Raw genomic sequence first — 103,537 nt, 5'->3', positions numbered from 1 at the left:
AGAGCTTATAACTATAATTATACAGTGATATAAGCAAATTATAACAATATAAGTATGTTTATATTATATTATAGACTCATAGAAAGTTCTTTTTCATCCTACACATGACTTATTTCTTGACACCTGAATTTCAGAACATTTCCTCTCAAACTTGAATGTGCGATCTAGCTGCTGCAGAGATTGTCGTATCGTGGTGGGATAAACCGCACAACTGACCATTTCTCAGGCCTTTGAAATGGTAACACGGTAATCCTCTGTTTGTAAGAACTTTAAACACAGAGATCGGCTGTCTTTCTGCGGTATAATTTTAACTTGTTTGTTTTGGGCCGTCTCCAACATGTGCAGCAGATGGACACTTTCTCACAGAGCTCCTGAGCCGGAGGCTTTTTCCGACTCGCTCAATCTCTCTTCTTTGGCCTTAGGGCTCGTCCGTGTGGCCTCAAAGGATCCACGGGCCGGTCAAAATGTTACGGTTACATTTCATCACCCGACCAGCACGAGACACCATGGCAAATGAGCATGTCAGAGGAGATCCATCGCTGGTTTTAAAGAGGACAATAGCATCACATGTCCCCGGGCTTTTGAGAGTCCATCCTGAGAAACAGATAGGACCCTGATGATTGGCTTTTTACAGACTAATAGACTCAGCCTGGAAAATGGTGGAACATAAATCTCAGACTGTGACACCAGATCATTTGGTGAGGGTCACGAGGAGGGAAGATGGTAACACAAGCTAGCTCTTGAGAGAAGTTATTGATTTTTCCCCCCTGTTACGGTAGAAGCTAAAAAGACTAGATGGAGAAACAGAGAAACACTGAAAGGATTGTAATAAGTTGATGAGGAGCAGCTGACACATAACACCCAAAGGCCCAACCCGTGGTCACAGACAAATGAAACCTAATAGTATGTACCACCGCTGCCCATCTGGATGGAGAACAGCTGCAGAGCACTTTGTTGTCCTGTTTGTGAGCACACCTTCTTTTCTCAAACCTAATCAGGATGTCTTTCTAAACCACACCCATGTTCCTCATGCAGATTTTCATTTGAAACCCTGCTGATCAGCGCAAAGAGGAGACAGATAAGCGATTACCCCGTGAAAGGGAAAGGATGAAGGTCCTTTTGTAGGCGCTTGAGAGGTCTTGTGCCCCCTCCCCCCTCCCCTCCTTTCAGAGGCCTCCTGGGCACCGTTAACACCATGAGCGAGGGCCACTGACTTCCAAGGTTTGCTAGAGCTGGAGAAAACAGCATGTCAACATCTGGGAGGCATTAAAAGGCCTGAGGGTGAAGCACAGGGAGACGATGACGGGGGAGTGAGTGTGTGTTTTCGACCAAGCTGTGTGTGTTTTCGCGAGAGTGACTTAATTGCATTGTTTTGTGAGAGTTAGAGTTTGGAAACCGTGACCTCTTGAGAAATACTTGGAGTTGAATGAGGGTTGCATCGGGAAGTCACAACAGAGATGAAGGGAGATAGTGAAATACAGCCTGCATGTGTATTGGAGGGGTGGTGTATGGGTGCCTGTGTGGCTCTTTGTTCATGCAACTTGTTTGAAGACTGGGTCTTTCACTTGGCGGCAGGATGTAGGGCTCTGGACCCTTGGCAACAGAGCGGCTCCATCTGAGCCCCGGCCTTAAAACAAGATGGCTTTGTATGTGCGATCGCCATCCTGCTCCTCCCTTCCTTCCCTTAAACCCCTCACCTATAGGGCCGCAGCCTCAGGCACCGCGCACCAGGTGCTCCCCCCAGTCAGCCTCGCAGCAGCTCAGGGAGCAAGAGTTACCTCATAGTAACCTGACCTTCACCGGGACCGAAGGCAGGCCGCTCTTTAATCAAGAGTGCTCTGACATCAGCCGAGAGCCAGCGAGAGGCAGGCCAGCTGACAGGGAGCAGCCGCAAGTCAGATGTTCCTTATCCCGTATTCTGCACGGTGTAACGCTCCGCCCCTTTTGTGCAATACTTTGTTGTGACAGTATGGCAGTTGTAAAAGCTCAATAGGCAATCATCTGGCTTATTGACGGCATCGTTTTGTTGGTCATAAACGAGGCCAGCCTCAGGGCGAAGCAGAGCATTCTGGCACATGGAGTCCAGGGGCCTCATGGCAGGAAAATATCCTTACTGCTGGTCCCAGCTTCAGTTTGAAAGATCTTCTTCTTCCTCTTTTCAGAAAATCTTATCTTCCTATTACAAAAGCAATTCCTGAACTCATGCCTGTGTCCTATCTTATCTTGAAAATTTTAGCTATAACTGTAAATTTGATTCTTCAGTCGGGCGCTTTGTCCCGCCCCTCCGCGTCTGATGGCGATGCATAAGGCCCCCTTCAGCGTCTGTGTGATGCTCAGAGAAAACGCTCCAGGAGTGTGATGACATAGTATAAGGGGTGGGAGGAAACACAGGACTTTCAACCAGGAGACTGGGCGTTTTGTGTCTCAAAGTGTCGTTTGACACGCGTCTCCATCTCTGATTCCTAAATGCAGCTCTGGTATGTTTCTGTGATACCAAAAGTCCTGAATGTTATCACAAACTGGGATAAGATATGATTTCAGACTGTACTGAGGCCCCCGACCCCTATCTGGCCCCACAGATTAATACATGAAGTCAGATTTCAGCTCTATGCATTGCCTCAACTTCCAACTGTGATTGATGAAAAACAGAGAGTTTTGCCAGACGGGAACATTCTTGGGCATTTTGTGAGATTTTCCTAGCTTTTCAACACCCCCACCCTCTTTGTCATTTTTCTTTATAAAAGAGAGAGTCCTCTCCTTAACATGAACACATGCTGTGCTCCGCCGAGCGCCCCGGGCTCACTAGAGACCTGCATGGACGGCCTTTCTCCGCCCCCTCCTCCTCCCACCCCCCCCCCCCCCCCCCCCCCCCACATCAACCTGTCATCTACCCCTCCATCCCCGCTACATGCCCCATTCCTCCCTTCGTACCCCCCTCCCCCTCCCTCTGCCTCTGCCGTCGGTCGGCTGTTACTGAGCAGGCATATCACAGACGCTCCCACCGAGACCAGTGACCTCATCAGCGAGCAGGAAGTCAGAGGGTTCAAGTTCCCTCCTGTGAGAGTAATCCCACACATCTCTGCGTTTTTCATTCAGTAGAGGGGAGAGCGTCGGGGGTGTGGAGTCCCCACTCTTGCCGGTTTCTCACTGTCAGACTGTGCCACATCATCATTGTGATCACATGACCATAGTCTTTGGCTTGAGCTGCTCTGGAAGCAGAACAATCTCAGTGGGAAACTATACAGCGGGGTCCAGGTGTCTGCAGCTGCAACGTGGCACTGGAACAATGTGGAGGAAGAGACCAGAAAAGAAAGGAGCGCAGAGGAAGAAGGAGCTTTTGTGTGTAAAAATGACCATTAATAGACAAAGACTGCTCTGTCTCCCCCCCCTCCCCCCATTACGTCAGGGAATAATCATTAATTTGAAACATCAGGGACACACAAACTGATTGGAGGCCGTTTCCCTGCAGTGGGTCAATGACCTTGACTGTCAGTCCCTTCGTGCCAGAGTGAGGTTGCCTCAACAAATGATGTCAGCGGGAAGTTAATCAACTCTGATTCAACTCCTGGCTGGACACACCCACCTGGTCTCATCCAGGCGATTTCCTTGTGGTTATGTTGAAAGATCTTTTACAACATTGTGACAAAGAGTGAAGGAGTAAAAACTCAAAGTTCTTGGTGTCTTTTTTTGTCAAACTGCTGGATGTTTTGTTCAGAGGGAATTTTTGCGTCACAGTATTGATCCGTGTCATCAATCAGCACTGTGGCGTGTGAGTACATGTTTCCAGGGGATCAATTCAGCCCCAATTATATGTATCCTGGAGCTATATCATGCAAACACACAAAGACATGCTCCCAAAAGCACGAGCAGATTATATGTATATGCACATTAGTCTGCATATTTGGTCATATGACCAAGCAGTAAAAGTTGTAAACACACTTCTTTCACATCCCAAACACGCCTCCCACTCCTACGCTCTACCAGGTAGCCAGAGGCGAGTGAGTTGCAACACGTTTGTTACCGGCAGGTCTCAGTTTGAGCTGACTCTGCAGATAAACACTTCAGTTCCAGAGGGTTGCGTTTGGGTTTGGCCGCTCCCAGCATGCAAAGCACAAAGACACCAGAAAGCTAATAGCAAACAGAGATACAGGGAACCCCAGAGGAGCACACAAGACCAGTCGGAACTCAAATGTAGGGTGTGTGAATGTGTGCGTGTGTGTGTGTGTGGGGGGTTAATGTAAAATGATCACTGATCTTCGTCAAAAGGGAACATTGACGGGCTTGTGCCCAGATGTGTGGGAGGGAGACAGAGCTGAACAGTCATATCCAGTGTTTGTGAGTTGGTTCAGACACGCTCCCTTCTCCTCAATAAATCTGCCGTACTTCCACCCACTTGGCTTCAGTGACTCCATCACAGACTCCAGCACGCACACATAATGAGCTTTTTCTGGCCTTGAAAACACGATTCGCGCGTGTCTACACACCAGGGTTGTATGGCAGAAAGGGAAAAGCAACAGAGGAAGCGTTAACATGTGTTTTTTTTATCTCAGACTTTTTGTTCAGGAAAAAGCAGAGTGATAAAGTGATGCAATTCAAACAGCACCACATGCCATGTGAGGCCCACTGTCACCAGGCCGTATCACAATCAGCCCTCTCTGCAGCAGACGTGCAGTCAATGTGGAGGCTCTATGTGGTTTAAGAGGCTTTTTTTCTCCCCTACGTTTGACTTTGAGCCAATATTCATACTTTAGTGAAGCAGAACATTCAGATAGAGAGACTGGGAGGACATTCACTGATAAACTCTGAACCCTCACAATGAGAACATTCAGACTTCGTATCCAGGGATGAGCTGCTCACCATGGTGCCTCCAGTCCTGAAGCACAGATTCGGCGAGCTTTTGTCATCCGCTGCAGATCTAATTATGCTGTAAGGAAAATGTAACTTACTGTCGTATGAAACTGGATCAAAACATGTGTTTAATCAGAGAGATATGGATTGGACTGGAAAAGGAAAGGTCGCCAGTAGGGCCAATCAGATGAATCGGTGCCATTTGCATGTTGTCACTTTTCAAATTTAAACTTTTTTTCAGCACTGTATTTAATAACACACACATTTAACTATTCAAAATATGTAATGCTCAATCTAAAAACATTTTTTAAAAGGATTCTAAATGGAAGATGGTTCATGTGAGTAACAGGACTGAAAGTAAAAGGACTGAGTTTTTAGCATAGCATTAGCAAATACATGAAATGTAGCCACATGACATCAATGCTAATAGCATGAGAACACTTAGCACTTTCAAGAGGTTGACCAAAACTATCTTCAAGGGCCAAGATACGGGATTGGGAACATTTTGATTGTCTCTAAACGACTCTCAACATGGCGACGCCTGAGCCAGTGGCTAGAAGCTAGCGGTGCTAACAGAGCTAACAGTGTTTACATGACGGGGGACAAGTGGCTGGACGCTACTCTTCAGCAACGACCCTGTCGGTCGGTACGGTGTTCTGAGCTGTAGCGGCCATGTGAGAGTAGTGCAGAGAGGCGGCTGTGAGCTAGCCGGTGGGGCACGCTCACGTGCACTAGCATGCATTGAAAGCATGCAAAGTGGCCCAGATACGTAAACAAAGCAAGACCAGGACTCTAAATATGTTTAGATGGAAATTCTCAGTCATACTTAAGATGTGATTAAAAATAACAGAAAATGGAGTAAGAGAACTTGCTTCAGCAGACTCAAATGATGCTATTTCCTGTTGATCCTTTGACTTTAATGCCCCAAATGTTTTAGGGTCAGATTGAAAACCCAGGGACACAACTAAAATGTGTATTTTACCTTGTGAATTTCTGATGAAAAAAATGTATTTGGATGTCTAATGGAGTCACACAATAATTCTGAAGGACTCCAATAGTTATATTTCATGAAAAAAGAGTAGTGTTATAGTGACAGGATAAAATCATATCTATTTTCAGTGAACTAAGTAGTTTTCGTGAAGGTTCTCCATGGTGTATCTTCAAATTACAATTAGGACAAATTACATTAGGACACTTTGCATGATAATAGAATGTATTATAGATACATGTAATGTCGTGGGGACGGACAAGGCACCGCTTTGGTGGAACGGCCCAGTATCGACATTATTCAATGGAAAGCTTTGTGTGTAAATGAGAGAGAGTGGGAGAGAGGAGGAGGGATAGAGAAATCATGTGAAAGTGAGAGAAAGTGTGGCCGTGCAGAGAAGTGCTGGTCACTGGAGTCTGGCTGCTCAGGGGTCAAGAAGGTCAGCGCTCATGTAACGTCATGAACCGTTGCTGTGTGGGAAAACTGGGGAATATTTTCAGGTCTGTTTGGAATAATTGAAGTGCGTCCTTCAGCTGGAGTGTGTGTCAGCGAAGCGTTGGTCGTACAGAGAGGAGGGGAGAAGAAGGGAAAGGGAAGGGGATTTGGTCCTTGAGCAGGTCTGGTTCCCATTAGACCAGAGGCCCGGGGCCGGTTTGTTTGTACAGGCAGAACGTCCCAAAGGAGAACAGCCTGATGTTGCTCCTCCCAACCGGACTGCCATAGAGGGAGTATCGGCTGCAGGGCTTCACTCTCTCGCCCCTCCTGTCCCCGTCCCCTTTCTGCGTCCCCTCCTACCCAGCCACCCTTCTGGAACAAAGTCCAAGCGGATCTTCTAAGCTGTTTACGGATGTTCGCTGTTTACGTGCTATTCATGAGAGCTGCAGTGAGAGTTCCTGTCAGATCCTGTCCCAGAAAGCGAGTCACGTGAAGCATATGTCATGCTGTACACATGAACCTAACCCTGTGTATTAATTAGCTCGCCTGCGTCTGATGGGCATGCAGAGACAGGTCCATCACCCACATGGGTTGGGCTGCAGCGTTGCAGTCACACGCTACTTTTAGGCATAGAAAGCACAGGGACAATCAATAAAACGCTTTTCCACTGCGAGTGTAAAACAATGCTTGTGCAACACACATTATTTTCCATTGGAGTGTGTGGTGTCATGGAACATTTTCCAAACACACATTTGCTGTCCTTGTCAGTTATTTGTGTGATTTCTGCTACACGAGCTTGCCTCCAGCAAACCCCCCTCCTGCTGGGACATTTTGTTGTGTGCTCGCTATAAAAACAGAGTTCAGAGATAGAAGTCAGTCAGACTTGAGTGGCACCGTTGTGGATTGCGGGCAATAAAGAGCTTAACGACACCGTGACCACGTGCAGAAACACTAACGGGTAAATAAAGCAGGGAGACTGATTGAAGCAGCACGACTTTGACGCCACCGCGGTGTGACAGACGAGGTCGTAAAGATCTGAGCGCACAGTGAGTGACTCAAAAGTGAAACAGAGCCCTGTTGAGGTTGTGGTTAAATGGTGAGGAAGTTCTCATCTGTACTCTATGCAGCATTTACACAGTCAGAGGAGGTTTGGAGCTGAAGGGGGTCGGGGAAAGGGAAGGGGATGATGTTTCCCCCTCGGTGCTCTGCAGGGAGCGGCTGGGGAGTGGAGCTGTGATTTATAGAAGCCAGGACTTCGCTGCATCTTTTTTCCTGGAATTTGGGGCTGTTCTGAGGGGGGTCGGCTGAGGAAGGGGTTAGGGGGCAAGAGTGGTCCGAGGCCAGGATAAGAGCAATATTTCACTGAGGCCGTTAAATCAATTCACCTCCGAGAAGGAGCCGAGCCGGAGAGCCAATGAACATTTAGTCCTTTCCTTCTGGAGCTTTGACTTAAAGCCTGAGGTCCCGAGAGGTTAAAAAGCTGTTCCTCCATGTTTGGAGAGCTACAATTTAACCGTGTTATTGGAACTGGTTGAGGTCAACGGCGCAAATCATTAGGTGACTAGCGTTCAGCTCAAGTACAAAGAACCGAAGGCCGTTTTCAAAACAGTAATGAAAGTCCAACAGTTGGTGCTCTTTCCCACTGGGAGCAGTGTGAAGTTATTGGAGCAGAGTCGGTGAAAAATCACTATAAATGAAAACACATTATAGTAATTTAACAGGGTTATAAATAACTGAAAGCCTCGATTTACAAAATGGTTTGAATTAGTATTCCAAAAATATGACGGAGACTGATCCTTTGTGTGGCTGCAACATCAGAGATTGAACTTGGATCTGGATTAGTGACACCATTCAAATAGTAGTAAAACAATGCGGTACTGGTGCAGCGTTACCATGAGCAAGAATGTCTCATTCAATGTGTTTCAGGTTAGTGACATTACTGCCAGTTATTGTAGAATTCGTGTGAGCTGCTGATTAAAGCCACATTTCCTTTTTGTTATCCAGCAGAGATATTCCTCAGCTTTATGGAGCATTCTCTGCGGGCTGCAATGCTGCCAAATGTTGCATTTTAGGGTTGAACACTTGACACTGGGCCACGCACACATGTACATGCACACCTCTGACGTATTTCCCATCAACCACCCCCAACCTGCCTGAAGGAATGACTCTTTATGTGCTCTTCCCAGCGGTTGCCAGCCCTATCAAACCTGCACTCGGATGAGATAATGAGGCAGTATAGCCTCTCTGCTCAACCAGGCCAGACTTTGACTCTAATGGCATGACTCACAAATTGACAAGCTCAACCAGCCCAGCTGGCAAGCAGCAGCCTGAGCAAACAGTCATCGTCATGTCAAAACGCTGCACACACACACACACACACACACACACACGCGTGTGTATCCAGGGACGACGGATCCACTGACGTTAGGGCTCCTTGAAATCTATTCAGTGAGAAATCAAATGGAGGCCGGCGCGCTTTAGTCATCGTGGCTCATCGTGGACTCCGGCAGGGAAAAAGTGACGGCTGGGTGTCATTAGCGAGCGTGGTGATTATATAGTGATGGGGTATTGTATGTGGGATCAGTTGCCAGCTCTTGAGAAAGTCTTTGGAATCTGGAGCTACAGTTAATTATCTTCTGAAGTGTTGTTTATATTCTGCTGCCACGGCTTTTAATGTGCACGAAAGGATTAACTTGCAATTTGATTCCTTCTCCATTATGTCCGGTCACCATCCTTTTCGCGGTTGTAACAGATTTGGCTGTGGGTGATAAGTAATTCTGAACTTGATTGGATGTGGCCAGTGAGTTCATCATGCAATTAGAGTACAGCTGTATCAATATTACCAGTATGTCATTTTCCTTCTCCACCTTCTGGCCTGATCAGAAAGCATTGAGAGCGTAGAACGTTTTAAATCAACGTCTTGTCTTTTGTGACTTGAAAAGCACGGCAAGAAGCAATGTGACGTACAAACAGGGAAGTGACGCCAGCAAATGACATTAATTCCTTTGGATGGAATTGCATTTGTGATTTTAAATTTCTATTTAGAGCTTTTATAGCAGTGTTCAAACCTTGACTGTATGCAGCACTTTAAATTTGACAGTGCAGGTCTGTAACATAGGATTGCTAATAGTGAAAAGAGATGTGAGATGATTCAGATACAGTGACAGAAGTGCTTCTGTCAACAAACACATACCTGTTTATTTTTGTACTACTGTACTTCTGTTTGTGTGAAGATCCTGTAATACTGAACGGTTCAATGACCGTGTAAAGCTTGTTCTTTCTTTCAGTCATACGACACATAAATAACATTGTTTTTTTGCATGTTTAGAAATAAGTTCCTAAAACAGAGAAGTGGTTCACACTTGAACCTTATCACTGTCACACTGTCATCACACAGAGTGGCTGCAGCTTGGTAAAATGTCATTTAACATGCAATGTATTCGCAATGATCATTCAGCCAAAGAGACAAAGAATAACTCGGGGAACATCCGGACACATTTGATATGAAGCTGCACAGAAACGTATCTTCAGTTAGAGTCAAACAGAGATGGGCTGCTTCTGCTTTGTGTAGCGGGATTTTGTCAGCACGACCTCAGTAAAGTGAGGTCTGAGCGACTGGAGGTGTTCCAGCTGCAGCCAATAATAAACACCGGGGAGGGAAGTGAGATGATGATGATGGGAAGAATGTGTGCAGTGTGCTGATCAAAGCGAGTGTGGAGCTTGACCACATGGGAGCCAACAGTGTGCAGTCAATAAACCTAAGCAGGTTTGTCTCCAGTTTAAAGGTGACTGAGAGTGACACAATAACATATTATCTCATTTTGGGGGAAAAAGAAAAAGTTATTCCAGAGAGAAGCAGACAGGAGGGTCTATAATATGCGTTTGAAGGATATATCCAGGATGTCCAACTGATTCAGCAGCAGTTAAAAAGACAAAGATAGAAGCTAAAGCCTACGGATCGCAGCGTAAATGTGAACCAACACATCACCAATCGAGACAGAAGACAATTAAGGAATACCATCTGGGCTCTTTATTCACTGTTACAATCATTAAAAAACATTCAGTAAACCTTCAGTAGCTATAGCGAAGCATAGAAGTGCTAAATCGTTGCCTCTGCAGATGGCGTGCGAGCTACGAGCACACACAAAGGCGTTGATTTAATAATTCTGTGAAACACCAAACAAAACATACAAACAAAAACTAAGCTTCAAATCCACAAAAACCATCCTGAAAATGAAGAAAATCTGAAACTGAGTCAATGAAGCAGAGACGTATAGTCTGACTCTACGCTGTGATTGGCCAGTCTGCGTCTGAGGGCAGAACTTAGCGAAGAGTCAATCGTTTTTTGTCATTCTGGCGAACAAATAAAATGACTTACTTGCAAATTTCAATTGACATGGTAACTGAAGAAACTTTGGTCTCCCAGTCCATGTCCATGTGACTGTCTGGGCCTTATCCAGGCCGGGTCTGGGTCACGCACAGTGTGCGTGTGTGTGTGTGTGTGATCAGCTTCACCAGACTGAAGTGCTTCAGGCTGTATCAGGATAGTGTGAGGTTTAGTCCCCTGCTGCCCTCCTGCCATCTCTCCTCACACTCTTTGTCTTCTTATTTTTTACTATTCATTTTACCACTTTGACGACATAACTCGGTTCTGTGACCAGTCAACTTTAATTGAGGGCATGCAGAGGAGTGCGGGTCATGAGAGAGGCTGGATTAAAGTAATGGCCTAACCCTGATCCTTCTTATCTGATGACCCCCAGCTTTGACCCCCGGCAAACAAGTGCCAGCTTCCCTGTGGGAAACAGGAGATAAGTTCAGCTGCAGGAGAGAAATGTGCACCTTTTGACTCATGTGTTAGCACAAACACTCTTTTGTCGACACACTTTTACAAACAAATACTAGACGTTCTGCCTCAAGCAAAAACACACAAAGATTAACCTCCCCGTCTCAGCCGAACTAGCTTCTCCGGGCAAGATTCCAATAGGTGCATGCTTGACCTGGTTACTGAAAGCTTATTTTACCCTCTATTGACCAACTTCACTTCACTTCCTTCCCTCCTCTGCTTACACTCATCCATCCCTTTTCTATTTCCTTTTTTAACTCCTTCAGCACACAGCTCTGTCCACTCCTTCCTCTGTCAAATCTTCAGAAAGGTTCTGCCTGAGCGGATGGAGAGGGAAGTGGTTTTTCTGTTTTCTTTTGTGGTCAGTGATCGCTGTGCAACATCTGTGCACTAGTTCTCTCTCTCTCTTACCTCGACAGACACGTAGCACTCTCTGAAACTCAGCTGCACCGAGGTCGGAGAATGAGAGCAGATGTTATATAGCTATTACAGATGTGACAGAAGGGCAAACACGTCTCAAGACCATTTCTGCGTCAAAGTAAACTGAGTACTGTACTACCACTAACACACACAAACACACACACACACACACACAAACACACATGTGTCCACATTCAAACCTACGACTAACCTTTTGAACTTACTTTCTGGTCAATGAATTAGCAAGAGACGTCAGGTTTGGGTTTCTTTTGCCGATGCAAGAGGAGCCTCTGATGGCTGCCATATGGTTTCAAGTCTAAACAACAGATTTGTAGCTGTGCCCTCTGTGATGCCTCTGAAGATTAAATGACAGAGATCCTATCTGTGGCCCTGCCTCAGAAAAAGACACCTGTCTAACCACCAAATGACTGTTTGGCCACAGAGCTGCCAGGGGCTGCATGACTGAAACTGCTCCAACGTGAAAACACAGCTCACGAATGAAAAAAAAAGACTATAAAAAGATAATAATGGATGTGTGGATTTGAATGGGTTTTGCTAAGGATACTTCAGCAAGGCTCTATAAACACGGCACTAATCTGCAGGAAGCCACAAAAGTCATGACCATGTGGGCCCCTTCACTTTACTATCCACTCACACTCTTCTCCTCGGAGGAGGACAACGCAACAGACACCCAACACTAATACTCAAGCATGGTAACCAGTACACAGACCAGTGCAGAAGTGGACCATGGGAACAGTCTTTTCAGGGCCTGACTGTAAAAATAAGGTAACTCTATACTCCTGTGAGACGCCACACTAGAGGGGTGGAGCACCAGGGAGAAGTTCAAGAAAATTCTTACATTTGTTTGGTTTTGCAGACACCGAGGATGAAATGCAACAACACAAACAATTAAAGTTAAATCCCAAATATATGACGCTCACATGATGAGGCCTGCATTTCCTTTGTGTGTGAGTAGATGACCTGAATGTGGACAGGGATTCAGACTTTATCCCTGAACAGTGAGCAGATCAAATGTAAAAAGAAGATGAGGTCTTTTGTGTATGAAACAAAAAAAAAAAAAAGAAGCTGCTAGATGCTCTGGAGATAAGAGGTAAGATAACACTGCAGGTCTCGGGGGAGTGAATGCAGGCTGGACGGATTTCTTCTAAACCTGTGAACAGCAGAGACATGTGGCACAGCCAGCACTTAAGCCCACTGTTTGGAGTGCAGAGAGAGATAAGCCGCGCTGACTCCAGGCAGCACTTGTGCTGTTCGCTGTCGGGAGGAGAAACCAAACCTCTACTGCCACAAGCGCTGTCTGTGTCAATTAACTGTATGCACAGAGCCCTAGATTACACATTTAATGAGTCTAACAACACATAGCAGGACCTGTTTATGAACCGCTTTGGCTTACTGTTTGACACCTGCTAACATATATATTTGTTTTAATAAATTCTCATTACGCAGATGCATTTACTACATCCTTTACCTTTATTTTAGGCTACACATTATATGTGTTGTATTTATCCTTCTGCATGGTTTTATGTCTTATATTCAAATTTTGTACTTAATTGTTTTTGGCTGTATTTTTCGTGTCGCTCGGAATTAAAACTATGAAAAAGAAAGTTAGGATTAGGCAACAAAATCCCTTAGTTAGGTTTCGGAAAAACATCATGGTTGGGCTTAAAATAACTAATCTACAGCTAGGTTTGAGCAACAAAACGAACGATAGGTTTAGGCAACAAAACCGCAACCATTCAACCACAACACGGTGTTGAACACAAGTGTTAAATTCTAAAACTAGTCACGTCACATTTATTTTGTGCATCCAGGATCCTAAATTACTTTCCATTGGCATTATTTTCGTCCTTGTTATTTCGAGTGACATAAAAAAAGAAGAAAAAAAAAAGATGTTTTGTGTCCATGTACAAGTAACCAAAGGACTGCATTTCGTGACTATTTCACGACCTGCTATAATATCGGGCTGCTGAGGCAGAGGGCAGAGGGCAGAGGGGCGATGGTGGAAAACAGACTGGTGAGCAGCGTCTGCAGACTAACTGAGACAATCAATCCAGCCAGGACGGGGAGGAAAGCCAGAGCTGATACTATGTGGAGTTGATGAGTAGATTGCTGACAGGTGTGTGCAGAGCAGGGAGGTGACGAGCTGATTGATGGCAGGTGTGCAGGTAGACTGGGCCCAGGTTGACGGCAATACAGGAGACTCACACACACATACAGAGACAGAGACACAAGCCAGGGACGTGGAAGACAAGAGGAGTAGTGAACACAAGAGACACAGGAGAAAAATCTGCTTATGTGCTTATAATAATAACTTACATATTACTTTAAAGGAACAGTGTGTAGGATTTAGGGGGATCTGTTTGCATAACTATGTTTTCACTATAATCACCTGAAACTAAGAATCGCTGTGTTTTCATTATCTTAGAATGAGCCCTCACAGACTACACCATGTTGCACCGCCATGTTTCTGCAGTAGCCCAGAACGGACAAACCAAACTCTGGCTCGAGAGAAAATCTTTAGCATTTTTACGGTACCGTAAGGCAACCGTAGATCTCTCTACCGCGGTTTTGAAAAAGGAGAAGTAAGAAGAGGAACATTCAGTTGTTTGCACCGCTAGATATCACTAAATCCTACACACTGTCCCTTTAAAGTCCCAGTTAAACTGGAGGTCAGAGCGTCTTTATTTTCTGTCCTGTGACGTATTCCCCAAAGAAACAGAACATTTGAGTGGTTTACAGTTACAAGAGGGATTCAAATCAGATTCTAAACAATTGATTGGACATTTGGGGTGCTAAAAAGTGGACAGACTCAGCATGTAGTGCGATACGGAGCTCCAGAGAACCGTTGCTCCACACACATCTCTTCACTAAAAGTTATAGATTGATTGATGGATGGATGTCATGAGGTTGAAATCAGCTGATACTTCCTTAAGTAAGCACGTGTCATAGTTTAGTTTTACAGGAAGTAAAGATGATGATGAAAAAAATAGTAAGTCATGCATTTTTGGTACTTTTTTCATATATATTGTTCAAAAATTGCACAATACGACATGTGATCTAAAAGGGTTGAAAGGGAATTTTTAATTTCATCTAAACATACGACGATAAATGTAACCAGAAAAGCCGTCTGCACCTGGTGTAAAAATAACGTTTGGAGTGAGTCGGTTTCATCTAAGTGTGAAGAAGATCTGTCACCACAGCGCATCTGGTCACGTTGCACAGAATAGAAGTGACAACAGCTTCTCATATATGCAAACTGTGCACATTTCCTTCCCCTTTGACGTGAGAGAATCATGTCGTCCGGACCCACATCAGTCCTGACTGACTCTTTGATGCACATGACCTGCAGAACATTTGCAGCACTACAAATATACATCCAACTATAGTCAGAGCACGCTGTCCAGAAAAGAGGAAGGTTTCCAAGACTTGATGTCTGAGGCTTTTTTCATTTGGAAGAGGAAGCGACAGTTCCCATACTCACTTTCTATGTTTAATTTCTGTTTGAAATCAAAACAATTTGCTATCGTCAGACGTGTTTGTTGGATTGATATGTATTCTTAATAAATGACTCATTACATGGAAGAAAGGAGGGGCACACAGGGGAGTGTTAGGGCCCGTTGTGGCTGCCCTTATTTCCTACATTTCCTACATTGCATATTGACATCTTTGGCTCAGCTTTATGTGCTATAGTAATAGGATAAACAAGGGATGGAAAGTCCCCCATCACACACAACACAGAGCCTGAGAACAGTTTACTCCTAATGACATCCCCAGTGTAATCCTGCATCTAAAAGTAGGAGCGCAGAATATTTAGCCTTTCTCCAAAAGACAACGTGGCCTTTTTTGGGTCATGCGGAGATCTTTGAAAAAAGGTCTACAGAGATGAGTAATAAGCAATGCAGACTTGTCTCTTTGTTGTTCTGATCTGCTTTCTATTGCAGTTCTCGTCTCTGAAATAAAACCTGTCCTACTTCTGGTAAGTTCAACCCCGGGTTAGGGGACCGCAGCGCCTCTGAATGCTCCGTGTCAGAGAGGAAGGTTTACAGTCTGTCTATTGTAAGGTGATGATAACATCAAGGAAAAGTTAGAGTTGGATAAATGTAGCATCCGATTAACTTAGCTTAGCACAAAGCCTAACTCCGTCCAACCAGAACCTCTAAAACTTGCTGATTAACATATTATATATTGTTTAGGTTGCACTTTACATTACGGCTCAGTGATAACATGGTAATAGTGGGGTAATTGTTTGTTAATAAAGAGGTCACAATTCAGTAATACCATGTAACTATTAAAGTTATAACCAGGTAATAACTTGGTGCTAGCTCATTTTTGTGCAGAACAAACAAATGAGATATAATGTGTTTTAATAACGCTCTGTAAGAAAGCAAATTAGCATATTTCCCAAAATGATTGCTAACATTGCTACTTGTTATTGTAAAGACAAACTTCTAAAATGTAATTTAGTGACTGGCAGGGAGATACAAATACAAATAACTGTGTGATAAAGCCCAACCTTCTACCTGATGTGACAAACACAGCAGTGACTCATGAAACAATACTCTCCCAGAGTTTATTTTGAGGTGCATTTTGGGGAGCACATCCACCAGCACATGAAGTAATGTTCCTCAGGGGCTGTGAGGGGTGTGTGTCTGTGTGTGTGTGTGTGTGTGTGTGTGTGTGTGGTACAGGAGGTTGCTAATAACAGCTGCCAGATGTGCAGAGTCCCCCGAGCCCATGCACATTCTCACAGACAATGGAATGCTTGTGAGGAGCCCCAACAGGAAGTGAGGTCAGGGCTCTTGACCCCTCCCCTAAAAGCTTACTGAGAGACACAGCAGTGGGGCAGCTTTTAAAAGTGTCCCATCATAAACCCACCCACCGACAGTGAGAGTCCGCAAAGCCTTTCTACTACACACACTGCTCATTCAACCTGCCACTTCAGCTGAGAACACAGACGGCGAACAACAACCGCTAAACCATTAAAGTTGTCTCCATCTCCAACAGAATTATTGCAAAGTTCCTCTTCTTTCCTCTTTACAGTGAGTACTTTCCACATACCAGCTGCTGCGGGGGCGGCAGGGATGAGTGCGGTGAGAGAGGATTGCACAATCTTGATCCTTTCTCCCCCAGTAAACCATCAGCAGACACGACATGAGTCAAACTTGTTGAAACTGTTTGGTGTGGACCAGACCAAGACTCATTTGCTGTCGTTTTTTTTCATCGGGCATGTTGCTTTCACCCCCGTTGGTAGACTGCTTATGATGAGCCGTGAGGTGCTTCCCCTGATGTCATTCATCCAGGTAGGTAGGACTGCCATGCGTGAGTCTGAAGAAGTACCACCTGCTTCCTGGTCTTTGAAGTGCAGGAAACACATCTTACAGTTAAACTCTGAATCATCAGTGATTTGTCTCAACCAAAGTCTTTCATTTTCCATTTACATCTTTTCCTTTAAGCAGTGCATTTCTGAATAAACCCTCAGGCTGGGTTGCTCAAACAAGGATTATATTTATAAACCTTATTAAATCATGGTTTAACTTCAAAATCCAAATCATGTTGCACCAAACTTTGAAACCCCTTTAAATTTAAGAGAGATTAGATTTAAACCTCTCTAGAAGTTGAGTTTTTACTCTAAAACTTGATTAAATGTAATTTTGTGGCACCAAAACTGTATGAAAATGAAAGGTGCTTTGTGTGAGATTGGGTGCATTTCTATTGCCTCCAAACGGCTCTCAACATGGCGACGGCTAACAGTGCTAACAGTGTGTTTACCTGAGGGGGAACCGGACCCTGGGTGCTACGCTTCCGCTTTGTCGGCACCCTCACGTGCACAAACATGAACTAAAAGCACGCGTAGCCGGCCTAGCTTTGTCAACAAACAACAGAGAAGCTCGGATAACAACACACACAGAGGGAGAGAGACTTCTTTCTCTGCTCAGGTAGACATTACTCCACTGCCTCTTTATGTAGACAATATCAAATTCAGCAGCTCCAACTTCAAACTTACACCTGGGGAGGTTTAACTTTCAAAATGGACAATTTTTTTTAGATGGATTGAGTAAATTAATAAAGTTCCCTGAAGAAAGTCAAGGGACAGAATCACAGTGTTTTATGATGCTGCAGCTGAACTTCTCTCGAGGTACAGGTTCAGCCAGGAAACTGCTCTGCAGTAGAAAGATTGGACCAGCTGTTTTTTCCCTTCTGTGAAAAAAGTTATTTGGCCATATTTTACATTAATTCCAATTTTTTTCTCAAAGCAGGAGAAACTAGACATTTCATGCTGAGTCATCATGAACAAAGTTATACCAACAGAATTTTTTAAATCTTATACTTCGGTCTCAACAACACGCAAATGTATTTATTTTCATTTGGGTAAGCAGTTCCTCTCCATATTGACTAAATTATTTTGTTTAAACTTAATGAACAGAGATTCATTTTTAATCGTGCAATAAAATAAATATATTTAAAATCTGGATTTACTCCTTTAAAACTATATATAGTTATATATAGTTGAATAAAAACTATAGTTTTTATTGAATAAAAACTATAGTTTTTATTCAATAAAAACTATAGTTTTTATTCAACTCTGACTCAAATGAATCCGCGTTGGTGTAAACCAGCCTTAATGGTGCACCAACAAACCCTGAAGCAAATGTCTGGAACACAGAAGCTGGGAACTCCTAATAAATATGACAACATCACGCAGCTCCCTCTTCTCAGCACAGACACATGACATCATGGACGACTTTGTCTTTGAGCATAATGACTGTGAGACATTATTCCCTCCTCCTGGAGGCTCTTTCACTGGGACGTCTAGGCGCAACCCGGATGACTAACAAGCCCTGACTTACCTCCACCTCACCCTCAGCGTTACACCTAAAGTCAGACCTGAGGGGTGCATGTGAAAAGCGATGACTCATCACAAACAACTAACTAAATGGCGGCACAGGAGCAGGTCAAACGCTTATTTATTTATCATAACACAGGAGAATGTATTGTCATACTGCAGGGCTTTAGATATGCATGGCCACTGCTCTCAGGGGAAACTGGGCCAGGATGAGTTGTAAAGTGTGGGCTCTGGTTCACGCTGGGATCTGCTAGGAGAGCGGAAGTGAAGAGGTGGAACATCTGGACTTCATTTGTGTGCCGGAGAAAAGTTCCAGAAATAGGATTTTCTTGTTTTTTTGTAGTTTCCATATTAATTGCTGTCCACAACCCAGCTTCATCTGTATATTTATACTGAGACTCGCCACTCTTTATGGGCATATGACGTTTCCATACACTCTGTCTCTCGCGTGGGTGTGGGTGTGTGTGTGTTTGTGTGTGACCGCGTATTGTGCGCGCGCCTCCCTGACGCTCCACAGCCCCGTGGAGCTGTTGTTCCCAGAGAGCAGCCAGGAGGACAATCAGACGGACTGCTGGATTAGAGCGACAAAAGAGAAAGTGCTGTTTCCAAATAAAAAAAGTCTTCTTTGGCTCTCATCGCTCCTCGTTTTTTCCTTCTTTGTTTTTGAATCATCGCTCTTTCGGGAGATCCTTGAACGGTTTCCGCGGCGGCGCACAGACCGGTATGGATTTACCAGAGACTAGACGAGACACGCCGTCTAGTCCTCCACCAAAGTTTTGATTGTCACCGCTGCCTCTCGACCCCGGAGCAGAGGGAAGGCGCCCAAACTTTGACGCAGCATTTGTGGAAAGCGGAGACCACATGTGAGGACGTTTGGAGACAAATATTTAGTCGGAGCGTCTTTTCGCTGCTCTCTCCTACATCTCTCATGGGGTGAGTAAAACAAGAGTTGGTGTGACAGTCTGCATGTGCTGCAGCAGCCTAACAAAAGGATCTGATGTGTCTGAATGCGCTTTCACGGGAAATGAGTGGATTTCAGTCATTCTACGGCGCGGGGGTTTCTGCATGACGTCCCCGGTCACTCATGTGCGTTAATAACGAACTGAAAGTCTCCGGTGACGCTCAAAGTCTCGAAATGTGTCGCTGACTCACAAACGCCTCTGACAGCAGAATGGCCAATGTGAAGCAAGAAACAAAACACTGCTGCAGCCACAGCGTGTGTGTGTGTGTTTTAATGAATAACAATGTGTGGTGTTAAATATTAACATGCAGGTCTACATCTGTCGATCATACAAGGGGGGGTGCATCATATGTTGTTGGAGGTTGAGCTGTGCGTGCACCCCGGGCGCGTCCTCGCAGGGGCCTCCACACACACATTTCCTTGGAGCCGTTGTGCAGCCCGCTGTGTCTCTCTCTCCCCCCCCCCCTTTCTCTGACCCCTCCGATGTTGTTGGGGCTTGTTCATCCGTCACTCTAAAGAAGGCATTGTATTGAAAGGATGTATTAATAAGACAAAAGCCTCCATTATCCCCATGTACCGGAGTTAATCTCATGGGGCCGAAGAAGGCAGGCAGAACAAAACACTGCAACACGTTGTTGTCAGAGATTTAGAATGAGCAAATATTGGAAGAGCAATCCGAATACGCTGTCGTCACAATATTGTGTATTATAGACATGTTTATATTGGAACATTTCAGTCTTTTGTCAGCCCTGTGTTACATTCCCTTATCACCACTATAAGGCCCGGACTGACCAAACAGCAGGTTGTTTCTAGTGTCTGGAAGAGGAAACCCTGCAGAGAGGGATACATAGGTGTCAGCAGTCAAGCCACGAGGCATCCTGTTGTGGGAGAATCCTCAAATACAACGAGATAAGGTGATAAGGAGGAGGAACTAATGTTTATTGCCCAGATAAAAGCCGCCATCCATCATCCTCTGTCCCGTGGATGCTCTGGGTCAGTCTGCACGCTGCTGTTCTCATTAGCAGGCAGTCTGAAGCCCCGGCCAAGGTTACGGGGCGACAAACCAAAGTCTCAAAAGCACACGGACGCTGCAAAGCCTGTTGAGTTAAGACTAGCAAACAAATCTCACTGTGATAACATCAGGAGTAGGGGGTTGAAGAGGAAGCACGCTCTGCAGCATTAGGAGAGAACTGTCAAGTTGTTGAGGGCCCTGTCGGCAGCTTCATTGATGCTGGTGTGAGAGAGAAGCTTGCTTTGTTTTGGGGGGCTGCACGGCCACCTTTGGACTCAGATGCTTCTCCCAGCATGCATTGGAGAGCCTGAAGAATGGGCATGATGCAGCCGGCCGGCCAGCCGGCCCGTCTGCGTTTGGCCAATGTGACCCACATGGCTCATTGCACCAGAAGAAAAGCCGTCACCCCACCAGACCTGACCGCTGCCAGGCTTCCTCACACTCTTCACCACCCTTGGCCTGGGCAGGAGTAACCCCATGCAGGGTGCCACAGCTCCAGGCACACGCAGCCTTTCACAGACATGCTATTAGTCTTTAAAGAGAGACTTTAAAATCGTTAGCGCAGGCAGACTGGCTCAGTCCAGCCGCCCATGACATCATGAGTTGAGGGTGTGTGTGCTGCTGACCCAGCTCACTGAGCTCAGCGGCCCTGCTCCCCTCCACAAGACAGCCGAGGTAATCGGACCCCTCTCAGCAGGGGACTTCCAGGGACTGCATGAGAAATGAGGACAAATAGATGGGTTGAATAAATAAATAGAGGTAAAAGTGCACGAACGGATAAATAAATTAAGGGTAATTCAGCGGTGGGAACTGGATTTGCGGGACTTAAACGAAACGGGTCACCAGAGGGGGGGGGGGGGGTTGAAGGCGGGGACGGGTGGCAGGTGGGTGGTGTCGATCCCTCAAGGATGCTCGGGTTTCAGCTCAGGCCTGAGAGGGGTCGGCTCCTAGGAAGCAGCGAGAAGGGTTTTCCTTTGGGAGACCCGCTTCTCTTTTGTTGTCGACACTCAGCGCTTTATTCAGCCAGATAGGAGGGATGACAACACCGTGAGATCAGAGGAGTGGCCCGCCAGAGGCACCCTGGCTTTCACCTGGTTAAATGAAACCTGTCAGGGGTCAATACAGAACTTTTTAAAGAAGAATAGGAGCCTTGGCAGATCACAGGAGACGATGCATGTGTCCATACATTTGGGCTTTTCTCTAATAATAGTAATGGCGTTCTGCAGAGAGCCATCTGGGTTCTGCAGAGTTCTTGCTGGTACTCCCCCTTGAGCTGAAAAACACTTTCCTTGGGTGTGGCAGCAGGAGCAAAATAAACGCTTTCTGTTCACAAGCTACCGAAGCGCAAGTCACAACACACAGCTGACAGCATGTAGCAGCTTTCACGGCCAAGAGCTGGGAGTGTCTCCGATCAGAGGAGTAAATATGCCGTCCTCTGATTTTTACCCGTATGCGAATAGGTTGTGTCGCTAAAGGTCACTGAAGACAGTTTGCCCGGAGGTAGAGAAGTACACATGCACTATCTGTCTCTCCTTTTCGAAACAACTCCTCTCAGTTGCTGTCAGTGCTGCTTTGATTATCTTATAAACATTTACATAAGCTGATATTTGCTGGAGACTATTTTAGGAAGGCATTTTACCCAAATGACCGAATCCATCAGCTGTAAAGTCTCCTGTTGCATTCCTTTTCCACTTGAAGGACTTGGGCAAACTATGAGACCCCCCATGACCAGGCGCTGATGCGTGTAGCAGCATGCCAGGATCTCCTGATGCTTTCTGGGCTGTTCTTCTTCTGTCACATTTCAAGCTCGGACCGGCCCCTTGTTCCAATCTGCTGCCAGTTGGTAATGATGCTGCAAATGGTTTGTTTGTTTTTTTTGAGAGCTTTGACAGGCATTTTTTCTTTGGGCAACGTTAACGCTGCAGTCAGAAACATTATGCATCCCCCAGAGACAACGACAAGTAGATTTAAGACGAGGTTTCTGGTTTCTGGTTTCTGCTGCGGCTTTGGACGAGGTCGGCAGCACTTCGCAGCCTCTCCTTAGGTTGTGCAGTGTGATTTATGAACTGGACGGAAACAAGCCCGTGCTGTCTGTTCTATAGCGGCCGTCTTAATCAGTGTGGTCATGTTGTGGTTTCCTGATTTCTGGTCATTCTCAGAGCTCACTCTAGAGACATCCAGGAGCAGGTACACATGAAGATGCTGTGGTTTTCGGAGTCCTCCTCTTTCTTCTTCTTCTCTCTTGGAAAGCCGTTATCCAGTCAGCTTTGTTTGTGCAGCTGGAGAACTCAGCGGGATTACTTCAACACCCCACCTCCCCAGATCCAGGAGTAAGCTAGGGACAGATTTCTTAGATTTTGAATTGCCCCATGCAGCCAGTTCATTTAGTCTGGAACTGGAAGTTAACTTGATCGCCTCCTAATGAGCTCTGTCAGATCTCTCTAATCACTGGCAGACTTTAAAAATAAGGCGAAATAGCCAACTGTTTAGTTAGGAAGAGCTATTAAGATTGTTTATCCTGTGAAGGCCTCGGCTTCAGTCTTTCCAGGCTGAGAGACACGATGGAATTAAGCTTCAGCCAAACACAAGCCGGGTCACGACAAAGGTCAGACTGCTCCATTGCAACAGACAGATTGAGTGGAAGTGGCGTCTGTTTACTCAAAATCAATGTGACAACTGCTCAAACGTGTCCATTCAGATGAGTGTTGTCGATGTCAAAGTCAAGTAGCTGTTGTCTCGTACCTTCTGCAAAGCTTCGCCACAGAAACACTTTCTGACCCGTTTTTGTTAGTTTTGAAAAATGTCCCTCGGCACAAACCAAAGCTGCGTAAAAAGCCAAGTCATTTACAGTGGGGCCTTTTTCTTTTAGAAATGTTTTACTCGTGTACTGTTGCCAAGAAATAAAACAGACATAGTATCCCTCCAAAACTCGGGAAGGTTGAATACCCTCGGGTCTCTTTGCGTGCACATTCGCTATTCTTTAAAAGCAGGTTGTGTTGGCCCTGCAGAAATACCTTTGCAGTTTAAGATGCAAAGTCCTCATGCCAGAGATGCTGATTTATGTTGATTTTTCTAGAAATACATTTTTCTCTTCGAAGCAAGAAATTCTTAAATTGTATAAAATATAGAAGAACAGCTGTGCACTGTGGACACAACAATGTTCCCTCTCCAGGCAACCGTGTTTTTCTCCGACAACAGAGCTGTGTTTAATGGATGTGTGTTTGCCAGAGGAGTCTGGGGTTGTTTTCCTATGCTGGACCACGAGGAGAGATGGAGGGCCTCCATCAATTCATCATCTTATCGAGCAATCAGGGCGGCTTTGTGCCCCCGTGTGTCAGCCTGTGTAGATGCCATCATTTCCCATCGTGCAGTGCTTTGCTTTGCCGGCAGCACCTTCTTCCTCTCTCCTCCACTTATTTTTGACATTCTGCCCGATGACTGTCTGTGATGATGCTCGCTGCGCAACACACACACACAATTGCATGACTATACGTTTTCATTCCTGTTCACTGGCACGCAATGCAAGAAATGACCACGAGCTCTCTCACGGCAACCGCGCAGTTTCCCAACGAAGCAGCAGAACTTGAGAAGGGGTGGAGTTCAAGGTGTAGAATGGGAGCAGGGAGCCAGGACAAAAGGGACCCGAAGGAGGGTTCAAAGCCTTTTATTGAGGGAGAGCTCATTGTAAAGACAAGGACATGGGAAGGTGTGACAGAGGCAGAGCAGCTGAAACTTGAATCAAGCTTGCCTCAGTATGCAGACCTGAGGTTTCAGACTTATCTGACTTCTTGCTTCCTCATAACAGCCAGTGTCAGTATTAAGGACGCCATGTGGTCGACACTAACCTATATATGCACGAACAAACCCAACACCTTTTCGCAGCGTTTTCATGTGTGGTTTACTGCTATTCCATGCAAAGCTTGAATTCTGAGAACAGTCTATGACTTTTCAAGCTGAGCAAATCTCAGGACAGTTTGCACAAAAATGTACATTTGGTATCAAGGATTAGTGATAAGGATGCTGTTTTTTAAAGTAGTATTATCAGTAAAGCTACATGGAACATTAGACACATTTTTTTGCACTGACAAGAGGATTTAGGACACAGTTCTAAGAAGGATTTCCTGAATCGAGTGCTGATTGCACCGTTTGTGCTGTAATGAAGTCTTTAATAGGGGACTATAAGAACATGTCTGCCCCAGATGTGTGCTAAATAAATCCTCCTTCATGTGCATTTAATCACCTCTTTGTGGCCTTGTCTTTTGATGTCTGTGGTGAAGTTTAAAATATATACATACGAGCGGAGTGTCAGAGTGAGGACGATGCAGCGAGCAGCATGAAAGGGAGATATGCAAAATAGAGCGAGATATAAAAACGTGAATAATTTGTAAGACAGTGACTGAAGTTGACAGGAATGGTCCGAGGGTGAAGGTATTACAGTAATTGCCTCTCAGGCGCCACCCTTGGAGATCCCCAACCCCCCCAATGGAGCAGACTGAGGGGGTGGGGGGGGGGGGGGGGGGGGTCTGCCGGTCATGCGGGTTATGGCTCCTCGGGCTGTATGATGCCCCTCTTTTTTTTTTTAACGCAGCCCTTTGTCTCCGGTTCCTCTCTAAGAGCCACATGAGCAGCTGCCATAAATAGAGCGCTGCAAAGTTTCAAGAGATGAACTGACTGAGGAGAGGAACAGAAAACAAGACGAGTCACTTTGAAACGCGCAGGAAACAAAAACAACTGAGCCGGGTTGAGAGACTGGACCCCTCAGAAGAGGCTGTACCCAAACTGTCAAAGTGTTTGACGAGCGAAAGGGTAATCCCTAATTAAACGATCGTATTGAGGACACCCACTCCCTTAATATCTAGCAGCTTATACGCAGTTTTAATGAACCGTGTCAGCACAATAACGGACAAAGAGAGAGGAAGGTTCATATTAAACACAGAGTGAAAAAGAGGGAACCTTTTTCATGTCCCCAAAAGGTAACTGTTTTGTTATTTGCCTCATCCAATGCCATGATGCTGGTATCATCACTCTGATGCAAACTTGTAATACTTCTCTCTTTTTTTTTTTTCTATGTAAAATGTGTTGTTCCCCCAGTTGAGTTCCTCTCCCAGTTAAACTGTGAGATACTGCAGGCCCCGTCTCTATCTCTCCGTCTGTTCTTCCTCTCGTACAAGTTACAGCGCGACACTGAAACAGGCTCTCTTCTTTCTTGTTCGTACTTCCCCTTAAAACCTCTTTTGTCTGGTGATTTCACGAGCTGCTGTTGTTTCAAAAATCACAGATCCTGACGACTCAATTGCCCGTATTTCCCTCCTCCATCCTCGCCCTCAGTGTGTGAAGTCACTGACAGAATGTGTCAGACTCTCTGGATTTTACTACACTGCTATTCGACGTTTAGGAAATGACAGTAAACATCTGAAAATACCTAAACTGCATTTCCCTTCCTATTGTATTACAACAGTAATAGTTGAGGTAGCCGATGAGAGATTATGTTCTCTTAGTGCCAGCTGTGCATCTTCACTTGACTGTTTTGGGCATCGGTCGTTATCAGTGAGCTTGTCGGCAGCGCGGCGCGTAACAGGGATAACAGTGACTGCTCGAGATAAGATCCGGCCATCATAGATGTAAGAACTGTTCTGGGTTTATTTTGACCTCACAGAGGCGCCGCTGTGTGTGAGCTGTGACCGGTGTCATTTGAAGGACCAGTCATGTCGCAGCAGCTCCGTGAATCCTCTCCGTGCCAGATTACAGTCATACTGGAAACGTTAACGCTTCTTTTTTCCTGGAAATTGACTGTGAAAAAATCAATATGGGCTGAGTGTGAAAAGATTTCACACTCGGAGCCGCGGGGCTCAGCGACGGACAGAGCAGCAGAAAGAGACGCTGCAGCCACCTGCCAGCGGACACAGTCCTGCGTGGGCCGGCCGTGATGCTGCAAATGTAAGATTTAAATCGGTCTAATATTAAGATGTAACACACATTCACTGTAGGCTATTTAAAAGTGTTACTGGTGGTGTGAAGACACGTCATCACTGATAAAGTGTAATAAGTGGAAAAGTGTAGAGCGGACTGTGGGTGTGCATCTTTCAGTTTAGTCATTTCCTGAGAAGTGGTAGCAGTGGTGAAATTATGTGGCGGTTAATGGTGAGTTGTGTTTGGCATGTCAACACTTGACGGGGGAAACTCTCTGACTGCATTGCTGTGCTTTTGGCGCGTGGAACTTTCCTGCGTGGCGCCATAGCTCTCCTGCCGTACCCCCACTCTATACAATCACACTCACACCTTTCGGTTTCAGTCAAAATACTCAAAAGGTCACCTATATTTAGTTTGAGTTCAAAGACAACAACAACACAGGATTTTTGCTGTTGAGCTCACAACCTCCATCACTCTGACATATGTACATGTCAGACTCATATGCGTGCTGGTCGTCCTGCTGTCCTTTGGTCTGGAGGTCAGTTTGAACAGTGGTTCTCAACTTCTTCTAATCGCGAGCCCGCAGAATAATCAGATCGGTGTTCTCGACCTCCTAGTTGTGTTTTAGTTTGAACAGCCAGCACCAAGTCGTTGTCCAGTGGGCTCCAGGCTCTGCAGAGTTTTGATGCGTCCGGACTCCTTTTTCTCTCTCTTTCAAATCTATTCCGAGGCAGATGATATTACTGATACAGGCAAAGTCATTTAAAAAACCATCCCCCAGTCGAAAATATGTTATTTCATTTTATTCTCCAGAACCATCTGGCGCCCCCTGATATTATTTAGAAAATGCTGGACATAAGCAGCAGAGGGGAGAAAAAAAGTGTACAGTTATAAAGAAAAGGCCCATCCAGAGATAAATGATACACTGATACCTCCATTAACGGCGGTGAATTAAGTCTATTCCAGAAGAAAAGCCTGGCGTCTCCAAGAGGGCGCAGGAAGTCATTAAATCCCCTTAAAATGGGAACATTTACGTGATTAACTTTTTCATATTTTAGTCCAAACAAAGAAGATCTTTGTGTTATAGTCTCATTTTTTTAGAGCAGATTCTGTGCTGTGAGAAAAAAAAAAAAAAAAAACAAGCTGGATCGGTGCTCTGTTGCCACTACAGCGGCTTGTGAGCAGCGAGTGTGAAGGGCAGACGGAGGAAGATGAAGTTTACAGGATGTAACGGACCACAAACTGCTCGGGCGATTCTTGTCGGTAAACAATCATTAAACACATTTCACTAAACAAGATAAGCCACAAATGTTAACTGTCCAACACAAGGTTAGTTGTCCGCCCTTATCTCGACCAAAATGTGGGTGGGAGATTGTACGTGTGAGCTAAAGCACGTGTGTGTGTGTGTGTGTGTGTGTGTGTGTGTGGGCGTGTGTGTGTGTGTGTGTGTACACAGAAACGTGGACATGCATGCTGTGTCGACGGTTGGGAGCTCTGTTTGAAGTGCTTTCTTCCAGAGAAAGTAGAGCCCGAGTGTGACAGGTAGCAGGTGATGCAATGGGGCGGCCTTGCCTTGGTTTTTAGTGAGCAGACGTTGTGCTAATTGGGGCTTATCAGGTGTTTCTGGGGGGGGAAACCACCTGAGGCTTTTGTGCAGTCGTCAGGTCCCATGATGGAGAGGGGAACTCTGTCTCTTGTTAAGGATTAGGAGGAAACAAGAGTCGGCTTTCAGCAGCTCTATTTTGAATCACCTTGTGGACGATCTATGCAGCTGGTTGCAGGTGTCGGTTCCGTGGTCGATTTTAAAGCATGTTTGCAACTGTAGGTGGTTATGAAAAGTAAGCATAGCTGTGAAAAGCAGTTAATGTGAACATTCACCACACACGGGCATCACCGCATCATCTCTCTAGAAACTGGAACTGTGCAGCTTTGGTGATGATGGGGTTCACGAAGCGTTCCGATAGGATATCCTGTCTCAGGTGTCTGTCTCTTGCTTTACTTCCTTTGTCTCTGAGGCGCCTGTGTCCACCGTTGTCTCTGTTCATCACCTTGTCTGACATTTCTGAGCTTCACTGTGAAATCCAGACAGGATATTTGTTACTTGCTGCAGCCTCTCTGCACCTTCACATACATCACAGTAAGTTGTTCGTGAAACCACAATGTTCCATCACCTCTGTTCTCATGAAAAAAACAATTACAAAGTATTTGAGATGCACAACATCTACATACTTCAGCGTATTTACATAGTATTTAAGTCATAATGGATTAAGTTATTTTAAATTGGAACAATTCAAGTTGCAGTTAAGTACATGGATATGCTGTCCCACAGTATCACTTTTAAATACTATAGTAGTAGCAGTAATAGTAAAAGTAATAGTAAAAACCATGAATGCAACCTGAATATAGATCAATTATATTTAAGTTAAATATATCTTTAATGCATAAGTGTGTTCAGTTGAATTGGTTTGAAGTGCAGGCAGATAATACTACACAACATCTGATGCACAGTATTTAAACTTTAGAGCAGTGGTGACTCTTGCACTGACTCTGGCTGCAGAATTCAAATCTGAATATTTTTATATACTTTTGAAATTGTACGTAAATATGATTTAGCTCATAGAATATTTCACTGAATACCTAAACACTTTAATAGCAGTATTAATGTGACATTTTTTACTGTTTTTACTCTTCCGTTGACATACTGAAGTGTAGTTTTTTTGCAGCTGCAGCCATCACATTGTTGTTATACCACATGGTGTGACTACATGTTTTGACACTGTGTTGTGTCTACTGTGGAAGTCTGACAGTGATGCCCGGGTCGAACACAGGGCACAATTTCGACGATGGTCGGGAGGGAAGGAGGGGGGGGGGGAGGGGTTGGATCGCAGGAAGTCTGCACTTCTGTCGACCAATTACCAGGGAAACACCTGAATGGCACACGGGCGGCAGGTAGAGGGGCAGGGCGGGGCTGTCGGTGAACCAGCCCGGCAGGTTTCACACACACACACACAGACACTAAGTGAAATCCCTGTGATGACTGACGCAAAGGACTGGAGGTGACGGGACGACCTCGAGCTGTCTGCTCAACGCATACGAGAGCCGAGAGAAAGATGGCGCAAACTCTGGTGCGTTTTTCTCTTCGCAGACTGGAGACTGTGCAGATACGGAGCTGGCTGATTTTTCCAGTAATAAAATCATTATAGGCTGCAATAATGTAACCTGATGTAATTACGCTGGTGCGGCTGGCACACGTGCTCAGCCTCAAGCCGGCTATTCGTGTCTATTAATGGAGCTGAAAAGGATGGGGAGGTGGGAGGTGGGAGGGGGGGGGGGGTCTGCCCTGATACAGCAGTTCTGATAAGGGAGTGCTCGGCTGTAAATACATTTCTGTTATGATACAGCTGCAGTAGCCAAATGGAAGTGCGCCGTCCCATTATTAAGGCTGAAGGGCAATGCTATCCACGCTGAAGGAGACTATTGTTCTTTGTTCCTGCTGGAGGAAACCGTGTGCTGGTTATTGCTGGCTGTGTGTCGAACCTGGGGAATGCTGTGCTGCACTACTCCACGTCTGTCACAATTAGCCGTGTGTGTGTGTGTGTGTGTGTGTGTGTGTGTGTGTGTGTGTGTGTGTGTGTGTGTGTGTGTGTGTGTGTGTGTGTGTGTGTGTGTGTGTGTGTGTGTGTGTGTGTGTGTGTGTGTGTGTGTGTGTGTGTGTGTGTGGAAAGAAGATTTCTGTGCATGCGAGCAGAGTGCAGTCCGGCGCGGTGCAACTCGTCACATGGATGAGTTTGTGGACGTCACGGTGATGTCTCAGATTCCAGCCTTTGTGTCCAGATGCCGTTCCACATGCATGCTCTCCGTCCGGCTTTGTCTCGTTCCCTCGCCACCTTTCAGTCTCTCTGGTTTTGAGTAGAAGCCCAGCTGAACAGAGACGAGGTTCAAGCCCCAGTTTCCACTAAAGGTTTCCAGTTAAGCGCGATGCTGCAGAAGATGAACAGTGTTAGATTTCCTCTGGAGCTGCAGAGGGATCCTGTTGCTTTTGACAGGTTGAAGACACCAGCTCCACCTCTTAATTAGATTTCCAGAGCCTCCAACTTTCCTTTGTTTTGGTTTGTTTATGGGTTTCTCCTTGAGGGAGAGAGCTCTCTGAGTAATGTGAAGCCACTAAAGTGGTTTGGCTGCATCATTATAAAACTTAACACTTTATCAGCTTTACATATTCTGCTAAAATACAGCAACTTGCTTTTTGAATAAAACAAAAAATGGAAGGAAATAAGTTCCAACATTCTTTAAAGGAATAAATTGAGCATTGAATGAAACACAAAAGTCCCCAATTAAAGAATGATAGTAACATTTTAAAGTGCAAATTTGTACTGATAACTCAAAACATCTCTCGTGATGTGTTTCTCACACAAGTTGACATCTCGATATCGATAAAATACGATGAATTGTCCATCCCAGTTTCTCAAAGTCGAAGGTCATATCTTTAAATGTTGTTTTTTCATTCCAAACCCCAAATATTTTTAGTTTATTATGATATAAAACTGAGAAAAGTAGGAAATCCCCTTATTTGAGAGACTGAAACAAGCATTTTTTGCCATTTTTGCATGAAAAATTACTTTAAAGATGATTTTTCTGCCAATCAGCGCTACTTAAAAGTGTGATACGTCATACAAATGGTGTATGATTTTCACCAAAGTTAGTTTTCTCACAAAGTCAGCGAAACTCGCACCTTTTGCTCTCGGGCCTCTGTTTGATTTGCTAGTTCTCTTGTGTGAACTGGTTGGAGGGGTCGGGATGAGATGAGGAGGTCTGGCGGATCCAAAAGCTATGCAGAAGTTTCAAGAGGTAGCTCACTGGAGCGGAAAGGTTCGCTCCCCACAACAATGCCATGTGTTGACAGCCGAGTGCTCGGACAGGGTTAGTGGAATGTCCCTTTGTCTGAGCACCAGCACTCACAGAGTATTTATTCTTCTACCTGAAGATGATCTCTGCCTGCACAGGTTCACCAGCCCAAACAAAGGGGAGATCATTTCCTGATTTATACCCTCAGAGTGAATTTCCCCACCTTCATTTTTTTTTTTTTCACAATAACGTACAACACCACTGAGTTATTACTTTCCGTTCCTTTTAGACCGCAACAAGCTGCAACTGTTTCCTGCGTGGGTGTTCAGTTTGGGATTCAGCGTGTTCACCGTCTTCTACTTTAAATGTGAATGCCAGAGCTTCATTTTGAAATCTGTTTATCTGATAGATCACCTCAGGGACATTTGATTGAATATGGTGCTCATTTTGTAGCTATTGTCTATTGCTGTTCCTCCACTCTTTGACTTGAAGTGTTTAGTTTCCAGTTTCCACTGTGCAGATCGAGGAGCAGCAGGTTGTTGCCTGGTTACGTTGTTTTGACTTTGGCATTGCTTTGCTAAAAATCTACGCTTGCTTTGTCACCGTTTATTTCATGTGTGCAAGTGAATTTCCCCTGTCGGTAACCCGGGCCTTCTCTTCCTTTCTGTGTGTGCAGGTGACCCACATAGAGCTCCTCAGACGTGACTGTGGGACAGGCCGTCTCCCTCACAGCCCGAGCCGTCTCCCTGTCCCTGAAAGGCAATGATTATCGACTACGACGCTCTGCACGACTCCACTGTGTGAATGAATCTTTGCCGTAAAGCCGCTGTGCTCTGCCACCCTGTCACCATGAAGAACAAGTACTCCCAATACTACAACCATAGCTTGATCCCCTCCTACTATGCCTTTGCTAAGAACATGACCATCCAGGAGCTGGTTATACATACTGAGAAAAAGAAAACGCTCACCACCCTCAACATCGCCATCGTGGTCCTCTGCACCTTCATCATCCTGGAGAATCTGCTGGTCCTCATCGCTGTCTGCCGCAACAAGAAGTTCCACTCCGCCATGTTTTTCTTCATCGGCAACCTGGCGTTCTCTGACCTGCTGGCAGGCTCGGCCTACATAGCCAACATTTTCCTGTCGGGGCCGAGGACTTTTGACCTGATACCCGTACAGTGGTTCATCCGGGAGGGCACGGCGTTTATCGCTCTGGCGGCTTCAGTCTTCAGCTTGCTGGCGATAGCTACGGAGCGCTATATTGCAATCACCAAGGTCAAGGTGTACGGCTCCACCAAAACGTGCCGCATGTTCCTCCTGATAGGAGCCTGTTGGGTCACGTCCATCCTGCTCGGAGGACTTCCCATCATCGGCTGGAACTGCATCGACGACCTCCGTGAATGCTCGACGGTGTTGCCGCTCTACTCCAAGAAATACATCCTCTTCGTTGTCACCATTTTCAGCCTCATACTGCTCTCTATTGTCATCCTCTACGTGAGGATCTATTTGATTGTACGCTCCAGCCACCATGAGGCGACCAACTCGCCGGCCTATGCCCTTTTGAAAACAGTCACAATAGTGCTGGGCGTCTTCATCATGTGCTGGCTGCCCGCTTTTATCATCCTCCTCCTGGATTCGTCATGCAGGATACAGTTCTGCCCTATCCTCTCCAAAGCGGACATCTTTTTTGGCTTTGCCACTCTGAACTCGGCGCTGAACCCCGTGATCTACACGCTGCGCAGCAAGGACATGAGGAAGGAGTTTCTGCGTGTGTTGTGCTGCTGGGGGGTGCTGCAAAGCGGGCGGCCAGCCGACCGTTGTCTGGTCCCTCTGAAGAGCTCCAGCTCTCTGGAACACTGCACCAACAAACATGAATACCAGACCACACCAATCATGCAGGACTGTACCACCTGTGTCTGATACGGTGCGAACACATCAGAGTGAATGTGTGTGTGAATGAGAGAGAGTGTGTGTGTGTGTGTGTGTGTGTGTGTGTGTGTGTGTGTGTGTGTGTGTGTGTGTGTGTGTGTGTGAGATAAAGAAGAGAGGCCGTGATGTGATGCAGAGATGTTAAAAAAAAAAAGACACTCTGGACTGAGATGCCTGGCAAGGCTACAACGCGGCCTTTTTCTTATTACAATCAAAATTGTGTGAATTCACAATCAGCATTCAATCGATTCGCAGCGTGTGTAAAAACACGATGTTTCAAGAGGGAACCAATTCAGCAGGAGGGAACTGTCAGAAATGTGAAAAGAGCTTTTTTTCATGGGTACTCTTAATTAATATGGAGTTGCAAACCATCGTCATGTATATGCCCGTCGTCTTGTTTTTCTTTCTAAACATGTAAACCCCTATTAAAACGCCAGAATTAGAAACATAACCAACATAATATTGTAGTTATGGTGAGTTGCTTTGGTCCTTTCAGCAACTGCAGCTATGCAAAGCTTGCAAAGTTGCACTTTGTAGATGACTTCAGAGATGGTTGTCGCTCGTTAGGTTTGAACAACTTTACTCTCCTGTGCTGATACGTGTGAACATCAGGCCCACCGATCCATCTCTTGCTCGTCACAGAGCTGGAGACGGTGATCAGCTTCACTCACCACTGAACTCCAGTGAAGCCAAGTTACCACGAGTGCTCCCTCAACTAAAACCAGGGCTATATATTCCCGATATAACCTTGCTTAAACCATTTGATTAACTACAACAAACTTACATAATCTGCTTACATTTAATGCATGAGATTCTAACTTATTTGTAAGTGCTAATGTATGTATGATATATTCCAGCTCCAGCTTCCATCACTAACACCCCTTCCCTCATCTGTTCTCATAATCTGTCCCACTTGCTTTTACTGTTGTCTTTTGTATCTTAACAGTTTCCGTCGAGGAAGGCCTAATCAGAAAGCACATTTCCTGAAGTGAGTTGGCACTGATGCGTTTCATTCAATGTCAGCTGTCCAGCAGCTTTGACCAATGGGGCCGATGTCCTGACAGTGTTGTAGCAACGTAGCAACGTAGCAACAATGTGCCCTCTCTGTTTTTGCCTTCCTCTTGGGGAAATTAGGCTGAATGTATGTATGAAGTGTTTGGGGCAGGCGCTCCATTGTCGACAGTATTATTGATCACCCTTTTGAATTGCCAAGTCATTGACGAGCAGAGAGTGGGATGAACAGGGTAGGTCACTCTCACTGTGAAGTCTTAAATAGCACCATGAACAAAACAAACAAAGTTGTGAACATCCTGGTTTAATTTGTTGGCCATATGCCTTGTGCAGCTAAAGATGTAAACACGTCTCATCTTTCCAAAGACCCCTCTCCTCCCCTACAAAACACGAGAAGATCCGGTTCCAAATGCACAGAGGGAGGGGTGGGGTGGCGGGGGGGGGGGATCTGCCCTCCTGGGAGGTCACCTTCATCCTCATCTCTGATATCCTACAACATGTCACTTCCTGCAGCCACAGGAAGTCCTGTTTTTCATTGTCCAGTTCCTGTTGTTCAGGGTTACACTAACCGTTCTCCTGTGGACACGCATTTAAAACTCTTCTCTCCCTCAGTGTTTTTGGTATTGACATTTACATTTAGATGACCAAGTAGAAATGGTGAAAAGCACTTTGGCAGCTTCAGTGATGTTTGCTTTCCCCCAGTTTTTTATTTTTATTTTCAGATGGAGAGGTGTTTTAAACTGTGTACCTGTCCCTTCATTGTGTTGCTTGACTCTGTGATGTTTTATAATAAATACATGAATAACTATGTATGTTTGTATGTAAGAATGTATGTATTTTTGTACAGTATGTATGATTTGTGTTGTTGAAATGTCTCGTGTGCAATAGCCTTTTGTGTCCAATAGCACGCTGCCTGTGTTAAATCGGTACAATCTGAAACACTAATGTAGGTACATAAACGTTTTGTTAATTGCATTCCCTTTTTTATAAAATAAATGAAATACTGAAAGAAATCTTTGTGTGCGTTTGAGTTTAACTCTGATTTGCAAGCAACTTAATTGCAGCTGTGGCTTCTCTGCAGGTCCTGAGACGCCTCGCTATTGTGCCAGCATCTGAGAAGTATTCAAAATGGAGCATTTAATCCAAACATGCTCCGACATGGTCAGAAAAACACTAGCTTCAACATGACAGCCTGACGCAAATGCTGCTTGGCCATTAATCATGGCTCTCTTACCTAATCAAATTATTAAATTGCTTAGAGGCTAAAGCAAGACAGGGCTATGGTGGGAAGCTGGGCAGAGAGAAGGGAGGCTGGAAATGGGGTGCGGTGAGGAAGAATGTCTATTTGTAAGATAGTTTGTCTGAGAGAAGCATAGAGAAAGGCCCCGGGAGAGGTTTTCGGGGTGAGGGGAGAGACTGACATATAGTGGCCTTGGGAGAGTTGGGCTTGTTTCCTGTCAGACGTCCAGGATTCCTGGGTGGGAACATTGGCTGAATCAGCCCCAGGAGGCTGCGCTGCTGGGATGCCTGCCAAGTCTTTCCAGCGCCCTGCAGGATATGACATCAGACTCAGAAACCTGGAGGTGAAGTTGTATATACAAAAACATTTAAGTCAGCACATGAGACATATGTGGGTTTGTCCCTGCAAAAATAACACTGAAAAGTAGACATGGAGAAAAAATAGCATACTTATTTAACATCTACATTAGATTATGTAAATATAACACACACACACACACACACTACCTGGAAATTGATCACTGCTCAATTAATAGCCTATAGGTCTATACATTATGTGATTGGGACTGGCGGTAAATGTGGCCTGGTTGGATTTGCATTTGGCATGTACAATATGACGGAGAGGATCCACAACCATGATTTGACAACCTGAAAAAGACTTTCCAGATTATCAATGACATAGTGCCACCTTGTGGTAAAATATGCGTATAGTCACATTTGTATTATATTTTCTCCAAAATAAATTTAACAACAGGTCTACTGAATAAAATCATAGAAGTTGCTAAAATGTACATCTTTATCTACTTTGTATCTACTTATAAAAAAGTAGATACAGATGTGAGAGACACAAAGAGAGCCCCATTCTACATCGGAACCGCAAAAATAACGTTATATTACAGCAGCAAAGTGAGTCATCTACAGCTGTTAGCCTGCATTAACACAACAACTCTATTGTCCACTGCAAGCACAGTGGCATCTATTATATGCGCTCATTCAATAGTATAGATAAGCTACATATACATTATCATCTCGAATGCAGGCATTTATTGCTATTATAGATCATTGGTAAACAGCATTCAGATTGCTTCCGCCTGGTCAGTCGTCCAAAGCATCTAGAAAACAGTAGGGGTAAGTCGAGTTATTTGTTGTTATTTTTTAAATACATATTTTTTACAATGCAATCACACGACCATCATACTCGTGTTTTAATAAGATCTTTATAAAACGAAAATGGGCTTCACATTCAGACGATGCAATCAGGAGGGAAATATTACGCAGCGTATTGAAAGTGTTTTACCCACACATCACTGAAGTGGTACAGTCCACAACACCCGGGTTTCCGCGCGAAAAGACGGCCCGCGCGCCCGAATTGCTTATAGTATCCATTGCTAGGGGACTACAGGCAGACGCTCTGGAGCCGCGCTGTAGGGACCAACGGCCGGTTTAAACATTGTTTTAACTGATTTTATCGTTTTTATCTCACTCGTTGAGCTAGCTGTTTGCCATGCCATCCAGGACTTCCCCGTCTCTGCCAGCGGATGTCAGGAAAAGGTACGTAAACGTTCCTTAACACTGAATGCTAATTTCGTTATGTTGTAGCATACAAGCAGCTTGATGTCTTGGTGAAAAAAGCCACAACAACGTAAATTAAACCCCGTGTAACTAGCTGCTGTGGCTGTCATGAGCAGGGCTGCCCCGTTTTACCTTTTTTGCTTTTATTAGCAGCTGCAGCTAGCGTTAGCTTGTTGTCACTTGACAGTCGGGACTGATGCTGCATTCACTTAACATTAGCCCCCTCTGTTAACGCTAGCCAGTTAGCATCTTTAGCCTGTCAATGGATGGAGCAGCGTGTGAGATTTGGCGCCACTCAGGAAGTTTTGTTCCCTATGTTTCTGCTAGCTCGCTGTCAACACGAGTTTTACTTCTATTCAGCCGTGTCAGGCAATGTGTCCGTGGATTAATATAACGTAGCGTTGTTTTGACTTCCACAGGCTGCAGGTGCTGGATGAGGACGGCTCTTCAGACGAGGTGGGTTCAGTTTCTGTTTATTCCTCTTGAACGGCTACATGTAGTTAAGTGTTAGCGTCACTCAGCTTCTCACTAATTGCTCTTACCGCTGACTCTTCAATTTGGGGTTTCTAAAGACCATTGAACGTGATTGCAGGTTCAAAGTATCCTGACGACTTAAATGGAAGCAGCACCCTTAATTGGTTTTCACTTATCAAAAATCTGCAATATTGTTTACTTCAATAAGTGTCTAGATATGCTTAAAAGCCAAGAGATGAACTGTTCATAGGATGCCCTCAATATACAAATCTAAGGGTTGCTCCATGGATGCCCTGCAGGTCATGAAATTTAATATGGATTTAATATCTTAAACACAATCACTGCCCCAAAGTGTCCTGAAGATATCATCAGTTCAGCTCTTGATGGAGTCATCCTGAAGATGAGTGTTTTTGTAAAGCATATGCGATCAGTTGGCATCTCTGGTTATGTTACACGGTGCATTTTAGGACAATAGTATCTGTGAGCACTAAAATCAAAGTAGAAATATGGTAGTATTTTACGGTAAACTGCCTTTTTAAAATTGAGGTTTACTGACCAGATCTCTTTTTTTCTTAAAATGTAATTCCAGGATCATGTGAAAGAGAAGCTGAAGTTGGTGCAGGACTTCCTGCATGTCGACGCTCAGGACCAGCTGACCAGCCTGGAGGAAAAAATGAAAAATTCAGAGATGACAATGGTCGGTGACTCTTGAAGATCATAACTAATCCTGAAATGTCTCCTCTTCATTATTTCTCCTGTGACCAATACCGTGTGCTTTCCTCAGGAGGTCTACATCTCTAAAGTAAAGGCTTTGCTGGGAAAAGAGCTTAGTCTCGAGAATGGCTCGCATGTCGACGGCGTGGAGCAGAATGGAAAGACCGTCGTCACAAATGGTTCTAACAAAGAAAAGAACAGTGAAGATGCAACCATGGACGTACAGGAGGAAGAGGAGGCTGTCAAGTCGCCAACTGCTTCCAAAGGGAAAGGTGGACGCAAGAGCAAAACAAATTCTGACACTAAAAGTACGTTTTAGAGTTCTTATTAATATTTGTCCCAGATGAGAGTGATTCACAAATGAAATGCTTTAAAAGGAAGCTATAGGATGAACTGAGTCTTGTTTCTGTTCATTGCAGAGTCTCCAGCCAGTACCAGGGTTACAAGAAACGCTGGGAAACAGCCAACCATCATGTCAATGTTCTCTAAAGTGTGCGTGAATGAATTTTATCTTGTAATTCATACTTTTGTACTCTTATCTTCTGCTTCTTTTACATGTACGAGAGTCTTTATTCTGTTTTTACTTCTGTCTTGCAGTCAAAAGCGAAAGTCTGAAGACTTGAATGGAGAAGCTGCTAATGGACAAGATGAAGTGAAGAAAGAGAAGGAGGAAGATGATGTTGAGGAGGTGAGTCATTTCTATGTTCCAGTGATGTTTAAACCTAAAGAGCTGTGCCTGTAAATATCTGGTGTGTAACACGGCCCATACTTTATTTATCTGTTGTAGTCTCGGGAGGAGAAGCGTCTTAAAGTGGAATCGGATGAAAAGTAAGTCTCTCTCTCTCTCTCAACATTAGTGATGGTGACGGAGCTCATACAACATAACGTACTAATCCTTTTCTTTATGCAGGGCTGCTCCAGAAACCTCCGAGAGCGAGGTCACGAAACCGGTTTCTGCTGCAAAGGTAATGACTTGTTATTGAGCTCAGTGTAGTAGCTGTAAACACGGTGTCTGCAGGTCCTTAAAGCCTCTGAACACCTGCACAGGTGTGTTCACTTAATCAGGCTGATTAGACCGCTGTGCGGGTTGAAGCCGGCTAATCAACCAGATTAACTGAAAACACCTGTGTGGGTGTTAAGAGGCTTTAAAGAGTCTTCGATTACATTTAATGGGCATTGAAAGTCATTACATAGTCTTGCATTTGAATTATTGAAATCTAATTCCATGCATCTATTTTTGTCAAACTTAGTGAAGTTCTCAGTCATCAGAGTTAACGCATATAACTCTGTTTACCACTTAACTAAATATACGTGTTATGAAATACTTCTACATGAACCCTGTTCACTTAATACTTGTCATATTTACCTGTAGAAGGCAATCTACAATGTGTTACAGCAGAACCAAAGGAAACTGTTTCTACCTAAAACTGTGTTCTGTGTTAGACCAAATGTTAGTACTTACCTTGATGATGCTTATTTAAATATGGAAAACGGTATACATATTTGTCTTAAATTTCATTATTTGTCCTAACAAGGTAATGAAAGCATTACATTTCCCTCCGGACTCCATGCGTAAAGGGATTTTGTTCAGCCTTAATGATTCTGACTGATGCAACCTGTTTAATCTTTTTATTTTATTTCAGACACCGCCCCCCAAATGTACAGACTGCAGACAATACTTGGATGATTCTGATCTCAAGTTCTTTCAAGGGGATCCTGATAATGCGGTGAGAACACTTTATTATCTGTGTTCTTTGTAAAACCGCAATATATATTTTGAATAGACTACATTTTGCATGCAGTTTGTCACATGAAACCCTTGATTTATTTGTCTTGAGCACAAGCCAAGTGCCATATAGTCCCGTTGTATTCAGGAGTCATCTTGAAACTATGCAACTCTCACCAAAACAATCTAGATTGATCTACAGGACAAATATGTATTTCTTTTGTATCTAACTTGAGCAGAAGAATGTGAAACCCTAAACATTGTGCTCTCTAAAGCTGGATGAACCAGAGATGTTAACAGACGAGCGTCTTTCCCTGTTTGACTCCAACGAGGATGGATTTGAGAGCTACGAGGATCTGCCACAGCACAAGATCACAAACTTCAGGTCGGTTATTCTTCTTAGACGTCAGCGTTTAGGCGACACTCGTTGGACTAGTGCTGCTGATGTCATGCTGCTAGTATGAAGCTTGTTGTACTGCAGCACCTGACTCCGTTGCGGCGGTCTGTCTTGCAGCGTGTATGACAAGCGTGGACACCTTTGTCCGTTTGACTCTGGACTGATCGAGAAGAATGTGGAGCTCTACTTCAGCTGTGTGGTCAAACCCATCTATGATGACAACCCGTGCTTGGATGGTATGAAGTCCCACATTTCAAGAATGGAAACGTTGTAAATGTTCTTTACAAATGAGCCGATGTTAACGTGTGTGGTATTATTGTTATATTTGTTCAGGTGGTGTTCCTGCCAAAAAGCTTGGCCCCATCAATGCTTGGTGGATCACTGGTTTTGATGGTGGAGAAAGGGCTTTAATTGGTTTCACTACAGGTAGCTAAGTTCCCTCCTCCACATTCTCATGATGTTCCCTGTATGGTGTTCTAATGGTCATCGATCTTCACTATCCAGCTTTTGCCGATTACATCCTGATGCACTCCAGTGAAGAGTACGGACCCATCTTTGCTGTGATGCAGGAGAAGATCTACATGAGCAAGATCGTGGTGGAGTTCCTCCAGAAGAATCCTGATGCTTCTTATGAGGACCTTCTTAACAAGATTGAGGTGAAGACTCTTAGTTATTCACAACTGCGTCCTGCAAAGGATTATTTGACATTTCATTCCTCAGTGTAATCTGTCTCACACTGAGGAATGAAACATACTGTAGCCCTTAAAAAGACACCAATCGGCTTCTGTTTCTCTGGTCCTCAGACAACCGTTCCTCCTGCAGGGCTGAACTTCAACTGCTTCACGGAGGACACGCTGCTGCGCCACGCCCAGTTTGTGGTGGAGCAGGTGGAGAGCTACGACGAGGCCGGCGACTCTGACGAGCAGCCCATCATCGTTACGCCCTGCATGAGAGACCTGATCAAGCTGGCTGGAGTCACTCTGGGGAAGAGGTATGGCTGAACGATGATTAGGATTTATTGTACCAAGAAAGCTTTCTTAGCTGCTTTAGGTCAAAGAGAAAACAACATATTTAATGAATGAAACCTCCCCGTTTTCAGCGTCATCGGGTTTATCTGGCAAAAGCACCTTTGAAACACAAATGCTTCAGGAAGTTCTCCACTTTTTTTGTTTGTTTGTGTGTTTCTGCTCCTTGTTCTCCCTAATGTCTAACATTCTTTAACATTTCCTAACGCAGCATGCTGCTGTACTGGTAGGTCGGCCTTCTGAATGCATCCTGAGCTTGTATGGTGGTGTGTTATTGTGAAAGAAGCTAAATGGACCAAAAGAGCATTATACCAGAGTTCACGCTAGCATTTTGGAGTTGATTATATAAAATGTGTCCGAAAGACTTAAAACCGTTTAAAGTACTTGTGTTTATATGGCTATATAACAAAAACTTAATTCTGTTATGCTCAAATATGCAAAATTGCTGCACATTTCAGTCAAGCCGACTCTGTCTGTACTACTGGCATCTACATATGAAAACAACAGAACATATTGAGTCTAATTGGCTGAAGTGATTACATTTTCAGTTTAAAGGAAGTCTTAATGCAGAAGTGGCAAAGCCTTTAAATTCAACAGGTTTTCTCACTGCAATTAATCCATGTTAAAAATAAGTTGGTTTCTTTGTGGCGATGATTCTCATTTGCTGACTCAACTTTGAGGTTAATGTGTTGCACTAGATGTATTATATTAATATAAAACAGTTGGGTTGTAGCTGGCCTTTCAGTAGGCTGTAGTTAACCTCAGTCATTTAGTGAGAAAGACAACACACTTTATTTTGTGAAATTTCCTGGAAGAATCCTCAAAGTCTTACAGCAAAGCTTGTTTATAAAACCTGTTGGTTTGCTAGATGAGATCACAAACTCTAAACCATCAGTCGTAACACTGTTGGTGTTTTCTGTGCAGACTAGAGTTTGTTAAGAACGTTGTTGGCCGGTTGAGTCTAACGGGAACTCTGCATTGAACAGCTTTACTGTGTCTGTTTGCTTGTTTCTTGTGTTGCATGGCCTGATGCTGTGGTGATTTTGATGCCATCGCTCCACATCTCATCAGGTGTTTGGTCCATTTGGCTCGACCGTTTCCTCTGAACACAAACTGTATTCTGTTGACAGGAGAGCTGCCAGACGACAGGCCATTCGTCACCCGACAAAGATCGAGAAGGACAAGGGGCCGACTAAAGCCACCACCACCACGCTGGTGTACCAGATCTTTGACACCTTCTTCTCCGATGAGATAGACCAGAATGATAAAGACAGTGCTGCGGCCAAAAGACAGCGCTGTGGCGTTTGTGAGGTGAGTCTAATGAGTGCTGCTTCACTTTCATAGCCAGTGTCGCGTGTGCATTTGATTAGTGTAGAAATGTTCAGAGTATCGGCCCAACCAGGTACCCAACAGGTCATTATTCCCCCTCGAATAGCTGATATATTACTGTGAAAACATCTTCAAACGACTAGTTATTCACATTTACTAATGTAACCAGTACTTATTTTTAGTAAATATGAGCTTCAACGCATCATAATATAACTCTATGCAGCCTTTATCGTTTGCTGTTGGCATCGTTATTTATCTGAGCGGGACTGTGCTGCACCACCTGCTGCTAACGTTAGCGCTCATATGTTGTTTACAATGTGGCATTATCGTGGCAGAAATGGGATGCATGCGTGTGTAACCACAAGAGTGTAGTATTAGTTTGCACACGTGCAGTATGGATCAGGTAGTGAGTGACATTTCTTCCTGTGTGGCATGAATCAGTTAAGTGATGTCGGATCGGCGCATAGACTCTGATACCAGATGAAGCATTTCACGCCGTATCGGGACGTGTTTCTGATACTGGTGTCAGAACAATTCTAAATTTGTGTCCTATATAATACGCCATGTTTGAAATGCATTTTCTTTCATTGTCTCCAGGTTTGCCAATCTCCTGATTGTGGCAAGTGTCCAGCTTGCAAGGACATGATCAAATTTGGGGGAAGTGGCAAAAGCAAGCAGGCTTGTAAGCAGAGAAGGTAAGAGCGTCTTCTCTTCAGTTTAGTCTGTAAGTGATGTAAATCTGCAGCCTTAATATGTTTTTACACTTTCTTTGACCAGTTTCTCACTTTAGTTACTTGATGTGCAATTAACACCTTTAATGTTGAAGAAAAGATGAGAATTTTAAATGATGCTTTCATGTGCTGTGACGTGGACCCGTTTAGTCCTAAATTACTCTTTTGCTGACCTGCATCATTTGTTTAGATGCCCAAACCTCGCGGTAAAGGAGGCTGAAGACGATGAGATCGTTGTCGAGGATGTTCCAGTGGAGAAGGCGAAGAAGGTTTCTCAAGCTAAGAGGAAGAAGCAGACTCAGTGTAAACTGTCTTGGATCGGAGAGGCTGTTCAGGTGTTTGTCGCCCTTACGTGGTTGTTAAAATAGTGTTTCTGTCGTGTATGAGGATCCAGCGGTGTGTAAATGTATTTGTCTCCTTCAGACTGAGGGGAAGAAGCAGTACTACAGGAAGGTCTGTGTGAATGACGAGGAGTTGGAGGTGGGCGACTGTGTCTCCGTTTCATCAGAGGATCCAACATTGCCTCTGTATCTGGCACGGTATGACATTTTATTTAGACTCTATGAAAACAAGTTGTCAGCGTGTCTTGTATGATTCTAACGATGTCTTCACTCTCAGGATCGCGTCGCTGTGGGAGGACAACAATGGGAAGATGTTTCATGCCCACTGGTTCCATCGTGGGACTCAGACAGTGCTGGGAGAGTCCTCTGATCCACTGGAGCTCGTCATGGTGGACGAGTGTGAAGACATGCTGCTCAACTATGTGCAGGGCAAAGTTAACGTCATGTACAAGGCCCCATCGAACAACTGGGCCATGGAGGTAAGCTAACTTGACAACAGGAGAGGTTGCTGTTTGCTAAACGGTTTTCTTGACCTCATGGTTGCATTTGTATTCTAGGGTGGCATGGATTCAGAAATCAAGGTGATTGAGGATGACGGGAAGAGTTTCTTCTACCAGTTCTGGTACGACACGGACTACTCCCGCTTTGAGACGCCTCCCAAGACCGCTCCATCAGAAGACTCAAAGTTCACGTAAGCACCGTCCACATGCGTTTGTACTGTACGTGTGAGCGTAGCTTGTGTTTTTCCTTTACCTTGTTGTGGATGTGTTCCTCTCAGGTTCTGTTGCAGCTGCGTTCGGTCAAAAGAGCGAGAGGAACGGGAAAGGCCTCGTGCATTTGAACCCATCACAGACAAAGACTACGACTCCAAGGCGCTCTATGCTCTGGCCTGCTTCCAGGGGGAGCAGTACAAAGTGGGAGACAGTGTCTACCTGCATCCCGACTCTTTCAATTTCACGTGAGTGAAGTAATTCAAAGTGTTTAATTTACGCAAACCTGTACGAGAAAATGTCTACGAGACTCACTGCCTCTGTTTCTGTCCCTCAGTGTGAAGCCAGCGAGTCCAGTGAAGCGCTCGCACAGGAAAGAGGATGTGGATGAAGACTTGTACCCAGAGTATTACAGGAAGTCCTCGGACTACATCAAGGGGTCAAACCAGGACGCTCCAGAGCCTTTCCGCATCGGGCGCATCAAGGAGATCTTCTGTCACAGACGCAGCAACGGGAAAGCCGACACCTCGGAGGTCAAACTGCGACTCTACAAGTTCTACAGGTGAAAAGCATCACAACTCAAGGTTTGATCTGTCACTAATACGTGTTCAGAACTAACCAGTGTTCGTCTCCTCTACCAGGCCCGAGAACACTCACAAAGGGGTCAAAGCCAGTTACCACTCAGACATCAATCAGCTGTACTGGAGCGACGAAGAGGCCACGGTCAGCATGACGGAGCTGCTCGGCCGCTGCCAAGTAGAATACGCAGAAGACCTGAATGAATCAGTCCAGGACTATTCCAGCGGGGGACCTGACCGCTTCTATTTCCTGGAGGTATAGTAGCACTATCTGCATCATTTCAGATTTGGTCAAACTTTGCACACACATGAATGTGATCATTGTTTACAAACTGTAAAAGGGTCTATGGGCTTAAATAAAGCCATAAAATGCATTGTATAAGTGTACAAGTCTCTTACTGTTTAAGATGAAAACGCTATCAAAAGTGCTAAGTTTAAAAGATTGTTGAAATGTAATGCCTGTACTTGAACATATCTTCAATGCAGTGTGTATTCTTCTACATGTTCCTCTATCACAGGCCTATAATGCAAAATCAAAAAGTTTTGAAGATCCTCCAAATCATGCCCGCTCAGTTGTTCATAAAGGCAAAGGAAAGGGCAAAGGGAAAGGTGAAAATAAACACACAGATTTTATTTATCTAAAATTGGTTTAATGCTCACTTAAGTCCTAATCCAATGATCATTGTTCTCTACCAGGTAAAGGCAAAGGAAAGGCTGCTGCTGCACAGGAAGCGCAGGACTCTCAGAATGACCCACAGACACTTAAATTTTCCAAATATCGCACGCTGGATGTGTTTTCTGGCTGCGGTGGACTCTCTGAAGGCTTCCACCAGGCTGGTAAATGCCTGTTCCCTGCCACTCTCTAAATATGTTGCACAGATGTGTTTGCAGCTGCAGTTGTTGTTTCCCAGTACGATGGTGAAAACGTGCCTGCTGGTTTCCTTCAGGTATGAATGAGACTCTGTGGGCCATAGAGATGTGGGAGCCTGCAGCACAGGCCTTCAGGCTCAACAACCCCGGCACCACGGTGTTCACAGAGGACTGCAACGTCCTGCTCAAGCTGGTCATGTCTGGAGAGAAGACCAACTCTCTGGGCCAGAAGCTGCCTCAGAAGGGGGACGTGGAGATGCTGTGTGGAGGACCTCCTTGCCAAGGCTTTAGTGGGATGAACCGCTTCAACTCTCGCACCTACTCCAAATTCAAGAACTCACTCGTGGTCTCTTATCTCAGGTCGGTGTCTGTGAGTTAGTGTAACCATGATGCAGTACAGACCACACGAGTGCACATTTACAATAAGTCTTCCTCTGTTGCAGTTACTGTGACTACTACAGACCCAAGTTCTTCCTGCTGGAGAACGTGAGGAACTTCGTCTCATTCAAAAGCTCCATGGTCCTGAAGCTGACCCTACGCTGTCTAGTGCGGATGGGCTACCAGTGTACCTTTGGCGTCCTTCAGGTGGGTCTGACCCGGGTTATTATCGTGACCTAAAACCAAAGTAAGCAGTGAAAAATATAAAGTTAAGAAAAACTAGACTGAAACAAAATGGCCTGGTTTCAAATAGTTTTTAGTTGGATCAATATCACAACTATTGTGACATTGAACAGACTTGACATCCCACGAGATGGTGCTATACTGCAATTAATCACTTAGTTTTTTTCACATGAAGTCCAGTCCTGTAGGATTGAAAAAGACAACCCTTTGCTCATAACAAAGTCACGGTTTCCCTCCCTGATTATTGGGGGTAAACTACTTCTGTGATGACTACGGTTGCTCTAACCTGCTCGCTGCGCTCCTCATCAGGCCGGTCAGTACGGTGTGGCTCAGACCCGCCGCAGGGCCATCATCCTGGCTGCTGCTCCTGGAGAGAAGCTGCCTCGCTACCCTGAGCCGCTGCATGTGTTTGCTCCCAGAGCGTGTTCTCTGAACGTGGTGGTGGACGACAGGAAATACGTCAGTAACGTCACACGGTAATGTCAACGTCCTCTTCTCTACCATGTAATGATCTCTAACCCTAGATCCACAGACTGGTACACCTCCTCGCATGGATCATAACGTCTTTTACGTGACCGTACACTAAACTGGTGTGTCTTGAACAGAGGTAATGGAGGAATCTACAGAACCATCACTGTCAGAGACACCATGTCTGACCTGCCAGAGATTCGTAATGGAGCAGCTGGGCTGGAGATCTCCTACAACGGAGAGCCTCAGTCCTGGTTCCAGAGGCAGATCAGAGGCACGCAGTACCAGCCGATCCTCAGGGATCATATCTGCAAGGTGAGTTGTAAGGCCAACAGCGTTTTCTCCTCCACAGATCTTATTTCAGGCATCTGACCACAAACTAGTTATAAATAAATAAGCTTTGAGATGGTGAACATTTTTGTAAATGCTGACTTGTTTGTTTTAGGACTCATTCCTGCAGCACTTTGTTTTGGTAATGTTTGATTGTAATGTGCTCACTTCTGATTGATGGAGAAAGCTACGTTTCTAATGCGACCTCTTGTGTCTCAGGACATGAGTGCTCTGGTTGAAGGGCGCATGCGTCACATCCCGTTGGCTCCGGGCTCCGACTGGAGGGATCTGCCCAACCTGGAGGTCCGAGTGAAAGACGGCACCATGACCAAGAAGCTGCGTTACTCTCACTCTGATAAGAAGAACGGCCGCAGCAGCACCGGTGCTCTCCGAGGGGTTTGCACGTGTTCAGGAGGTACGTAGCTCTAGTTTTCTACTTTAACAATGCCGGAGATCACTTTTCTGTTTTTGAGGCAGCTCTGACTGTGTCTGTGTCGCTGTAGGGACTCCATGCGACCCTGCAGACCGACAGTTCAGCACCCTGATCCCCTGGTGTCTGCCCCACACCGGGAACCGCCACAACCACTGGGCCGGACTCTACGGCAGACTGGAGTGGGACGGCTTCTTCAGCACAACCGTCACCAACCCTGAGCCCATGGGCAAGCAGGTACGTCAACGGGAATTTTTTTTTTTTTTAAGTAAAACGTATACTAATAGGACAGGAATGAGTTGATACCTTCAAGGCCTGTCAGATTTGTGGCCTTCTGAATCTAAATGTGATTGTTTTGATTTCAGGGTCGTGTTCTGCATCCTGAGCAGCACAGAGTGGTCAGTGTGAGGGAGTGTGCGCGCTCTCAGGGATTCCCCGACACATACCGCTTCTTTGGAAACATCCTGGACAAACACAGACAGGTAAAATCCTGACTTCATGTAAAGAGTCTGGTAAAGAAAGCAGTCTCTTCTTTTAGATCTTTATTTACTTTGTTGTATTCATCGAGACATCATCCTGTCTCTGACCTTAACCAGTCTGGTTGTGTAATGGCTTCTTCCTGTTTGAGCAGGTTGGAAATGCAGTGCCCCCCCCACTCTCCAGAGCCATCGGCCTGGAGCTGAAGAAGTGTGTGCTGGAGAGAATAAAGGAAGAACAAGCGTCAGGTGACTCTTCTGACTCTCCTCTCCTGATTCATGAAGCACTGAATATGCTGAGTTACTCACACGTTTCTCTCGTCCACAGAGACGGTGAAACGGGAGAAGATGGAGGTCTCTGACTAGTTCCTGGTTCCCCTTCCAGCAAGAATCGGTTCCACAAATCTCGATGCCAACGTTTCTTTTAACCAGCTGGTTTTTAACGGTGTCACATGGACATTCTGTGCCGTGCCATTCGATGTTTTTGTTTTAACTGCTTTTAATCATCATGTGGAATAAATTGTATGTAGTTTTTATATGTGTAATATTTCAAATAAAGCTCTTATGAAATTGATTATTTGTTGACTTCATGTATTAACATTGACAAGAAGCAAAGTTAATAAAGCAGGTATTAAAGGTTAAATACACATTGTTGGCTATGGTCACACCTACAATCTAATCCTGATTGCAGTTTACATTGCGTCGGGTGTATAACACTATGGATATGGTTTATCTACACAGTAAGAAAAACTGGCAGTGTTTATATAAAAGTGACATGCAGAAGAATTATAAAGGAAACCGTTAAAGTGGATACATGTTTTAAATTGGATGTTCACTCTTAAAGCTGACTGGATAAAGCCACGTTACCACAATCCCTTAGATACGTATTGGTTATTTTGATTTATGCTGCATTTGTTATACATTTGGGGTGATGAAAGTGTAGTGATCTCTGCAAATGCTCAAACACTTCAGGAGTAAAAGTCAGAACATGTTGCCTCAGACCCGAAAACTTTTTCATGCATCTGGTATGTCACCATTTGAGAAACCTAGCTAGTGTCCCGATAACTTTATTCATAATCGCGCTTTAGCGGCGTTAAGGAAGAGTTTGTGCTCACAAAAACTGACTTCAATGTGGCTTTAGTGAAGAGAATTATCTGCATATGAAGCCTTCTGCTTTCTCAGTCAGAACTGAGCTTACAGGTATCTAGCTTCAATACAGTTAAGTGAAGGTTCAGTCAGAATAAAAGCTGCCCTCAAATTTTAAAGCAACAAACTACAATGAAAACAAGGCGATTGTGACAATGTGAGTCTCTTTATTTAGGTAACGGCCACGTTTTACCACAACAATAAAATCTGGCGTCCTCCTCGAATGTATTCTGATGGATTCCTCAGTTGTTTGACGGTCTGCAGAGAGAATTCAATATGTTTAGCAACAAGAACAAAAAATATATATATACACACACAAACAATTAACTGACAACTTACTTGGCCCATTCAACATTGAGAATAAGATGATCGTATCCGAATCCTGACACTCCTGCGATGGCTCTGGATGCATCCTCCCGACGGTGGAAACTGATGAAGGCGAAGCCCTTCAGGAAACAAAGCAGATGATGCATCAGACAACTGTACTACTGTTGGCAGGGCCAGCTAGTATTTAATGCAAAAATACGTGCTACTTTTGTTCACTAGAAATACAAATACACCAGTCAACATACCGTCTACACCTTGTTGCACTGGTGTAAGAATTACAAATGATGTAGAAGAACGCCTCCTTTGACGTGTTTTTGTCTTCTTAAGACGAGCACTGACCTTTGACTGTCCAGTGTTCTTGTCCTTGGCCAGATAGATCCTGGAGATGGAGCCAAATGGTCTGAAGAGCTCCTGCAAGTCTGTCTCGCGGGTGTCCTCCGACAGATTGGTCACCCGAATAGTGGCGTTGTCATCAGCTGTCGAGGGCAAACGCATGCTGTCTATACTGAGCAACGCTCTTGATTCGAGTGAATAATGGGAATGAAAAAGGTGGATCTACTTACATCCCCCCCGCCGGTTGGGCTGCATGGACTCCCCTCTCCGCGTGCCTCCGTCCCTCAGGCTCGGGGGAACGTACTTCCCGGTCTTGCTCTGCGCAGGCTGAGCCGGCTCTGGCTCCGCTGGTGAAAGAGAAGAAGAGCAGGCCACACGTCAGTCATAATGCGAGGAACGTCTCACAAATCTACATCTGGATTGCGTGCACGGTGAGCTGACGGTACCAGAGCCAGCGGGCTTGTCCTTGTCTCCGGTGGAAAGCCCGAGCTGCTCAGCCAGCTCCTTCTGCATGGGGCCCAGGGTGTCCTTGTACGGACAGCGGGTGGTCCAATGGTCGCCTTTGCAGATACGGCAAGACACGATCTTCTGTCCTTTCAGCTTGTTCATGGGATCTTCATCCTGGTCTGTGGCGTTCAAGTCCTGCAAGAGGTTAGAAGAGGTACTCAGTCACGGTAAATAACAGACTGTGTTAGCGTTTATTATGCAGAAATAACCATTAAAAGGTCACAATGGATCCTCACCTCCTTGCTGGAGATGAAAGTCATGAAGACATCGTCACTGACTGTGGTGGTGGCCACGTTAGGACCGGCTGCATCAAACTCAGAGTTGCCAAATTTCTTCCAGTTCTGGAATGAGAGAAAAATAGAATCCATGACGCCTGACTTCACCCAAAGTCTGAACTTCAAAGTGAATTCAAACTAAATGCAGTTTAAAAAGCAAACCTTTCTCCTGGCAACAGCTTTAGAGGCTTTTCTTGTCTCGATCTTGAAGGTCCGCACAATCTACAGGACACACAGGCAGAACATGACGAGTTCAGTTAGTTCACACAAACGCAAAATGTATGTATGACGACTTCTGTTTTGCAGTGTTACAAATCAAAAAAAGGAAAAAGCTGACAGTCTAATAGATGAACAAAGAAACGCCTCTTCACCATCACGGTAACTGTACACTAATAAATGTACACCATCTTTAATAAACCTGTTTAAGAGCTGCACATGTGCAATGCAGACGTACACAAACCAGCTTTGTTTAGCATATCTTAGTACAACTTGGCTTACCTTGAACTTCTTTCCGTCATCATCTATTTTATATTCCGTGATGGTTTTTATGTTTCCTTTGATGGTTTCCTTGGGAGGAGGTAGTGTTCCTGACAAAAATAAATAAGTAAAGTTAGACTCAGAGCAAAAAGCCAGAACAAACAGACAACACTGTACTATCCTGTTGTGTCAACGCTGACTATGACGTAGCCCCAGTAGATGTCCTCTCTTGATCACATCTCAAGTTATTTATTGTTATTTCTAAAGCCAGTAACACAGCTAGCTTGCTAACTCTTAGCTATCATAACGTTCCCCAGCGAATGACACTGCCTACGTCACAGGCCACCGCATATGTCTGTTGGCTTCATATTTTAAAAACGTGTATTTATGTCATTCGGTCAAACGTACTAATCACATATTTTAAACGTCAGATAGCCGACACATCACCGGTATGTATGTGTGTTATCTGGAGTAATACGCCCGACAACCACGTGTGAGTGGAAGCCGCGTATCCGGCCTCCTCCTGCGGACACCAGGCTACGAGAGATGTGCTAGCATTAGCATGAGCTAACTAACGTTGGTTCTTTACCTTCGTCTACTTCCTCCTCGACTTGGTCTGCCCAACTGGGCTTGGAGCTGGAGGGGAGAGATTGATATTACATATTAGATCGATGATACATCGCCAATATATGCAGAAGTGAAATGTCTATTAAAAAACCCACTCACTCATCGTATTCAATCGACGGCATCTTCTCAGCTAGCTTAGCTTCAGGGCCGTAAAGAGCGGAGCACAGAGAGACGAGTCGAGCCGCCAATACACACACTTCCGGGACTTTAACTTTCGCAATAAAAGCACCACGTTTGTTTAACTTTTAGCTTCACAATAAGAGCCTTGTTTCTTAACCGGTGGTATAAAACTAAACTCTACTGGAGGGAGGTTGAAAATCATATTGAATCATATATGAATTTTGCTTTTGACATTGTCAATGCTTGATAAATGACGACAGAGGGGAGAAGTGACAGAGTCGTGTCTATACATCAGCTATTCTTGTCTATTTGTTAGAGAGAACAAAATGGAGAAAAGGTGTGTGAGTTTCAGGCGAGGAATAACTTTCAAGAGAGATAAAGAAACGTTATTTCTGCAGCTGTCACGGTCCCTCTGTTTGGTTCTTCTTCTGTGCTTTCTATCTCCAGGGCTGCAGACCTGATTGGGGAGTAATCAGTGGTATTGGACACACCTGGGCCTGCTGTGACCCCCATGAATAAAAACGTGTTTTTGTTGGCATCTCACTTGTCAGCCTCCACCCTTTTTTTGTGGCTCTTGGTTTCGTTTCTTTGTTTTAACAACACAACACCCATGCACCAAAGGTACATGCGTCCACTCACACTACTGCCATACATTTATTCTTACATTGTTTTTTGTCGCTGTTTCTGAGCCAGGCTGTGACAGCTGCACAACAATGTTTTTGTTATTTACTTCTCTGTAATTTATGCTTTTTTGTTAGTTGAGAATTGCTGAATGCATTCACCATTCATCTTCCAAAAGAACTGAAAACAAAACCCATATTTTATTACACAACAACTGGGATGAGAAGGTCTCAAGTCAACATGGCTTCATTAAAACACTTGCTCAAAGAGATCAGGATTCCTCTGTATCAAAGCTCAAGGCCTCTGATTACACAACCAACTATGCAGGATATTGCATTCTAATCAGATTTTTTGGTCAGACAGGAACTGAATCAGAATGATGATAATCAGAAAAAAAACAAGGCACATTACAGCAATGAAGACATATTTATTACAGAGGATTATGTTGCAAAGTCAGGAAACTAAAGCAAGTTTTTACAGCATGAAAACATGATGCACTTCCTCGTCAAGCAGCAGCCCTGTACTTCGTGCTCCCCCCCCTGTTGTCGTCCTCTCGGCTCTTCCCACAACAAGCCACTCTCATGCTGTCAAACAAAGCCATGTAAAGGATTGGATGGATGCACATGTTCAGAGTTGCCAGTCCTTTGGACACCTGGTACATCTCGTACACCCAACAGATGGCGTTTTGGGGATAATGGATTTTCCTGTACAAGTGCCAGATCTGGAAGACGTGGAACGGCACAAAGGAAATGGCATAAAGCACAATCACTGATGTGACTAACAGGGCTACCTTACGTTTCTCCAGTGTGGTGACACTGACGTTTTTCCACACCACGAAAATCACCACACAGTAAGAAGAGAAGGTAACCAGAAAGGGAACCAGACAACCAAACACAGCCAGGAATATTTTGTAAGTGAAGTGAGGGCTTTCATTCCCGAGACGCTCGGGACAGAAGGACACACACTGAATGTAGTCAGTCTTGTTCTTGTGCCTACTGGGGCAAACTGAGGCAAATCTCAGCACAGGGCAGGAAATGACTGCTACAAGGACCCAGATGAGGACACTGACGGCCTTGGCGTGGACGGGCTCTACGTGGGACCGGGTGAAGAAGGGAAACGCGAGGGCCACACACCGGTTCACACCGATCGCCATGACGAAGAAGATGCTCACGTACAGGTTGCAGGTGAAAAGAAACCTCTCGATTTTACACGCAGCCTCGCCAAACACCCAGTGTTTGTCCAGGGAGTAGTAGACGATGAGCAGAGGCAGGGTCAGGACATACAGCAGGTCACTGATGGCCAGGTTACAGGCCAGGACCACCCCGGTGTGCCAGTTCCGCCTCTCTCGGACCACCAGCAGCCACAGGGCGAACAGGTTTCCGGCCAGGGCCACAGGGAACTCCACGCCATACATCGAGGGCAGCAGGGCCTTGTGGCTCTTGTCACACGTGAAGTTATTCTCCATCTCGAGTTCAGCCCACGGTTACTTACCGCGTTGCCGTCCAAAATCTGTAATTTGAAGTATGTTGGTTAATACATTTGAATAAAAGTCAAATGAATTATGTTAAGTGCAGTTAATGTATGCAAAGTTTCTGAGACAGTGGGCACAGACATGTAAAAGCCCCCCCCCCCCCTTTCCGAAAGCCAGAGATTCAAAGAGACATATTTTTAGTAGATTTGTGTCTCTCTGTGCTCGTATTCCGTCTCTTTGTGGTTGTTTCACAACTTCAATCAGAGGCAGTGTGTCCAGTATGATCTTTCAGTAATCCGTGCATTAAATTAGGATTAAGAGGATTTTTCTTCTTTTTTTGAGGTAACAAATACAGTAGGCTGATACAATGTGACACTAAATGTTACATTTTGAATACAGAGACTCAATTTTACCCTTGGAAAATCAGAAATGTAAATGTTAACCTCCGCTTACCGTAAGCCAGCTTTGCAGAGCAGCGTGCGATAACCCGAGAGATCATTTCCTGTGTGATAACTGTAAAGACAAGCTGCTCACCCAGGCAGAGCAATGTGAGAGAGACATGGAGGGCTTTTAGAATTCTGACACTTAAATCAGTCACTTCCTCTTACGCAACTCAAAGAAACACTTGCATGCGCAAGCATCAACTTGCATGCGCAAGCCCAACGGTGGTAAATAGCCTTCAGTGTTAACCATTTCTATGACTACGGGCTTTAGGGGAGGGTTTTACATAAAAATGTAACCGTAATCACCGATCTGAGATCAGTCTTATAGTTACTGACAACTCGATCCTCACATGAAGACTTTGGAGAGCAGCTAATGAGTGTCGGCAGCTTAATTTACATTCCCTGGGTGCGGTCCTTAAGGTGTCCACTTGATGATTGACCCAGAATTGCAGAAGTAAAGTGATGATAAAACCTTTAAAGCCAAACATGGCTCTGACTTGTGTTTATGCCTTAAAGGAAATTGTGAACTAATACAGAGGTCAAAACTCATCAGTTCGTATGTTTTATTGATGCCTCTAAAGCTTTTCATTGTGTTAATCATAGTAAGTTGTTTAAACTGAGCCAAAGAGGTGTCCCCACATACATTGAGAGAATTCTGGCTTACTGTATGCGCACCAGACTATAATGGGGTAAAAGTGTCTCAGTCCCCTTTGGGGTTCGCAATGGTGTCCGACAAGTTCTGTTTATTCTATATATTGATCTGTCCAATATAATGAAAACCTGTAATACTGGTTGTAGGATTGGCAATACTCTGGTTAACCATATTATATATACATACACACACACTATATGTACTGTCTATGGTATTGCTAGGTCTACATGTACCTTTATTGTTTAACACCAAGAAACAGCAGCAGCTCCCAGACAAGAACAAAATCATCTTTTAACAATTTATTGAACAAGTACAATTAATCATACAGTGTGGAAAATAAAGCACTTTTGTTCTCTTCTGTCCGTCTGCTGATTTTCAGCAATAAACGGTCTCACAAACAAACATGGCTGGTTTAATAACAACTGGATGTTTGCTGCCACCTGGAGGTCGAGCAGAAAAACACATTCAAAGTCCAGAGAGGAGGAGGAGGAGGAGGATCAGCCTTTCCCCTTCCTCTGTTTGGAGCCATGCTTTGGACCCTTCTTCTTGAAGGCCGGCTTGCCTTTTGGACCTTTAGATTTGAAGGATTTGTCATTATTTTTATTTCCACCGAATGTTTTCTTGCCATCAAAATTCTTCTTCCCACCAAATTTCTTGTCCCGATCGCCAAATTTATTGTCCCGGTCACCAAATTTCTTGTTCCTGTCGCCAAATTTATTGTCCCGGTCGCCAAATTTCTTCCCTCCAAACGCCTTTCCTCCGAACGCCTTTCCTCCGAACGCCTTTCCTCCGAACGCCTTTCCTCCAGGCTTCATTTTCCTCCCAAACGGTTTCTCCCCGTCTCCGGGTTTCTTCCACCCCTTTCCCGTTTTGTCTCTGTGTCCTCCTGGACTGCTTCTCATGGGGGATTTATTGTCTCTGTCTTTTCTAAACGGTTTACCCGGGAATATCTTCCTCTTCTTGGCCGGGTCATGAGTCCTCTCTGAGCCGTGCCTCCTCTTGGAAGCGGGGAACATGTCTGCACATAAAAACGGAGTCTTGGTCAATAAATACGTTCAAAACAACCCGCAGAGCTAATGATTTATAGCACAACGTTATATTCACCTTCATCTGGTTCCTGTCCTACAGCCTGTCTGTAGTACTCCACCTCATCATCAGATTCAACAACAGCGACCTCGTTGTCCTGCATCCCGGGATCCTCCACCTCACTGTCCACTTCCTCTTCAACCTCGGCGTGTTTCCTCTTAATGCCGTCCAGGCTCCTTTTCCTGTTAGGAGGGGAAACAATAAGTGTTACACAGACGCAAAAAGAAAAAAGGCAGAAAGGTCTGATTGTCTACACGGCCAAATTACTTGTTGGCGTCTCGTTTCTCTTTCTTCTCAGCGACGTTCTGCTCCTGCTTTTTCCGGCGACCGGCCTTCTCCTTCAGCTGGGCCTCCTTCCTCTTCAGGATCTCCTGGATCTCCTCCTCCGTCTTGGAGACTTGCAAACAAAGTGCATAACAACTTCTCATTAGAAGACTATTTGTACCCGTTCCACATTACACCCTCAAGTCTTTTGATGTATCAGTAAGCGTTTACTTTTAGAGAAAAATCACAGAATTCAGAATGATTTTTTTCATCACGTACACCAGAACGTACCAAGCAGGAAGATCAAAGAAAAAGGACGGACGTGAACTCACTCGTGGTGTGATAGAGGACGCTCCCCTCTCCCATGCCGTCCTGTATCTTCACCAGCTGCAGAGTCATGCGAGGACCAATCTGAGGACAACACAAAGCAGCACGTCAGGTGCCATCCGAGCAACATCGTGACATCTTTAACGGCGTCGCTCGCTCGGCACTCTCACCTCGGTCAGACGGACGGCGCTCTGCTGGGACGCCATGTTGCCTCTGCCGGAGTAGACCTGCGGTAGCTCAGTGATGTTGTGCTCCCCGTCTTGCTCGGCTTCACTTTCCGAGAGGTTCGCTCCCCTGAGAGACGAAGGAGAGCGCAAAACAGATTAGTCATCAAGACCACGCGCCCTTTGACCTCGGGACTACGACGACTGTACCGTCACGTGCAGCTCACTTTATCATCAGCTCGCTGATGTCCTCAAACTTGCTCATGTTGGGGAACCTCTCCTGCATCAGCTTCTTCACGCCGCGGCTCATTCCCACGGGGACGACCTTCATGCTGCTGCAGGTTACAACACGTCAGGTGCGTCAGTGTGACGTTCACTCAACAACATACAGGACGTCTGGCTGTAGTGCTGCGGCTCATCAGTGCGTTTACTTTGAACATCACTGAACAGTCAAGTCACAATCTGTCATCATCTGAGCCGATCGCTGTGCAAAGACTAAAGTACGTGACAACATATTACTTACTAGTGACGAAATTCAATTTCCTGGGTCTCTGGGTTGTAATTCAGCAGCACACACCTCTTGATATTATTGAGGCTTATCTGGAAAACAACAGCATCTTATTTATTTATTTGCTAGAATTCAGGGTTAGCGGTTTACGATGCTGAAAGACTCAAAAGATTCAGAAATCAGAAAGCGTTTACTTTTAAAGCATCTTCAAAGGAAATCTCAGAAGACTATACTCTCATCATGTCAACGAGGCTTTCAATCTCGAGTCAGCCAAAGTGACGACGGGGCAGTATTTGGGCTAGAAGAACCTACCTTGTGCACATTGATGGAAGGAAACATGTTCTGAAACATGGTGGCCATGAGTTTGACGTGCATGCCGTCAGATCCAAAGTTATTGAGGATGAGTAGCGGGTGGTGTGTGAACTGCTGCTCGTGCATCCGATGCTTCTTCAGGGACGAAACCACATCTTTGACCAGAGAGTACTGAAAACATAAAGTTCAAAAGAGTCTTAAAAAGAGAAAATCAAGAGTTGAAAATGACTTTGACAGTTTGGGCAAATCAGTGCGTTTACTTTGAAAACATCACAGACAGTCATGTACTAAAATGTCGTCATCATCTGAGCCCATCTTGTCTACTCGTGTTTCGATCACGAGTTCAGATGTTTTACCTTGAGCACTTTGAAATGAAGCGTGGGGCCTTTGGGAAGTCGAGCAAGTCTCTGAAAGCACAAAATACATGTTGTTGAATGGTGGAACGGGCTTTACGTGGCACAACCGTACAGTCCTCCAGCACCAGAGAACGGCCTGCTCGTAGTGTGAGGTGGTCTCACCATGTTTATGCAGCTGGGAGTCTTGCTGAACATCATGAAGTGTGTCACTCCCAGTGGTCCTGCGATGGCTACAAAGTCTTTCAGCACGTTCTTCTTCCTCACCTGGTTCAAAGAAAGACAGGTCAGACATAGTGGATGTGACTCAGCAGGATAAGGCAATGGCGTTTAAATCTCGAGAAAACCTAAATATTTTCACTCAAATGTTCAAATAAAGCCTTTAAAACAACCACAGATCTACCCTTGTGGTGCCATTTAAAGCAACCGAATGAGTTCAGAGCACATGGCCTCGTCCAGCGGCGTGAACACTCTGTGCTGAAGACAGTTTTACAGTTCGACAGACCTTCAGAGACTCCGCGGTGAACGGCTCCATGACCCTCCGCACGTCCACGATGAGCTGACCCACGTTTTTCCCAATCTGACCCCGATTAAACACGAAGGAGTGGGGGACCGCGCCGTACGTCTCCTCGGCCACATGGTTAGCTGTGGCTCGGGACTTCTTCTGGTTCTTGGTCTGAAAGCACAGTAGTCATATATATATTGATCATCATGAAAAGAAAAGGGAAATAACATTTCACCGATTCCTGTGTGATTCGGATTTAAACTACAATAAAAGTGTTAAGCTCACATCAAGCTAACTCTCTTCACTCGTGGCTAGCACAGGCCGTTCCTTACCTTAGATTTGCCCATTATTCAGCGAAGTGTAGAGCAGCTAAAGTCATTAACATTAATAACATCTGTTGCTACCGCACTATCTCTACGCTTTCAACAGGAATCACGTTCATTATGACCGAGGATGTTGACGACAACTGTTTCAACGAGCGACGTTACAACGACGAAGTCAACGCAACACGTTCCACATGGTTCAGCCGCTGTGTGTCCTACACTAATGATTCCGTGTTGCTCAAACGTCTTGAAAAATAGTTCCGAGCAAACCACAAACCGCAAACAGTTAACCGTTATGAAGTGCGTAGTTAACTGCTAATAAATACATAATAAAGTTTGTATTTATCTTAATAACACAACGAAAAGTTTATTAAAGGTGTAACATAATAGGTAAGTTAGTTGAACTCAATAAATTAGTTTAATGATAAACTCATAAGGCTTTTATTATTAATTAAGCAGTCTGTAAACTCTTAACAATAATATAAAGTTGTAAACAAAACACAACATAAATAGTGAAAACAAATAAATATAGCATGGGTGGATATATACATTACATATACAGTAGTAATATTCTGTAATAATTAATTAATTACATTATTTTAATTTATTTTAACTATACAAATATAATCTATGCTATAATGTAAGCTATAATAATAATGTTTGTAAGCTACTTTAATATTTATGTATATTATGATAGTAGTACTGTGAACTGTAATACCACTTCTGAAATAGACAGTTGTAGTTGCGTAACGTGACCACTGGGTGGCGCTAAAGTAATAAGCATGCTAGCATTCAACGCCCTATGTTCAACGTCACTAGCATAAAGGCAGACACAACAGCCCATATGGACTTCCGGTAGAAATACTTTCAAAATAAAACCATTGAGTTAATCAGACGAGTACACGTCACGTGATTTCTATGGTGTCGCAGGGAATAATGGATATATCCTACCGCGATACTTTTGCTTTGAAAGGTTGGTCCTATGTCGAGTACTCTCCAGCTTCAGGCGTAACGGGAAACATTACTACAAGGACAGTTCAAGCTACTTGATCTGAAACCAGCGAGACGTTTTTTTTTGTCACAGTCATTCTCCAGGTACGCTCATTGTTCGGTTTGTTGGGGTGCTTTGTTAAAGTACGACTAATCTTCAGAGTTGAGTTAAAGAGAACAGGCTGGTTGCTAGCAACAAGGTGCCATGCTAGTTAGCCACCGTTAGCATGCTAATGGCAGATTTGCTAACAGCTAATGATAAAGTGAGTGAGAGCTGGGGGATGGGTCGGGTATGATTTGCGGGTTTGTGGTTTCATCGTAGATGTCATAAACTCTGGATTAGTACACAGTGTTAGTTTTGACTTGAATGCCACCACAGAAAGTCATTTATATCACTTTACATTAAGTCTGTTAGCAAAACTCACACGTTAGATTTTTTGGGCTAAAGTTCGTTGGGCTAGCGACAGCTCTCTGGATTTAACCCCCAACTAGTGCAGCTCCTGAAGTTTGACCTAGCTTAGCATTCACGTAGTGTGTCATTAGTAATGTCTTATCCTGCTATACTGATACATTATAGCTTTATACTTAAAAAAAAAAAAAGTGACTTAATCAGGGACCAAATCAACACAGCAGCTCCTTCTCTTCCTCAGTAGTTGTTTCCTCGTGAGTCTCGGTCCGTGGGGACTCTCTCCTCTCTTTGGGGTTTGTCTCATGAAGCCTTATTGTGCGAGCAGCGGCTGCCTTGGTTGCTGTGTTGTGGTGAAGTTTAACCTGAGCTCTTGTCACAGTTATAAGCTACTGCCAGAGGCCTCAGTTTGTATTATTATGTTAAATATCTATGGCCTGACAGGTTGACACTATCAACACACTTTTACAGCATGTTGTGCTTCCAGGTAACCTCACTGATGCACAAGCACCTTGCAGAATGGAGCATTTAACACATTTCTGAACTGGTGTGTGTGTGTAAGGTGTGTAAGATTGTCATGTTCTGCTCCCTCCTTCATCGACTCTTTCCCCCTGTGGTGCAGGTCCCACCATGCGTAGAGCGCATCTCCTCTTGATTCCCGCGCTGCTGGTCCTCCTGGCCCTTCCCGTCTCCAGGGGACGCTACAACGATGACTTCGACGATGGCGAGGACATCGCAGACTTTGACGACAACGACTTCGCTGAGTTTGAGGACATGAACGACGATCCGGCTGCTGAGGCGGAAACTGCCCCCCCGCCTCGTGCCTCCCTGTCCTCGCAGCCTGAAGAGGAGGAAGACGAAGATGAAGCCACCGTGGAGCTGGATGATGGTCTGGACGGCTTTGAGGACTCCGAGACACAGGTACATGGCCTTGTATTACACATTTGAGCACGTTCTTCATAATAAATCATTTTTTTTATTATTGATGGCATTTTATTAAACTACGCAAAGCTAAATGACCTCGGTGTTTCCTTTAGGATCAAGACATATACAGTAAATATGACCAGGAGGAGTTTGAGGTGACTGGAGACATGGAGAAGCCGGGCCACTCCATGAAAGACCCTCTTATAATCCACACGGTAAGCGGGGCTTATTGCTCAAATCTTCTCACGGGCAAGTTTCACACTCTGAAAGTGCTCATGGTTCCTGCTGCCTGCAACGCATACGCTGTCGTCGTTATACTTAAAAGTTCAGGCAATCTACATAAACGCCTGTCAAGGAAACTCAACATGAAACTGAAATTGTAGTCTTTGGGAACCGATTGCCCTTTTGCCTAAATCACCGTTCTTTCATTCAGTTGCATTGATACCGAGTAGAGCTAGACGGATGAATTATATGTCCCATCCGTATGTAATTTAAGTACAGAAATGCTAAACATTTACTCTAAAAGTTTCATCTCATGTTGGCATAGGAAAACCAATGAACGCTTGTTGTTGCTCTGCAGGTTCCTGCACATCTGCAGAACAGCTGGGAGAGTTACTACATGGAGATCCTGATGGTCACCGGCCTGTTGGCCTACATCATGAACTACCTCATCGGCAAGAACAAGAACAGTCGCCTCGCTCAGGCCTGGTTCAACTCACACAGGGAGCTTCTGGAGAGCAACTTTGCACTAGTGGGTGAGTTGTCTTCAGTGCACGACACAGCAACGGGTGTCAATCGTGGTGACGGTTGGTACGAAGCAGAGCTTGTGTTCCTTTGGTATGTGCAGGTGATGACGGCACCAGTAAAGACGCAGTGAGCACCGGGAAGCTGAATCAGGAAAATGAGCACATCTACAACCTGTGGTGCTCCGGACGTGTGTGCTGTGAAGGCATGCTGATCCAGCTCAAGGTGGGAGAGATGTGTTGCATGTACACGACTGTGTTGGTGTCGCTGTATTGTGCTGAATGTGCCGTCATGTAATGTTCCTCTCGTGTGGTCTCATCCAGTTTCTGAAGAGGCAGGACCTGCTCAACGTGCTGGCCAGGATGATGAGGCCCGCCGGGGATCAAGTGGTCTGTATCAGTCAAATAGCAATTTAATCAAGTCCGTGAAGTGGAACACAAAGTATAGATGCACCGGACTGTGCACGGTCATTGTCTCACTCATGTCTCTCTGTCTGTAGCAAATCAAAGTGACGCTGAATGAAGAAGACATGGACACTTTTGTGTTCGCTGTCGGCACCAAGAAGACGATGGCGAAGCTCCAGAAGGAGATGCAGGACTTGGTGAATATCCTCCACAACTCTTTATTGTACCGTACTATTGTTACTTCATATACTTAAACAATGTTCTTTTGTTATTTCTCGACAGAGTGAGTTCTGCGGTGACAAGCCTAAGTCCGGGGCCAAGTATGGGCTCCCTGACTCTCTCTCTATTCTGAGTGAGATGGGCGAGGTCACAGATGGGGTGATGGACAACAAGGTGCTGTCTCTCTACGGCCGTCTTTCACACACACACACACACACACACACACACACACACACACACACACACACACACACACACACACACACACACACACACACACACACACACACACACAGTATTATGTTTAAGGGTTCAACAGGGTTACTATGACAGGCTGTCTTACTCTCTCTAAATACAGCTCTCAATGTGTCTGGATCTGTTTTTCTTTAGATGGTGCATTATATCACCAATCATGCTGAAAAGATCGAGTCCATCCATTTCTCGGACCAATTTTCTGGTCCAAAAGTTATGCAAGAGTAAGTATTCATGTCATCTTTTTGTCTTATTGTTATTTAGCACTTTAATACGTTCTCTGAGGTACTTAAAGCTCCCGTGTGTGTGTTGTTTTTCAGGGAGGGTCAGCCCTTAAAGCTGCCTGAGACCAAGAAGACGCTGTTGTTTACATTTAATGGTGAGCACTTCCGTCTCTCCTGTCTTCACTGTGCCTCACGTCATTTCACGTTGATGTTTCATGTACTCTGTTTCTTGTGTTCTTGTGTAGTGCCTGGCAAGGGCAACCCTTCTCCCAAAGACATGGACTCTCTGCTGCCTCTCATGAACATGGTGATCTACAGCATCGACAAAGTCAAGAAGCTCCGTCTCAACAGAGAGGTACGCAGGATGCTAGCGCGTTGGTTGCCTCACAGTGCATCCGAATGACCACTCTACTTATTTTGAAGTGCTGTATATGTTCCCGGCATGTGTAGGGCAAAATGAAGGCTGACAGAAACCGGGCCCGTGTGGAGGAGAACTTCCTGAAGCAGACTCACGCTCAGCGGCAGGAGGCAGCTCAGACGCGCCGAGAGGAGAAGAAGAGAGCCGAGAAGGAGAGGATCATGAGCGAGGAGGACCCGGAGAGACAACGTCGTCTGGAGGTCAGAAATGCCACGAAAAGACTGAAAGGAACAGTTTGACCTTTTGGGGAAGCTGAGAGTGAGACGAGATGATTGATGATGATGTCGTTTCGTGTTTCTAAATGCAGCACCTGAAGCAGTTCAGCAACTTTACTGAAGTTGATGTACTTTTATGATTCTAGCAATTTTTGTTGACTTCACTCACTGTAATTACCTAAAAGCTATTCGCTGTTTTCCATTGTTTCTTAGCTTTACGCTAAGCTAAAACCAGCTGTAGCTACATGTTTACCGTACATACGTGGCGGTCGATTGATCTTCTCATCTAACTTTCAGCTTGAAAGCAAATCGGCACATATCCCCAAAATATCACTCTTATATTATATAAAAACGCACGAATAACGTTTTCAAATATTTCTCTTTTTCCAGGAAGCGGCTCAGCGACGTGACCAGAAGAAGATCGAGAAGAAGCAGATGAAGATGAAGCAGATCAAAGTGAAAGCCATGTGAACGAGCAGCACAGAGGACTCGAGCACACCGCTCCGGCTCACAGTCGCTGTAAACAGTCGAGCTCTGCCGTCTCCGTCACCACCTGCTCTATATTTGGCGTGGCTCAACCCAAATGACTGAGAGTGAACTGTCCATTTCAAGTGGGAGGGACTTCTTCCAGCATCATATCACCACAATTTTTTACTATTATTTTTCTGTCCAGCTATTTTGTCAAAATGAATTGGAGCCGTGTTTTGAAAGCCGCGTAGCTCGGTGAGCTTTTTAACCTTCATCTGCTGGGAGAGAACGCACTATTTGGTGGTTTTGAGCCACATTTTTTAAAAAGCATCGCTGTGGTTTCATTGGAAATTTATTCGCATTAATATAATCTTGAAAGAATTTTAATTTATATCTGAGGTTGGTTTCTTGCAGGCTGTTTCTAATGATTATCTGAGCAAACAATAAAATGCACTGGAGTCTGTTGGAAGACTGTCTCTGTTTTTCTGGACCTGAAACGGTTACATAGAAACTAACTCACAGACCTTAAGAGAGAGAGAGAGAGGGTCTATAAGTTACATAGAAACTAACTCACAGACCTTTAAGAGAGAGAGGGTCTATAAGTTACATAGAAACTAACTCACAGACCTTTTAAGAGAGTGAGGGTCTATAAGTTACATAGAAACTAACTCACAGACCTTTAAGAGAGTGAGGGTCTATAACGGGGACCAGAGTGGGAGAGGCTGAATGCTAAATTTAACTTTGAGATTGTGTCAGCAGTCTTGCTACTAGATTTGGTTACATCAGTGTGGTTGACGAGCTAAAACGGATACAATGACTGCGTTTAGCCAGATGTAAGGCTGTATAATAAAACACATAATCCACGGATAATATGAAACCAGAGGAATATTTGTAAGTTATTTTTGTCCTCACTAACTCAAAATGTAGAGCAATCCTTTAACACAAACACCATGAGTTATCAGAAATGACCAAAGACTTAAATTAACATACTTAATAAAACATGAATGCAACGCTGCTGAAAAGGATTAAGTTTTAATGGCATGGCTTATTAATGTCTAATGCAGAAAATACTGCAATTCTATTACGAGTACAGTTTAATGCTCCTCTGTGGAAACCAGTGGTTCCACATTTTTGCCTGATCAGTGTTTAAAATGTCCATTTTTAGATTTTCATTTTTCTTATTTATAGATTTTCTGAAATGTCGTGATCAGTTTCATTCAAATGTTTTAACTCGGTCACAAAATGAATCCACTCCAGCAGAGCATTTACATTGGTGCACAATATTGGCCGCTTCACACAGAGAGTCTAGAGGCCCAACAGACAGTAATCAACCAACAGCCTTCAGTATGCAACGCTGGAATGTAACTCAGTTTTACATTTTTACATTTATTCAGAACCTGCACTTAAACTAATGTTTATTGTCCTTATGGATTAAGCTGTGATCATTTTTTCCTTTAATCATTTTTTAAATATTCTGAAGATAGTGAGAAATGTTGTCACAATTACCCAGAGCCCAAAGTGACACCTTTACAATATTTGTTTTTTTCCAACCAACAGTCCAAACCTCAACATTATGATATATAAATTAAAACAATTAAACTGGTAAGTTATTTTCTGTCAGTCAACGAATAGTTTCAGCTGTGCTTGAACACACTGCACTACTTTGTATGTTTTCTATTCATAAATCTTAATTTGTGAAGTAACTGAAGCTGTCAGATAAGTGCAGTGAAGTAAAAAAGCACATTTCTCTCTGAGATGGTTTAGTAGAAGTAGAAAGACTCCAGTAAAGGACAAGTAGCCTACCTCAAATTAAACTGTAGGTACAGAAGGCTACTTAAGTGAATGTACCCTGAAAACCTCAACAGCTATAACATTTAAAATGCTGCTTACACTAATAATTAAATATGTAATAAGACACTGTGGGAGAAATGTAGCTGTCTAATGAGTACTTTTAATGTTGATACTTAAAGTACATTTTGTTAATAATACGTATGCCTCCCCATACATTAGAACTGTGCACCACATGGTTCAGAAATGTAATCAGATTAGTTTTCGTTTGCTGAGTTGTCATTAATGCCACTAGTCCACCGATAGGTGGCGCTTTAGTCACTTTCCTGGTCTTGGGTTGGTACGCGCAGATTCGAATATATTTTTCTAACTGTAGAAATGTGTCCATTAATAAAATAAGGAAGTGTATTAATATAAAATGTTTGTTTATTTTAATAATTTGAACAGTGTACCTCCATGTTGTGATTTAGCATTTATTTTTGTACTAACCGCTCTTACAGAAAGTGCTGCTCAGGAATCGTAGGCTGCATTCGCAAACACTGATGGAGAACAGGCGAGGCTTTCAGGTTGGTTACGCGATGGCCGCTCTCTTCACAATATAGGGATTTTAGAGCGAAAACAATGGCTTCGCCGGTTGGAAAGGCCTGTTGTTGTTTGGACTGAGTACCGGAATGATAGCGGCATCGTTTTAGCTCGTCGGTTTTGCTTTAGCGCCGGATCGGAGCCGTCTCCTTTCTGTTAGGGTTTCAGTGTTTTTCTTGTTCGTCTCCCGGGCCTGGATGTAGCTGCCTACACTGTAGCGGCGGGGTTGCTACTTTCGGATGAGCGGGCAGTAGATCCCGAAGAGGTGGGGTCTGAATTTTTGGCGGACTGGAGGTCAAAACAAGTCAGTAGAGCCTCTGAGGCGGGTTCGTGACTTTATTTCCCACAGATTGAATGTTACCGATGAGGGCAGAAGGGAAACTAGATCAGAGTTTGCCTCCTAAACTTGGTGTTCTTGCTAGTTAGCATTAGCCAACGGCAGCATTAACTTGCCTTAGCTAAAGCGAGAAGGCATAAGTAATTTAACATTCGTGAACGTTATCTAACGCGAGAGCTGCCGGTTATGTTGCTCGTGCGGAGTAGTTCGTCACCCGATTTATTATGCGTTTAACGTGAACTCCGTTTTGACGTCGGAAAACATAGTTTCTTTGCATTTTGTGTGTGCAGCTAGCATGTTGCTAACTGAACTAACTGGTCAGTGACGTAACGCTGGTCATTGTTTTGACAGCACGCAGCATCTTAGTCGAGACTGAGAACGTCCTCGTTATTAACCTGCTTCAATGTTTATTTTTCTCCGTTTAGGATATTGCTATTAGCAGGCAACGGGTCACAAAAAGTTCATGTTTGGCTAACTGATGTGACGCAGCTCGTCGTTGTGTTACATTAGCAGACAGTGAACCCACTGCCACCGGCCACACACACTGTGGCTGTCATTACTGCAGCAGTGCTCATCAGTGTATCTCTAATCCGCAGCTAATTTGTCAGAGCGTCGCTCATCACGGTGGTGGTGGTGGTGGTGGTGGTTGTGATCATTGTGTGAACTCATGGCTGTGCTGTGACTTTCAGCTGTAGGATGGATCCAGACGGTGGGGCAGATTCTCAAAAAGCTGTCAGTCTGCAGTGGAAGAGCTACAAACTCGTCCAGGACCCAGCCACCCGGCGGGTTGCACAGAAGATCTACAGATACGATGGAGTGCATTTCAGTGTGCCAGTGAGTTGATGTCCATGTTTTACTCTCTATAACATGTGTTTGCGTGCTTAAAATAGTATATTTGAACTGCAACCTGTGTGATTAAAGATAAGGTATGTATACCGAGGTAAGTTGTTGTGCAGCTGTTTAAATACAAAGCGGTAAAGAGTTTGACTTTGTGGAGTGCAAATAAACAAAATACAAACAATCGAAATGATCAGTAAGGTGCGAAAAACCAAATGTAGACAATGCCAGAGCTGAGCTGAAAGGAGGCTGGAGCCCCTTCAGCTCCTCGTGTCTCTGCCGTCCATCTCTCTGTGAGAGGTAGACACCATGTCAAGTTTGATTGCCTCAGTAAAGGAAATGTAACCGTAATGTTCCCAGGACTCTGGATTTCCTCCCGTGGGTGAACTGCGGGACCCTCGACCCCGGAGACTGTGGTCCAGGTATACAGAACTGTCCCTGCCAGTGCCGAAGTTAAAGGTGAGAATAGCTGGTCAACATTCATTTCACACATCCTCGCAGCTTCATTCATTGCAATGACGAGTTATTTCCCCCCCCCCCCCGATTTTTTTTGTCTATTTTCTCCACAGCTTGACGAGTTCTACGTGGGTCCCATACCCCTCAAGGAGGTGACCTTTGCCAGACTCAATGACAATATCAAGGAGCCCTTCTTGGCAGAAATGTGTGCCAAGTTTGGTGAGGTGGAGGAGATGGAGATCCTGTTTCACCCCAAGACCAGGAAGCACTTGGGCCTGGCCCGGGTGTTGTTTACCAGCACCAGAGGAGCCAAGGACACAGTCAAACATTTGCACAACACTTCTGTCATGGGAAACATCATTCAAGCTCAGCTGGATATAAAAGGTAAGCTCAAAGCCTCATCTGCTCAAGCTTTTGGGATCTCCTGCTAACTAACAAACAAAGAGACGGAGACGGAGTTTGTCACGAGAACCTCATCAGAAGTAGATGCCGTCGATGTCTGTGGTGAGCTCATTTAACAGCCCTGTGTTTGTTTTTCTGTGGCTCTTGATCCACCCAGGCCAGCAGAGGCAGAAGTATTACAACCTGATAGTAAACGGGTCCTACACTCCTCAGACTGTGCCCCTGGGAGGCAAGGCTTTGACAGACAGGCTCCCGCCTCAGGCCCCAACTCAGCCACAGCCACAACCACAGCCCGACACGGTACTGATACACTCAAATTATCACTTCACTCACTTACTGATGATCTAAGGTTGATAACTTGATCAATTCTATATTTCCTTTTCTCTGCACAGTCATCAGAAACCAGGCGGAGGCTCTCCAGCGATCTTGCGGTTTTGGCTGCAGGGGTCCAGGCCCTCACATCAGGAAGCGCCACCCCTGGCTCTGGGGATACTGGTTTCAGTGATCAGCGTCTGGACACGCCCCCCTCCTCCGTAGCAGGTCCTCCCTTCACACCAGGCTCCTCTGCCTCCTCTCAGGGTGGAGGAGGAACTCCTTACAGCTCCAGATCTGGGACCCCTTTCTCACAAGACCCGGGCTTCCCTGGCGGCAGGTTGGTTGTCACTATTTAGCAGACGGAGAGTTTCACGTCAAAATCTTGCCATCTTTGTCCGTTCAATATCAAATCGTAGTTCAGGAGACCTCAAGAAATATTTCCACAAATCATTTATGTCATAATCACTGCTGGATGAACATAAATTGCGATAATAACATTTGTGCAGTGGTGGCATTAATAGTCGGTGGACGAGTGTCAGTCACAGAGTTTGTGAATATCAGTCATGATTAGGTGTACAGGTTTTTAAATACCTCATTTGTGTCTTGCAGGCATACTGGCTACAACACTGGCACTTTGGGCAGCGGCTACCCTCCCCAGGACATGCTACCTTCCTCCTCCTCGTCCTCTGCAGTCTCATCCACCGTCGGAGGATACAAAGTGTCTCGCTACTCGGAGGATGCACAGGAACCTTCAGTGTATCACCGAGGTCGCCCTATGTACCCCCCGAATACAACGTACCGTCCCAACGAGCCGCCCTGCTACCCCCCGTACCCCAACGCCGGAGGGCCCGGGCCACACATGGCGCACCACTCCTCGATGCCTCCGCCACCTCTTGCTGCCCAATACGATGCGCCCCCGATGTCAGACAGGGACCGCAACCGCGACAGAGAATCGGGGGGGCGCTACGGGGCGGCGGGGGTCGGCTCCAGGAGGTCATCATACCATCACCAGCAAGACACAAACTCTTCCACAAAGTACCATTCCCACCACTCGCATCACCACTCAGATCGCAGGGATGACAGGGGGTACCGGCGAGACAGCCTGGGCGCCCGGTCAGGTGACCACGGCCACCAGAGACACCGCAACCACCACCATTCTCACAACCACCATGGCGGGGGCAGCAGCAGCAGCCGCAGACGGAGCAGCCACGACCCCGACAGAGATCGAGACAGAGACCGAGACAGGGACAGAGACAGCGACTACTCCAACAGCTCCGACCCCAGATACAATTCCAACTCCTACCGCTCGTCCTCTAACAGCATGTCTCCTCCCCCCTCGTCTTACTCCGCATTTTCCTCCTCCAAAGAGCCTGCCCCAGCCCCCCCTCAGGGATTAGACGCTTCCACTCGTCTAGGGGGCACGAGTCTCGCCGAGAGGGGTTCTCTGCCTCCGGTAGGCGCTGACAAAGACTTCCACGCTGGTCACCACAGTGCCCTGCCTCCGCCTCCACCACCGCCTCCGCCCCTCCCGCCAGCGTCGGTCATCGCTGCGGCTGTCGCTGAGACACTCGGAACACTGGACTTCAACCAGGATAGTCCGACCCGCGAAGAGCAGTGGACGAAGCCCAAGCGCCGCCCCAGCACCCCACCCGCACCTCCGAAGACGCCGCCGCCTTCCTCCCCGCCCCTCCCGTCCATCGCTTCCTCCTCGACCTCACCTTCCTCTACCTCCCTCCCCCACCACCTTCCCTCCTCCTCCAGCTCCCCACCGCCCCCTCAACGCGACTCGTCCTCCCCAGAGCCAGACTCCACCAATGAGAGTTTGCCGTTCGTCTACCACAGCAGCAGCCTGGACTCTCGCATTGAGATGCTCCTAAAGGAACAAAAGGCTAAGTTCTCTTTCCTGGCCTCCGATGAGGAGGACGAGGAAGATAGGAAGGAGGAGAAGCAAAGGGGAGTACGTGGGGATGGAGGAGAGCGAAGAGGCGGCTCAGGTGACGTATCGGGGGAGCAGGTGGGAGACAATGGGGAGAAGGACCACAGGAGGAAAGGGGACAGAGATGGCCATAGAGGAAGGAAACGAGGAAAGGGGGGAGAAGGAAGGAAGAGTCCCACTGTACTTACAGCGACCATGCCATCCTCTTCCACCTACTCGTCCCACAATCTTACCCCAGAGGAAGCCCAGGTTGTTCTCACTGGAGCTATGCAGGAGGAATCTTCACAGGCTGGATGTGCTGATACACAGAGCAGGACAGGAGCACACACACCGCCGTACAACGGACAGAGTCAGGTAAGATCAGCAGCACGTGATGAAGCCGAGCGCTTCAGACCTTTGCATTTTGTTCTGACAAATGTACGTTCATAGTCACATTAGTGTCTAATCACCTGAAACTAAGAATCGTTGTGTTTTTGATAGCTTAGAATGAGCCCTTCATGTCTACACAGGGAGCAGCTCCTCTTCGCATGTTTCTACAGTAGCCCAGAACAGACAAACCAAACACTGACTCTAGAGAGGTTTTTTTTTTTTGCCCTTAAGGCCACCGTAGTTCTACTTCAAGCTTGTAAACCACAGAAACGTGAGCTGCAGGGTGCAAAACCGTGACACAGCCATCCACAGTCTGACTTCCGTTGCTCTTAAAGTCGTGTCATCACGGTAAGGGGCGGCCTCTGAGCAAGGCGAGCAACGTCACCGCGGTCTTGCACTTGGTGGCTCACTTCACCGCAGCCTCGGAAGGGGAGGAGTGAGCGGAGGGGTATTCGGCTACCACACCGCTAGATGCCACCAAATCCTACAAAACGTTTTTATTATTATTAAAAAGGCACACATACAAAAGAAAATGCACACACACGTCAAACAAACGACTCTTTGCCCCAAAGGAAGAAAAATAAGGACAGAAGAACTGACTTCAGTACAAAGATGGTTAACCTCCTGTTTTTGTGGTTACCGGATTCATATTTCCACAGCACACTTCCTGAATCTGTGGTGTTGAGTTGTGTTTGCAGCCCCCCTTTTTGAAAGTGTGGTTATCACTGTTGATGGCTGTTTAACACTTTCCCAACTAAACGCGTTAAACTCTCTGTTTTCTTTTAGTCCTCCCCTCACTCCTCAGGAGAAGACATGGAGATCTCAGACGAGGAGGAGGAGGAGTCGACCATAACGACGGTGACCACCCACCAGCCCTCAGCCACCTCAGGCTCCTCCCCCTCTTCATCCCAGGCTGCTATGCCTTCACAAACAACGGACCCCTCATCTTCGTCCCCACCCATCTCTGACTCTGCACAGCACTTTGGCACCTCCATGCACCCTCCCATTCCTTCCTACCCTCCTCATTTGCCTCCTCCACCTCCCCCTGGTTACTCCCTCCAGCCCCCGCCTCCCCCCGGGATCCCTCCGCTGCCCCACATGGAGCTGCACCCAGAGTACCCTCCTCCCATGCCCCACCACATGTATGACTATGCCTCGTCCATGGAGCTGATGAACCAGTACAGCGGTGGAGCTCCTATGTCTTTCCAGATGCAGACCCACATGCTGAGTCGCCTGCACCAGCTGCGCATGTCGTCGGCCAACGACAGCCCAGGTCCCGGCGAGGCAGCCACCGCAGACTACTCCTCCTACCACCTCCACTCAATGCCCCCACCCCACACACACCACCCCTACATGGACCAGGAGGGGAGTGGGGCGGGTGCGCCCTACGACCAGGACCACCATTACATGCCCCACCACATGGCCTACCCCTACCCCGACCCCCACAGCACTCAGATCCCACCTCCGCCACACCACGGCATCCCGCCTCCTCACAGTGGCTGGCCGCCGCACGTCTTACCGCCGCACTACGCCTCTTACATGCCCCCCCCTGGCTATGGCACCATGCTGCCCGGGGAGGGAGACGAGTACAGGGCTCCAGGGGAGGAGATGCCCATGCTGGCTGAGAATCCGCATGAAGCCACGGTGCAGATGGTGTTGGGCACTCTGATCCAGGAAATGAAGAACATCATGCAGAGGGACCTGAACCGCAAGATGGTGGAGAACGTTGCCTTTGCGACTTTTGATGAGTGGTGGGAGAGGAAAGAGACCAAGGCCAAGGTAAGGAAGCCTACAACATGGCTGGTAAGCTAAGGCATACAACCGTGAAATGCTAATTCTAGTTTAGAGGTTGTTTCATTAAACTCGGACTGAAGTCCTTTTCCTAAAGCTGATTCCATGTTCAGATTAAAAACATTCCAAAGATAAACTTTCAGGATCTCGCTGCCTTTAAACTAACAAGGGTATGTGTTGCTTTCCAAAGCTACCATTACTTTTACCGTTTCATAACAGTTTGAATTTGTCTTCCTCATTCTCCGCATCTTAGCACATTGATCAGGAAACAGTGTAATACTGTAAAATGGAAAAGGGGGAATAAATACAATGTGTGAATGTTTTCCTCCTGTAGCCCTTCCAGACGATGGTGAGAGGGGTGTCTGCCTTACGGGACGATGAGAAAAAAGAGGAAAAGGTCAACCGTCCTCGGGAGCCTCTCACGTCTCTTGTGGATTGGGCAAAGAGCGGCGGCATGGAGGGCTTGTCTCTTCGAGGGGCACTACGACTGCCTTCCTTCAAGGTAAAAGCACCACACTCCCTCAGATCAGGACTGCATCTCCACGTTCAACAGCTCACATATCTACACCTCGGACTACAGACGAACACTGGAAAAAGTGGCCGTTTTACAGTTTTATTTTGCATTTCAAAGTACTGGTCCCACGTTTAAATGTGAGATAGTTTAGTCCTCATTACTGCAGGACTCCAGTTTAGTTAATCTTAATATAAGCTAGAGCTGCATCGATCGATCGAGTGAGAGAAGGTCCTGTAACTTGGTGCAGTATTAGAGGAAATGTAAATTATCTAATTGTCAAAGTTTTATTATGAACAAATAGAATACAATTTCAGTTTTCCATGAAAGAAAAGTTACTAAAAAGATTGTTTAAAATGTCAATTATAGTTCTTAGTAAGGCAATCAGAATCTTCAAAATCTCTGCTGGTCAGACTTTAAAAAAATCGAAATCGGCTAAGAAAATTGCAAACAGTGCAAAAATATGGAAACGCTTCGACAATAATCTTATGGTTGTTGTCTAAAAGTACCAGAACCATTAAAGTCGTCCCGTGGCTGTGTTTCATTGGTTTCTAAAACATATTGTTGGCGTGCTCTCGTCCAGGTGAAGAGGAAAGAACCTCAGGAGCTTGAAGAGGGAGACATGAAGCGGCCGCGACCCTCGACCCCACCAGACGAGGACGACGAAGGTTTGCTGATGCTGATGTTGATCGTTTTAACAGAAAGGTTGCATTTATAGGCTCTTAAACTGGTGTCTTGTTTCCAGCTGCTGAGGGCAGAATGCCAGAGGCCAACAGACATGGAGCCGAAAGGGACAACAAGAGGAGGAAAAAGAAGCCGAGAAATCGTAAACCGTGGGAGCTCGGCAGTGAGGGAGAGGAAACTTCAGACGGCTCCTCGACTGAAAAGGTGCGTTTGTGTCTTCTTTTTAGAGCATGCATAACTATGAATATGAATGTTTTGGTAGTTTATATTTGTGTTTGCTAAGAATTGTGTTGTTGCTCATATTGATTGCTAGATGGCAGCATTTCACTGTGATCTTTTTTTATTTGTAGGAGGAAAGTGAAAAGGAGTCTGATGGTAAATCTCATCCCATAATCTTATTACTATGTCTTTATTGATTATGTTTACTCTCAGTTAAGGCAGTAGTGACACCAAATAACTTTTTTCTTCTTTTTTTAGATGATGCCCTTAGTGTTGATAGTGATGATGAGAGCCTCTCTTCGTCCTCTGAGGGCTCTTCCTCCTCGGGATCCTCGTCTTCTTCTTCCTCTGACGATGAGGATGACGAGGAAGGAGAGAGGGCAGAGAGTGAAGGGCCAGACTCCATGGATGAGTCCACCATGGACAGCACAACCGAGAAAGATGGCCGGTATGGAGTTTTGGGGTGTTTCTAATATCTTTGCTCATAAATTTGTCAACTTTTCATTACGTCATCGTCATTCTTGCTGACTTCAATGTTTTCCTCTGTTTTTCTCAGGGAGAATAGTGCAGCTGCTGTTTCAAAGGCAGAGGTCAAAACAGGTTAGTCCTCGTCAACAACATTATCAGATGCATATCACATAAAAAGAAATACAGAGATTTAACATTAAAGGAAGATCTTGACTTTATCTAAACGGCTGCTTTGCTAAGTTTGGACCAGTCTTTCAAAAACTCTCATCTTCTCTCAGGTGAAGCCAAGGACCACAAGGCAGATCCATCAGCAGCACCCACCAAGCGTCCGCCGTCGCCCCCGTACCCGCGTCCTTCGTCCCCGATTGTTCTGGTCCCCCCTCTCAAGAAGCGCAGGAAGACCGTCTCGTTCTCCACGGGCGAGATCGACAGCAAAACGCAGCTGCCCACGGCACCGTCATCGCCATCTTCCTCTCAACTGGCGGGTGACTCTCTCCTCCTCTCCCCGTGCAGGCCTCCAGACTCCCCCGTCACTTCCTCCCCATCCCCCTCGGCTCGTGCCACTCAGGGCATCCAACTGCTCCCCTTTGCCTCCAAACCGGGTGAAGGCAATGCCCTCATCGTGCCCCCGTCCGGACGAACCCAAGATTCTGATGAGTCCAAAAAGGGACTTCTGGTTTCTCCTCAGACCACGCCGGTCAAATCCCCTGGAAAACGTGGCGCAGGCAAAGACTCCCCCAAATCTCCCGTCCCTCCTGTTATGGTGTGCCGCACTGTGCAGAACCTGCCGCTGGACCACGCTTCTATGTGCAGGATGGCCTTCGAGGAGGCCCCTCCTCCACCCCCCATCAGCAAACGGTCCAGAGGCAGGCCTCGGACGACCAGCTTGTCTGCGTCGTCCTGTCACTCCCTCAGAGAGGAAGACGAGGATGAGGAAGAAAGACAGCAGAGGTTGAGACTCAGAGAGCAGCTGGGGGCCACGGGCCTCCTGCAGCTGGCCTCCGCCTCGACCGCCGACCTCTCCGTGTTGGCTGACGTAGCCCTGAAAATGGACCCTGACGCTGGGGACTCGGAGGAGACGGAGACATCGGATGAGGCAGAGGAGCAGAAGATGGAGGAAGATCTCTTCTCTCCAGAGACGCTGGCCCTGGTTATGAGCCCGGAGGGTGTCGTTGTCCGTATGGAGCACAACTACTGCAAACCCCTTGTTCTCACAGTACCATCTGGTACCAAAAGGACTTCTTCCAAACACGACCCCTCTGTCCTACTCCCAGCAGACCTCAACACTATTTCTGGAGTGCTTGAAGCTCCAGAGGAGGTCATCGGAGAGGCGCTGCCATCCAGAGGAGATACAGGAGAATACCTATCCGCAATGGGAGTGCTTTGTGAGTCCGAGGATGCGGGCCAGGCCACCTCTCTGCCTCCGTCGTCAAAGAAGAAGATGGTGGTTGGCAAAGGTTTCGAACTTGAAAAGGACAACAGCAAAAAGAGGAGGAGGAAAGACAAAGAGAACATCGAGGTGCATCTCACGCAGAAACAGAAGGAGCAGCCGGGCAAGAAACAGAGGAAGCGGAAACTAGAGGTGCGTGGGACTTCAGCTTTGTTCCTGTAAACGTTTGTGGAAGTCTTAACCGTAAACTGCGTGTCACAGGTAACGAACCATCTGTCACAATGTGTGTGTGACACAAGAAATGTGACGCATCCGTCGGTCCAGGTTTAGGTTTATGTTATAATGGCACGTTATTCTTTGGTAATGTTGTCAGGATTTTCCCCAGGAAGGAAATTACTTCCTGTCTCTCATGCATGCCCAACATCTCTGAGCTATATCAAATGATATTATTGGGCTTTGTTGTCCTGTCTACAGCAATAACACTGAGTCTGTGTTCTATGTAAATGTGTTCAGTTGGTGTAATGTCGCCAGCACCTGTCTCCGCACGTATACTTTGTCGAGTGGCCTTTTCCTCACGCGAGCCACACCGCTTGAGCCGTTTGCTTCTCACTGGAAAAAAAAACATGTCGAGGTTTTCCTGTTTTGCAGCGTGTTCTTCAATTTAAACGTTCGGGACTGATCAATAAATAGAGTCAGTCCAACCCTGCAGCATCTCTTCTCTTGTGATATGCTGAGTAAAGAGATAATGGTCCAAACGATAGCGCAACCCTTTGTTTGGTATGAATGTTATATTTCATAAATAATGTAATGTAATGTCAAAATGTTCATCTTTCAGATGACTGTAACGGTCCAATAAATATGTCACCTGTCATGTGATTTAAAGCTACGGTAAACCAGTAAACAACCGTAAAAGCAGCCCAGCGTTGCCAACTCTTTTCCAATGAAAGCAGCTAGCAGCATTAGCTCTAAAAGTTGCTAAATCTAGCCAGAAAGTTGCCACGTCGTCTCCACTCTTCGCCCCTCCCCCTAAAATGATCATTTTGAAGGTAAACATAAACTATTATTAGTCCTCACAGCTGTCAGGCTAACAACTTGTGGAGACTCTGGTGACGAGCGATGTGCTTAGACGGGCAGGTAGCTCGTCCAATCATCTCACAGATACCTAAACCCAAGTTATAATGTGACGGCGTGAATGTTAAACAAACAAGAAACTAAGAGGCAACAATGGATGATTAAAACGTAACTGCATGTGTGAACACACAGCCTCAGTGTGTCTTAAAAGTGTTCATTCCCAGTTCATTGGTAGTAACATTCCTCTTCCTCTGTGCAGGACTCTGAGGAAGATGTGGACGTGGAGGAGCTCGAGTCCGGGGAGCTGTCCAGCTCCGACACCGAGGACGAGCTGGTCGACGACGTGAGGAAGAGTGAGCGCCTCTTTCTGCAGGAGGCGGGCGTAACGTCCTCCCAGCGCTGGCCGAAACCCCTCCCTGCCGCGCCCGAGCTACCGGCCAAGAAGTTCGATAACCGCAGTGAGTTTGAGCAGATGACCATCCTGTATGACATCTGGAACTCCGGTCTGGACGGCGAAGACTTGAGTCTGCTGAGGAAGACTTATGAAAAGCTGCTACAGGACAACCACAGCTCTGACTGGCTCAATGACACTCACTGGGTCACCCACACTGATATCCTTTTCAATGACCTGCATTAACCAACCTATATCTGTTTTAGCTACATTACATGTTTTGTTTTGTGTTCGTATCACTGTGTGGTTTCCTGCTATTGTCCTTGACCTTTGAGCTGCACTAACCAATTTGCCAAATCCTCGGCGGAAGAAGAAGAACGCGGGAGGACAGCTTCGTGAGCATGTGACCGGCTGTGCCAGGAGTGAGGGCTACTACGCCATCAGCCGCAAGGAGAAGGACGTCTATCTGGACCTGGACCTGCCCGAGCAGGTCATGCGGGAGGTGGAGAATGTCGACAGCTCGGTAAGCTTTTTTTCTCCTGGTCCATAACTTTCTCTGCACTCGTATTTTAGGTACGGCGTTCTCGCTGAAACGTAACACAAGCGACACAAACAAAGACATTTTTGAAGGACGTTGCGCCGCACAGCTACCAAAACAGAAGTATCACTCTGTAGTTGTTCTCATACCGAGTACATTATTGTCACATCGCTGTGATAAGGCTGTAGATGTTGCAGCTGAGACACAGAACACCAGTAACGGCTGCAGCCGTCGTCACACTGTAAACCTGACTTGGAATGGTGGACTTAAGATAAGATTTTTAAGAACGAGTTGGTTTGATTGTGTGGAAAACTCTGCAAAAAATCCAATCGTGCTTCCAGATGACCATGCTGTGGAAAGAATGATGTTGTCCCTCTCCGTGCTGGCTCCGCACACAAACCTCAAGTTGCTTAATATGATTATTATATCGATGGTTTATATGACGCTTGATGCCCATCAGGAATTCCAGTAGCTGCAATCGGCCCACAGCCGTTTGGCTCAGATTAACTGGAAATGTGGGCGTAATAAGAATGTTTCCAAAGGAGAGGGATGTTTTATAGATTTGTGTCTTTTCCAAATAGCTTATCACCCCAAAGTCTCGAAGTTTTGGACAATACGTTATATAGTTACTTGTCATTCTCTCTCACACACACACACACGGTCTTTATCCTTTCAACCTTCATAATTCTTGCTATTTTCAGCTTTTAGTTTTTCTGTTTTCTTCAGGAAAATATCTGCTCTTCTTGTATAATGTTGGTAATTAAAGTTTTATTGGGTTACAGCCTCCAGGCGACACCAGATCGTTGTTCGTGAAAGTAGTAACATTTGGATATTCAGGTCACTTGAAAGCAGCTGCTGATGTTTAGTTTTGAGGAAACCCCCTCATGCAGTTGTGTTGTGTTACTATGCAGCGCCTGGATTCCCCAGTAATGTGTTTTCCAGTCTGTGCTGTGGCTCGATGGCTCCATGGAGGAAGACTCTTAGTTACCCGTGGCGTGTTGTTTTGATGTAACCTCAGTGATTTTAGTGGTACTCCGCGTTGAGTCAAAGATATAAGGAAAACATTTTCATTAATATCGATAAAGCATGAGCTATAACAGCCATTGGCTCCACAGTTAATACTTGTTCGTGGGATCATTTCATTGACCTCGTCAGTGATTGGTGAGAAAAACTCTTAAAATACGATGTTGATAACGTCACATCTGTATTTGTCTGTGGATTTAATGTGTCACGCTGGACCGTAAGCAGTGATGAAGTGGTTGGGTCTAAATTTAGTGAAGCGTGCTTTGTAGAAGCAGAAGAGAAACTTGCCTCCATCCTTCCTCTAAACATTTCCTCACAGACCTATCTGCCTTCTCGGTGACTGGTTTACAAATGACCCTCACCCACACTGACATTGTTGCACTGTTGCAAATTCAGGTCAAAGTTTTCAGCTTGTTCCAGCTCGAGGCCACGCTGTAAAGTGAGACTGTGTCAGTGGCCTCTATGTAAAGCTCTACTCTGTCCGTTTCCTGCCAGGGAGCCAACCGGGTCCTCTCAGAGAGACGCTCGGAGCAGCGCCGCCTCCTCACCGCCATCGGCACCACGGCCGTCATGGACTCCGACCTGCTCAAACTCAACCAGCTGAAGGTAAACACGGTTACAACCACGGGACCCCCATGAACCCCCTCAGTCGCGTTACGACTACAACACTTTGTTGTGCGTTTTTGATGAGTTCCACCTGCCAGTATTAAAGATTTCACAATAGAATACAGTAGATGGAGTTCAGCCAAACAGACAGGAACTCAAACACCGTCATAATATTGCGTCCGTCCAATAATATTATCAGTCAGGTGCAAACTTCTTCTTCTATTTACGTCATAGGAAAGGCGTTCCACTTGTCAGCATGTTGCCCTGAGTGCACTGCTTTCCTAACTTTGTCTACAGTGACTTCTCACTTTAAAACTATTTTAAGTACAAACTGCATGTGTGTGTATTACACATGCAGTTTAATAGTCAGTTTGCCTACACATTAGAGCTATTTCTGGACCAACATGAGCTGATGCTGTATTTAAAGTGAAGTGTCTAACTATACACACTTATGAGTCTTGGACGTTATCGGTGACTAACTTGTTCATAGGAAGGCGTTAATCCTTCAGCGCAGGCTGCCCGTTTCTCCTAAACATGTCACAGAGATCAACTTCCTGTCTGTGTGTTAAACACAGACAGGAAGACAGTCATGTACCAGCAACAGCCTAAAGAAGGGTGGTGGTTATATTTTAGGGTGGTGGCACAAGACAGAATCTACTCACTAACACCTCAACATACATTTCCTCAAACCAGCATGAGTTTCATGACTTTATGTTTAGTTTGTTTTTAAACCATGATCTTTGTTACAGCGAGTCTTTTTTTCTGCTTCTACAGTATCGTAAGAAGAAGCTTCGTTTTGGACGCAGCAGGATCCACGAGTGGGGCTTGTTCGCCATGGAGCCCATCGCTGCTGATGAGATGGTCATTGAGTACGTGGGTCAAAACATCAGACAGGTACGGCCTCGACACACTCACTACTTACCAGACATCCCATGCAGGCAGCATATTCAACAGTTTATTAACAGTTGTGTCCATTGTTGCTGCTTTGTTGATAAGAAACATTTCAGATGTTTGGTTTAACATCGGATCGGTGAACAAATGTCTGTGTGTGTGTGTGTGTGTGTGTGTGTGTGTCCAGATGGTGGCTGACAATCGAGAGAAGCGGTACGCGCAGCAGGGCATCGGGAGCAGCTACCTGTTCCGAGTGGACCACGACACAATTATAGACGCCACCAAGTGTGGCAACCTGGCTCGATTCATCAACCACTGCTGCACTGTGAGTGTGAACACCCTCACCTGTCCAGAGGGCTGCGTCGCCATTAACGACGATACTTCTGTTGATCCTTTGTGTGAATGAAAAGCTCATTTTCTAATCAGACCAACTATGTTTCTAGAAACGACTGCAGCTCGTTTCTCTCCTATAAGTACAACTCTTCATTATGTAAACGGATCAAAATCATTTAGTTTATTGCAAAACCAACATGCTGGCAACATCAAAAGAAAATAACCCAACCCAGTCCACTAACATTCTGCTCTTAAATTCAACTATTTAAGTGTCATTAAGTGTTTTACTCTTCCAAACATTTATCATTCACTTTTTTTAAATCCACATGAACCACTTCCCCTCAACATGTATTAAAATCCCTCCCACAGCACGTATTTAAACAGAAATTACGTCACTTTTAAAGCTTGTTGCTGAAACACAATGTAGCATTGAAAAGTCTGTTTTCTTTGAACACAGTCTGGGGCAGAGCTCACTCCACATTAAAACGCACCGGGAACACATTACGTCTCTTCCAGCAACTTAAAGGAGAACAATGAGGGTGAAAAATCACCAGTTTGTTTTAGCTGAATATTCTCCGGTCTAGCTCATACTCTCGTGTGTGTGTGTGTGTGTGTGTGTGTGTGTGTGTGTGTGTGTGTGTGTGTGTGTGTGTGTGTGTGTGTGTGTGTGTGTGTGTGTGTGTGTGTGTGTGTGTGTGTGTGTGTGTGTGTGTGTGTGTGTGTGTGTGTGTGTGTGTGTGTGTGTGTGTGTGTGTGTGTGTGTGTGTCAATGATTATGAAACATAGCGGAAACATGTTTCTGATGATGCTTGCAGGTGAAGGAAGGTCTTGTTTTCTCCACTTCTAAGGCAACAGCGCAATTACCGTAAAGCACCAAAATGTGGCCCGTTTTTCAGCCCTGCTTATATCCATCCATAGCTGACGTGTTTCAAATGTGGGTCATAGCTTACAGGCTTTGACCTATGACTCATTCTATTTGATGTAATGCTTGTCTGGAGCTCATCAGTCTCTCGTTGCTTTGTTCCTCCAGCCAAGCTGCTACGCCAAGGTTATCACCATCGAGTCCCAGAAGAAGATTGTGATCTACTCAAAGCAGGCCATCGCCGTCAACGAAGAGATCACCTACGACTACAAGTTCCCTCTGGAGGAGAACAAGATTCCCTGCTTGTGTGGAACGGAGAACTGCCGCGGGACACTGAACTAGCGGACGCACTTCACTTCCTCACTTAACGTACAGCTGGACCCGGACAACACCCCCCCCCCCCCCTCTGGTTCACCCTCCCCGTCCTCACAATACCCAGGAAACAGAGACACACACACAAACACATTTGCACTTTTCATGCACACTTTTCATTCACTTGGCCTTTTCACAAGCCGGTGTGTGAGAGGTTTGTGTGTGGCGGGGGGGGGGCTCTGCTCTGCTCCAGCGTTAGCTCTTCTGTGGCAGTATTGTTGGACTCCATCGGGTGATACGTTCCAACCAGGAGGCTCCGTGCAGCCGGGCATGAAAGGTCTTTATAGTCCCATGCCAACACCAGTATTGTACTTCGACATAATCTAACAGCCTCGTTCACTCTTCCAGTGTCAAATCCCGCCCATTAACCCACCCACCATTAACCCACCTAACCACCACCCACCCACCCACACACACACACACACAGATCCGCACACAGACGCACAGGAATATCTGACGAATTCAGGGTTTTTAAAAGCGCTTGTCAAGGGCGCACTTTTAAGACGACAACTTTACTCAATTAGGTCTTCGGTTATGCAAGATTTCAAAGTGTGAAGGTTGTTTTGGCGTTTTTCTTTTTTCATTTGTATTTCATTTCATAGTATCCTATAATATTACTATTGCTGTTGTTAATGGTATTGTTCTTTAGTTGCATTAGCTGTAAGTATCTTACAGTGAAATGAGCTTCAGTGTATCCACCGCCCCATAAAACCATCATTACTCCGCTGTGCGTTGCTCTCCCGATCTGCCACAACCCGAGAGCAAAGTCCTCTGAACTGTTTTTAACCCCCCCCGTGAAAATACGTCAGTTAGGTTGTAGCTAAAAGTGTGTTTTATTTTTACATGTCTGCAGGATCAGCACAACAGAGAATTTGCCTGTCTCCCCCCCCCCCCCCCCCCCCCCCAAGTCAAAGCTATGTTAAAAGTCTTGTGCTGAGAACCCGTTCAGTGTTTGTTAGGATCTCTCCGCCTGTTTAGTTTCATGGAAGCAAATGTTGACGTTTCCCATTTCGTTTGCGTCTCCTCCCTTCAGCTTTTACCACCAAACTCATGCAGGTCCTAGTAAATATGTGTGGTCAGTGTTTAACTTAGTCGAAAAGGAACATTTATATGAGTTGGTCAGGTCTTTTCAAAGGTTTAGTTTTGTAAAGTTTCTTTGTTTTTACCCTGTTTTGTGCGTTATTTGATTTGAGCGTGGAGATATTCGCCCCCAAACAAAACATCCCTCCTCGAAAAATGGATCAGCAAACAAGAGTCCTGCTCACGACCTGTTTGCAGTGTAGACGGGTGGAAGGTATGCATAGAAGCGCTGCAGACAAGCAGGATGTATTTGGCCCTTTGTGTTGTGTCTCTGTTTTTCAAATGGCCATGGCCGTCCAAAGTTTAACTTTCATTTTCAAAGCAGAAGACTTTTGTTCTCTTGTTCCCTTCCAAACAGGAACGTGTGTAAGATAATTCTTGTTGCAACGAAAGCCTTTCAGTACAAACCAACCCTCTTTACTACAGGATAAAAAGATGAAAGGAAAAAAAAAGAAATCAAAGAAGTACATGTAAATATTGTAGAGGTGTTTGTTTCTCGTAGAAACACACCGACTTCAAGCTGTAAATATGTCGTTCCCTTTCCTCTCTCCATGAGGAGGAAACATGTACATACCTTCCAGTCATTTATTTTTTATTGTTTTTCCTTTTAATTTGATGATTATTTTAATATTATTTGCAATATTTCTCTTGTATTAATGCGTTGGACCCTTTATTAATGGTGCATTAAAATATTTTTTAAATAAATGAAAACCTCATGTTTTTCTGTAGCTGTGTGTCTCTCTGTGTTCAAGTGTTCTACATGCTCCATAGAAGACATGCTGGTAAAAAAACAAACAGGAAGTTGCAGAGTGGAAACAACAAAGTGACATTTCCTCTCTTCCGAAATGCACCTGCAATTTTTATATTTCCTGTTTCGAGAAAAGAGCGGAAGCGCTGAAATCTGGCCGACGAAATGTCTCACGTCACCCGATGAAGTAAAGAGGGCCATCTGTTTAAGTTTAAAATCTCTACATCTGTCTGATAAACATCTGTCCTGTTTACATGAGCTGTGACTGGTATTAAAGGTGCACTTATTTGTTCCCAGAACTGAACTGAGTTGACCTGGAGATAAGCTCTTCACTTGTTTGTTTTCATGCTTCGTTTTTGGGCTTTTTTTCTTCATTTTGAATCAACAAAACAAACATTAACAAAAATACCCCAAAACTCAACATTCTCAGTAAAAGGAGGATTTAACAAACTTAACATTATGTAATATAAATGAGTAGAAATATTTATATGAGGATAAGATAATATACACAACAAAATAAAGTAATATATATATATATATATATATATATACACACATATGCATGCATACATGTACTAAAAGGATATCAGAATGATATAAATCAATTAGAAAATCATGTATAATGCATTATAATAAGGTTATAATATATTACAACTATGATAATTATAATACGCTATGATCCTTGCAAATAGAAATGCCAGCAAGTGATAAGTGTGTTTATTATAGAACATATTACCAGAAACTCCCCTGATTTTAGACTTAAGAGTATTTTCAGGTCTTCGGGAGAATTACTGCGTCTGTGAAGTTGTTTAAAGCCGTCTTTAAGATAATCAGCCTTCTCAAAGTGTGATAAACTGATGAAACTCTTCACCAGATAACAAAGTGAAGGCGACCGCCCTTTGATCGGTGATCCTGGGTTAATGTGTGATCCGATGGGTGTAATGGCCTTGACAGTCTAAAGGTAACTCTTACATGCAGTATAATCAGGATGTGTCAGTCAATTTAGTTCAACTGGATATATGTAGTTAAAAACTCACCACAATATGATATTTTAGTTTACATCTTGTTCTCACAAAGACAGTAAATTCACTGGGACAGTGGTTTTGTGTGTTTGGGTCGTTGGAGTGGGGCTCAGCTAAAAACACCACTGCAAATACTCAAGTGCATACCAACCTCATGTGCACACCCACTATTATAGATCCTTACCATGGTGGATGTATTAATACATCTGAATGTAGTAATAAATCTGTCGTCACTTTACACAGAATACACAGAAAAAGCTGCTCCATGTTTGCATGCACTGTCAGCCGTGGGGACAAAAGTTTAAACTCATGTTTTTAATAATGGTTAACCCTCCTGTTATGTTCGTTTCTTAGGTACAGCCATGATGTTGACCCGGTGCATGTTTAATCATCCAAAAGTTGTCAGAAACCAAAAAATCCTAATAAATATAGTTTGTACCTCATCACCAACACCCTTACTAACAATTCAATCAGTATTTAGTGGAATGAAGTTATTCACCCCTCCATAGATCATAGTTCAATGAGGATAACTCACTCGTTTTAATGAAAAATACATGTTCAAACTATTTTTTAGGTACATTGGAAAAACCTAGATGTAAATTGCATTAGTCTACCATAACATGTATTTTTCTCTAAATTATTTTTACATTTTGAAACTTTATTTTTTTCATGGGGATGAGACACCTCTGCTGTTCAGCGTCATATTGACCCGCTCACTCAAAATCAAGCCAAATGAGTCATACGGATTTGTATTGAAAGTCAACTTTACTTATGTTTACTTATAGGGTTAAGAAACAGACATTTACAAAAATTAACAAGATATGAACACAATGAACGAGGTGTGTGTGTGTGTGTGTGTGTGTTTGTGTGTGTGTGTGTGTCTACACAGCACACGAGTGACATGTCGTCACGGTGTGCTTTGTGCAAATACATGTTGGCACTGTCTTTATAATATTTTCGGCAGACAGTCTTGCCTGGCGTGTGTTGGGTTGAGGATGAACACTGTATTTCACAATTTTTTGACACGAATGTCTCGCTTGGAGGATCAGGTATATCAGTTTCCTCATCTGATGGTTCATAATCAGCACCATTATAATCTGAATTGACCTCAAGATGGTCTTCATCTTCAGACACATCCTCCTCTATTTCACTGTTGTGATCAAGGATGTGCTCCAGAGCCTCCAGGGCTGTCATCCTTTTGTTTCTGTTGCTCATGCTGTCCTACAGTAAGCTGCTGTGTTGCATGTATCTGCATTGTGTACTGTTGGTAGGACTCCCAAGCAACCCTTTCGTATGTTTTTAGATTTTCAAACTTTGAAACGGGTCAATTTGGGAGGGTTAATAAATAAAGGACTCAAGTAGATCAGTAACAAGCAATTGAGAACTTGTGGGTTGTGTGCACTGTGCACATCTTCTGAAAAAGCTCTGCAGACGATCTGGATCCTTTTATTAACAACTATAACTTATAAACTGGGTGTACCTAAAGCCTCATAATATATATAACAATGCAATACAATGCAATAGTTCATTTATATTTTGTTTTGATAATCTCAAAAATAACTAGTAACCAAAGCTGTCGTATATAAATGTCTAATTCAAATATTCCTTTGAGTGAAAATGGAAGTACAAGAACCTCACAATTGTACATTTACTTGAGTACATTTACTTTCCACCACTGGCTGCGATGTATGTGCTGGAAAGAGTTTATTTGAACCACAAGATATTTTCCTAAACATAATGTAAACGCGTATGTTTGTTGTGCAAACCTAAGGAGAAAAAGGCCCTGAAGGCATCGTCTCTGTGTCAATAAAGGTTTACAAAAAGAAAAAAAAGAAAAGCCGCAGCCACGCCTCCTCTTTCAGATATATGCGGCTGCTCAGGCTGCAGACTGAGGAGCTCACAGATCGCAGAGAGCAGCTGTCACCGCAGCACATCATGTCGGGTCCCATTTATCTGCTCACCGGAGGTTGCGGCTTCCTCGGCCGGCATCTGCTGAGCCTTTTACTGGAGAAGGAGGACCAGCTGGCGGAGATCCGGGTGTTTGACAAACACGTCGACTTAAGTTTGAATGGACTCAGCACAGGTGAGACGTTTCTCTTCACCATTTAAATGTGTACCTCATATCTGCGAAGCTGGCGTCTCTTTCAACGCGCTCACGTGCTTTTTATTTCATTTCAGGGTTTATAATTGTTTGGTTCACAACGTCGTATCGGAGACAGTTTCCGCTTGAAGATTATCTCTGATAATTAGATTATTTTAAAAACACGATCGGTTCCTGATAGTCGAAGAAGGGCTTTGTTGCAACTTTTCTCTAGTTGCATGTTTGTGGATTAATTCAAACAATGGTCATTTGCATGGTTTCTCTCTACATCTTTCTCTCTTTTAGTCCTGTAGGTTAACTGTGATACTGATACACCTCCACTTGATTATAAGTCATGGACGGAGTATTGAAGGGGACTACAGGGCACAGGCTCAGGGCCACAACCGGTTAGGGGGCCCCCTAAGCAAGAGCTTCTGAAAGTTACTGCTAACTCAAAACAACCTAAAAAAAGAACGCAAAACAACTACAAAGAGAAGCAAAATGACCAAAAATGTGCCCCTTTCTATGGGGTCAGATCAGTCTCAATAATCGCAAATGCACACAGATAGACTCACAAATGCAAACAGAACAATTCACAAATATATTCGATTTACAAATGCACACAGAAGGATTTACAAATATATTCGATTTACAAATGCACGCAGAACAATTCACAAATACATTCCAATGCACAAATAAATAAATTACGATTTATATAAATGTAAAAAAAAAAATCACAAATATATTTCTGCATTTGTATGTATTTGTGTGTGGATTTGTATGTATTTGTGTGTGGATCGCACTGCATTCATTTGCAAATCGCTTCACATTCGTGTACGTATTTATGAGACTGTTCTGCCGTCGCTGGATTCACAAATGCGTTTTTTTCAACATAGACCTGTCTGTAGCCAATCAGATGTCAGCCTCATTTTCAACCAATCACATGAGCGCAGCTTCATACATATTCATACATATTGTAGCCGTCTGTGTTCACCCAGAGCTCTACGATACCTCATATCAGTAGAGATCGGACCAAACTATGTGTGTGTAAACCATATGGTACAAACAATGAGGCCACTAGGCTGCTAGCGTAATGCTGCGGTTCACACCAAACACGATTCGCGCCGCGTTAATCGCGCCGCCGTTCTCGCCGGGGGACTATTTGTGTTCATTCGCGTGAATCGGTGAATCGCGCTGGACGCGCCGGTGAGGGAGCGCGGCATAGTCCGGAGGAGCTCCGTGGAGCTCCGTGGATTTCATCGAACTGTATTCACTGTGTCTAGCAAGCCACACGTCGGCTGTTAACCATAGCTGTATGAACACAACATAAACTGATTTGGCTATGATTTAACGGCAATAAACCAACAAAAAGGAACTCCGAAATAACATTTATACACATAGTTTGGTCCGGTCTCTACTGATAGGAATACAGAATACAGTTCGATGAAATCCACGGAGCTCCTCCGGACTATGTTATGAACCAGACATGACGGCGTTTGGTTCCCCGTGATATCTGGGACTTCCACAACACATACTAAGCAGAAATAGAGGTTATTTTTTCCACAGTTGACGGCGGACAGTTGAACGGCTATCAGGGCGATAAGCCGCGCTCCCTCACCGGCGTGTCCAGCGCGATTCACCGATTCACGCGAATGAACACAAATAGTCCCCCGGCGAGAACGGCGGCGCGATTAACGCGGCGCGAATCGTGTTTGGTGTGAACCGCAGCATTACGCTAGCAGCCTAGTGGCCTCATTGTTTGTACCATATGGTTTACACACACATAGTTTGGTCCGGTCTCTACTGATATGAGGTATCGTAGAGCTCTGGGTGAACACAGACGGCTACAATATGTATGAATATGTATGAAGCTGCGCTCATGTGATTGGTTGAAAATGAGGCTGACATCTGATTGGCTACAGACAGGTCTATGTTGAAAAAAACGCATTTGTGAATCCAGCGACGGCAGAACAGTCTCATAAATACGTACACGAATGTGAAGCGATTTGCAAATGAATGCAGTGCGATCCACACACAAATACATACAAATCCACACACAAATACATACAAATGCAGAAATATATTTGTGATTTTTTTTTTTACATTTATATAAATCGTAATTTATTTATTTGTGCATTGGAATGTATTTTGTGAATTGTTCTGCGTGCATTTGTAAATCGAATATATTTGTAAATCCTTCTGTGTGCATTTGTAAATCGAATATATTTGTGAATTGTTCTGTTTGCATTTGTGAATCTTTCTGTTTGCATTTGTGAGTCTATCTGTGTGCATTTGCGATTATTGAGACTGATCTGACCCCATACCTTTCAGCCTGTGACTCTGGTTCTTATGTAGGACGAGTGGGGCCCCTTACATGCCAGTGTCCAGGGGCCCATTGTCTCCTAATCCGTCCATGAGCGTTGGGTTTCTATTAGTTTTCGGTAACGTGAGAGGAGGCGATGGGGCGTTTACGGCTGAACTCTGCGTCGCCACATGGAAACAACACTGGCATCATTTCCCTCACATGCTGAGTGATCTGCAGAGGCGACATCTGGGATGTGAATACTCACACTTCCTGCTCCAGGACAGAGATGGTATATAGCATGTCCTTGACAACCTGTTTCTGTTTACCGGCACTGTCACCACCTTTTGTGTGTTGTCGTGGTTCACGTGCGCTCCGCCTCTCACATGTTGAGTCATCTTTCTTCCTACGTGGGGAAAAAAATCATTCATCAATCAAATTAATCAAAATCCAAGCAGTGGTTGTTCTTTTTTTTTCCTGGCGATACAGTTTAACAACAGTACGCCTTTTCTCCTCATCGCTGTGGGGAATGCGCTCAACCACCGACGACGCCTCCTATGCCACCGTGGAAAATGCTTTGTTGAGCTTTCATTATTTATTGTCGGTAGAGACTGAGGTCTGCTGTTTGGGCTCCTGACAGATCCGTCACACCCAATGCAGGCCTCACACAAAACAAGATGTGTAATTGTGAAATTTTAGCTGATTTAAAGCGGTGAGAACGTCTGTAATTAAAAGACCGTAATTAGTGAAATTACAGACGCCGTCTCCAGAAGGAGTGTCTGAGTTACAACAGGATCTTTGACTCAGTGTTCAAAAGTCCGGACCCTTTTCCATGGCGGCTCCACGAGAGCTACAGGACTTGGTCTACTCGTTATCTGTTGTCATCTCAAGGACAGTGCATGAGAGCCAAGGTAAACCACAGGGGCAAGGCCTTCATAAATGAGGAGGAGAGAAAGCATTGCTGCCTGAATGAAAAACAAAACGGATAACATACCAGTATAAAGAGTGACATTAAATTGATTATTACAGGATGAATCCCAGATTAAAGGTGGGTTTTGAAACGGTTAATTGACTCGGCGGTGACAAAAACAAAGCAGAGACTGTTTCACCTCAGACACTTTCTGAAGTTCCAAGTATCTCCTCAAATTCTGAGAAATCACTCACCATCGTTTCAAATTACAATGACGGAAGATGATCCAGATAATCTGCAAATATGACACAAAGCGTGTCTTTGATCAACTTGGGCGTTGTTGGGGAAAGAATAAGGCATTGTTCACGTGAGAGTTCACATGTAATTTGCCAACAAACAAAGTGAGTTCATTCTTCCCGGACTTTGTCGAGCTCTTAGGAAAACCGCTCTGATCCAGGATCAGATACATCACCACTGAGTTTTGACTGAATGTCTTCCTGTTTGTCCCTCAGAGCGGACGAAGGTGGTGGTCATCCAGGGGGACATCACAGACTACAGCAGCGTGCTGGAGGCCTCCCGGGGGGCCGACGTCGTCATCCACGCGGCCAGCTTGGTGGACGTTTGGCACAAAGTCCCAGAGACCCTCATCGTCTCTGTCAATGTCACAGGTGAGACATCAGGGGAGTGGTGGCCCGAGTGATGACAAAGGGAGGAAACTTCAACGGGGGGGATTCTCTTTTATGAATGTTTTACTGCGGGAAACCAGAAAACAGAGGAAGCCCACGCCTTCTCCTGTTGATTGATTTGCTGATGATTTTCAAGGACGTGACTTCACCCATGTTACCAATCACGTTGGTGAATACTGAGACAACAACGCCTGTTTGTGTTGCCCATTCCTGCAGTGACAGACACTCCAACCTGGATAAAGGGCTAGTTTGACATATTCTGTAATATAACGTATGAGAGAGTTTCTTTGTGCATTGAAAAAGCACGTCCGGTCATTCTGCTCTTAACTGGTTGACCCTATTAGTGTGAGTCACGAGCAGAGTTTGTATCAGCCGGTGTTTTCCCTGAATAATGTCTGGGTGACACACAAATGAACAAGACCAAAGTCCAAACCGAGTATCTGTAAAGAGATAGTCAGAGGTTTAGTTCCTGGATATTAACTGTTCATCTGCAGTTGTCTAATAATTGTTCATAAAGTGTTGTGAAGCACATCACATAGTTGCATCCAAACTTGGAAAAACCTTATTAAGTCTTTTCGATTAACAGTTACCAGACAAATAGAATGAATAAGCCCATTCCCTCTGTTATTGCAGCTCAAAGTAGCTCTGTACCACTTCGGCTGTAGTAATTGAAGATCACGTGTACAAGGAGCACCTGAATGCAGCAAGATTGTTTCCCCCTTATCACCGACTGCTGCATCACTGCATTTAGTTCAGTTTATGGCTCTTGAAATTAATCTTTAATCTTGTATTGGAGAAGATTTTAAACTAGTGATTGATCCCATCAACTCATATTTACAAAGTTCCCTGAGGTAATATAAGTTTACTGACTTCTATACAATCAGAATTATTTTTGTAATCACAGGAGTCGCCCCCTGATGGCCATTAGAGAGAATGCAGGTTTATGGCACCTCAGCATTGGCTTCACTCTTCGGACCCGGAGGTTGCCGACCGATCCAGACTGAGGATTCTGATCACATTAATGGAACAGGTGATGAAACCAGTTCACATATTCAGTGTCTGGGTTCATGTCCGTGGTTTGAGGCTATAGTCAGTGTCTGGCCTTGAAAAGTCTGCAGTGATTCAGCAGATAGACTAAACACACAGCTGCTGGAATTGAATGTATAAAGTACTCACATATGTCTGGAAGTTGTTCATGTTTTGAAGTGCCAGAACTTCCTCAGCTAAGTCAGATTTAATGCTGTCATCAAACCTCTACAGAATTAAAGTTGTGTCCGTCTGTGTTAAGCCGAGGAATCGAGGAAGTGATTTGATTCTGAGGGTGGTTCGGTCTAGATTCCTTTGGCTCAGAAATATTACAAGAATTTGATGTTATTTCCCCTGGGTTGATTTCATATTAACTCCCTCTTCTTCAGTCTCAGAAACATAAACTCACTCTAACCTCCCAGAATGAGTAGGAAAGTTAAGTCAGTACAAGAGTTCAGATCGTGATCCAGTATCTTTGGTTTCCAGTCGGAATTTCTTTTACTGTTGACGTCAATGGCTCTGTGATTTTTGGCCTTCAGCTTGAGTAAATACTGGAGATTTTAACCCTGCTGTGAACCAGAGTGTGGCCTCAGGTCATAGAAGACAGCACCCCAAAACAGATGGTGGCTGAACCTTGAATGTTTGTATTCACTTGTACTTAGTGTTTAGTAGATCAAAGAGCTGCGAGCACGGCCATAGACGATTACTCTTGTTTGTTTAGCAGTCAAACCAAATCCTAAACTCAACTATATAATCTAATCTGTATTTCTGTTATCAGTTATCTTTATGCGGGTGTTCTGTACAGGCGGTGATGTTTGGTTCTGTCTGGCTAAGGCGAGACACTGCAGGCAAAAACATAGTTTTTCAATTTAGAGATTTTGTGGACAGAAAACCGTCAGAATACACATTTAGGTGTTTATTTCACTACTTTGTCTATTTGCGTCTGTAGATTTCTCCTAAAATCACTGAAAGTTATTATTAGATAATGCCTCATTAGCATATTTCAACATAACCTTTCAGAAAACGAAAGGAATTGTCTTAATGTCCGTGATCAACTGGGGAAGTTTCATCGTGATATCTAGGTATCAGGTCTTTTGGCATAATCCGCTGCATGGTTCAGGTAGCAAGTTAAAGTGTAAACCATCCGTTGTCATTCATTGAACATATTTGTGCAGTTTTATCAGGTCTTGTTTTGATCCTCTAAGATGTAACTGTGCAGCCTGCAGACTGTGTCCTCACTCCTCGTACTTTTTTGTTAGTTTAGGTGCCTCTGTGTTCTAAACGTTTCTCCCTCGAGAAAGCATTTGATGTCCTATTCTTTTTTCCTTTGGACATGCTCCCTCTGGGCAACATCATTATTTACCATAATGTCAAATATCACTGTGATGACACCCAGCTATATATCTCTGTTTCACCAGACAACCCCAGCTCTTTGAGACTCCGTTTAACTGTCTCACTGACATCAACATTTGGATGAGCGATATTTCTTTCAACAGAAATGAGCAGAAAGTCAGAGACTTCAGTCAGCGTTTGCTCGTCTGGCCAAGCAAATTGAAACACATGTTACAGATCTGAGATTCATGTGGGACTCTGATCTTGATTTTATTAGCCATTTTAACAAGGACATAAAAACTTAGGTCACTTAGAGATTTTACAGGTTTCTCTAAAACTTCTTTTAATCCTAAATTATTTAATTCTTAAATACAGTTAATTTAGCAGCCGGGGTTTTGACCAATACACCAACTAGAGATACCTCCTCGCTTTCGTTACAGATTATATCCATGTCTGTCCAAAATGTCATCACTTCATCATTTTATCCTGTTGTGAGGCTGCGTTCTGTTTTATGGCCCTGAACTGATTGTTTAGGGCACTTTAGGCCGCATCCTTGCATGAAATGTGCTTTTCAAATAAAGTTATTACTATTAATGTGTCCCAAGTTAAACTTCAGGCCACCTAAAGTTTAAGAAGTCTTACAGTGGAAAACCGGAAAGACCTCAAAAGTATTGTCCGTATTATTTCTTCCGCTTTGTAGTGGCCGTATTTCTTTCGCTCCACTTTTGCATAATTGAGACCAGGTTTCAGGAAAACAAGTTTTCTTCTTGTATCAGCTAAACACATGTGGCTCTTTCCTGTTGACCCTCTCCTTATGTGTCCAATTATAATTCCAAGACTCTCATCCCCCCTCATCTCTTAGAGGACTGAACACTTTTCTCTCTGCTCAGGGACGGAGAACGTGATCAACGCCTGTGTGGAGTGCGGCATCCAGTGCCTGGTCTACACCAGCAGCATGGAAGTGATCGGCCCCAACGTCGACGGAGACGCCTTCGTCAGGTGAAGCTAAAAAAAGAAATGTCATTCTTTTACTTGTCTCTGTCCAGCTGTGTTCTGCATGACCAGGTTGACAAGTGTACATGTCAGAGTGTTTTCCTCGCCGAGCACACATGGTTATTCTCGGAAATTCTTTGGCTCTTGCAGTTTCGTTTCTGTGGTCACTATCTTATTTTTTTCTCTCATGAATGCACCATCATGGAAAACACGAAGGCCTGTTCAGTAGCGATATGATCGGGTGGAGACAAAAGTACACAACACACAGAAACCAGCACCCTGGGTGCTCGAGGGGCTTTCAAAGACTCACTCGCTATCTTACGGTTCCTCGTTAATGTTTTGCACGAGACCGTCTGGTATGTCTGACACGGGTTACGTAATGCTGCCAGCATTACGTCTGCAACTTCAAAACTCGCGGAGCAATTGTCCTGCTGTTATGTAAGAATAGGTTACGGTCTCCAAGGAAGTCTGTGCAGTTTGTTCAGTGTTGTCAATAATTAAACACAAACGTATGTCAAACTACATTCTGCAGCTGCACCACCATCCTGCTACCGCAGAAATATTATAGATTACTTCCATACATTATGTGAAATAAACATTTTAGTGGAGCTTCTCTAACAAACTAACAAACAGCTGTATTGTGTGTAGTATTTGAATGTGAGGGCAAAAACCCTCATCTCAGGGTTAACAAACCACTAGCCCTGCTTTCTGTGAGTCAGAGCTGCATGATTACTTCACACAGTTATTACGTCTCAAAGCACTCTCTGTTTATTTACCCACGGGAGTGGAGTGGCGTGACTATTTACGATAATGTGTGTGGCGGCTGAACCAGCTTTTGGATTCTGGTCCGCCTCTCCAAATACTTAACATTTCTAACGTGTGTGTGTGTACGTGTGTGTACACGTGTGTGTACGTGTGTGTACGTGTGTGTACATGTGTGTACGTGTACTTCAGAACAATATTCAATGTATCAAAGTGAAAGAATGAATTTCTCCTGTTGGAAACACTGGAGACACTTTGCTCCTTCGCTCTGTGTCCTCTCTGTCTGTCTGGCTTCAGATAACAACATTCCTGTCATACATTTGACAAGGTCAAGAAAACACTACCTGCGTTCTTCTCCTGAGTCTCCTCTGACTGTTTAACTCTTCCTCTGCAGGGGCGATGAAGACACGCCGTACAGAGTGAAACACACGATGGCCTATCCCCGGAGCAAAGCGAAGGCAGAGAAACTCGTGCTTGAAGCCAATGGCAAGAAGGTACTTTATGTTTAACAGTCTTCTGGTTTGGGGTGTTTTTATTGAGCCAGATTTTGTCATATTTGCCCTGTGGGGCAGATGCATGCTATTTCCCTGGTTTCCACGAGGGGCATCGCTGCTGTATTATGGAGCACTGCAGTGTTTAATGCAATTTATCAAAATCTGTTGTTGCTATTCATTGACATATTTCAGACTGTGAAACCTTTTTTTTTTTTTTTTTCATTTAATTGTAGAAAAACAGTGGTATGATGTAAAAATACCGACATTTAAAAGTTAAAAATCTGAAACTGAATGAAAGTTATGATGCTTGAAACAGATATTTTTGTACTCTAAATGCATCAGAGCCTCTTTTTTACATGAGGCACAAGGGTTAAGACTGGGTGTGAGAAAGCTGTAGAAGTTGTTTACTGTAAAACATTTTGAGGAAACTTCTCAGCCACAGAAAGCTAGATCATCCCCCTTGTGGCTTTGCTGTGGTGTAACTGCTGCTGTTTACAATGAAATTCCACAGAAATCCACCCTTTGACCGCTCTGTGAATAAGTACATTTTTACCGTGCGCCTCCCGTCTGATTTCCCAACACCGAATCTTGGTTTTGTCTCCTGTCCAGGTGAAAGGCGGAAAGTGTTTATCCACATGTTCTCTGCGGCCGACGGGGATCTATGGCGAGGGGCACCAGCTAATTAAGGATTTCTACACTCAGGCTGTCGAAAGGGGAGGCACGGTCATCGGGGGCGTCCCAGAGGACTCTGAACATGGTCGGGTCTATGCAGGTGGGATTCCTGTCTTTGCGAGTCATAATCACAACTTTGAAGACTCATCAAAGTTAACCAATGTAGCCCGGACAAACCTCGTAGTCATTTGGTGTCTCTCTTTGGACGTTTTGCATATCTTTACAGACATTTTCTGTCTCCTTTTAGTCCTTTTATCTCTTACCAGGGGCCCCTTAACCTGTTGGACGCCTGGGCTTGTGCCTGCACAGTTGGCCCGTTGAGTAATCTGTCCATTGTGATAACAATACCATGTGCATAGTATCATCAATCTTTACAGCAGTATGAAATGAATCTTCTTCCACGTGTGCTGATGTCAATTTTAAACCAGCTTCAATATGCTGGTTTCAGTGGATATTTTGTAATTTGTAGCCTGTGTTCAGCTGACATCGGGTTGATGTCAGTGATGTGGTCACAGCTGTTAAGCAATTTAGCATTCTTACTCAAGTGTTGTAACCGTGCACAACTTTTAAATAAGGGACTGGATTTTATTTCACTAGTTTAAGTGGAGATTCTTATTTCATATTCGACTTTGGTTAACGGCATAAATATGGAGTAAAAGCAGCAGGCATCAGGGAAAAATGAGGGGGGAAATTTCTTTTGGGCGGGTATTTCGAGAATAAAGTCAAAATGTCAAGCATGAACTCCAGATGTCAGTGTATGCACTAACACTAATTGTTTGATTTATTCTTAACATTTCAACATTATCTCAAAATGCAAAAAAGATCTTCCTCCTTTTCTCACTAATACTGAAAGTTTGACCATATTCTGGAGATTACAATTTTGTTCTTGAAAAGCAACATTTTTTGAATTCTCTATATACTATTAAGTTCCAAAGAAACCATGATGTTTATATGAAAGGGTGTAAAACAACAGTAGTGACGACAAGGAATCATTCTTGAAACTGACTGCTTTTTCTTTTGTCCTCTGAGTGTTTTGAGCACTTCTTCCATCCCTCTGGTATTCACCCATGTTTGTGTTTCTAGGCAACGTGGCCTGGATGCATGTACTTGCAGCCCGAGCCCTGAGAGATCGGCCGCAGACAGTCGGAGGTGAAGCCTTCTTCTGCTACGATGACTCACCCTACAAGAGCTACGAGGATTTCAACATGCAGTTCCTCTCCACGTTTAACTTCAGACGGGTGCGCATACCCTCAACGGTGCTCTGGTTCATGGCCATGCTTAACGACCTGTTCCGTTGGATACTGAGCCCCGTCTACAACTACACGCCGTTGCTGAACCGTTACACTTTGGCCGTGGCTTGCACGTCCTTCACGGTCAGCTCAAATAAAGCCCAGCGCCACTTCCAGTACCGCCCTCTGTACGACTGGGACCAGTGTCGCACCCGCACACAGAAATGGGTTGACGCGCTTCCTGTGGATAACCACAAAGACTCCTAATGTGACCTCAACTACAGCACGCTTTAGAAGCTGCTACGTAGACATGCAGGACTCCGGAAGTACACTGTAAAGAAGTAACCGCAAATTTACAGTATAAAACATATTTAATTTCATTGTTATATTTGTGTAAGTCTAGCAGTTTAGTTATGAAGAAAACAATTAAAGCATTTGTTCAGACGAAGCACAAACATTAATAGCCTTGTTAAAGAACGTATGGTTCATTGTTAAAGTTCATTGGATTCCGTTTACCAGCTGCATCCACCAAACCGGGACTACGCTTTCTGTTAAGAATGCGCTTTATTCAGATATTAAACATTTTCACATCAGAGATTGTTTAACATCAGCGTTTGTAATTATGTAAATTATGACAAATGTAAACAGTTTATAAGCATTATCTGGACGTTGGACCTGTATTTCCGTAATGTATTATTATTGATAAGCTATTATGTTGCATCATTTAAAGAATGTTTTATAATGACATTGTCGATGAAATGTATCATGTTTAGTTTCTTTCATTTAGTTTAATTTTAAATAAAGATGATTTAATATATTCCACATGGCTTTGTTGGTTATGGTTTTGCCCTTGGTTCACATTACAGGGAGAGGTTGCATCTCCTGTTCTTTCCATAACTGATCTCATTTATGTATTTTATTACCATGAGCAGTGTACATCATAATGACAGTCTGGAGACCTGATTTGTGATCTTTAATCATTTGTTTCATTCCAATGAGAATTTGTTTACTGACCATTAACACATGGTTACTGGGAGTCCTCTCTTGTATTACCATGGACACGATGAACTTTGTTTATGCACACTGCAAAGGGCTCAGTCTTCCATGATACTCTTGTGGAAACTTGTCGTCAAACTCCATAACAACCAGCTGGAGAGCATTACGTTCTATGAGTAAGACAAAGTATATGGGAGTTCCCTTGTAGAGTTACTGGTGTCCCCCCTATTCTTGTGGTTTTTAACCATGGCAATCCTCACAACAATAACATGCCTGCTAGTGTGAAAATGAAAGCAGAGAAATGACTCACCATCCCCACACACAAACTATGATGGTCTCACCGAACAAAACAAAACAAGTTTATATTATCTTTGATTTGTCTGCTAGCATCCTACAGCATAATGTTGGTGAGTGCGTTTGGTGGTAAGCTGGCTGTGCATGTGTGTGTTTAACAGATGTTTTAGTGGATCAGCAGAACCTACATGTTCAGGGTTACCTAAAATGAAATGGGATTGCGCCATCTACTGGTGCTATAGAAACATATCAGTGTAGTGAAACACAAAGAAGACACTGATCATGTAATGCGTTTTCATTAGATTGTATTTATTTACCCTCCCATCATCGTTTTAATTCGGGAAATGTATGTTTTTGTCTTTTTTAAGTAACTCCTTGGTATATAACTGTATGTTGAACGTGCTTTACAAATAGACATATTTGATGCTTGTAGTAAATGTTTGTGTGATTATGGAAAAATGTAATAAAATCTGAGGAAATAAAAATGTCAAGAAGCATTAACACATCATTAGTGGAGAAATAGTATTAATATCTTATTCTTAAGAAAAGGTAGCAAAACAATTGTGTAGAAATACTCTGTTACAAGTAAAAGTCTGTATGATTTAAGGTAAAACTACTCACTATGTAGAAGGATCCATTTCAAAATAATACATCTATACATCATTGGAATATAATTAGTAATGTATTTACGTATAAATAAAATGAATGTTGCAGCTGGTAAAGGTGGAGCTTATTGAACAAATGTATATACTGCCAGATTATATACAATAATAATATATAAGTATTCATTTTATGTTTAGTATTGCTAATCTAAATCTGCAAGGTAACTAGTAACTGAAGCTATCAGTGTTGAAGTAAGACTTCAACATCTCCATCTGAAATGTAGAGGAGTAAGCATAAAATAGAAATATTCAAGTAAAGTAATGTTTAAAAAAACAACCTCAAAAGTGTATTTAACTACAGTACTTGAGTAAATGTACTCAGTTACTTTCCACCACTGTTTATAATGCATAATGCATCGTTTGTGTACAATAGCATATTTCTGCTGTGGAAGGGAGGCTCCTGTGCGGGTGCGTGCGTGTGCACGACGACATTGACGAGAACACGCACGTAGCTGTCAGTAGGAAATGCAGGCTGCTGGTGTTGGATGTACACTACACCGATGTGCTGGGGTGCATTAAACAAAGAAAGTCATTTTTGTTTCAGAATGAAAACTATTCTTTAGAAGGTTGGCGAGAATTGTCGCAGCAAGTGCGCATGTCTAACTGAGGTAACCGAAACATTCGGCTAGCTAGCTAGGCTAACAGAAACAGCTATCGGCGCTGATGCTAATAGTTACATTAGGCTAAACAAGCTAACTTAGCTTAGCTGGTAACTTAGCCAGCGAGCTCGCCGATTGCAAGGCGTCTGCGCCTCCAGGTCCTCGCCCCCGTTCAGCGGTTCCTGGTCCCGGGTCTCGCCCTTTTTCGTTGTTTCATTTCACTGAGGAGGTTGCGGAGCCGGAGCAGTGGCGGGGGGAGCGTACGGGTAGGAACCCCCCCTGGCTATCCAGGCGGACGGATCACAGTGACACGCCGGTTGTGGGTGAGTTGAGCAGCCGAGCTGAAGTTGCGGTTGACTGGGGCAGCGGGGTGGACAAGGCCGTGGACGCATTTCGGCCAGGGCCTGGCAGCACTCAGGGAGGGAGGGAGTGAGGGTGTTGACTATTAGCTATTAGTAAACCACATCGCTCCTGTGTGCTGAATCGGGAAGTTGAGTCGCTTCGAGAAAGGCCTCGAGAGAGAGGATATGACAACAAAGTGGCTGGTGTTATTAACTGTTAGCATGAAGCCGATAGCCGTCTGGAACCACCACGATACACATTAACATGCTTCATCAGCAAAGTACTGGACCACTATGTTTTGTTGATAACGTTAAATGTCAGTTCACTGTTATATCTGTAGAAGAAACGTATAATCAGGAAGGTGTTTGTGTCACCATGGCTAACCCGCTGTAAAAGTAAGATAGTGTTAAAGCGAGATATAGATGTCAGCGTTTTTCTGGTGTGATGAGATGTATGCTTTCATGTTTATATCATCGTAAAGTATGTATATATGTATATGTAGCTTGTTACATTATTTCTGCTAACATTATTATTTGCAGAAATAATACATCAAGAATATCACATTTGAAGTTACAAGTAAAACCACTGACAGTGGATTGGAGTTACACGGCTGACAGTCTGCTGCTTCTCCTATTGTATTCTCTGATCTAATTTTAAGAAGAGGAACTCTGCTCTTATGCTTTATAGAAAACGGCTCAAAGATTTTCATACACTTTAGTCATCTGTTGCATCAAGCGTTGACCTTTTTAAAGTTTCCAGGGTCCTGGCTTGTTGCTGAGAGGATTTGCATCTCTATCCACTATATAACAAAAGGTTTAGGTTTTATTTATTGACTGAACTGACAGCTGCTCTCTAGCAAAAGAAAACTGATGTCTATCATTTTCTCTCTATTTGTAAAGGAGAGATCAGAGTGGCATCATGGCCGAACTCTTCACCCTATCCCCATCACCCCCTGCGTTGGGTGATCCTCATGCAGTTCCATCCATCCCTCCATCCTCCTCAGCGCAGCCTGCTACCAACAGCCCTGCTCCAGAGCCCGCCAGGGAGATGCCTTCGCCCAAGTCTTCCCTCTACAATGACAAAGCTTTGACTGGAAACACTCCTGCAGCGCAGTCGGAGGGTTCAACCTTTACTCCCCCGCCATCCTTGAGTCCTCTCAAACTCACTGCTGAGACCCCTCTCACATTATTGGTACACGAGGCTGCTCCACAGACGGAGGACTCGGCAGGGAAAGCTGTGGAGACTGGAGCTCATGTTATGAAGCAGGAAACCATGACCAGTGACCCACCAGCTGCAGAGCTCTTTAGTACTGAAACAGAGACCCCGGCACTGTCAAGTGAGCCATCAGCTCAGAGCGAAGTGCAACAGGCATCCCCCTCTCCTGATCTCAATCCTGGTCCTAATCTCTACCCCAATGTGCATGTCACACACAATCCAAATCCTGTCATGGAAGCTGTTCATTTTACAGCGGGACAACCCCGAATCGCCCGAATCGCTGCAGCTTCCAATCCAGCGCCTGCTCCTGCTCCTGCTCCTGCTCCTGCTCCTGCTCCTGCTCCTGCTCCTGCTCCTGCTCCTGCAGAATCCACCGATACGGCAGCATCAGCAGCAGCTGAAGAGGAGAAACCTCTGCCACTTCAACAAGCACAAAACCCTGAAAGTCAGCCTCTTCCCGTGTCCCCGAAGCCTGACACTCCCATTGAAGCAGGGAAAGCAGAACCGCCCAGCAGCCCCACCAGTGCCGAACACCCCAGCCCGACTGTCCCAGTGATCCAAGAGCCAGCCTTCCCGCTGCCCTACCCCAAACCCCGGCCGGCCCCCGACACCCTCAGCTACCTAGAGTCAGCCAGCATGATGTCGGGGACGTTGGAGTCTCTATCTGGGCTGGGAGAGGACGGCAGCTCTGTGGGCTCCGACTCGGAGGTCAATGGCATGTCTGTCAGGCGCACTGATAAATATGGCTTCCTAGGTGGGAATCAGTACAGTGAAACAGGGTGAGTGTTGTGACATCAACTAATGAAGCTCCCGTCCACTGTACAACATATTGATCACTGTATGAAGTCATTATGTCTAACAGATAGGTCTGAGATATTCTGAACTGAGAGATGGTTATTCATTATGTTTGTTTGAAGGAGGGGAAAAAATCCATCTCTTTATTTTAAGCTTAATTTAGACATTACACGATATGCATTATGAGACTTCATTGGATTATGGCCACAGAATTGGTTTACACAGATAAACTATCTTCCTTTTAATCGGTCACTGTGCTTCAAACATCTCATTCGCTCCATCCATCCATCTGCCCCAAAGAGATAATCCTCTCCTTCCTGTCTTCTTCTTCTTCTCTGCTGCTCTAAACATATCTGTTCATCCTTTATCTCCCCTTGGTCTGACTCAGATAATGCTGAGAGCGTTTTTGTGACTCAATGTGTACTGACTGTGTGTCTCTGTGGTATCACCTCTCACGCCCATCTGCTCTCTTCCTCTCTTTTCTGTCAGATTTTGCTTCTACCTTTCTGACGAGCTAATTGCTCTTCCACTGTTGAATATAGATTTTCCGTCACTAGTGGCAATGAATTCTGGTCAATGTTGTCGTGTATCTGATGAAGTCATCATAACGTTGTGCAAATTGATGTGAAACAGAGAGCGACGTAATTCAGTTGTGCAACGAGTTTAGAATGTCAAATGTTGAAACATATCGTAGTGCAATATGTAGAGGTGTGAAAAGAAGAAGAGTACCTCCCAGTTCGGTCAGTGATTGAGTCATTTTATATCACTCACGTTACAGTGAAAAGGAAGTTCGAGTTGAAGTCGCCAGACAAAGGGAGGTGAAATGGCTCGATATGTTCCACAACTGGGATAAATGGATCAAACATCGCTTCCCGAAGGTACGCATCGGCCTTTCAGATGTGTTTTACGTATACTTGGATTGG

At 44.8% G+C, this 103,537-nt stretch overlaps 9 protein-coding genes across 11 annotated transcripts in view; 6 read left to right on the top strand and 3 right to left on the bottom strand.

Annotated features, from left to right (window-relative positions):
* The first annotated feature begins 18,951 nt into the window (after nt 1–18,951).
* On the top strand, nt 18,952–35,080 carry s1pr2 (sphingosine-1-phosphate receptor 2). The gene is made up of 2 exons (XM_079177401.1): nt 18,952–19,332; nt 31,804–35,080. The coding sequence occupies exon 2, from the start codon at nt 31,932–31,934 to the stop codon at nt 33,045–33,047; it is 1,116 nt and encodes a 371-aa protein (XP_079033527.1). The 5' UTR covers nt 18,952–19,332; nt 31,804–31,931; the 3' UTR covers nt 33,048–35,080.
* Nucleotides 35,081–36,652: 1,572 nt separating this feature from the next.
* Nucleotides 36,653–48,672, top strand: dnmt1 (DNA (cytosine-5-)-methyltransferase 1). Its single transcript, XM_079177379.1, has 34 exons — nt 36,653–36,857; nt 37,298–37,334; nt 37,942–38,049; nt 38,137–38,374; nt 38,486–38,558; nt 38,664–38,754; nt 38,854–38,894; nt 38,977–39,031; nt 39,710–39,793; nt 40,068–40,177; nt 40,307–40,425; nt 40,523–40,615; nt 40,694–40,845; nt 40,993–41,180; nt 42,345–42,525; nt 43,141–43,238; nt 43,465–43,609; nt 43,698–43,813; nt 43,893–44,094; nt 44,173–44,306; nt 44,394–44,573; nt 44,663–44,887; nt 44,967–45,159; nt 45,422–45,512; nt 45,600–45,740; nt 45,851–46,133; nt 46,217–46,358; nt 46,704–46,870; nt 47,000–47,177; nt 47,412–47,607; nt 47,696–47,859; nt 47,988–48,104; nt 48,254–48,347; nt 48,427–48,672. Exons 1-34 carry the CDS (start codon nt 36,811–36,813, stop codon nt 48,462–48,464), a joined length of 4,521 nt encoding a protein of 1,506 aa, XP_079033505.1. The 5' UTR covers nt 36,653–36,810; the 3' UTR covers nt 48,465–48,672.
* A 715-nt stretch (nt 48,673–49,387) lies between these two features.
* On the bottom strand, nt 49,388–51,986 carry eif3g (eukaryotic translation initiation factor 3, subunit G; the record flags this gene model as incomplete). 2 transcript variants are annotated; one of them, XM_079177894.1, is made up of 10 exons in its annotated part: nt 51,890–51,986; nt 51,753–51,799; nt 51,185–51,273; nt 50,849–50,908; nt 50,648–50,752; nt 50,351–50,546; nt 50,135–50,251; nt 49,911–50,047; nt 49,584–49,690; nt 49,388–49,502 (listed from the first exon to the last, which is right to left on the bottom strand). In XM_079177894.1, exons 1-10 carry the CDS (start codon nt 51,910–51,912, stop codon nt 49,487–49,489), a joined length of 897 nt encoding a protein of 298 aa, XP_079034020.1. In that variant the 5' UTR covers nt 51,913–51,986. The 2 variants fall into 2 exon arrangements, with proteins under 2 accessions (XP_079034020.1, XP_079034021.1); XM_079177895.1 differs by lacking the exon at nt 49,388–49,502 and having other exon boundaries at nt 49,580–49,690.
* Nucleotides 51,987–52,942: 956 nt separating this feature from the next.
* On the bottom strand, nt 52,943–54,598 carry p2ry11 (purinergic receptor P2Y11). The gene is made up of 2 exons (XM_079176881.1): nt 54,456–54,598; nt 52,943–54,040 (listed from the first exon to the last, which is right to left on the bottom strand). Exon 2 carries the CDS (start codon nt 53,994–53,996, stop codon nt 53,037–53,039), a length of 960 nt encoding a protein of 319 aa, XP_079033007.1. The 5' UTR covers nt 53,997–54,040; nt 54,456–54,598; the 3' UTR covers nt 52,943–53,036.
* Nucleotides 54,599–55,383: 785 nt separating this feature from the next.
* On the bottom strand, nt 55,384–59,144 carry ppan (peter pan homolog). 2 transcript variants are annotated; one of them, XM_079176880.1, is made up of 13 exons: nt 58,949–59,144; nt 58,617–58,787; nt 58,277–58,378; nt 58,115–58,165; nt 57,759–57,929; nt 57,462–57,538; nt 57,166–57,273; nt 56,945–57,068; nt 56,780–56,858; nt 56,451–56,580; nt 56,202–56,365; nt 55,895–56,115; nt 55,384–55,864 (listed from the first exon to the last, which is right to left on the bottom strand). In XM_079176880.1, exons 1-13 carry the CDS (start codon nt 58,961–58,963, stop codon nt 55,595–55,597), a joined length of 1,683 nt encoding a protein of 560 aa, XP_079033006.1. In that variant the 5' UTR covers nt 58,964–59,144; the 3' UTR covers nt 55,384–55,594. The 2 variants fall into 2 exon arrangements, with proteins under 2 accessions (XP_079033006.1, XP_079033005.1); XM_079176879.1 differs by having other exon boundaries at nt 55,384–56,115.
* A 714-nt stretch (nt 59,145–59,858) lies between these two features.
* Nucleotides 59,859–64,672, top strand: ccdc47 (coiled-coil domain containing 47). Its single transcript, XM_079177664.1, has 13 exons — nt 59,859–60,034; nt 60,958–61,256; nt 61,373–61,474; nt 61,840–62,014; nt 62,107–62,228; nt 62,327–62,392; nt 62,503–62,604; nt 62,690–62,800; nt 63,017–63,102; nt 63,199–63,257; nt 63,348–63,457; nt 63,553–63,720; nt 64,126–64,672. Exons 2-13 carry the CDS (start codon nt 60,966–60,968, stop codon nt 64,204–64,206), a joined length of 1,473 nt encoding a protein of 490 aa, XP_079033790.1. The 5' UTR covers nt 59,859–60,034; nt 60,958–60,965; the 3' UTR covers nt 64,207–64,672.
* A 1,869-nt stretch (nt 64,673–66,541) lies between these two features.
* On the top strand, nt 66,542–84,380 carry setd1a (SET domain containing 1A, histone lysine methyltransferase). The gene is made up of 21 exons (XM_079177372.1): nt 66,542–66,557; nt 67,600–67,744; nt 68,108–68,206; nt 68,317–68,587; nt 68,763–68,905; nt 68,998–69,257; nt 69,530–71,210; nt 72,012–73,004; nt 73,351–73,518; nt 74,111–74,195; nt 74,273–74,415; nt 74,562–74,586; nt 74,689–74,878; nt 74,987–75,030; nt 75,177–76,480; nt 77,619–77,970; nt 78,092–78,273; nt 79,807–79,917; nt 80,692–80,811; nt 80,996–81,133; nt 82,172–84,380. The coding sequence occupies exons 2-21, from the start codon at nt 67,607–67,609 to the stop codon at nt 82,343–82,345; spliced, it is 6,621 nt and encodes a 2,206-aa protein (XP_079033498.1). The 5' UTR covers nt 66,542–66,557; nt 67,600–67,606; the 3' UTR covers nt 82,346–84,380.
* Nucleotides 84,381–87,137: 2,757 nt separating this feature from the next.
* hsd3b7 (hydroxy-delta-5-steroid dehydrogenase, 3 beta- and steroid delta-isomerase) lies at nt 87,138–98,533 on the top strand. Its single transcript, XM_079176899.1, has 6 exons — nt 87,138–87,308; nt 91,030–91,185; nt 94,452–94,560; nt 95,711–95,810; nt 96,420–96,582; nt 97,566–98,533. Exons 1-6 carry the CDS (start codon nt 87,161–87,163, stop codon nt 97,976–97,978), a joined length of 1,089 nt encoding a protein of 362 aa, XP_079033025.1. The 5' UTR covers nt 87,138–87,160; the 3' UTR covers nt 97,979–98,533.
* A 1,748-nt stretch (nt 98,534–100,281) lies between these two features.
* Nucleotides 100,282–103,537, top strand: part of tbc1d10b (TBC1 domain family, member 10b) — an 8,902-nt gene continuing 5,646 nt past the window's right edge. The window contains exons 1-3 of the mRNA XM_079177956.1: nt 100,282–100,585; nt 101,504–102,598; nt 103,393–103,492. Of these exons, the coding sequence (XP_079034082.1) occupies nt 101,523–102,598; nt 103,393–103,492 (1,176 nt within the window). The 5' untranslated portion in view covers nt 100,282–100,585; nt 101,504–101,522. The remainder of the gene's footprint in view (nt 100,586–101,503; nt 102,599–103,392; nt 103,493–103,537) is intronic.

The sequence above is a fragment of the Pholis gunnellus genome (assembly GCF_910591455.1).
Source record: "Pholis gunnellus genome assembly, chromosome: 17".
NCBI classification, from domain to species: domain Eukaryota; kingdom Metazoa; phylum Chordata; class Actinopteri; order Perciformes; family Pholidae; genus Pholis; species Pholis gunnellus.
Note: the sequence above shows the minus strand (reverse complement) of the source record. Positions and strands in the feature narration are given on the sequence as shown.

What these genes read in the sequence shown, in the direction of transcription:
- s1pr2 (XM_079177401.1), top strand. Translation starts at nt 31,932, where the DNA reads ATGAATCTTTGCCGTAAAGCCGCTGTGCTCTGCCACCCTGTCACCATG.
- dnmt1 (XM_079177379.1), top strand. Translation starts at nt 36,811, where the DNA reads ATGCCATCCAGGACTTCCCCGTCTCTGCCAGCGGATGTCAGGAAAAG. An exon ending in GGAGTCACTCTGGGGAAGAG is followed by an intron (nt 41,181 to 42,344) that starts GTATGGCTGAAC and finishes TTCTGTTGACAG; the next exon opens with GAGAGCTGCCAGACGACAGG. An exon ending in TCCTGGACAAACACAGACAG is followed by an intron (nt 48,105 to 48,253) that starts GTAAAATCCTGA and finishes CTGTTTGAGCAG; the next exon opens with GTTGGAAATGCAGTGCCCCC.
- p2ry11 (XM_079176881.1), bottom strand. Translation starts at nt 53,996, where the DNA reads ATGGAGAATAACTTCACGTGTGACAAGAGCCACAAGGCCCTGCTGCCC.
- ppan (XM_079176879.1), bottom strand. An exon ending in TCACCGCGGAGTCTCTGAAG is followed by an intron (nt 58,379 to 58,616) that starts GTCTGTCGAACT and finishes TCTTTGAACCAG; the next exon opens with GTGAGGAAGAAGAACGTGCT. An exon ending in GAGAAACGAGACGCCAACAA is followed by an intron (nt 56,366 to 56,450) that starts GTAATTTGGCCG and finishes CCCTCCTAACAG; the next exon opens with GAAAAGGAGCCTGGACGGCA.
- ccdc47 (XM_079177664.1), top strand. Translation starts at nt 60,966, where the DNA reads ATGCGTAGAGCGCATCTCCTCTTGATTCCCGCGCTGCTGGTCCTCCTG. An exon ending in ATGGGGTGATGGACAACAAG is followed by an intron (nt 62,801 to 63,016) that starts GTGCTGTCTCTC and finishes GTTTTTCTTTAG; the next exon opens with ATGGTGCATTATATCACCAA. An exon ending in GGTCCAAAAGTTATGCAAGA is followed by an intron (nt 63,103 to 63,198) that starts GTAAGTATTCAT and finishes GTTGTTTTTCAG; the next exon opens with GGAGGGTCAGCCCTTAAAGC.
- setd1a (XM_079177372.1), top strand. Translation starts at nt 67,607, where the DNA reads ATGGATCCAGACGGTGGGGCAGATTCTCAAAAAGCTGTCAGTCTGCAG. An exon ending in CCGGGCTTCCCTGGCGGCAG is followed by an intron (nt 69,258 to 69,529) that starts GTTGGTTGTCAC and finishes TGTGTCTTGCAG; the next exon opens with GCATACTGGCTACAACACTG. An exon ending in TCACTGGGTCACCCACACTG is followed by an intron (nt 77,971 to 78,091) that starts ATATCCTTTTCA and finishes TTTGAGCTGCAC; the next exon opens with TAACCAATTTGCCAAATCCT.
- hsd3b7 (XM_079176899.1), top strand. Translation starts at nt 87,161, where the DNA reads ATGTCGGGTCCCATTTATCTGCTCACCGGAGGTTGCGGCTTCCTCGGC. An exon ending in TTTGAATGGACTCAGCACAG is followed by an intron (nt 87,309 to 91,029) that starts GTGAGACGTTTC and finishes TTTGTCCCTCAG; the next exon opens with AGCGGACGAAGGTGGTGGTC. An exon ending in CGTCTCTGTCAATGTCACAG is followed by an intron (nt 91,186 to 94,451) that starts GTGAGACATCAG and finishes CTCTCTGCTCAG; the next exon opens with GGACGGAGAACGTGATCAAC.